General features: G+C 42.3%; 1 protein-coding gene across 1 annotated transcript; it reads left to right on the top strand.

Moving 5' to 3' along the window:
• Window positions 1-4,643: 4,643 nt before the first annotated feature.
• LOC127526759 (uncharacterized) lies at window positions 4,644-87,714 on the top strand. Its single transcript, XM_051923456.1, has 13 exons — window positions 4,644-4,787; window positions 5,188-5,384; window positions 8,096-8,233; window positions 11,794-11,932; window positions 21,588-22,038; window positions 29,842-29,983; window positions 43,228-43,386; window positions 54,082-54,143; window positions 66,004-66,182; window positions 73,661-74,061; window positions 81,741-81,837; window positions 85,013-85,202; window positions 87,205-87,714. Exons 1-13 carry the CDS (start codon window positions 4,665-4,667, stop codon window positions 87,348-87,350), a joined length of 2,424 nt encoding a protein of 807 aa, XP_051779416.1. The 5' UTR covers window positions 4,644-4,664; the 3' UTR covers window positions 87,351-87,714.
• Window positions 87,715-144,179: the final 56,465 nt, after the last annotated feature.

Genomic DNA, 144,179 nt, shown 5'->3' on the forward strand with positions numbered 1-144,179 from the left:
TTCTGTGCATTGTATTGTATTGACCCCCTTCTTTTGACACCAACTGCACGCCCAACCTACGTGGAAAGGGGTCTCTCTTTGAACTGCCTTTCCCAAGGTTTCTTCTATTTTTTTCCCTTCAAGGGTTTTTTTGGGAGTTCTACCTTGTCTTCTTAGAGAGTCAAGGGGATGTCGAAAGGCAGGGCCTGTTAAAGCCTATTGCAGCACTTCTTGTGTGATCATGGGCTATACAAAAATAAATTGTATTGTATTGTGTTGTATTAAGTAGATGTGACGTTGCAATATGTAGTGTCTGGTATTTTTGTAAAGTAAATGGCTGACTCCTCAGTGTTTCATATGGCCACTACTATTCATTGTATCAGCAATCACGTCATTACATGTGCCAGGTGATAGCAGCTACCCACTCAGACTATAGTACCTTATGCCTTACCACCCAGAATGCAGAGGAGTGGTGCTGTAACGCCGTGTGAGATCTTGCACTCCAATTTGCAGAGCACAGCCAGATACTCTTAAATGCAGGAGGCAGGGTCTTGACGAGTCTCTACCATCCAATGAAGTTCTGCAGAATTGTGATTGCATATGTATGAGGTTGATTAGCGTGCTCTATATATGGATGTTTCAAAGCGGTGTTTGAGGCGCACTCACGTATGCTGTGGCCAGGTTCAGGTATGACAAGTCGAGCAACAATGAAAACTTGTGACAGCAATTGGGTCGACCACTATCCAAACAAAATGGTCCCACCTACAGCAAAAGGAATTGGCCACTCAGGCACAATAACTGAACAACAAGCTCTCTAGGCTGTCAAAAGCAGGGGTCGTTCTGTGGAGCTCCATCCAGCAGGTTGCTCTTAGTGGGAAATCAACTTCTTCTGAGCTGCCTGCTGCTCCTTATAGTGCGTACACCAGAAGGGGTGGGGCTAAGTGATCTCATTGGGCGGTATCTCTGTGCTGCAGGGAGAGAAGGAGAACATTAGTGAACATCACACCCTATCACCCCAGCGGGTTACCACATACTTCAGCTGAGCCTGCGAGGGGATCCTCTGACCCACATGCATGACAACGCATATTTATAAGATGATGATAATATATAAATGGTAAATTGCGTAGAAATGTGCATACTCCAAGTTTGATAAATCTGATTGTATTTTTTTTTTTGTGGCATACGCATTGTCCGCTTTTTTTGCCATGCACAAACACTCGAATCCACACACATTTCTCTCTATTATAAAAAATTTTTAGAAGGTTGGAAGGAGACGAGACGTGATTTTCTCAGAGAGACACTTTCATGTCTCGCAAGACAAGTCTTTGTGCCAAGAGATTTAACCAGGCCCAGGGCCGGAAATAAAAGACAAAGAGTAGATGACAAAGTAGAATGTCGTAAAGAATTAAAAAATGTTGGAGCGGTACACATGCAGACCAGGTTAGAGATAGTGGATGTACGAAAATTCGAAAGTCTCAAAAAATTACATCTTGCCTGAAGAAGGGGCCTGAGTTGCCTCGAAAGTTTGCATATTGTAATCTTTTTAGTTTTCTTTTGACCTCACAGGTGGCACAGTGGTAGTGCTGCTGCTTTGCAGTAAGGAGACTGTGGAAGATTGTGGGTTCGCTTCCCGGTTCCTCCCTGTGTGGATAGTGCTTTGAGTACTGAGAAAAGCGCTATATAAATGTAATGAATTATTATTATTATTATTATTTAGTTAGCCAATAAAAGGTGTCATTTTGCTTGGCTTTTCTCTACATTCATAATGGCTGACACGGTAGTACTACACCCTAGTACTACACAAACAAACAGAAATTATTACTCTGTGAAATAACAGAACAGCGAAAAGAGATTGAATATATTGTTCGGATTTAAACTTAGATCGTCTAATTCGTGTTGCCATCAGGGGAAAAAAAAAGTGTTTCTTCCCAATGAAGAGGCGTATCCGCGAGAATTAAAAGATTCCAAAAACGTTGATAATGGAAGTACGAAACTTTGAAAGTCTCAAAAAAAGAAAACTAAAGATCGCATTAGCGCAAACAAATGGTAATTATTACTCGATTAAATAACGGAACAGCGAAAAGAGATTGAATATATTGTACGTTCAGCCCCCCTCTTCAAAAGTTGAGTGGCAGAGACGTGAAGTGGCTGGCGCGTAGCACAGGCTGTGGGGGGAAAGGGTGAGTGAAGGGAGCAGGGTACAAAGCACCCTAGTTTTATAAATGTGGCCCCAAAAGAGTAAAATTGTCAATTTTTAAAACTGCAGAATACTTCTATTAGGTTTTAGTTTTGATCAAACAACCCATAATGAATCTAATTAAAGTAATTTAACTACAGAGGTAAATCACATTGAAAGTATTTCTCTCTTATACATTCTCATTGTAATGCACCAGGAATTTGTAACTTTAATGCAACTGTTTCGATCAGTTTTCAACTCATTGGCAGCAGGAAGGGAAAACAATACAAATGCTGCAGACTCCAAAGCTGTTTCAGTCAGTTTATCACTTTGGAATAGAAAAGAGTAGGAAGGTGTGTAAAGGATCAAAAACTTTGAGCAGAGACATCCATTAAATAGGATAGATAGCCAATCAAATGTGTGTAATGCATCACATGTCCCAGAGTTCACATGTAAAACTTCAATTTAAATAACTGTTTGTCTGAAGGACTGAAGAAGAAACAACAAGAAGAGGGATGACACAGAAGTTGACGTCTGAGACCAAGACACGTCAGGAAGAGAGAAAGAGAGAAGGCCAACTCATGCAACAGGCCACTTGCTAAATTAAAAGCCACCCAGGACAACATCCACCCTTGACAATGCAGATTTTCAGTAAGGATAATTTGGGATAATAATTAAGTCTGTCTTTTCCAGGTTGAATTTTAGATGGTGCTTCTTCATCCAGGTTGCAAAATCAGTGAGACATGCAGATTGTAGATGTGGTACTGTTAGATACTGTGTGGTCCTGTAGAGCAGTGGTCCCCAACTCTTTTGACAGCAAGGACCACTTTATTAGATGCAAATTTTTCCACGGACCGGTCGGGGGGGGGGGGGGGTTGGTGTTTTTTGGGTGTGTGTGTGGGGGGGGGGGGGGGGCAGTTTTATACACAAGTTACATAATATTAAAATTATTAGTAAGCAGTTCGCATACGTTTGCAACCCAAGATTTTTCTTCTTTTTTTGCATATAACAAAGACATATGCTTTGCATTTGCCATTCCAACAGATTGCACATCACAAACATTAACACTGTTATCGTTTTTTTTCATGTCTGCCGTTTCTATAGGAGGGTGACAATGAGTTAAATTCCAATGGATGTTTTTCAAATGTTGACAAGCAATAAGCAAAAGGTATCACTGAAAACCACAGAAAACAAAAACAGCAAAAAAAAAAAACAGTACGAGGAAAGTTCGAAGAAAGAATTTTTTTTACAATGTTTCTGTTTGGGGATCGTTGTGCAAACGTGCACATCTGAGCTGCGACCACAGATCTAACTGCTCTGTGGATGATTCATTCAGGCATTTCAAGGTCACTTCGTTGTAATGAAAGCATCTGCTGAATGTACTTCATAGTAACGCAATTTCTATAGACTCGTGTCATATTGGGAAACTATCGGGACCATAACAATACTTTGTTGTAATACTCTCTCCTCTCTCTGCGCCGCTGCAAAGCCCCGCCCGCCAAGCGTTCTGAAAAGTCTGAGTGAGTCTCCGTTGCCGGCAGTTCTCTCGCGGCCCGGCTGACGACGGCTGCGGCCCGGTAGTGGGTCGCGGACCGGTGGTTGGGGACCCCTGCTCTAGAGGGCACGACAGATATGGTGGTTGTCACACACATGCGAATGGGAGGCAGGTAAACGACTTTACTGAGGGAAATTCTGAGCCAGACCGGGATGTAGCACAGTGTGCTGACTCTTTTTCTCGCTTTTCTACAGACCGTTCACGGGAAATTCCTCCTGGTCCTGATGATGTCAAATCTGCTTCCGATCCCTTTGATGTCACTTCCGGATCCAAGCCAATGGATGAAGACCCTTCCAGTTCCGACCCCCTGATGCTATTTCCAATACTGGCCTTTAAAAGCCACCACCTTTCCCTTATCCCCTCAGTTCTATTCTGGACTCCAATCTGTACACATCAATACAAACCTTTAACTATTTTGCAGCCAGGGAATAAAATACAGGTGGCTGTCCCAAACCTTTTTGTGGCTTCTTTGATTTTGTGACACTGTGTATCATCAGCATAGCATGGATATGTATTATATAGTGCCTTTCATATCTATCTATCTATCTATCTATCTATCTATCTATCTATCTATCTATCTATCTATCTATCTATCTATCTATCTATCTATCTATCTATCTAATTAAATAGCACTGCTGCATTATCCACAATCAGGTTTTTTAATGCTCACTGAGATTGTGCTGTATAAGAATAATAGTTATACATTGATTAATAAACCCCAGGCTGATCCATTAAAGTAGATTCCACCCTCCAGTCTGCTTTGATTGAGGTCCTGTTACTTTTTGTAAGAACACCACTCTTAATTACACACCACTGAATAATCTCCACAATAAAGACCCCGTCCAGGAAATCCCTGCCATTTCCTTGTGCTGTGACCTCGTTCTTTACATGCAGCACCTGTGAAGGGTATAAAAGCAGGTGGTGAGAGGCGGCTGGGAACACAGGGTGAGAGCAATGGGGTTTGTCACGCTCTTGGTGTCCTGCTCCCTGCTGTCTTCTGCAGCCTTAGCATCGCACATGCAGGGCGGCATCATGACCTTCACTCCAAAAGGGAAGAACCCAGACGGGACTATCAGGGTAGAGTAGTCCATGCTATTTTGATGCCTGTCTGTCAGGGAACAGGCTGTCGGATATAAAATCAAAATACAAAATATGCAAACAGTTATGCAAAGATTGAAGGTTTTTTTACACTCTGCTCAAAGCAATGAGCACTTACTTTTATGCAGAATTTTTCACTAAATATTGTGATGTTTTTACTATCAACCTACTATATAGTGCCTTTTCTATCTATCTATCTATCTATCTATCTATCTATCTATCTATCTATCTATCTATCTATCTATCTATCTATCTATCTATCTATCTATCTATCTATTATACCGTGCCTTTGATAACTGTATCAGCATGAAGTGAAGTTTGCTGAATATCCATTATACAGTCATGCGCCTCATTTCATGTGTTCATCCTTTCATCACAGGTGGACTTCCGGTACAAAGAATCATTCCGGGCTTCTTGCCACCGGGAGTTTTTCTGGGGCTGCTACAATGGGAACTGCGGCTACACCAAAGAATTTAACTACGGGCAGATCGACAGTAGTCCAGTGGGCGACAGCTGGTGCCAGGCCGAGGGGTACATGTCAAGGAGTCTGTTCAGTGACAAGCCCTTTGACCTACGGTGAGTGAGCAATACGTAAGATAAAAATGCTCTTCTGGTCATGGGGAACGCTAAAGTGGATGGACCAGAATAATAAAACATGGAACAAGCACATTGTCTTTAGAAGTGAAGGGTGTAATATCATTATGAGATATATAAATGTTAAATGATTGTGGAAAAGTGATAAAGTAAGTTCAAATGTGGTCTTCATGAATACTGTACATGTTATCCAGAGCATGAGATACCTGACATTTATTTGTCTAAATGTTGAAATTTTGGACTATTGTTATTAACATTACTATCATCATTAATATTTTAAATGTGACAATGAAATGCATTATATAAAAAGACAGATATATAATGGAAGGCTCTACATAACACCAATATGCTGAACAATATTAGATAGATAGATAGATAGATAGATAGATAGATAGATAGATAGATAGATATAGATTGAAAGGCACTATATAATAGATAGAAAGAAAGGCACTAGATAGATAGATAGATAGATAGATAGATAGATAGATAGATAGATAGATAGATAGATAGATAGATAGATAGATAGATAGATAGATAGAAAGATAGATAGATAGATAGAAAGGTGCTACATAATAGATAGATAGATAGATAGATAGATAGATAGATAGATAGATAGATAGATAGATAGATAGATAGGCACTATATAATAGATAGATAGATAGATTGAAAGGCACTATATAATAGATAGATAGATAGATAGATAGATAGATAGATAGATAGATAGATAGATAGATAGATAGATAGATAGATAGATAGATAGATAGATAGATAGATAGATAGATAGAAAGGCACTATATACTAGATAGATTGAAAGGCACTATATAATAGATAGATAGATAGGCACTATATAATAGATAGATAGATAGATAGATAGATAGATAGATAGATAGATAGATAGATAGATAGATAGATAGATAGATAGATAGAAAGGCACTATATAATAGATAGATAGAAAGGCACTATATAATAGATAGATAGATGTGAAAGGCTGCGGTGGGTTGGCACCCTGCCCAGGATTGGTTCCCTGCCTTGTGCCCTGTGTTGGCTGGGATTGGCTCCGGCAGACCCCCGTGACCCTGTGTTCGGATTCAGCGGGTTGGAAAATGGATGGATGGATAGATGTGAAAGGCACTATATAATAGATAGATAGATAGATAGATAGATGTGAAAGGCACTATATAATACATAGATAGATTGAACCTCTAAACAGATCATTTGCTGGCATTGGTCTGCAGATGTCTTATGGGACGTTGCCTGTGTTGGCTGCTGTATATTATTTTATAAAGACAGGTGGCCCACAAGTACAAAGGTTTAGTGCTGGTGCTTCACGGATGCAGTGTCCTTGTTTCAAATCCTGCACACAGTCATTCACAGCGTAGATTTTGCACATTTGCCCTTTGACTGTTTGGCCCTTCCTTCCACATTCACAAACCTGTTTATGTTAAATCAAACGCTGCTTCTGAATTTGTGCTGGAGTGGGTGAGTGGGCGTTATAAGAGAGACTGGAGACCTGTCCAGATTACTCCGTCCTGTGCTCACTGCTGCTCAAACTGACTTTGGTCTTTGTGGTCCTGAATTGGATGAAGGAGGTTTGACTGATTCTGACTGCCAGATAATGACTACTGGTGAAAGGCATTGAAGGGTGAATTCAGCTGCAGTGATTGTTGTTACTGTGTTAAGAACTGTTGACCACTGAGGGGAGGTATTGATCAATGCAGTGAAGTGAGGGGTGGAGTGGTGGCCGTGTGATTAAAGATGCTTTGCTGACGATCAGATGGAAATGGCCGCACTTTGCTCTCGCCCTCCTCTGATATGATTTCTGTTCTCTTCTTCTGTCACTCTTAGATGAGGCATATTTATTATAACATTTTATGAGGGGGTTTCACCACATGTGATTGTTAGATATTCCGCTTTGCTGGCTGTCAATATGATGAATGAATTCACTCCGACTCTTTAATCTATTTGAATACATCCATTTCCCGAACAATAAAATGTTTGATGTTTTAAGAATCTCCTGTCCCAAGCTGTAAACTGGTCTGGCCATTTCTAGTCCCACAGCTTCTCCTTCTCGTCGCAAGTTATAAAGTAATCGGCTACAGCTTGAACCATAGCATGTCTTCCTTTCCGAAGCTGTAAACCAGTTTAGTCTTCATGGCCGTCCCTTCACAGGTGATGAAATCATCAATACAGCCTGAGGCATCTCCTGAATTCCTACTCAGATCAAAAAAATGGTACTGGGATTTAGGAAAACAGAACTGTCCGGGCAAGTGTCCAGTATTTAAGTTCATGTGTTGCTTTGTGTTGAACAAAATTGAATGAAAATATGGATCAAACCTATAGATTTTGCACACCACAACATCTGCTATGAACACAAAGTGGCCTTCCACTACATGTCAGGGCTCCTAATGGACTTTGACTGGCACCACACATGGACCTGGTTACAACCTTGGTAAGGGAAAATTTTGCACAAATGTTGGAAACTTTTTCTACACACAGAACGAGACAAACAGGGTGATCAGGAGAACATTAGGGACTTTCACATCTCAACTTGAGGTTATTTTACACAATCTAGGAGAACAGGATGGACAAGCACGTTAGGGTTAGGCTGAATGGCCGGTTCTCCTCTCAATTGTTCTGATGTTCCTAAAACATGAATGTGAAGTGTTTGTGGTTTTCTTTCTTGTTTCTTGTAGAGAAAGCAGTTGCTGTTGGGTCTACAATTCCTATGGGTACCCAGGTTGGCAGCTTTTGACTCACATAGACCTGGGTGTGAGGTCTGACACTGGGATTCCCAACAGATCTCCAGTTACAACACTCCCTCCACACATAAGGTGAGCTGGTGTTACAGTTAGTTGAAATTTCTGTACAATGGCATGGGTGGGACATGGGCACAGAAGCCATTAGAAACTGTCTAGCCATTCTTGTTCCCTGGTTTGATTCTTGAGCCTGAACGTCTCAGTGGAGATTGCAAGTTCTCCACATACAATTTATTTTTGTTTAGCCCAAAATCACATAAGAAGTGCCGCAATCGGCTTTAACAGGCCCTGCCTTTTGACAGCCCCCCAGCCTTGACTCTCTAAGAAGACAAGGAACAACCCCCCCCCCCCAAAAAAAAACCTAGTAGGGAAAAAATGGAAGAAACCTTGGGAAAGGCAGTTCAAAGGAAGACCCCTTTCCAGGTAGGCTGGGCATGCAGTGGGTGTCAAAAAGAAGGAGGTCAATACAATACAATACAATACACAGAACAGAACAGAAGTAATCCGCAATACAATATAAAAATAAAAATATTACAAGTATGGAGCAGAATTTAACAGTAGATGGCACATACAGTCATATGAAAAAGTTTGGGAACCCCTCTTAATTCTTTGGATTTTTGTTTCTCATTGGCTGAGCTTTCAAAGTAGCAACTTCCTTTTAATATCTGACATGCCTTATGGAAACAGTAGTATTTCAGCAGTGACATTAAGTTTATTGGATTAACAGAAAATATGCAACATGCATCATAACAAAATTAGACAGGTGCATAAATGTAGGCACCCCAACAGAAATATGACATCAATACTTAGTTGAGCCTCCTTTTGTAAATATAAGTCTCTAGACGCTGTCCTCCTATAGCCTCTGACGAGTGCTTGATTCTGGATGGAGGTATTGTTGACCATTGTTCATACAAAATCTCTCCAGTTCAGTTCAATTTGATGGACAGCCTGCTTCAAATCATCCCATAGATTTTCGATGATATTCAAGTCAGGGGACTGTGACGGCCATTCCAGAGCATTGTACTTCTCCCTCTGCATGAATGCCTTTGTAGATTTCGAACTGTGTTTTGGGTCATTGTCTTGTTGGACTATCCAACCCCTGCGTAACTTCAACTTTGTGACAGATGCTTGAACATTATCCTGACGAATTTGTTGATATTGGGTTGAATTCATCAGACTCTCAACTTTAACAAGGGCCCCAGTCCCTGAACTGGCCACACAGCCCCACAGCATGATGGAACCTCCACCAAATTTGACTGTAGGTAGCAGGTGTTTTTCTTGGAATGCAGTATTCTTTTTCCGCCATGCAAAGCGCTTTTTGTTCTGACCAAATAATTCAATTTTTGTCTCATCAGTCCAAAGCACTTTGTTCCAAAATGAATCTGGCTTGTCTTAATGAGCATTGACTTACAACAAGCGACTCTGTTTGTGCCGTGAGTGCAGAAAGGGCTTCTTTCTCATCACCCTGCCATATAGATGTTCTTTGTGCAAATTGCACTGAATTGTAGAAAGATGTACAGATACACCATCTGCAGCCAGATGTTCTTGCAGGTCTTTGGAGGTGATCTGTGGGTTGTCTGTCACCATTCTCACAATCCTGCTCATATGCCACTCCTGTATTTTTCTTGGCCTGCCAGACCTGCTGGGTTTAACAGCAACTGTGCCTGTGGACTTCCATTTCCTGATTCCATTCCTTACAGTTGAAACTGACATTTTAAACCTCTGAGATGTCTTTTTGTAGCCTTCCCCTAAACCAGGAGACTCAACAATCTTTGTTTTCAGATCTTTGGAGAGTTGCTTTGAGGATCCCATGCTGTCACTCTTCAGAGAAGAGTCAAAGGGAAGGAAGCACAACTTGTAATTGACTACCTTAAATACCCTTATATCTCATGATGGACACACCTGTCTATGAAGTTCAAGGCTTAACGAGCTCATCACACCAAGTAATCAGCACTGAGCAGTGACAGGCATTCAAATCAGCACAATGACAAGGGGACCCTCATTTTTGCACAGCCAGTTTTTCACATTTGATTTAATTTCATACAACTAAATACTGCGTCACTAAAAATCTTTGTTCAGAAAACACCGCAGTACTCAGATGTTCCTAGGAAATGAAAGACAGACCACTGTTATCTTTGCTGTTGAAAGGAGAGTCAATTATTATGCAGGCTGAGAGGGGTTCCCAAACATTTTCATATGTAATAGGTCTGAGGACATGTGATGACTCATCTATCTATCTATCTATCTATCTATCTATCTATCTATCTATCTATCTATCTATCTATCTATCTATCTATCTATCTATCTATCTATCTATCTATCTATCTATCTATCTATCTATCTATCTATCTATCTATCTATCTATCATATAGTCCCTTTCACATCTATCTATCTATCTATCTATCTATCTATCTATCTATCTATCTATCTATCTATCTATCTATCTATCTATCTATCTATCTATCTATCTATCTCTATCTATCTATCTATCTATCTATCTATCTATCTATCTATCTATAATAAGCCTGTTCTTGGATTAAGAAAGTCTTCAGACCCCTTCACTGCACATTTTACTGTATTGTAGATTTAATTTTAAATGTATACATTTCCAATTTTCATCCATCTCGCTACACTCAATAACCTAAAATAACAAAGTGAAAACATGTTTTCAACAACAACAACAACAACAACAACAACAACATTTATTTATATAGCACATTTTCATACAAAAAGTAGCTCAAAGTGCTTTACATAATGAAGAAAAGAAGAATAAAAGACAAATAAGAAATTAAAATAAGACAACCTTAGTTAACATAAAAAGGAGTAAGGTCCGATGGCCAGGGTGGACAGAAAAAACAAAAAAAAACTCCAGAAGGCTGGAGAAAAAAATAAAATCTGTAGGGGTTCCAGGCCACGAGACCGCCCAGTCCCCTTTGGGCATTTTCAGAAATGTTTACAAATGTATTAAAAATCAAACACTAACATCTCTCATTGCTTTAAGTATTCAGACCCTTTGACAGAAATGTCAACTTTCAGAGTTCTTCATAAGTCTCTACAAGTTTTGCACACCTGGATTTGGGCAGTTTATCCCATTCTTCTCCTTAAGCTCCAATAGACTGGATGGTAAGCACCTGTAAATTGCCATCTTCAGGTCTCTCCAAATGTCTTATGGAGTTTAAGTTTTAAGTTTTAAGGGCTTTAGTTAGGCCACACAAAGGCACTCAGCACTTGTCCTGAAGCTGTTCCAGTGTTGTCAAAGCTGATTGCTTTGGGTCAAAGTTGTGGTGAAAGCTAAACTGTGCACTCTGGATAGGCAACTGAAGATTAAAATAATGTCATCCACTCTGCCAAATCTATGACATGTAGTTTGATTGACAGTTTGGTGTAAAAGGTGTGAACGCGTGGATGTAACCAGGCTTGTGCTGACAGTGGACTGGTGTGTGAATGTTTTCTTGGCATGGGATTCCTAATACCATTTTAGTGTCACATCATACTTAATCCTTTTCCAAGTGGATAACGTGCCATGTCAAAAGCAGGCATCATCTCAACTTAAATACAACAATGAAATCAGTTTCTTCATTCTGAGATATGGTCAAAACAATGTGTTTTTAAATATTTCCTCCCATAATCCCCAGGGTTCCTCAGAATTGTCCCACAACCTACAAGTTGATGGCCCATGACCCGGATGGCGATTATGTAAAGTGCCGATATGGACATTCTTACAATTACGAATGCTACACCTGTGCTCAACACTCTGGCTTCACAATAAATGAGGTAAGGTGCTATAAGCAACAAGAAATAAACACCACCCCCCCAATTTAGGCAAATAAGATAAGAAAACAGTAAAAGACTTGCAATCGTACATAACATGCTCCTTGCACCTCATTCATCATCTTTCCACTCTGAACTGACTGTATAGCGTCTAGTAATTTTGAATGTCTGAGGTTTATCCAGTTCCTTTGCAGTGAGAGTATCTAGCTGTGGTATCTGTAATGTATCAAACAACACATTCAACATGTTTTGTCTTCTTTAAACTGAGTAGAATATAAGGGCTTACAGTAGTCTCTAAATGTGTGCATTATATTTCTATGGTCAATGATTCTGCTTCCTTCTGTGTTGGTAATTACTGGTATGGCATTGCAAACTTCCTGCTTGTGGATTTATTGAACTAAGATTTCTCTGTGTTCATAGTAATAATGTCACGATTTAAATAGGAGTTGTTCTGTTTCTTTTATTGTCAGGAAATTGAGTTCTGATTACAAAACCTGTTTTCTCCGGTAAAGTGCCTCACTTGGAGAACCTGCTGTGTTCTCGATCTATTCTAGTAATTTCATTTAATTAACTCTGATGCCTTCTTGGTTTTCCGATTTATTTTTGTGGGAGAGATATGCAATACTTTGTCCTCTTAAAAATGCCTTCAGAGTTTCCCAGTGTATTCCTGCAGAGATGTATTTGTCTTTAGAAAAAAATGAATTTGCTTGGATTTAAATTCTGTGAGGGGCGGCACGGTGGTGCAGTGGTGCAGTGGTAGTGCTGCTGCCTCGCAGTTAGCAGACCTAGGTTTGTTTTCCAGGTGCTCCCTGCATGGAGTTTGTATGTCCTCCCACAGTCCAAAGATTAGGTGAATTGGCGATCCTCAATTGTCCCTAGTGTGTGCTTGGTGTGTGTATGTGTGTGTGTGTGTGTGTGTGTGTGTGCCCTGCCTGGGATTTGTTCCTGCCTTGTGCCCTGTGCTGGCTGGGACTGGCTCCAGGGGCCTCATGTATAAACGGTGCGTACGCACAGAAATGTTGCGTACGAACCTTTCCACGCTCAAATCGCGATGTATAAAACCTAAACTTGGCGTAAAGCCACGCACATTTCCACGGTAACTCATTCCTTGGCGTACGCAATTTCTCCCCTTGGTTTTGCAGACTGGCGGCACCCAGCGTCAAAGCAGTGCTACTGTTCCTGTGTGACCACCCTTTCTTTCTTAGATCCACATCCACGGCGGCGGCTTTATCAAATACACTGAAATTAACCGCATATCGTTCATAAATTTAATGCATCTGATTGTAATTAACCTGTAACAATATAATGGTCCACAGAATGGTCAAACTACTGTTCCCGTGTGGTCATCCTTTCTTTCTTAGCTCCACATTCCTGACGCGGCTTTATAAATACACTGAAATTAACTGCATATTGTTTATTAGTGTAATGCATCTGATTGTAATTAACCTGTAGCAATATAATGGGCCAGGGAATAGCCATAGTATTCCAAATACCATAACTGCTTTAGCGTTTTTACGTTTACTGCATCTTGTTCTTCTTTTTGCTGTTCCCGTTAAGGGTTGCCACTGCGGATCATCTTTTTCCATATTACTCTCACTGCACCACTCGGAGTATTTATATCACTGTATCTGAGTGTGAATCACAGCAGCAGATGATCGGAAAGAGAATTATCGGTATACAGTTTCAAGTACATACTGTACCTCAACCACGGCAAAAAGCGTCAAAGCCTTTCCTGTACGGACCTCGCGTTTCAGAAACAGTTTCATCCCAATAACTCTAAACGCACTCAATCAGTCCATCAAGTGCTCCTTGTAGAACTGTTTGTACTTATAAGTACAATCACTTCACTGTAAACTTGCACTACAGTTATAATATTGCACAACCTGCGCTACTTTATAAAGCGCGTATGATGACAATATCATTTTTAAGATGAAATGCAGCAAAATATGTTGCTTATAGTATACAGGTAAAACTTTAACTTCATTTAAATAATCTGTATTGTTAATAATTAAACATGTGAGGACACGGTGCCGCAGCGTATAGTTCAAGGATAGCTCCTGCCTTGCGCTGTATTCTTGCTGGTGCTGACGCGACACTGGAAGGATAGACGAATAGAATAATTAAACACGTACTACGAAGATATTTCAATGTTCCTTAAAAGTTTTGAAGAATCGGCGTTCTAAGCTTACAAATGGCTTAACGTCTATTACAGAGCTGATTGTGTGGCGATTGGAGAAAGAAAAGTATGGACAAGAATTGGAGGTTAGTACGTTTGAAAGAGACAGTACTTCTGTAATAAATTATTTCATCGAAGGTCGCACATGGCACCGCAAGCCTCTTGCGTGAGATATGAACAATCACTGCGCCACCGTGTTCCCATGTTTAATAACACGCTTTCATTCCTATCATCATGAAAATGATATCACGTATACATCTCAGTATTTTAATTATTCAGAGAGCTGTAATATCTCGAATGTAATGCATTCTGTGTCCTGTCGGAGAAAGAGAAAGAACGGAAGCACGTAGTGATTCACACACATAGAGCACATAGAAGATCAAATACAGAACAAAGACTTTAACATGCTACTTGAGAAACTAGTAAAATAAACGATTTTAAGATGAAGTTTATGATGCTCTACTTTAATGGCAAAATAAACTACGTGATTAAAGTGGAAATTTCGAGATTAAAGTTGACATTTCGTGCTTTTTTCCCACTGTGTGCCTATGTTTTTTGTTTGTACACTAATAAGCTTTCATATGACACTCAGACGGTGGGCTACGACTCGCCTTTTCACAGCGACTTTGATATGTGATTTCTTTTTTATTTCGGGCACTGTGCGACTTTGTGAATTTGATCTTTCGAGTTTTTCCGACACTCTGTCACTCGATCAACTTTCTTTTGTTGATTATAACACTGTTTAAACCAACAAATAGTACATTTTTCCTTTGCCTCCACTTGGTATTCGCTGAAATTCTTATATTTTCCCCTGTGCTTTTCCCATTGTCTTTTCACAGAAGGCTATTTATATTGATTTGCATATTCAAAGAGGCGTAATTCTGGGAGGAGTTGGGGCGGGACAGAAGGCGCGTGCATGTGCGTTACTTTTCACGCAAATCGGGATTTATGTAGTGGAAGAACGTGAAAGTATGCGTGCGCACAGATTCTTGCATCTGGATTTTTCTGTGCGTACGCACAATCCCGCTTTTGTGCTTACGCCATGTTATAGTGTGAGTTCTACGCACGGCGTTATACATGAGGCCCCAGGAGACCCCCATGACCCTGTGTTAGGATATAGCAGGTTGGATGATGACTGACTGCCTGATGACTGATAAATTCTGTGAAGATCTCATCAGCTAATAACACAGGGGTTAAGACGCCACATAAGAGATGAGAATTTGGGGCATTATGATTTCAGCTCCATCATCAGAGGGGCGTGGTCAGAGATATCAATAGTGTTGTACTTGCAAGATTTGATCATAGGCAGAAAATGGTCTCTCTATTATAAAAAAATAAATCTTGGAAGGAGACAAGACGTGATTTTCTCTGAGAGACACTTACACGTCCCACGAGATGAGGGGCGGTACACATGCAGAGCAGGATAGAGATAATGGAATGTACAAAAATTGGAAAGTCTCAGAAAGAGGATAGGAAAGATCACATCAGCGCAAACAAACGGAAATTATAAATCGGTGAAATAATGGAACAGCGAAAAGAGATCGAATATATTGTTTGGATTTAAACTTTAAGTCGGAGACTTGTAGATTGTCTAATTTGTGTTGCCAGCGAGAATTAAAAGATTCCAAAAACGTTGGCACGCGGTATGAAGTCCCATGAGACGGAGACTTTTAACATGAGATTCTTTCAAGTCACGCTATACTTACAACCATTTTCAAACAAGACCACGGTCATCTAACCTCAGTCATGTGTGAATGCTTTTGGCCAACACACTTCCTGCGCTCTCAGCTATTATAAATTTTATAGGGACAATAATTTTATACGTTCTAGATGACACGTCAACAACTAAGCGAAGAAGAAAGAGCAAGGATGAACATTCGAAAAAGTCATTTTATTTATTAGAGAGAAAGAAACAATATTCACTCACAGGCAGTTATGCGTTGCGTTGTCACGATGAAAGTCCAAACACGAAATCAAAATTCAATGCGATTTTGAAGAAAAGTTAATTCCAAATATTGTTTTTACTAAAGTTTTAAAGTAAAAGTGAAAATAATGCATATGTAACAATTCCCATGAAAATAACAATCTCTTTAAATTGTATATCCGGTTAACCAAACCCGGGGGTGGGTGAGCGAAGCAAACATGGGGCAGAGCCCCCTAGTTATCTATAAAGAAATAATCAGTTCTTGATTAACAATGATGTACTGATGAGAAAAAGGAATATGCTCTTGAGTCTGGATTTAGAAATGTGATCTGATATGATTTTTTTGTGCGTACGCACATTTCCATTTTTGTCCGTACACCATGTTTTAGTGTAAATTCTACGCACAGCGTTATACATGAGGCCCCAGGTGATTTAATAACATTGGGCAAGTCAATAGGTGGATAATTAGGGCAGGACTCAATTAAGTCATCTGCACCAAATTAAAGAAGACAAGTCGAGTTTAACAAAAAAAGTCGTAACATCACTGTCTTAAAACTGTCTTACCTTTAATCTTTGCCTTAATTCTTCAGTCACACAACACTCCTAATCCCTTCTTCCAATTGTTCCATTCACACCGTGCTCTGTGGATTATCTCTACATCTAATTCTCCATCTTGGGCCACCACTGATCCTATCTATTTAAACTCATCCACTCCTTTCAAGAGCTCTCCCTGCAGACTAACATCTGAATCCTGATCATCATTAAACCTCAGATACTCTGTGTTCTTCGTCCTCTATATTCTTAATCTTTTCTCTTCCAAAGCCCTTCTTCATCTTCCTTTCCAGTTTCTCTTTTCTGGTGCTACCTAACACAATGTCATCAGCACAAACCCTGCACCAGGACGATTGGTCTATTATCCCATAACTCAGCTCATCCATAACCAGATCAAAGAGGTAAGGGCTTCAAGAAGATCCTTAGGGCAGACCTCCTCTAACTGGGATTTTGTATGTTACCCCAACACTGCTTTTAAGTTCTCACTGCCTCATACATATCTTGGATAATCTGCACATATTTTTGTAGTCCTCCTTTCTCTCTCATGCACTTCCAGACCTTTGACGAGTCACTCTATCAATATTCAATATTCAATTCTTTATTGTCATGTGTACAAATACAAGTACCATGTACAATGAAATGCTTGTTTGCATGTGCCCCTACAGACAGTGAACATAGACAAAAAAACACACAATAAATAAATGAATATACTGTAAATAAGTAAATAAATAAAACCAGAATCCTAGGAATAAATAGAGACAGTGGCAGAAGTATATGTGCAGGTAGTAGTGGAGGTGACACAAGGTTACTGATTGTTCACGAGTCTGATTGCAGTTGGGTAGAAACTGTTCCTGAACCTGGAAGTGCTCGTCCGAATGGACTTTAGTTGCTTCCCAGATGGGAGGAGGGTGAAAGTGACAGTACAGGGTGGCTGGGGACCCGCCTGATACGGTTCACTTTCTTGAGACAGCGTGTAGTATGGATGCTGGGAGCTGTGTGCCCGTGATCTGCTATGCTGTATTCACCACATGCTGCAGAGCTCTGCAGTCCTGAATTGACCAGTTGCTGTACCAGGATGTGATGCATCCTGTCAGGATGGATTCCACAGTACACCTGTAGAATCTGCACAGGGTTGTGGGGGACATCTGGGCCTTACTCAGTCTCCTGAAGAAGTAGAGGCGTTTTTGGGCTTTCTTGACTACTACCGCAGTGTGACTTGACCATTTAAGGTTATCAGCGAGGGTGACTCCGAGGAACCTAAAGCTGCTGACCTGCTCCACAGCCTCACCTCCGATGTAGATGGGACTGTGCTCTGTTGCCTGTTTGCGGAAATCCACAATCATCTCCTTAGTTTTGCTAACGTTGAGGGTGAGCCTTCATAAGCCTTCTCCAAATTTATAAACACCATATGCAGTCCTTTCTCGTTTTCTCGATGCTTCTCTATCAGTTCCTTCCTTGTGGTGGTCTCATCCTTAAGCCTTCCCTCTATTACCCTTTCCCAAATTATGTGTGACAACGATTTTTTCTCTGTATAGTCTTCAAATTTTTGAAAATTCTCCTTGCCCTTAAAAATGGGTGCAATCACCTCCTCTGGTATTGTCTCTTGTTCATAGATCCTCTTCATGAGATCCCACAACACATCTACTCCCTCTTCTTTTAAACCCCTCCACACCTCTGCTGGTATTTCATCCGGTCTTGTTGCCTTTCCATTTTTCATTCTTTTCAGTGCCTCTTTTACTTCTTCCCTCATTACTCTAGGTACTCGCACCTACATTTGGGACTCCATCCCTAAATACTATCCTTGTATTTTTACAATTTTTTTATCTCCTGATTCCAATATTAAAAACAGACCCTTGAAGCCACTATTGTGAAATTCCCCTTGGGATTAATAAAGTATCTATCTATCTATCTATCTATCTATCTATCTATCTATCTATCTATCTATCTATCTATCTATCTATCTATCTATCTATCTATCTATCTATCTATCTATCTATCTATCTATCTACCAACATGTCCTGCTACAACAGTGTGTTGCTTTCTGCAGACCTGAGACAGATTCCAGAGTATAATTTTTCTCAGAAGAAATATCATATAGTAGATGATCCTCTTGCCACAGCTCAACCAGATTGTCCTCTTTCTCATTTGTCATCATATACAGTATTTTGCAGCCATGGTTACCAAAGCATAAATACAGAGCCACTTTCTGAAGGGTCAGTGGGGGCTGAAAACCATAATTGACTTGCATGATCTCTCACATCTGATAAATTTCAAGGTGACAGTGCCTGAATTATTTTGACATGTCTAAAAAACCTTAAGGAGCCCCATAAGTAACTCAGTTCGAGTTGTCACATGTAAGTATGTGGACGCTTGAGGGCGCTGTTGCCTCGTGAAACCCAACAGATTGATGCAGACACTCGTTTAAAAGCACACAGAAGTATTTTAATTTTCTTCTTCTAAGTGCCCCAAAGCACCTCCAACACCATAAATCAATAATCACAATAACAATACACTACAATGAACCAATCCTCCACTCCCAGCAGCTCCGTCACACTCCCTCCCAACTCTGGCTTAGCTTGCTGGGTCTGCACTAGTCCTTTAAATAGTCTGTGCTCCTGTCCTTCAGTCCATAGCACTTCCAGGTGAGATGAAGCCTTATATTTTTCTTCAGCCCGGAAGTACTTCTGTTCTTCCATCCCCGTGACTTAGGAGTACTTCCGGGCTATAGGGAAAATAAAAATCCCTGCGTCTCCCTGTAGCATCACCCGATGGCACCCATGGCACCCAGCAGGGCTGTGAAGTCGAACTCCATCTCCCATGATGCCCTGCGGGAATCCGGGGCACCTCCACGCTGCAAGGAGGACTCCATCTAGCGGCCTGGATGCGTTGGCCGGGATAAGCTGCTGGCCGCCTCTCACACACATTAGAACATTAGAACACTCTAGACGAGAACAGGCCATTCAGCCCAGTAAAGCTTGCCAGTCCTATCCACTTATTTCTTCCAAAAAAATCATCAAGTCGAGTTTTGAAAGTCCCTAAAATCTTATTGTCTACCACACTACTTGGTTGCTTATTCCAAGTGTATATTGTTCTTTGTGTAAAGAAAAACTTCCTAATGTTTGTGTGAAATTTACCCTTAACAAGTTTCCAAATGTCCCCCCATGTTCTTGAACTCATTTTAAAATAACAGTCTCGATGCACTAGACTAATTCCCTTCATAATTTTAAACACTTCAATCATATCACCTCTTAATCTTTAAAGTAAAGGCTCCGCTCTTTTAATCTTTCCTCATAATTCAACCCCTGTAGCCCTAGAATCAGCTTAATCGCTCTTCTCTGGACCTTCTCTAGTGCTGCTATGTCCTTTTTGTAGCCAGGAGACCAAAACTGCACACAGGACTCCAGATGAGGCCTCACCAGTGTGTTATAAAGGTTGAGCAGAACCTCCTGTGACTTGTACTCCACACATCAAGGCGCTATATAACCTGACATTCTGTTAGCCTTCTTAATGACTTCTGAACACTGTCGGGAAATCGATAGCTTAGAGTCCACTATGACTCCTAAATCCTTCTCATAAGGTGGACTCTCGATTTTCCGACCGCCCATTGTGTATTCAAACCTCACATTTTTACTTCCTATGTGTAATTCTTTACATTTACTGACATTAAATTTCATCTGCCACAAATCTGCCCAAGCCTGTATTCTATCCAAGTCCTTCTGTGATGATATAACAGATTCCAAATTATCTGCTAATCCACCTTTCTTGATATCATCTGCAAACTTAACCAGCTTGTTACTTATATTCCTATCTAAATCATTTCTATATATTAAAAATAGCAGTGGCCGTAGCACTGACTCCTGTGGAACACCACTCTTAACATCGGCCAATTCTGATGAGGTTCCTCGAACCATCACCCTCTGCTTCCTGTGTCTGAGCCAATTCTGCACACACTCCCACTTCTTTTCATTTGATCCCCAACCTCTCATGTGGCACCTAATTAAATGCTTTCTGACATATCTCATACCTTGTGAATAGCAACATTACGACCTCCAATAATTTTCTTGTTTTGTGCCAATTTGAAACCTGCTCAAGAGTTCACAACTCCTGTGTAAATTATAACATTTATTGAGCACATCTGTCTCATTTAAAATTGTCCAAAATGTTTCCAGGGCAAGATCTAATCTGCGAACGTTGCAATCGAGCTCCAGACTCACTGGGCCACATGTTTTGGGCCTGCACCAAATTAACATCATTCTGGGCCAAACGTTTTAAATGCCTATCAGACAGCCTTGGTGTCACAATTCCTCCTAATCCATTAACAGCTGTGTTTGGTGTACTCACAGAGGGGCTTAAAGTAAGGAGAAGGACAAACAAACTATAATTGCCTGAACTTCACTATTAGCACTTAGACTTATTTTGCTCAAGTGGAAGCATCCTAACCTACCTCTGTTAAGTCACTGGGTAACTGATGTTATATACTATTTGAAATTGGAAAAAAAATCTACCTATCTTGGTATCATCAGCAAACTTAGCTGAACTATTATATTCAGGCTGGTTAAGTTGCATAGTACAGTATATCAGTTAGGTCAGGTTAGGGAGTATGCACTGGTAAAGCATGTTCCCGTACCCACCACATGATGAAACAGCTTGGGATTCCAGTTGGCAACCTCCCAGGCAGACACGCAGTCTGGTCCCACCCTCCGGAAATGACCATCTATCTGCCGCAGCCAGGTGTTATGTGGACATCCCCTTGGCCTGGTCCTGCTACTCAGGTTCTCAACAATGAGGATCGTGAGAGCTGAATCACCCTCAGGGAATCACGCCACATGGCTGTAGTGCCATAACTGACACTCCTTCACAATGCAGGTAATCTGCCTCATTCAGAACTCTGTGAACAACCACTGTGTCTACATAGTATATCACCCCAAAATCAATAAAAGCACTCAATAGATGTTGTTGTGGTTGTGACACAGACTAACAAGCTAATTTGTTTGTTTTTCTTCCAGAATTCATGTGAATTGACCTATTATGGTGGACAGGGAGGGCTCTTCATGTTTGAACTTGTCATGGAGGATTTCAGCAAGTGGTACATCAGATTACAATATAACGATGGCTCTTCTTCTTACAAAATGCCCTTAAGCTCTGTGAGGATTCGGCGAGCTACAACCAATAGCACCAGCTCATCCAACTCCACTTATCCTTCATTGTCCAATGTCACTTCTACAGTCAGTTACTCATGGTGGAATGTAATATCCTCAACAACCCTTCAACCAAGAACATCCATTTCCAATAGCTACCAGCAAAACATCTCAATATCTTCTTCTACAGCAGCCCCGAACAATTGGTGGCCATGGCTTAATGGTGGATACTCAACAAACACACCCCCCACAACTCAGTCAGCAGGTTCTGGGCCCACTGACTCATTGAGCAGAATACCTATCCAGTTTATCTTAGAAGGTCAGTCTTTTTTTAACTAATTCTATTACTTCTTTAGTTATTTAGATGTGCAATAAATCGAAACGATAAAAATGGTGATACACAAGTATCATGAGGGTCTTGTAGTTTGCATGAAGGTGGACCTGGGTCCTCATAGGGTGAGTTAAACTGGAGATCAAAGGAAATGTCTCTGGGAAAGAGAGTAGCAGACACAATACATACAAAACTTAGCTATATGTTAGCGGTTTTCCACAAGTTACCGATAAAAAAGGAAGAAACTTGAAGATGGCGGCACAATAGCTGAAGACACCATCAGAGAGTAGGTGGACAAGTTTCATCTATTGCTATCTTTTCAAGACCTGAAGTTGGGTGTTGATGTTAGGTGACACTTAGATTTAACCACTAGACCAACAGACCACAATTTTCTGTGGACTGGGCCGGCTTGTCTGCTACTATGCTGTGATTCTCCTTTAGTAAATGCCAGTCCAACTCAGATAGTGTTCCTCAACCTTTTTGGTGTCGTGGCCCTCATTATCCCAAGTAAGTGTCTTTGTGACTCACCTGGTTGGGTGTGGTGGGGGGGGGGGGGTCCTCCTTGGTGAACTGAGCGTGACGTGATCATCAGAGCGTAGAGGAGGTTTCCTTCTTGGCGAATAGAGTGTGATCATCAAAACATCGATATCGAGCACAATCATTGTGACCCTTGTAACAAAAAGGCGCTATACGGGCGCGACCCGACACAGACAGACACGGGAGGTACATTTATAAAAGAAATAAACTTTTATTTTCTTCATCTGTGGGCTACGTCTTCCCCGTACCCACAGACACAACACAGTCCCACACTAAGCACAAGCGCAAACTCAAATAAACACAAATCAAATCTCTCTTCTTTATCTCCTCCACTCCTCTCCGGCAAGCTTAGTCCCTCTCCTCCCGACTCTGGCTCCCGGAGAAGTGTCTGCTGGCTCCCTTTATAGCCCACTTGGAAGCGCTCCAGGTGGTTGATGACTTGCATCCGGCAGAACTTCCAGGTGTGGCAGAAGAACCACCCATATGCTCTCAGGAGGCCGTTCAGCTCCCCCTGGTGGAGTCCTGAAATTCCATGCTTGTGGCCCGGATGAAACCAAGGGGGGCTGCCACCAAGAATTCCTGGGAAGATGTCATGCTGCCCATGATTGTTCCCCCGGATCATGTACAGAAGGGGCGTCCAATCCAGGCATGGGCCTCAGCAGTCATTTGATTTTACTTGCCTAAATCAAGAAGTAAAGGCAATTTGAAAATTACATAGTATGTTACTGCAACAGATGGTAGCTGACGCAGCACAATATGTTTGTGATGGCTTGTGGGTAGTTTCAACACATGCAGCGCAATGCTCTACTGTTAGTCTATTTGAAGCCAAGAGTCAAATGAACATGGATGCTCCCCAGTGGGATTGCACCATTGTTGAAGAACATGCTGCAGTGAGATTTCTTTGGGAAGGGGGATTGGAATCTACTGAAATGTTGGCTCAGTATGGAGGTGAAAATAGCAGGACTCAACGAAAACTTGATGAATGGCAAGAAAGGTTTAATGTGGGAAGAACAAGAGTAACTGATGAAGCTCGATCTGGTTGGCCACCAACATCGGGCACACAAGCTCAGATCGACATGCCGAATGCCTTCATCTGAGAAGACCAGAAGATTACGTTGTCCCACTGTTGCTACACATTTGGATATTGGCCATGGATCTACACATGCAAGATGAGTGCCCACACAGCTTACTGATCACAAGCCAACATCCTATGCTGAATTTCAACAGGCTTGACTCCCTCCGCCCAACGAAATCTCACTATGGCGCGTTGTTCAACAATGGTGCAATCCTGCAGTGGATCGTCCAAGTTCATTTGACCTTGGCTACAAGTAGACTAACAGCAGAGCGCTGTGCTGTGCGTGTTTGAACAATCCCCAAGTCATCACCAGCGTGTTGTATTGTGTCTGCTTCTATCCATTGGTTAACGTGAAATTTTCAAATTGCATTTACTTTTTGATTTACCCTTTTATATACGGCTCTTCCATAGAAGATATAGTGCAACTGCTTGAATAATTTTGCAATGTGAGCGCTGAAGGGCAAAATTCCAAAGGGGCGGAGTCTGCCGTAGTTTCCAATGGTTCCGTAATGCAAACTAATGGCTTGATGCCCAGTATTTTCTTATATTTTATTAGAACAATCTAGAAATGAACAGGCCATTCAGCCCAATGAAGCTCACCTGTCCTATCCACTTAATTTTCCCAAAATAACATCAAGTTGAGTTTTGAAAGTCCTTAAAGTCCTCCTGTCCACCACACTACTTGGTCACTTATTCCACATGTCTGTGATTCTCTGTATAAAGACTTAGCAAGTTTCTGCATCCCTGTGTTGTTAATGAACTAATTTTAACGTCACAGTCTCAATCCACTGGACTAACTCCCTTCATACTTTGAAAACACAAGTCATGTGTTCTTTTAATCTTTGTTTGCCTAAGCTGAATAAGCTCAGCTCTTTTAATCTTTCCTTTTCTTTCTTCATAACGGCATTGCTTTCAAGAGCGACGTTTGGGGGTGGCAAGTGGGGTAACCGCTCCAGACTTCATGCCTAAGGGGGCCCTGCTTTTGAGGTATGCGTGTCCCGTTCGAGCAGATTTGTCAAGTTATATTCTCCAGTATATATATACAGTATACAGTACATCCGGAAAGTATTCACAGCGCATCACTTTTTCCACATTTCGTTATGTTACAGCCTTATTTCAAAATGGATTAAATTCATTTTTTTCCTCGGAATTCTACACACAACACCCCATAATGACAATGTGAAAAAAGTTTACTTGAGATTTTTGAAAATTTATTAAAAATAAAAAAATTGAGAAAGCACATGTACATAAGTATTCACAGCCTTTGCCATGAAGCTCGAAATTGAGCTCAGGTGCATCCTGTTTCCCCTGATCATCCTTGAGATGTTTCTGCCGCTTCATTGGAGTCCACCTGTGGTAAATTCAGTTGACTGGACCTGATTTGGAAAGGCACACACCTGTCTATAGAAGGTCCCACAATTGACAGTTCATGTCAGAGCACAAACCAAGCATGAAGTCAAAGGAATTGTCTGTAGACCTCCGAGACAGGATTGTCTCGAGGCACAAATCTGGGGAAGGTTACAGAAAAATTTCTGCTGCTTTGAAGGTCCCAATGAGCACAGTGGTCTCCATCATCCGTAAGTGGAAGAAGTTCAAAACCACCAGGACTCTTCCTAGAGCTGGCTGACCATCTAAACTGAGCGATCGGGGGAGAAGGGCCTTAGTAAGGGAGGTGACCAAGAACCCGATGGTCACTTTGTCAGAGCTCCAGAGGTCCTCTGTGGAGAGAGGAGAACCTTCCAGAAGGACAACCATCTCTGCAGCAATCCACCAATCAGGCCTGTATGGTAGAGTGGCCAGACGGAAGCCACTCCTTAGTAAAAGGCACATGGCAGCCCACCTGGAGTTTGTCAAAAGGCACCTGAAGGACTCTCAGACAATGAGAAAGAAAATTCTCTGGTCTGATGAGACAAAGATTGAACTCTTTGGTGTGAATGCCAGGTGTCACGTTTGGAGGAAACCTGGCACCATCCCTACAGTGAAGCATGGTGGTGGCAGCATCATGCTGTGGAGATGTTTTTCAGCGGTAGGGACTTGGAGACTAGTCAGGATAAAGGGAAAGATGACTGCAGCAATGTACAGAGACATCCTGGATGAAAACCTGCTCCAGAGCGCTCTTGACCTCAGACTGGGGCGACGGTTCATCTTTCAACAGGACACCGACCCTAAGTACACAGCCAAGATATCAAAGGAGTGGCTTCAGGACAACTCTGTGAATGTCCTTGAGTGGCCCAGCCAGAGCCCAGACTTGAATCTGATTGAACATCTCTGGAGAGATCTTAAAATGGCTGTGCACCGACGCTTCCCATCCAACCTGATGGAGCTTGAGAGGTGCTGCAAAGAGGAACGGGCGAAACTGGCCAAGGATAGGTGTGCCAAGCTTGTGGCATCATATTCAAAAAGACTTGAGGCTGTAATTGCTGCCAAAGGGGCATCAACAAAGTATTGAGCAAAGGCTGTGAATACTTATGGACATGGGATTTCTCAGTTTTTTTATTTTTAATAAATTTGCAAAAACCTCAAGTAAACTTTTTTCACGTTGTCATTACGGGGTGTTGTGTGTAGAATTCTGAGGAAAAAAATGAATTTAATCCATTTTGGAATAAGGCTGTAACATAACAAAAGGTGGAACAAGTGATGCGCTGTGAATACTTTCCGGATGCACTGTATATATATTTGAGACGCTTCTAAGAGGAACCCTTTTCAAATTCCGTACATATACGTCTCTGAAAACATTCCACAGTCCGAATATTAATGTACAAAAACACATATCGCTAATGATAACCGGCTGACATGACATCAATGTGAGTTATGACTATGATACCCTGCATATTGAGACTCAGAGTATACTTTAAATTTGGGTACGTTTTCTAGAAGACGTCATTTCCACATGACACCGCATCACATTTCACTTTGTCTTGGTATTGTCATGAATTATGAATTGCACTTTTTTAATAGATTATATTGTTACTAGGGGGTTCGCCCCCTGCTCGCTTCGCTCGCCACACCCCCCCCCCCCCCCAGCCTGTGCTACTCGCCAGCCACTTCGCATCTCTGCCGCTCGTGTTGTGAAGAGGGGGGCTCCTTCAAAACCCCCTCTTTATGGGAAACACAAAGTGTTGGCACAAAGTCTCGCCTCATGGGACGTGAGTTCTTGATATTTTTTAGTTTATAATTTAAAAACAGAATAAGAATCTGAAAATCTAACAACATCACATTAAAGTTTGATAATTTGAATTCTGAAGTTTAAATTCTGAAAAGACTGATACCAAACATATATATGTAGGTTTTAAAATAAGCCCAATGTAAAGTGTGACAAAAAACGTGACATAAAATCGTAGCACAAAATCGTTGCACTTTTAGGCTTAGGATTTTATATACAGTCATATGAAAAAGTTTGGGAACCCCTCTTAATTCTTTGGATTTTTGTTCATCATTGGCTGAGCTTTCAAAATAGCAACTTCCTTTTAATATATGAGATACCTTATGGACACAGTAGTATTTCAGCAGTGACATTAAGTTCATTGGATTAACAGAAAATATGCAATATGCATCATAACAAAATTAGACAGGTGCATAAATGTGGGCACCCCGACAGAGATATGACATCAATACTTAGCTGAGCCTCCTTTTGTAAATCTAACAGCCTCTAGACGCCTCCTGTAGCCTTTGATGAGTGTCTGGATTCTGGATGGAGGTATTGTTAACCATTCTTCCATACAAAATCTCTCCATTTCAGCCCCCACTAGACATTCTACCTAACATCAATGATCTCAATCAGTCCTCGTGGTTTTCAGACTTCACGTGGAATAATTAGGCGATGATGGTCGTGTGGACTTCTGGCCTTCAATCCATCAATGTAGGGACTACATGGTGCCCTGATCAGGTGGTGGTGGTGCAGATCGTCACCACAGAAAACCAGAAAAAGAACAGCAGAGCAAGTAGGGGTTAGTACGGATTGTGGAGCCATGAAAAAAACGATGATTCAATGCATATACAGAATATCAGGGTTTTGTTTTTTGTGTCACCTTATACAATTTCTTGTATTAGGAGTTTGTTAGTTTTCACATACCCCTTGGGGTCAGAGCGCAGGGTCAGCCATTGTACAGCGCCCCTGGAGCAATTACTGGTTAAGGGGCTTGCTCAACGGCCCAGCAGAGTAGGATCTCTTTTGGCAGTGGTGGGGATTTGAACTGGCAACCTTCTGGATTCCAGCACAGATACTTAGCCTCAGAGCCACCACTCCGCCCTTAATGAAATGAAGCTATGAGGAAACCATGTTATAATAATGTGTTTCTAGCAGTTTTTTAATGTGCTCCACCATAATAATAATCCATCCATCCATCTATTTTCTAACCCGCTGAATCCGAACACAGGGTCACGAGGGTCTGCTGGAGCCAATCCCAGCCAATACAGGGCACAAGGCAAGAACCAATCCCGGGCAGGGTGCCAACCCACCGCAGATAATAATAATAATTCTTTGCATTTATATAGCGCTTTTCTCACTACTCAAAGCGCTCAGCAATTGCAGGTTAAGGGCCTAACAGAGCAGAGTCCCTATTGGCATTTAAGGGATTCGAACCGGCAACCTTCCGATTGCCAGTGCAGATCCATAGCCTCAGGGCCACCACTCCGCCTGCAATTGTATTAGCCTGGTGAATTTCTATCGGTCAGCTATTCCAGATTTTAGGTGCATAACAGCAGAAGGCCGCCTCACCACTTCTTTTAAGTTTATCTCTTGGAATTCTAAGCAGACCCTCATTTGAAGATCTAGGGTTACGTTTTGGAGTGTACGGCGAGAGGCATTTTGAAATATAGGATGGAGTGAGATTATTGAAGGCTTTGTAAACCATAAGCAGTATTTATACTCCAGATAAGGTCTAACCAGTGTGTTATAAAAGTTATTGTCTGTTTTTAACCAGATTGTTATCAATCTTTAATTTAATATTGTTTTTTGTATCAGTATGCTGCTGCTGAAGTATGTGAATTTCCCCTTGGGATTAATAAATTATCTATCTATCTATCTATCTATCTATCTATCTATCTATCTATCTATCTATCTATCTATCTATCTATCTGTCTGTCTGTCTGTCTGTCTGTCTGTCTGTCTGTCTGTCTGTCTGTCTGTCTGTGTGTGTTATACAGTACTGCCTTAAATCAATTAGTCTATCTATCCATCATTATATAGTGCCTTTCCTATCTATCTATCTGTCTGTGTTATACAGTACTGCCTTAAATCAATCAGTCTATCTATCCATCATTATATAGTGCCTTTCCTATCTATTTATCTATCTATCTATAAAGCTCCTCTCCTGGTTGGGGTTCAAGTCCCTTATGTTCGTTCTTACTTTTGTTAATTATTTGCATTGTTACTTGTTTCTGATTTTGCTGTATTACTGTTGCCTTTGTTATGTGCCTTGTGTTTTTTGGGTGGGAAACCAAGAGGCGGGGCCACCTGCCCATCACTGCCCTCCACAATTTATATTCAGAAGTTGTCAGCGGCCCACCAGGACCGGAGTTAGACATTTAATGTATGGGACTCCTACTTTATAAACCGAGGTGTCCATGGAGTGTATGCACATCACATTAGCTCCTCTTGCTTAAATATCTTACAAAAATAAAATAGATAAATAATAGAGCTATCTAATGTAATCTATCTAAATATTGCTATATTTTAGAATGTCTTTCACCTTCCACTCCAAATCGTAATCTTAGATCTTCAAATAAGGGTCTGCTTAGAATTCCAAGAGATAAACTTAATCTAATCTAAAAAATCTAATAGAGCTATCAAGTTTTAATCTCAAAATAAAGCCACGTGATGCCAGAAGCAATCCCGGGGTGCATAGAGTGTAAAGCAGGACATGCAGACACTACACACAGTGAGTGAGGTCCTTGTCACTATGACATGACCCACAATGTCCGTCATCTTGAGGTAAAGCAAATCTGATGAACAACAGACACCATCTAGTGTCTGTCAGAGGGATTGGCTAGTCACTTCAAGGATGGTGTTAAAACTCTCAGAAACTCAAGGGCTGGTAGAAAGAAACAATTGAAGTTTAATGAAGCAAAAAGAACTTGGCTGTATCCTGATCTCATAAGAGATCCATTTCAACGACCACATACCCAGATATTTCACTTTGTCAACATTTTCATTTTTTTTTCCTGTTCCTGTTTTCCAGTTTCTACCCCTGTGCCTTCCTGCACTTTTGGAGAATACAGACCTCGGTTTTTGTATCCAACGCCTGAACACGGGGAGATGAAAAAAGCATCCGTTGGCAACGACTTTCAGTTTGGTGTAAAAGCACAAGCGTCATATGCAAGGTACTTCGGGCATAGGCTTTTTTCTTTTTATTAAAGTCACTACTCATATTGAACATTTCCATGTAACGTTCCGGTCACCTGAGCGTCTGTTCAAAAATGTTTTGCTGCTTATCTAAGTGGCTTTCTCAGTTCTTGGTGGAAATGGCTGATTCCTGGGTGTTTAAGGTGTTAATGACTCATCAAATCCAACATCAAACTCATCATTAATCAATCACATGATGGATAAAACTCATTCATGAGTGAGATGTTCAGGGAAGCTCCAAGATGACACTATTGTACACTGAGGATAAATGGGGTCCTAATCCACCTTCTTTTTTCAGTGATGGTGGTTATTTCTTCACGTAAATTTGGGGTCCACATTAATGATAGGTGGGACTGATCTTATGACACATAAGAACTAGAGAAGAAAAGGGCAGAGCAGTCTGCGTTCCTCTAATTGTGACATCCTTCACATTTTCAACAGCTCTTTTGGCCAGTGTTGTGTGCTGGGCTGGTATCATCACTTCAAGAGAGTTCCACCAAATCAATAAGCTAATTAAAAGGGACACACTCTGGAAACCCTGGAGGTAGTAGAAGAGCAGAGAATGAAAACAGAACTGAGTGCCATCATAAACAATGCTGCACATCCTCACTCTGACACACCAACACTGAGGACGAAATTTTCAGCAGAAGTGTGGCAAGAAACGCAATTGGGGGTCCTTTATACCAACAGCAATACACCTGTATGGCACTCCAACAGATGGTGTTTCACAAACATTAGCACCCATACAAAATGGCATATAACAGAGACCCACAGATAAACAGACCCACGGACACTCGTTTTTTCATTATTATAATAAAAATGATTTCTTGTGGGCGGCACGGTGGCGCAGTGGTAGCGCTGCTGCCTTGCAGTTAGGAGACCCGGGTTTGCTTCCCGGGTCCTCCCTGCATGGAGTTTGCATGTTCTCCCCGTGTCTGTGAGGGTTTCCTGCAGGTACTCCGGTATCCTCCCACAGTCCAAAGACATGCAGGTTAGGTCGATTGGCGATTCTAAATTGGCCCTAGTGTGTGTGTCCTGCGGTGGGTTGGTGCCCTACTCGGGATTGGTTCCCTGCCTTGTGCCCTGTGTTGGCTGGGATTGGCTCCAGCATGACCTTGTGTTCGGATTCAGCGGATTGGAAAATGGATGGATGTATGATTTCTTGTCGGTCCAGCAGTTACTCTCTATTGGACAATTTCAACGTTAACATTTGCAGTGCAAAGTTGTCCACCCAGTTGCTATGTCTCTGTTATTTGCCATTTGGTATGAGATTTGTAAAAGCAGTGCTAATGCTTGTGATGCTCCATCTGTTGGATATCTGTTGGATCATTGGACACACAGATACAAAGACACATGTCCTTCTAATAAGGTGAATAAAATACTAGCGATTGAAAACCAGGAATCATGATAGACAAAATTTTGTCTAGTCTTGACAAATGGCCGAGCCATTTTGTTGCCTTCTGCTTGAGCCGTTACTCTTGTGATGCCAATTCCTTTTACCTATAAAAGTTGGCCACGCCTACCTCACAATGTCCTGGGGCCTCATGCATAACGCCGTGCGTAGAATTCGCACTATAACATGACGTAAGCAGCAAAGCCGAAATGTGCTTACGCACAGAAAAATCCGGATGCAGGAATCTGTGTGTTCGCCAACTTCCGTGTTCTTCTGCTACATAAATCCCGCTCAGTGTGGAAATAAACACACGTGCACGCGCCTGCTGTCCTGCCCCAACTCCTCCCAGAATTACACCCCTTTGAATATGCAAATCAATATAAATAGCCCTTAAGCCCAGCGTTCTGTGAAAAGGCAATGGCAAAAGTACGAGGAAAAATAGAAGAATTTCAGCGAATACCAAATGAAGGCAAAGAAAAATGTACAATTTTTGGTTTAAACAGTTATATAAGTAACAAAAGGAAGCTGATTGAGTGACATAGCGTGTCGGAGAAACTCGAAAGCTCAAGTTCACGAAGTCGCACAGTGCCCGAAATAAAAAAGAAGTTGTCAGATATCAAATTCGCTGTGATAAGGCGAGACATAGCCCACCGTCTGAGTGTCATATAAAAGATTATTAGGGTACAGTGAAAAAAAAGACACACTGTGAAAAAAGCACAAAATGTCAACTTTATTCTCGAAATTTCCACTTTAATCACGTAGTTTATTTTGCCATTAAAGTAGAACATCATAAACTTCATCTTAAAATCGTTTAATTTACTAGTTTCTCAAATCCCACCGTAACTAAAGTAGCACGTTAAATGCTTTGTTGTGTATTTGATCTTCTATGTGCTCTGTGTGTGTGAATCACTACGTGCTCTTCCTCCGACAGGACACAGAATCCATTACATTCGTAATATTACAGCTCTCTGAGTAATTAAAATACTGAGATGTATACGTGATATCATTTTCATGATGATAGGAGTTAAAGCATGTTATTAAACATGGGAACACGGTGGCGCAGTGATTGTTCATGTCTTACACAAGATGCTTGCTGCGCCATGTGCGACCCTCAATGAAATGCTTTATTACAGAAGTACTGTCTTTTTCAAAACGTACTAACCCCCAATTCCTGTCCTTACTTTTCTTTCTCCAAATACCCAATCGCCACACAATCAGCTCTGTAATAGACGTTAAGCCATTTGTAAGCTTAGAACGGCGATTCTTCAAAACCTTTAAGGAACATTGAAATATCTTCGTAATGTTTAATTATTCTATCCATCTATCCTTCCAGTGTCGCGCCAGCCACAGCATGAATACAGCGCGAGGTAGGAACAAACCGTGAACGAAGCTCAAGCTCGCTAGCGCTGCGGCACCGTGTAGTTAAAGTTTTATCTGTATAACATAATCAACATATTTTGCTGCATTTCATCTTAAAAATGTTATCGTCATCATATGTAAATACGCGCTTTATAAAGTGGCTCAGGTTGTGCAATATTATAACTGTACCATAAGTACAATTACCTCACGGTAACTTGCAAGTACAAACAGTTCTACAAGGAGCAATTAATGGACTGATTGAGTGTGTTTAGAATTCTTGGGATGAAACTGTTTGTGAACCACGAGGTCCGAACAGGAAAGGCTGTGAAGCGTTGGTCGGATGAGAGCAGTTCAAATAGCAAATGGCTGAGGCAGCGAGTGCTGTATACCAATAATTCTCTTTCCGATCAGCTGCTGTAGATCTGTGATTCACACTCAGATACAGTGATATAAATACTCCGAATGGTGCAGTGAGAGTAATATGGAAAAAGATGATCCGCTGTGGCAACCCCTAATGGAAGCAGCTGACAGAAGAAGAAGGTGAAGTGAGAGTAACAACGCTAAAGCAGTTATGATATTTAGAACAGTTTGACCATTCTGTGGACCATTATATTGTTACAGGTTAATTACAATCAGATGCATTAAAATTATGAACGATATGCGGTTAATTTCAGTGTATTTGATAAATGTGGATGTGGATCTAAGAAAAGGGTAACCACACAGGAACAGTAGCACTGCTTTGACGCTGGGTGCCGCCAGTCTGCAAAACCGAATGGAGAAATTGCGTAGGGCAGGGTATGTTGCTTTACGCCAAGTGTAGGTTTTATACATCGCGATTTCAATGTGGAGACGTTCTTACGCAACATTTCTGTGCGTACGCACCGTTTATACATGAGGCCCCTGTTCTTGACCAAAAACTTTTTATAAATGCCAATCAAATGTTCTAGAATAGTTAGGTGTAAAACATCACTTCCAGTTTCTGTGATATAGCAGGTCCGTGGCTCCGAACGAATGGCTGGTTTTTAAATAATCCATTGGCCATGTCAGTCTCCGTGGGCGCACTTGCGCATCTGCGGGGAGTTGATGAGGTAATTGGGGCGAGAGGCACCTGCACATGAAGGTAAGATCTTTCTCAATTGCTTCATCGGCTTCCTGCGGTGCGTGATTGAGACGCTTCACCCACGGAGCTATATTAATACGGACCAGCATAGGAAATGAGAAAAAACGAAAGAGGACGAACGAAAGAGTAAGAAAGGCTTGGAGAAGAAGAGTGCGGTATTGGGGCAGAGAAAGGACGAACCAGCTGGCTAGCAAAAGTGAGAAGATTGCACGGTCAGGGGTCCCGCGACAGACTGGTGCTCTAAGGGATGGATCGTACCCACTGATTGTGCTGAGTAGTGGGACAACCGATCCCGAGCGGTCTGGCAGACGCCAACGGAGGCAGCCAAGACTGGGGGTCGGGATGGAGAGGACCGCGGTTGCTGAAGTCACTCCAGCTGAACAAGCAATGAGTGAGCTGAAAGACTCAGAAGGAGTTGGACTCGTTTGACCCAGTGACTGGTGGTCTTTAGTCTCGTTTTTAGCCTGGTTTAAAACATTTGGATTTTTCACTGTATTTATGGATCTATGGAGCGCTGCAGTTTCTTTTGGACACAAAGTGTTTTGATTTTTTTATTGTTACTGTTGCACCATCCCGTTGCTTAGCGTGATTTGTCCCCATCTGTCAGCTCATTCGATTTCGTTATCGATGGTGTCGGGTCTTCCAAAACTGGAAGAGGGAGCAAGGAGTAGGACCCGCACCGTCACAGTCTCCTACAAGGAGGTGTAAGGACTCTGGGAACCATTTCTTTGGCTTTGTGTTTTGTCACTCTGGCACAGCAGCATACACACATATTCATCCCCGTAAAAGTCTTCGTAATTTTCTGCATGACAGAACATTTCTCCACATTCAGTATTTTGAATGTGAACTCTGTGGGGAACAGCCTGGACACAGACAGGTAGACAAGATGTTATCACCCAATACACGTTTATTTACATTATTCTCATCCATTACAGTGCACATTCCCAGTGCCTCAGCACCAATCACCCCTTAAGTCCTGGCCACAACACAATGCCTTCTCCAAGTCTCTGGTCCGCCTCCACTCCTCTTCACCAAGCTTCATCCTCTTCCACCCGACTCTTGCCCCTGGCTGGAGGGAGGCGGCCCCTTTTATACACCCCAGAAAGACTCCAGGTGCATCCTGAGGCTTCTGTAGCCACACCCCTGTGTGGCAGAAGCTCTAGCGGTGTAACCGGAAGTCCACCGGGTGTCCCCAATCCTCTTCCCCCCAGCACTTCTGGGTGTGGCGGAAGTACTGAGGTCCAGGGCTCCCAAGGCATTGGAGCGTCCCCTGGCGGTGACCACGGGCCCCTACAGGGTTGAGCTTCCAAGCTCTGTACCCGTGGCCCCCACAGCAACCAGGGAGGATGCCCTCTCGTGTTCTGGAGGAGGCACAAGCCCTCCTCCGGTCCTCCTGGGCATCCTGGCCGGGCATGAACCCCCACCAGGTACCACAACTCTTACTGTATGCTGTAAAAATACATTTCCAAAGTCCAAATAAACCAGTGTTTGTTTACATTTTCTCTTTGTTTCTTGGTATTGTTGCTCTTTTGGATCAGCGTTTCAGGGCTGTTAGGATTTTGGAATTACTGAACCTGTTTAGCATAATGTTGAACTAGGGGTGGGCGGTATGACCAAAATTCTATATCACGGTATTTTTCTAAATTATCCCGGTTTCACGGTATTGGACGGTATTTTTTTTCCCCATGCATGAGTGGATGTTAACCACATTTTCCACTGCAATTACTGCAGTAGACTGGCTAAGAATAACCTGTTAGACTGTTATGAGAATGTACATTGTATAAAAAAATCATTTTAATGTGCACACAAGTATTAATCCAGGTTTGCATGGCCCCATAAAGTGATAGTTTTCAAGGGGGTGACACTAATGAAGAGAAGGAATCACATTGCATGACAGTTGCAGTCAAAATATAGAACCTTTTTATTGAACAAATTTTGCAAAAACTTAAACTATGATTTTGACAACATATTTTCAACCATCCAAAGAGGCATTTAGACTTAGTAAAATATCCAGAGGTGCTTGTCAAAACTTGTATTGCACTGAACACGTCTTAGAAAAGTAATAAATAGTAAATATTTTTTGTGAACCAACTACACTTTGTTAATGTTAACTATCTCTGTCCACTGACACATTAAAGTGACTTTTTCAACAACTTTTCCGTCAATAAACTGCATAATATTTAAACTAATAAATAATAACAATAAAACAAATAATAGTATTATTACTGATAGCTGCACTATTACTTCAAGACTTCAAGCTCAGGTGCATTACACAGTATTCACCAAATTAAAATAAAATAAAATAAAACAAGTACAACTTTGTGATGACATCCTTACCAACTGTACCATCATTTAGGCAAACTGCATTAATATGGACCTTGCTTCGAGCTAAGCTATAAACATAAATAAAATAACTGCAACTTGCATTTACTGTATAATGCTATTTGTGGTATAGCCCTACGGAAGTGCATTAGGGCCACGGTGAAGAAAAAAAAATACAGTAAAGAGGGAAGAAAAAAAACAAACTACCGGTATATGTCAAGAATAAAGTCGACATGCTGACTTTATTCTCGACACTTCCACTTTAATTTTGACGCTTATGTCAAGATTAAAGTCAACATTTCCACTTTATTTTCATAGTTTACTTCATAATTAAAGTAGAATGTCATAAACTAAACTTCATCCTAAAATCAATGTTTAATTTACTTGATTTTCTCAAACCCCGTCATAAGTTAACGCAGCCCATTAAATGCTTTGTGTTGTGTTCCCCGACCCAGTTGTTAATCACTATGCTTCTTAAACTGACTTCCTATGCACTAAGAGGAGGCAGCAATCACCGCACAGAATCCATTCATTTCATGGTATTCCTGCTCTCTAAAAATTTAGAATGCTAAGATAAATACTTGATATCATTTTCATGATGAAATGCATTAAAGCAGGTATTAAACAAGCACGGTAGTGAGGCGGTAGTGCTGCTCCCTGGCAGTAAGGTGTCCCCAGGTGTAGAGACCTTTATGGCAGGTGTGACGAGGCTCCAAAAAACTGGATGTATGAATAGCTAAGGTTTAACTTAAATATTGTGTAAATGTTGGGTTTGTGATCTGCTGGTCGGAGACACGAACACAGAATTCAATGCATGTTCCTCTGAGCGGGCTTTCTTTATTGCACGCGTGCTGTCTCTATCTGACGTACCAAAACCCCAGTTCCTATCCGTTCTTTTTCTTTCTCCACATAACCAATCACCACACGATAAACGTCTTTGTGAAATTAAAACTAGTTATCAACTTAGCCCACGGAGTGTTCAGAACTTTAAAAATATCTTCGTTATACATGTTTAATTATGCCATCCATTCAGAGTTGCACCCATCGAAGGATGAATACAAGCAAAACATACACTAGCAGGGTCAATATAGCACAACAAAACCCCACATCCTACATGACTTTGAAAAGAAACTGAAGCGCCGAGTAAACCCACCAGAACAACATGCAAATGCAAGGCAGGCACTCCGCCGTGCCCCCATATGATTAATGCATGCTTTAATGCATTTCACCATGAAAATTATATCAAGTATTTATCTTAGCATTCTAAATGTTCAGAGAGCAGGAAGATCATGAAGTGAATGTATTCTGTGCGGTGATTGCTGCCGGCGCCTCCTCTTAGTGCAAGAAGAAGTCAGTTTAAGAATCACTTAACACAAAGCATTTAATGTGCTATATAACTTATGACGGGGTTTGAAAACATGTTGTCACACTATTACACAGTACCCAGGTACATTACACTGTATTGAAAACAAATAAAACAAGCACAACTTGGCTTGCAGTATTATCCAGTAGTATAGAAACAGTATTTACACATCTGACCTTTTAAAACTAAAGTATCTCCAGGCTCTCTGTCCATTTTCACCACGCAGCATTCCTATGCTACCGCCCACTATTTGGTGGTGTAGCAGTGAAAAAGAGCCCTAGTGCAACAAATCTGTGTTTAGCGGTGTAGCAGTGAAAAAGGTCCCCACTTGAACAGTTTCCCGCCGTGCCACATTCCGAACGTCGTTTAGGCAATTTAAACCGGTGTTGCGGTATAAGAAAAATCCATATCATAAAAAAAATAAAAAACGGTTTTCAGTATGAACCGGTATACCGCCCAGCACTATGTTGAACCCTAGAAAACGTAACGAAAACGAAGCTGAAAATGATGATTTTTGTTATTGTAAAACATGTCAATACCAAAAAAAATCACCTTAAATACAATAAGAAAAGAATGTTGAGAGTGTCTTTTGTGTGATGGGTTTTGAAACAGTCACCAACACACAGCCCGACGTTGTGAGACAGTAGAATTGTGTCTCCGTGCTTTTCTTATAATATTTTTTCTGTTGCTTGAACATTAGAGGGTAGATTGACAGTCTCAGCTTTAGTGACTGCCACATTTCCCCTGACACAAACATTGACAGTTACAGGGGGTCCTCGGGTTACAACGTCTCGACATATGACGTTTCGATTTTACAACGCTCACTCCCATAACAGCTTTAAAAAATTGAGACGTGAGTGTTTCAGCTTACGCCGTTAGCGTCGTACTTACAGACTATGTGGGCGAACTAGTTTGGTGGCGCGCAGCAGAAGAATACGCAGTAACGCGGCATATGAGTGAGAGAGTTGGTGAACTACTTTGGTTGCGCGCAGCACGAGTGTTCCGTTTGTGTTGCTTTGTTTGAAACTTTTTGGCCCTTATCATGGCTCCTAAACGAAAGTCAGAGTCTTCAGATGGTAGTGCTTCGAAGAAGAGGAAAGCCATCATGATGGAAGTGAAATTAGACATTGTAAAGAGATCAGAAGGAATAAAGGTAAGGAATTTTTTTTACACTCATTTTTTTGTTCATTTTTTCTGTTACTACATGTGGCAAGCAGCTGGGGGTGGTACCCAGCCGGGACGGCCAGAAGGATCGGAGGAGGGCTTACGCCTCCTGCAGACCACGAGGGAGCGACCGCCCTGGTGGCTTTGGGGAACCACAGGAACAGAGCTTAGGAGCTCAACCTTTATAGGGGCCTGTGGTCACTGCCAGGGGGCACCCTGATGCCTGAGGATCCCTGGCCCTCAGCACTTCCACCACACTCGGAAGTTCTGGGAGAAAGAAGACCAGGGACACCCTCATTGGGAGGCACCTGGAGCACATCCGGGTGGATTTAAAAGGGGCCGCCTCCCTCCATTCGAGGGCTGGAGTCAGGAGAGTAGAAGGACGGAGCTCGGAGGAGAGGAGTGGAGGTGGACCTGAAAAGAGAAAGGCATAGTGAGAGGCCTTGACTTTGGGGGTGAAACTGGGTTGTGTGCTGTGTTTCACTGTAAATAATTGTGTAAATAAACGTGTGTGGTGCATTTAAACAATGTCTACCTGTCTGTGTCCGGGCTGTTCCCCACATACAGTATAGTGTACAGTACAGTATATTTATGTCCTTTTGTTGTGTTTTTATGTTCTAGATTATGATTTTGCAAATGTGTTAGTATAGGTAAGTGACTTAGGCTAGAGTGTGTTTCGACTTACACCAAAATTCAGGTTACATCACTGTTGTAAGAACGGAACAGTGTTGTAACCCGAGAACCCCCTGTACTATATTGTGAACAGTGTTTAAGAGACTTATGTCTGTCTTGTCTGTCCACTTGATCACAATCATTTTGCCTTTTTCATCACACACCTCATTGCACCTGCTTGAACTTTCATGGGGCCAAATACACCAGGCTTATCACAGCAGAGTCCGGTCATGTAGTGCCATGTGCATCACTTTGACTATCACAGGTGTCCTCACACTTTGTCCTCACAGGTGGCGCAGTGGTAGTGCTGCTGCTTTGCAGTAAGGAGACTGTGGAAGATTGTGGTTTCGCTTCCCGGTTCCTCCCTGTGTGGATAGCGCTTTGAGTACTGAGAAAAGCGCTATATAAATGTAATGATTATTCTTATTATTATTATCCATGTCTGCAATTAATGATAAATTCACATCGTTATCACTATCATTTCAGTTTGTCCTAAAACTGCTGTTACAGTTTCTCATTTACACACCCTTACGTGTTTTAGTCAAAGGCTCCACACCACTCATGAATATTGTTATTACAAAGAGGCAAAATGCATAGAAATATTCATATATTTTTTTCAGTATATTTTATCCACTAGATGGCAGCAGAATACTGTACCAAGACTTATTCAGGCTTAATGCCATACATTGGATCATAACAGCTAATCCCGAGACACATCTGCAGATGATCATATTTACACAGAATTCCATGCCTGGAATATTGTGCCTAACAATATCATGTTTGATAATTCTATCTCTCTCCTCTAGAATTGCATCTTTTTTTTGGATAAAACAGAGTCTTCTTTGAATATATTTTAATTCGTCATTTGCTCAGTTTTTATCATTGTTTTATTTTTGCTGGGGGCAGCCCTGCTGTAATTTTTTTTTACCTTTGCTTTCTTTTGTTTTTATTTCTTGCCCCTGATCTTTGTTAATTTTGTAAATTATTGTAATGAATGTTAATTACTTAACTTATGCCCAGTATATGTCCAGTCTCGTTCTCGTACTATATATATATATATATATATATATATATATATATATATATATATATATATATATATATATATATATATATATATATATATATCAAGTCAAAGGGAACTTTATTGTCATCTCAACCATATACAAGTATACAGACAGATGAAATTGCGAAGCTCAGGGTCCACAGTATAACAACATGAAGTGCAAATAATAAATTAGAAATAGAATAAAAATTAAAATGTAAAATGAAAACACAAACAAGACAAGACATTGCGCAAAGACAAGACAAAGAAGTAGCAGCAATATTGACGTGTAGTTAGCAATATGAACATTGATGCATTGTATGGTATTTGCAATCTAGATACATAAATATAGTCAATAGATATGTAATATAATAAATAATAAATAATAGATATAGATAATAGAGAAATTGTTAGTGTATGATAATAGCTGTTTAACACTATATTTATATATATATATATATATATATATATATATATATATATATATATATATATCCATCCATTTTCCAACCCGCTGAATCTGAACACAGGGTCACGGGGGTCTGCTGGAGCCAATCCCAGCCAACACAGGGCACAAGGCAGGAACCAATCCTGGGCAGGGTGCCAACCCACCGCAGTATGTGTATATATATATATATATATATATATATATATATATATATATATATATATATATATATAGCAACGTTAGGGGCTTCGCCTCTAGCGCTGACATCCGAGGTTCGATTCCTGAGAGGGAGTGCAGTAGAGTGTGTACGCCTGATGAGCCCAGAATTAATGCGAAACACGTGTCGCGTACTCTTTGCATTATTTGACAGTAAACTATTTCAACCATTCTATGATCTGCTTCTCACAACTGAGGGCATCGTGGCTGATGTTAGCCGACTTGCTGACCAACCACAAGCGTTACCTGGTAGGTAACCACCCATACAATCAGATTGTGATTCAGACTACGAATGCCATGAATATATATATATATATATATATATATATATATATATATAGTAACACTAGATGGCGCTATACCGGTGCTTAACCCAACACACAGACACTGACAACACAAGTTAAAAGAACCAAGAACTTGCTTTGTACAGTGCTCTTCCAGCACAATGGCCACCGATAAACAGGAAAATAACTACAATAATAATCACTAATAAATCACAATACTCCTCCACACCTCCCAGCAAGAGGTGAGACCCAGCAAGTGAGCAGGAACTGGGAGGTAGTGGACAGAGCTTGCTGGGAGGAGTGGAGAAGAGATTTGTGTTAATTATTGTGCGTATTATTGTTGTATTGCCTGTGAATGGTGGTGGAGGTGCTTTTGGGCACTACAAACCAGAAGAAAAGAATTAAAAATCTTCTTGGTGATTTTACCCTATGTTCAGTGTGTCTGTCTGTTGGGTTCAGGAGAAAGTAGGGTGAAATGACACCTTTTATTGGCTAAATAAATAAATGTTGGGTTGAAAGAGGCAACAGCCACCTCTAGTGTCTTACTATATATATATATATATATGGTTGAAATAGTTTACTGTCAAATAATGCAAAGAGTACGCGACACATGTTTCGCCCTAATTCTGGGCTCATCAGGCGTACACACTCACTGCACCCCCCTATCGGGGAATTGAACCTCGGACGTCAGCGGCGAAGCCTCTAACGTTGCGCCACGGCGTGTGGTTCATTCAATTGACAGCATGTAGATCAGGGTAATTACATTCATTGCATTCGTAGTCTGTGTCACAATCTGATTGTATGGGTGGTTACCTACCAGGTCAGCAAACTTCCCTGAGAGGGGGGTGCAGTGAGTGTGTATGCCTGATGAGCCCAGAATTAGGGCGAAACACGTGTCGCGTACTCTTTGCATTATTTGACAGTAAACTATTTTCAATCATTCTATGATCTGCTTCTCGCAACTGACATGAGGGCACCGTGGCGGATGTTAGCTGACTTGCTGACCAACCACAACCGTTACCTGGTAGGTAACCACCCATACAATCAGATTGTGACACAGACTACGAATGCAATGAATAATATATATATATATATATATATATATATATATATATATATATATATATATATATATATATATATATATATATATATATATATATATACAGTGCATCCAGAAAGTATTCACAGCGCATCACTTTTTCCACATTTTGTTATGTTACAGCCTTATTCCAAAATGGATTAAATTCATTTTTTTCCTCAGAATTCTACACACAACACCCCATAATGACAACGTGAAAAAAGTTTACTTGAGATTTTTGCAAATTTATTAAAAATAAAAAAACTGAGAAAGCACATGTACATAAGTATTCACAGCCTTTGCTCAATACTTTGTCGATGCCCCTTTGGCAGCAATTACAGCCTCAAGTCTTGTTGAATATGATGCCACAAGCTTGGCACACCTATCCTTGGCCAGTTTCGCCAGTGTGTAGAATTCTGAGGAAAAAAGTGAATTTAATCCATTTTGGAATAAGGCTGTAACATAACAAAATGTGGAAAAAGTGATGCGCTTTGAATACTTTCCGGATGCACTGTATATATGATTTATGTCAAATATAATTAAAATTGTCTATTTAATTCTCTGAGGTTTAAACTTTGGGGGGAATGTTATAGTTTTTACCTCACGCATAAGTGCAAAATTAAATACATAATATAGCCGCCCTTTGGTCATACAGAAAATTGCAGACTGGAAACAGAGTTTGTATCTGTTCTTATATGCTATAAAAAATTAAAGCACTGAATTGTAATCATTTTTCTCCTCTTCTTTATTTCCAGCATATACTCCGTTATAGTCAGCGGCCCACTTAATATAAGCAAAGTATTTCAGTACGATTACAGAACAGGCATTGGAGAGGCGGTGGTGAAATGGACACCAAGTGAAAATGATCTGGGTGAGGTTATGCCCATCTGCTTCTTTGCTGAGACTCAAGAAGGGTAAGTAAGTGTTAAGAAAATGAGAAAGTGGTGCCAATGACCCTTTGTTTCCCATTTTAGTCTTTGTTATTGTTAAGAATTGCTGGCTCACAAAATGCAAAAAAAGGGCTTCACCTTAAAACAAGGACTCAAATGAGGCCTGGAAACATAAAGTAGTCCTGGTGAGTGGTGTCGTGGCACAGAGTAGGGGTGGGGGGGCTTGCTGGGGTCTTTAGCCCCTGATCTTAAGCATCCAGCCATTGATCAATTGGAACCCTTTCTTCTACAAGTCCAATGAAGTTAGGCTTCTAGCTCCTCATTATGGAGAGCCCAGCCTATACTCTTCTTGTTCAGTGTTCTGTCAAAGCTCGTCAACTGCATGAAAACTCCACAGGAAAACCAACTCCACCGTGAGGTAGTGGCTTTATTAACTCCTTTACAGCTAATTTTTTTTTTTCCTTTTGTTTCCAAAAAACACAAAGCAATGGTTTCACACATGAATCAGCATAAAAGACTTATTTATGACAAATGTCACTCTGTTTTATGTTTGTTCCATGCGCCTCCACAGTTTGTAAATTCACATACTTATTACATACCTGGCCCAGCGCTGTTTCAGCTGTGGAATGGCCAAATGGGGGAGGCAGCTTGATGGCTGAGGTCTCCAGGACTCTAAACCAATCCAAATCATATTATGTGATATCATCTACTGTTAAATTCTGCTCCGTACTTCTAAAATTTTTTATTTTTATACTTTATTAAGGATTTGTTCTGTTCTGTGTATTGTGTTGTATTGACGCCCTTCTTTTTGACACCCACTGCACGCCCAACCTACCTGGATTGGGGTCTCTCTATGAACTGCCTTTCTCAAGGTTTCTTCCATTTTTCCCTACAAGGGTTTTATTGGGAGTATTTTCTTGTCTTCTTAGAGAGTCAAGGCTGGGGGGCTGTCAGGAGGCAGGGCATGTTAAAGCCCATTGCGGCACTTCTTGTGTAATTTTGGGCTATACAAAAATAAATTGTATTATACTGTATTGTATACAGTGCATCCAGAAAGTATTCACAGCGCATCACTTTTTCCACCTTTTGTTATGTTACAGCCTTATTCCAAAATTGATTAAATTAATTTTTTCCTCTGAATTCTGCACACAACACCCCATAATAACAACGTGAAAAAAGTTTACTTGAGGTTTTTGCTAATTTATTAAAAATAAAAAAACTAAGAAATCCCATGTCCATAAGTATTCACAGCCTTTGCTCAATACTTTGTCGATGCACCTTTGGCAGCAATTACAGCCTCAAGTCTTTTTGAATATGATGCCACAAGCTTGGCACACCTATCCTTGGCCAGTTTCGCCCATTCCTCTTTGCAGCACCTCTCAAGCTCCATCAGGTTGGATGGGAAGCGTCGGTGCACAGCCATTTTAAGATCTCTCCAGAGATGTTCAATCGGATTCAAGTCTGGACTCTGGCTGGGCCACTCAAGGACATTCACAGAGTTGTCCTGAAGCCACTCCTTTGATATCTTGGCTGTGTGCTTAGGGTCGTTGTCCTGCTGAAAGATGAACCGTCGCCCCAGTCTGAGGTCAAGAGCGCTCTGGAGCAGGTTTTCATCCAGGATGTCTCTGAACATTGCTGCAGTAATCTTTCCCTTTATCCTGACTAGTCTCCCAGTTCCTGCCGCTGAAAAACATCTCCACAGCATGATGCTGCCACCACCATGCTTCACTGTAGGGATGGTGCCAGGTTTCCTCCAAACGTGACACCTGGCATTCATACCAAAGAGTTCAATCTTTGTCTCATCAGACCAGAGAATTTTCTTTCTCATGGTCTGAGAGTCCTTCAGGTGCCTTTTGGAAAACTCCAGGCGGGCTGCCATGTGCCTTTTACTAAGGAGTGGCTTCCGTCTGGCCACTCTACCATACAGGCCTGATTGGTGGATTGCTGCAGAGATGGTTGTCCTTCTGGAAGGTTCTCCTCTCTCCACAGAGGACCTCTGGAGCTCTGACAGAGTGACCATCGGGTTCTTGGTCACCTCCCTGACTAAGGCCCTTCTCCCCCGATCGCTCAGTTTAGCTGGCCGGCCAGCTCTAGGAAGAGTCCTGGTGGTTTCGAACTTCTTCCACTTATGGATGATGGAGGCCACTGTGCTCATTGGGACCTTCAAAGCAGCAGAAATTTTTCTGTAACCTTCCACAGATTTGTGCCTCGAGACAATCCTGTCTCAGAGGTCTACAGACAATTCCTTTGACTTCATGCTTGGTTTGTGCTCTGACATGAACTGTCAACTGTGGGACATTATATAGACAGGTGTGTTCCTTTCCAAATCATGTCCAGTCAACTGAATTTACCACAGGCGAACTCCAATGAAGCTGCAGAAACATCTCAAGGATGATCAGGGGAAACAGGATGCACCTGAGCTCAGTTTTGAGCTTCATGGCAAAGGCTGTGAATACTTATGTACATGTGCTTTTTCAATTTTTTTATTTTTAATAAATTTACAAAAACCTCAAGTAAACTTTTTTCACGTTGTCATTATGGGGCGTTGTGTGTTGAATTCTGAGGAAAAAAATGAATTTAATCCATTTTGGAATAAGGCTGTAACATAACAAAATGTGGAAAAAGTGATGCGCTGTGAATACTTTCCGGATGCACTGTACTTATTTGCCTCATCAATCATAAGCTGAAAGGCCCTTTCTGCAAAAAACAGCTTGAAGCAGTCAAGTGGCAGGTAATCCGTATTGTCCACTAGTGCGCCACGTCGTTTGATGAAGTCTAATCACCACCTTACCTTCAACAGATCTAAGTCTGTGAACTAAGGGTGAACACAGACCATTGACATGTCAGCTACATGAGTGTGTTCAGCACTACGCTTAGGTGAGGGATGATCAGCTGATGCAGGAACTTGTCTTTTGTTTTTGATTTCCATATTGTGTGCATCAAAATCGGAGTTTGATACGTGTCTGTGTAGTCCTACCCAGCAAATATTGCCATAGGCCATAGGACCTCAGGCTGCAGTCAGATCACCAGATCTCCAGGTCATATACATTAGCATGGGAGTTCGATAAGTCAGATATGGATTCAGCAATAATACGCAAAAAATAAATAAATAATACCGAGAATTTTGCTTTGCGCAATCGCTTCACTCTTTAATGTAAGAGGTAGCCCGGCCACAGACAGACACGACAACGCAGTGTCCACAACACACACGTTTATTCCCAACAATATTTACAAACACTATTTACAGTTCACAGTCCTTGGTTCTTCTGACGGCCTCCACTCCTGCCATACAAGGTCCGTCCTTCCACCCGACTGCAGCTCCCTGATTGGTGTGAGGCAGCCCCTTTAATCCCATCCCGGATGTGTTCCAGGTGCCTGGCAATGTGGGGGAAGTGCTGCCCTTGCACCCGGAAGCACTCCGGGCATAAACCATCCCTGGTCTGTCAGCACTTCCTGGTGTCCCAGAAGTGCTGTTCCCCAGGGATCAAGGACCGGCCGGGTGCCCAGGGAAATGAAGTGCAGCTATCCTGGTTCCTCCTTCACTCCAGGCGTCCCGACGGAGCAGGGTTCCTGGCCATCTATCACACTACCCCTCCCACAGCTGAAGCCTGCAGGGTAAAGCGGCCCGTCCTGCGAGGGCTGTCCTTCGACAGGTTGGGGCGCCGGACTGTCCTGGTTCACAGTTCCACCCTGAAAAAGATAAACACAACAAGGGGGTGGAGGCGCGTCCACGACGCCACTCCATGGCATCATCCAACAGCGTATACAGACAGCGCCTCCATCTGTGACCACTGTCATTGCGAGTAAAGCACCAGAGCTTCCCTCCATGTCCCTGTGCCCTCTGGACATGGCAACAGGACGGGTTTCTGTGCTTCACCTGGTTCCCAGCCAGGGTCGCGGCTTCCCTCTGCACCTGCAGAGGGCGGCTCTCAACAACAGGTGGGCACACGGGCCCAGCCTGCCCTTTGTCAGGAGGTCCAGACCTATGGCAAGCCAAATTAACATTTAGAGATATTTCAAAATGAATTTTATGATATCTGGAAATGCATTTTAGATATCTCAAATTGAATTATAGATATCTAAAAATACATCTATTTTAAGATATCTAAAAAGAATTGTATGATATCTCAAACAGATTTCAAGATATCTTGAAGTGATATGCTGTACATTTTCAGATATCTGAAATGCATTTCAAGATATCTTACATGCAATTTGAGATATCTTGAAATATGTTCATGTGCATTTTGAGATATCTCAAATACATTTCAAGATATCTTAAAATACATCTGCAGGCATTTTGAGATATCTGAAATGCATTTTCAGATATCTTAAAATAGCTTTCTGCACATTTCAAGATATCTCAAATACATTTTCAGATATCTTAAAGTAACTTCCTGCGTATTTCAAGATATCTCAAATACATTTTCAGATATCTTAAAATCACTTCCTGTAAAATTTCTTATACTTTCAATGGAACTTCCTGCCTATTTTAAGATATCTTGAAATGCATTTAAGATATCTCGAAATGCACAGGAAGTGATTTTGAGATATCATGAAATGTATTTGAGATATCTTGAAATGTGCAGGAAGTTATTTTAAGATATCTTGAAATGTATTTGAGATATCTTGAAATGTGCAGGAAGTCATTTTAAGATATCTGAAAATGCATTTCAGATATCTCAAAATGAATTTGGGATATCTTAAAATGAGAAGGAAGTTATTTTAAGATATCTCGAAATATAATTTAGATATCTTAAAAAGCATTTAAGATATCTTGAAATTCATTGTTGTTTCATATAGCTGAAATACATTTTTAGATATCTAAAATTAATTTCATGATATCTTAAAATGGGTCTCTGCTCTATTTCAGATATCTAACAATGTATTTCAAGATATCTAAAATTGTATTTCAAGATATCTAAAATGCATTTTAAGATATCTTTAAAAGGACACTCAATTATTTCAAGATCTCAATAGCACTTTCAGATATCTACAATACAATTTAAGATATCTCAAATACATTTCCAGATATCTCAAAACAGCTTCCTGTCCATTTTCAGATATCTCAAATACATTTTCAGATATCTCAGCATCACTTCCTGCTCATTTCAAGATATCTCAAATACATTTTAAGATATCTTATAATAAACAAGAAGTCCCATTGAAATAATAGGCAGTTTTACAGGAAATGATTTTGAGATATCTTGAAATATAGACACAAGTATTTTGAGATATCTGAAACTGTATTTGAGATATCTTGAAATGCATTTGAGATATCCCAAAATGTATTGCAGATATCTTAAAATGTAAAGGAAAGTATTTTAAGATATCTCAAAGTGAGTTTCAGATATCTTAAAAAGTAAGTTACATTTTAAGATATCCGAAATTCATTTTGAGATATCTCTAAATGTTAATTTGGCTTGCCATACAGACCTCTGTCTCTGGTTCCTCCTCCTTCTACCCTGGGACGCAAAGACGGTCTGGGTCTTCCTTATGGGACAAAAAGAGACCCTGCGCCGTCTGATTCCCTGTGGACCTCAGCGAGGCTGCTGCCGGCTTTTGGAGCGGTATGCTTCGGCAACTGGCACTCTCCAGCCAGCTCCTCGCACACCCCCACACCAGACTCGCCCCTACGGTACAATCGGCCACTCACCCCGCATCCACTGCAGGCTCACAGCACTGTAGCAGTTCGCCGTAAAGCGAATCCGAAAAGATCGCGGTCGTGCTATAAGCGCCTGCCGTCGATGGCCGATGCAAGGAACATTATAAATGTAAAAAGGGCACAGAATAACAGCCACCACCCTTCCTGACTGCTGTGTCTGTGTATAGGAGAGCGGTAGATCCCGCTACAATAAATAACCATGCTGTTCCTGTTTCACACTGAATAAAGCTGGTTTTGCTAAAGTACTGAGACTCAGCCTCATGTTTTGGGGTGCATGACAGGGACTCGCATGTTAAAAAATTGCAATGCTTTTTACATGTTTTTTCAAGAAAAAATGTAACACTAAGCATATTAACTTTAATGGACTTCACAGAGCTCGGTGAAGTTTGTCAACATTTCTGTGATTTTGTAGAACTGATGGTAAGGCGAATTCAGCAGGGTTCACTCATGACTAGTCCTAATGAAGATCCATCCATCCATCCATCCATCCATTTTCCAACCCGCCGAATACGAACACAGGGTCACGGGGTCTGCTGGAGCCAATCCCAGCCAACACAGGGCACAAGGCAGGAACCAATCCTGGGCAGGGTGCCAACCCACCGCAGCCTAATGAAGATTGTTGGTTAATAGAATAGAAAATGCTTGTTGGGCTGAATGGCCTACTCTTGTCATAGTTGTTTTAATGCACTTCTCCTGCTGCTTGAAGTTGCACCGGTAAGTTAAATGGTCTCCATAATTGTAAACGTAAAAGAATGCAAATAACAAAAATTCACTTGATGAAAGGAAAAGGGAGTTCCTAAGTGTGGCTCTTGTAAAAGACCAGGCCCCAGGCACAGACAGACAGACACTGTATGTCTTAAACACATACGTTGTTATTTTCTTCACCCGTGGGCGCACGTCTTCCCCGTGACCCACAGGCAATACACAGTCCCAAACAAGCACAATTCTCACCACAGCAACAATCCTTCTGGCAGCACCACACCTCCTCAGGCTTAGTCCTCCTCCTCCCGACTCTGGCTCTCTCGAGTGGTGGTGGCTGGCCTTTTTTATACCCCACCCGGAAGTATTCCAGGTGCTTGATCACCTGGGCCTAATTGCATTTCCGGGTGGGGCTGAGGAACTGACCAGCCGGGCTGCAAAGTCCATGCAGCTCCCCCTGGCAGCCATCCGAGCCCCCAACCAGGCTGTGGAGGACTCCATCTCCCATGGAGCCATGCGCCCGGTTGGGGAATCATTGTCTGCCAGGGAGGCTGCCACCAAGCGTCCCGTGGGAGGTATTGAGCTGTCCATGGTAGCTTCCCCTGGAACATATGCAGTAAGGGCGTCCCTGCCGGGCATGGGACCCGGCTGTCCTTCACACTCTCTAATCCCTTATTCTTAGAGTGAACTAAATTTGTTTGAACTACTAGGGAGCTTTGCCCACTGCTCATCTTCACTCGCCAACCCCTGTGTGGGTGCTTGTAGCGGTCAGGAGCCTCTAAGATTCACATCGTCAAAGGTGACGGTGATTTATTTATTTTAATAGAGGAGAATCCCAGGAACGTCCCCAGCCTTGGATCGACCCACACACACTCACAACAGAGACCAATAAAGCACACTGGGAAAGGCAAACAATTAAGCATATAATGAAACTAAATTAACTAAACGAAAACAGTCATACTACCCCTGACCCCTTCGGCGATATTACATTTAACATATATACACAAACACCACACAGAAAAGTCCATGAAACCCAAACCAGATGAAGATGAGAAGTGACGAAGTTAAGTCCAGCAATCTGTATGTGAATATGTGAATTTCCCCTTGGGATTAATAAAGTAGGGCGGCACAGTGGCGCAGTGGGTAGCGCTGCTGCCTCGCAGTTGGGAGACCTGGGGACCTGGGTTCGCTTCCTGGGTCCTCCCTGCGTGGAGTTTGCATATTCTCCCCGTGTCTGCGTGGGTTTCCTCCGGGCGCTCCGGTTTCCTCCCACAGTCCAAAGACATGCAGGTTAGGTGGATTGGCGATTCTAAATTGGCCCTAGTGTGTGCTTGGTGTGTGGGTGTGTTTGTGTGTGTCCTGCGGTGGGTTGGCACCCTGCCCGGGATTGGTTCCTGCCTTGTGCCCTGTGTTGGCTGGGATTGGCTTCAGCAGACCCCCGTGACCCTGTGTTCGGATTCAGCAGGTTGGAAAATGGATGGATGGATTAATAAAGTATCTATCTATCTATCTATCTATCTATCTATCTATCTATCTATCTATCTATCTATCTATCTATCTATCTATCTATCTATCTATCTATCTATCTATCTATCTATCTATCTATCTATCTATCTATCTATCTATCTGTATGTTGAAAGGGTGAAAGAAAACACAGTCCTACCGGTAGTTACTGAAAGGATGAAATCGGATGGATGGTTCAGGAGCCCTCCACTCTTCCGGAAAACCAATGAATCCTAACGCAGTCCTCAGTGCACAGGTAGACAGTGATTCAGACCCCAACCAACGAATACAGTCCAGGATACAATGATTAATTAAAGTTCCAACAAAAGCAGACAGCATGACAGATAAACGCAACACACAACGCACCAAACAAAACAATCTCCCCTTCCTTTTGCCCTCTGCCCTCCTTTTAACTACCTTTGACCACCTTTGACACCAGCAGGCCCTGAAAGGACTGCTGGGAGATGCAGTTCTTATTTAGTAGCACTGCTACACGCTGACACTAGCATCTTTGCGGTTCTGCTGCTTGCGTATGGGGATGTGGATCTACAATTTAAACAGATTTTTATTTTCATGGGAATTGTTACTTATGCATAATAGAACTATTTTAGAATTTCCCATTGGGATTAATAAAGTATCTATCTATCTATCTATCTATCTATCTATCTATCTATCTATCTATCTATCTATCTATCTATCTATCTATCTATCTATCTATCTATCTATCTATCTATCTATCTATCTATCTAACCATATTAAAAAAGAGTAAAACGTAATAATTTGAAAGTAAATTATGTTTAATGTTGCGTTAGAGTTATTCGTTGCGTAATACGATTTTGTTCTGTTTGGCTTTGAAATTAACACACAAATACTTTTTAAACTTACACTTTTACTGTAAAAACAAGTAAAAACTATTTTTTTTTAATTAAGTTTTCGTCAATATCGCATTGAATTTGGATTCTGTGTTTGGACTTTCATCGTGACAACACAACATATAAATGCCCGTGATTGAATTTCGTTCCTTTCTCTCTAATAAATAAACTGACTTTTTCAAATGTTTGGCTCTGTGATTTGTTAATTGTTTTTGCAAGAGCTATTCTAACGGGAAACTGGAAACGTTTTAATGTGAATGGCATATCAAGATCTCCTTTGTTGTCTAATGTTATCCCCTGAAGATGTACTACATTACCTTTCTTGGATACGTCCTTCTTTCTACAGTAATTCGGCCGGTGGAAGACCGGAAGGTGTTAACGGTTGTAGATATTCTTTGTGATATTGTAAGTTGATGTTTTCATCTTCCGCAACATCACCACCAACTATTTCTGCATAGTCTATTGATACGCATTTAACAAATTTGCCGTGTAATCGATCAACAATTTTTGCGTTTATTCGTTTGACTTCATCGTTTCTCTGTGCTAGGATTGCCTGTTTACTCATTTTGTCTGTTGATAACCCTTTGGGACGAAATTCTTCAATGAGATTTGGACATCTTTAATTGGGAACGTGAGGAAAAGTGAGGAAAAAGTAAAAATTTATAAGAGCTGAGAGTGCAGGAACTGTGTCTGTCAGAACATTCGCATGAATGAGAGGTGAGATCACCGTGTGTGTGTGGCTGAATATGGTTTAGAGGAGGGCCTGACTTTAAAAAAATCTCATGATCAAAGTCTCGCGGGACTTGACAAAATCTTCCAAAAAGTCTTGTCTCGTTGCAGGATTTTTTATATAATAGAGAGAAATAATGTATGTTGCACTATAAGCAACTTAAAGAAGAGGAATTCAGATAATTTTCCACAATATTCAAATCTCCCTAAATGCGCCCAAATGTTACATCTCATACGTGCTCTCTAACTTGCTTTATCTCTGACCACAATGGTTCCAAGAAATCCAAAGTATTTAAGTGGTGCATGGCTGAATACAGCAGGATAAATGAAGAGTGTGATGGATGGGGGTCTGGGGGTCAATGCTGGGAACATTAGAAATGTAATGGAGATGTGGTGGGTCTGAATAGGAAAGATGACATAACTTAAATTGAGATATACAGTAATCCCTCACTTATCGCGGGAGATAGGTTCCAAGGCCGACCGCGATAACTGAATTTCCGCGAAGTAGGGACACCATATTTATTTAATTATTTAACGTGTATTTGGACGTTTTTAAACCCTCCCTGTATTGTTTACAACCCACCCTTTACTCTATTAATAACAGGGACAACTGCTAAGCAATATGAAATCGGTAGATAAGTTTACACTTACTGTATAGCGAAGTACACGTAGCTATATATGACGTGATGATGGTGATGAATATGCTGTGCAGTAAAAATGATGACGATGAAGATGATAATCCCCTGAATGCAGTAGCAAGAGCACGTTAATGCTGAATGAGTGAGATGAGACTTCCTGGTTAATGCAGCACTCCGTCGCTGAGCCAATCAGCAGCACACAGGAACTTAACTGCGTGCTCTGATTGGGTAGCTTCTCAGCCATCCGCCAATAGCATCTCTTGTATGAAATCAACTGGGCAAACCAACTGAGGAAGCAAATACCAGAAGTAAAAAGACCCATTGTCCGCAGAAACCCGCGAAGCAGCGAAAAATCTGCGTAATATTTTTAGATATGCTTACATATAAAATCCGCGAAGTCGTGAATCCGAGAAAAGTGAACCGTGAAGTAGCGAGGGATTACTGTATGTGAGATCTGATGATGGATGGACAGAGGGAAAGAAAGGATTGGCGGGTATAACTGAAGGCAGCTGTCACTTCATATCAAAAACCAACGAGCCGACAGGGAGTTAGCATAGCAAAAATGGAACTCACCAGATAACAATACCAACTTGACATGTCGTGTCCTTTCTTTTAGGTATCAGTCCGAGATGAGATGCATCACAGTAACAGTTGGACGGCCCACTCGCCCACAGATCAGTAAGTATTGTATCTGTTCCAGGCCTAGTATGGCTATGTCTATGCTGAGGTATTCACTTCAAAGTTATGCCCTCCATTGCCACTTTTACTTTTGCTTCCTGAGACAGCAGCAGCAGGGCCTTACAACAACAGAACAGCCTTCTTGGAGATCATACATAAATGACAGCTATTTCAGGGCAAGTGAGCAATCTAAACACAACCCCAAATCAGAAAAAGATGGGACGGTATGGAAAATACAGATAAAAATAAAACCAGCAGTGATTCTTAAATGTATTTTGATTTTTATTTCATTGCAGACAGTAAGAACCCAAGACATTTCATGTTTTGTGTGGTCAACTTCATTTGTTCATATTCATCCATTCTTGCATTTCAGGCCTGCAACTCATTCTAAAAAGAGTCGGCATGGTAAAACATTCAGTGCTTTGTAATGTCCTCACAACACTTAAAAGAGGTTTTGGCTCTGAGGATACCAAGCGATGAAGCCGTTCCGGTGTTATTTTGTTCCATTTTTCCTGCAAACACATCTTACAGTGCACAACAGTATGAGGTTGGCATTATTTGTTTTAAAATTCTCCACACATTCGCAATTGGAGACGGGTGAGGACTGCAGGCAGGCAGGTCAGTCCAGTACCCGCACCCTCTTCTTCCACAGCCATGCCTTTGTCATGTGTGCAGAATGTGGCTTTGCATTGTCTGGACATCCAGGGAAGAGATGTCATCTTGAAGGCAGCATATCCATCCATCCATCATCCAACCCACTATATCCTAACACACAGGGGTCTGCTGGAGCCAGTCCCAGCCAACACAGGGTGCAAGGCAGGAACAAATCCCGGGCAGGGCGCCAGCCCACCGCAGGGCACACACCCCCACACACCAAGCACACACCAGGGACAATTTAGGATCACCAATGCACCTAACCTGCATGTCTTTGGACTGTGGGAGGAAACCCATGCAGACACAGGGAGAACATGCAAACTCCAAGCAGGGAAGACCCGGGAAGCAAACCCAGGTCTCCTAACTACCAGGCAGCAGTGCTACCACTGCGCCACCATGCCGCCCAAGGCAGTATATATTACTCTAAAATCTCAATGTACTTTTCTGCATTAATGCTGCCATCACAGAAGTAGAATTGACCTCTGCCAAGGGTGCTGATACAACTCCTAACCATGACACACCCAATAGGCTTTTGGACTTGTTATTGATAATAATCTGGATGGTCAAAAGTACACGGTGTTCATTTCTTCCATAAAATATCTGGAATGCTGACTTGTCTGACCACAATACAAGTTTCTACCGTGTGATTGTCCATCCCAGATGCTGCTGAGCCCAGAGTAAAGTTGACGCCAGTTCTGGACATTGTTAATTTGAGGATCCTTTTTTGCACAGTAAAGTTTGAAGTGGCATTTGTGGATGTATCTCCATAATGCAGAACTTGACAAAGGTTTGCCAAAGTCATCAGGCCTTGGCCATGAGAGTGATATCAGCGACTGATGAGTGATGCTTCTGGATCGGAGATCAAGGCTGTTTTAACTTAGGCTTGCGCCCTTTACCCTTTACGCACTGAAATTCCTCCAGATTTCTTGAATTGTTTAATGATATTATACACTGTAGAGAGAGAAATATTCAAATTTAATCCAATCTTTCTTGTTTTGAAATGTTTCAATCATTTGCTCATGCATTTGTGGACAAACTGTAGATCTTCTAACCATCTTTGCTCCTCAAAGACTCAGCCTTTGCTGGACACCAAATCACGATGAGAATCACCTGTTGACATCACCTATTTAAAATCACATCATTAGTTCATTATTTGACCTCACTACTGGCTCTAACTTGCCCCGGTCCCAACTTTTTTTGGGAATGTGTTGTAGGCATGAAATCAGGAATGGATGAATATTAACAAATAACACAAAACAAATAAACACAAAATAAAAATCACCAGGACCAGATAATATTTACCCCCGAGTTCTTAGGGAGGCTAGAGACTACAAATATAAACCCTTGATTCATATTTTTAGGAAGTCACTGTGCACTGGAGAGATTCCAAAGGACTGGAAAATTGCAAATATCATCCCACTATCCAACCCGCGGCGTAGCATACGCCGCATAATTATGTATTGATGGGTGAACACTTCCTGAAAGACACAGTTGTCCAAATGTGGTTGGTTTTGAGGATACGACTGCAAGTGAATAAAAAGATGTAACTCTGGAGAGGACAACATACAATACAGCGTTTTACACACTGCATACAGCGATTCACATCGAAGCATAGACACTGCTAAGACCATGGGATACCCCTCGCAAACTGTTTTACACGCTGCATACAGCGATTCACATCCGCGACAAACATGCTTCTTCAGAGGTGCATGTGGAGAGTAGCAGAGACGAACGCGAATGACGCCATGTTTTGTGAGTTGCTGCATCTGAGTTGGTGGGCGTAGCTCTGCAAGTTGTCGTCGTATCCAATGGTCTTAGAGTTGGTGGGCGTGGCTCTGTCCTGCGTGCTTCCATGGGTGTCTTGCTTGTGCTGGCGGCGGCTTAGTGAATTATATATATATAGATTATATAAAAAGGGTGACAGGGCAGATCCAAGCAACTATAGGCCGGTAAGCTTAACATGCATCACAGGAAAATTAATGGAAGGAATTATTAAGTTTAAGATTGAGAAACACCTGGCAAGGAATGGCATTATTAGGAACAGTCAGTGTGGGGTCAGAAGAGGGAGGTCGTGTTTTACTGACAGGCTGGAATTGTATGAGGAGGCAACAAAAGGATCTGATCAAAGTGGAGCAGATGATATTATTGATGTGGACTTTCAGAAACATTTGATAAGGTGCCACATGAGAGGGTGGGCATCAAACTAAAAGAAGGGGGAGTTCAGGGTGTGGGGTGTAGATGGGTGCAGAATTGGCTCAGACACAAGAAGGGTGATGGTGCGAGGAACCTCATCAGAACTGGCCGATGTTAAGAGTGGTGTCCAGCAAGGGGCAGTGCTGGGGCTGCTGCTATTTTAAATATATATAAATGATTTAGATAGGAATTTAAGTAACAAGGTGGTTAAGTTTGCAGATGATAGCAAGATAGGTGGATTAGCAGATCATTTGGAATCCCTTATATCATTACAGCGGGACTTGGGCAGCATACAGGCTTGGGCAGATTTGTGGCAGATGAAATTTAATGTCAGTAAATGTAAAGAATTACACATGTGAAGTAATAATGTGAGGTTTGAATACACAATGGGCGGTTGGAAAATAGAGATTCCACCTTATGAGAAGAATTTAGGACTTGTAGTGGACTGTAAGCTATCAACTTCCAGACAGTGTTCAGAAGCCATTAAGAAGGCTAACAGAATGTCAGATTATATAGCGCCTTGATGTGTGGAGTACAAGTCACAGGAGGTTCTGCTCAAGCTTTATAACACACTGGTGAGACCTCATCTAGAGTCCTGTGTGCAGTTTTGGTCTACGGACTACAAAAAGGACATAGCAGCACAAGAAAAAGTCCAGAGAAGAGTGACTGGGCTGATTCAGGGCTACAGGGGATGAGTTATAAGGAAAGATTAAAAGAGTTGAACCTTTACAGTTGAAGAAAAATAAGATGAAGAGGTGACATGATTGAAGTGTTTAAAATGATAGTGCAGTGGATCGAGACTGGGACTTTAAAATGAGTTCATCAAGAACACGGGGACACAGTTTCGCACAAACATTAGGAAGTTTTTCTTTACACAAAGAACGATAGACACTTGGAATAAGCGACCAAGTAGTGTGGTAGACAATAAGACTTTAGGGACTTTCAAAACTTGACTTGATGGTTTTTTCGAAGAAATAAGTGGACAGGACTGGCAAGCTTTGCTGGGCTGTTCTTGTCTATATTGTTCCAATGTTCTAACATGAAGTTGAGCAGACAAAACATTAAAAGAAATCAAAGAAAGATTAGAAGGGATTTGCATATTTCTCCCTCTACAGTACATAATATCTAGTTCTTCCAACCCAGTGTTAAGCAAAATTGACTCCTCATGGTTGTCTCCAAACTCGTCTCACACAGCAACACTACGTGTAGCCTAGTAGGACAGAATACCGTGTGTGCGCATTGAGAGGGCATGCAGTGTGCTAGCATAGGCGTACATGGTCACCGCTCCACAAGTTAAGCTAGCCTAGCATGTTAAACAGGAGTGAACAGGCAATGCCAGGAGACAAAATACAGACACCACCTTCATCGCAGTCTATGTTGTTAGATTTAAAGGCTAGCCGTTGATCATCCTCATGTACGTGGAGATAGTTTGGCGTTGAAAAGATGATCTGTAAACTGTTGGAAATTGGTTGCCGTTAATGATAGCACGAAAAGGAACTTGTTTCACCATCTACTAACTAACCACCGCACAGAATAGGAAGAATATGAAAAGCTTTGTGAGTCAGCTGACCATGCCACTGCACCCAAAAATGGTATCTTCTTCTTTTTCTTTCGGTTTCTCCCGTTAGGGGTCCCCACAGTGGATCATCTCTTCCTGTCCTCTGCATCTTCCTCTGTTAGACCCTTCCTCTTCTCCTCTTGCCTGGCAGCTCTATCCTTAATACCCTTCTCCCAATATACCCAGTATCTCTCCTCTGCACTTGTCCAAAACCAATTCAATCTCACCTCTCTGACTTTGTCTCCCAACTGTCCAACCTGAGCTGACCCTCTAATATCCTCATTACTAATACTAGACATCCTCATCACATCCAATATAAATCTTAGCATCTTTAACTCTGCCACCTCCAGCTCTGTCTCCTGTGCCACCATCTCCAGCCCATATAACACAGCTGGCCTCACTACCGTCCTGTAGACCTTCCCTTTCACTCTTGCTGATACCCGTCTGTCACAAATCACTCCTGACACTCTTCTCCACCCATTCCACCCTGCCTGCACTCTCTTTTTCACCTCTCTTCCACAATCCCCATTACTCTGTACTGTTGATCCCAAGTATTTAAACTCATCCACCTTCGCCAACTCTACTCCCTGCTTCCTCACCATCCCAAAAATGACAGATTTTTTTCAAATGCTGTTTACCCCATATAGTCTGAAGTGGTGGCTGAGAAAATTTTTTTAATCTCATGCTGTCATGGAATATTCAGATTCAACAGTGTTAATACATATTTACCTGCACCTCACGTGATCTGTCTGTCAAACGTCTTAAATTTGCAGATGACATCACACTAATATGCCTCATTTCAAATGAGAGGTGGAACATCTGACAGTGTGGTGCAGCAAAAATAATTTGGACCTTAACATTCCAAAAAGTCAGGAGATGATTACAGAATTGCAGAAAGGAGACATCTGTTTGCCTATCACGTGCTATAAAATGGCTCAGCCATTGGGACAATAGAGTTATTTAAGTTTCAGGGCACTGTGCTGACACAAACACTTACGTGGGACAATAACAACACTTGTATTATTAAGAAAGCCCATCAGAGAACATTCTTTTTCCGTCACTTGAGGAAATGTGATCTCCCCCAAGCAATCTTCTTCTTTCGGCTGCTCCTGTTAGGGGTTGCCACAGTGGATCATCTTCATCCATATCATCTTGTCTTCTGCATCTTGCTCTGTCACACCCATCACCTTCATGCCCTAACTCACCACATCCATAAACCTTCTCTTAGGCCTTCCTCTTTTCTGGCAGCTCTATCCTTAACATCCTTTTCCCAATATACCCAGCATCTCTCCTCTGCACATGTCCAAACCGACGCAATCTCGCCTCTCTGACTTTGTCTCCACACCGTCCAACTTGAGCTGACCCTCTAATGTCCTCATTTCTAATCCTGTCTATCCTCGTCACACCCAGTGCAAATCTTAACATCTTTAACTCTGCCACCCCCAGCTGTGTCTCCTGCTTTCTGGTCAGTGCCACCATCTCCAACCCACATAACATAGCTGGTCTCACTACCGTACTGGTCCAATATTACACAGCCATCATCAAGTCCATTCTGACCTCACTAGGGGGCTCCGCCCCCTGCTCGCTTCGCTCGCCAACCCCTGGAGTTGGGGCATGACAAAGAGTGAGATGTATGAATTAGATATAGAATAGTGTGCAGGTTTGGATGATGCGCATAGAAATAACAAATAGAGTGTTTGGCATATATCAATGTTTTATTGGAATATTTCTTTATATACAACATTAGTAGTAAAGATGGTGTCTTGTCCTTGAATGAGTCTTCCTTGGCATGGATCATTTATAATTTTAACTCTAACGTCAGATGAACGTCGAACACGTGAGAAGGCAACATAAAGTTGTCCATGTCCAAAAACGGGTTCAGAGAGGTAGATGCCAACCTTGTCCATGGTTTGTCCTTGTGATTTGTTGATGGTCATGGCAAATGCAAGTTTAATGGGGAACTGTCGGCGTTTCAATGTAAAAGGTAATTCTAGCTCAGAACCCGTAAGGTCAATTCTAGGAATGAGAACAGTATTGTTAGCATGTGATCCTGTAAGAACTGTTGCTTGAATAACATTGTGTGTCATGGTGTTGACGACTAACCTTGTGCCATTGCATAAACCCTGTTTAGTGTTAAGGTTTCTTAATAGCATGATTATTGTTCCGTTTTTAAGGGTAAGGTTGTGTTGTGGTAATCCGGCCAGGTTAATAGTGTTCAAATATTCTAAGGGGAAATTTAGATCTTCATTGTCATCATCAGAGTCAACTTTGTCAGAGCTTAGAAAGAGCCGTGTCTCTCCAGGAAGTAATGAAATGACCTGGTTATTAATGTGATTAACATTAATATTTTTTGGACATAATATAGTGCGTTGTGTTAAAAGGGGTATTTTGTCTAATGTGATTGCTGTTCCAAATATCTCCTTTACTAAGTCGTCGCAGATAAAGGATTGGGGAATTGTAATAATATCTGGGTGAAGTCCATCTGTATTGGTGAGTGTACCATTTAAATGAACTATTGTAGGATCTAATGCAGTTCATAAAGTTTTTACTTTCAGGCACATCGTTAGTTAGAAGCTTCTGTAGATATTCAGGATATGAATGTAAAGGAGTCAGTCTAATCTGCCCCTTTTGACAACAACGTGTAAATTCCTTATTTGTATTGCCAGTTGTTTCTTCTGTGAAGTTAAGTGAATGACAATGATTGCAAATGACATTCATTAATCCCAATGAATTTTCCTCAATAGTGGATTCATTATTGAAGGCGTTTTCAGCCATTTGGCGTAAGCGTTTAACATGTGTCTGGCGTTGATGTCCGCGACGTGCATGTTTTGCTTTTTGCGTTTGAGTGCCGCGTTGTTGCATGTCCATTATTTGGGACACGCTATTTTTTTCTTTTAATTTATTCGCCTCCGCTTTTGAGCAAAGTCCGTTTTAGTCTACGTCGTGCATTATTTGTATCGAGCCTTGTCCATTTTTGTATGTCGGTCATTTGAGCTTTCTGCTTTTGGAGTCTTGCTTTCTTTTTTTCTGTCAGTTCATTTGCGCGTTGTAGACGTCTGCGTTCATTTATTCTGTCTCTTTGCTCCCTTTTTTGTATGTCTGAGACGCGAGCTCTTTCGGTTTGAAATCGTGCTTGTTTCGATGCAGCACTTTGACACGCGCGCTGTATGCGTCTACGTTCATTGTGTCTGTCCATTTGGGCACGTCTCTGTAACGGTGTCACTTGTGCTTTGCGTTTTTTGATCCGAGACATTTTTTCTCCCTTTGTTTCAGAAGCGCGTTTTATGCGCCGCCGTCTATTTTGTTGTTTCTTTCATGTTCGTGTGTTTGTTCCCGTTATCCTTTCCGAATCGTTTTGTACCCGTGACCGTGTATTCATGACTTGTTTCTTTCTCAGCATGCGAAATATGGATAAGTAATAAGGAGGATCGCACTCACTGTTAATATGGAGCCTTTTCTGCAGTTGAACGGTTAATAGTGCTTTATTGTAAGGAGATCCACCTATGCTGACACCTATGCTGCCTAGTGTGAAGGTGTTGACGTTCACTTTAGAATATGTGGCTTTGGGTGTCACTTCTTATGGATGTGTGTGGGGGGGGGGGGGGGAGAGGATTGTTGTTGCGCGAGCGTCTGCTTTCTTTTTGTGTTTCTGTGTCTTGTTGAATCCCCCTCTTTGTGTGTGTCCCGTCCCTTGCTTGTAGGGTCTGTGGGGTGGTTTTGTGTTCTTTTTTTTTGTGTTCCATGGGCTTGTTGAATCCCCCTCTTGGTGTGTGTCCCGTCCGGTGCCTGTAGGGTTGGGGGGGTTGTGCCTTGCTGTTGTGCGCGAGCCTCTTCTTTTTTTTGGGGGGGCTATTTTCGTGTGCAATGTGTTTCGTGCGGAGCCTGCGTTTGGCTACTTGTTTATGTGCCTTTTCCTTTTTTCGGTGCTCGTTGCACCTCATTTCTTTGACTCCTTTTTTATGTGCTCACTCCTTTTTTCTGTGGTCTTGTCCGCCTCTCGCGGCCCCTCATCCGCCTCTCTCTGCCTCTTTTGTCCGCCTTTCTCGGCTCCTCAGCCGACTCTCGCGGACTCTTTTTGCGCCTGCGCAGTACGTCTTTTTGCGGCTACGGCCCATGGCCGGATGTCCCTGCGTCCATCTGGTTTAGCATTCTCGGTTAGTAATATGGATTGTTAACTGTCTGGCTTGGTTCTACCTCTGAGGATGATCTGCAGTGCATCATCAGAGCCCGTGGGAAGATCGTAGAGTGTGACTTAGCGCACATTTAAGTCCTCTGTGAGTCCAGGGTAAGGAAGAGGGACGCAAAGATCATTGCTGATCCAACTCACCCAGGGCATCACCCATTCCAAAGACTTCCCTCTGGCAAACACCTTCATGGCATGAAAGCTCAAACAACACAACATCACGTGCAGCTATCCCAACCAATCAGGTCTGAACTTCTATTCAATATCTACATATACAGTAGCTGCCCACTAGACTGCCTGGACTTTTTAAATCCTATTTTTGTAATAATTGATCTATTTGTATGGAATGATTACAATAAAATCAATAAAACTGAAATAAATAAATAAATCAAATCTTCTTTTTATATTTTGTATCACCCTTGCATGCTATATCAAATTTGATTATTTTATATTTTATCTCTTTATATTGATCTTTTATCCTTCTATATTGCACCAGTACTATCAAGACTAATTCCTAGTACACATTAGTGTGCCTGCCAAATAAAGTGAATTCTGATTCTGTTATCAGACCTTTCACAAGTAGAGGAGGTCATTGGTGGAGGTTTTATTTGTTTCATGTAATCGTGAAAATGATTGCAATTTGTAGCAAACCCCAACCTCCTAAGGGAGCACGGAGGTTGCCACCAGATTTGCAAAGTGATGAAGTCACTATGCTTTTAAAAAAGGGACCAGTAGAATCAAAGCAACACCCAGGCCCTACAGCATTTCCACCCTGACACCTGAATATTAACACCACACCAGAACAGATGTCCAAATAGAAAAAAATACTAGCTGTCCCCCGCGGTTCCACCCATGTATGTCGTGAAACAGGTCAAACTTTAAAAATAAATAAAACAAAATGTAATTTTGGCCAAGCGGAAGGTAGGTACACTCCAACGTCAAACGTTGCCACTGTGCCTAATCGTGTTCAGCTCTGACGGGAGAGCATCCTCCACGTGGGGAGAAGAGCACATGGCCGTGATATCTCTGGCAATCAGCAGCTACCCTCTAAAACACACGTAGCTCTGATCTCTTTCTCAAAAACATTAAAAATTACTCCTTAAAGATGATAAAGATGTCTGCCGAACAAACAGGTATCACTAGCTAAGTGGAGGCAAGGTGCGATCCAATACTGGGAGAGGTACAGTGACTCGAACAAAAGCTGGCGTGGGAGTGAGGATGGCCCCGCCCCCCTCCCCTCCCCTTGGCCTGCAGCCTCTCTCTCTGATTTGCACAAATAAATCGGTACCACAAGTGAACTATGATACGTAGCATGATGAGAGAAGTCGCAAAATCAACCGGGATCTTCATGCAGATTATACTGTAGAAAAAACACGATCTAAATCTGTTAAGTGGTTCTCTGGTGCAAAGCAGACAGACATACAGACAGACAGACATAGGATTTTATATATATATGTACATATATATATATATATATATACAGTAGATATATATATATATATATATATATTCAACAACAAATATATATTCCTTATTTACTATAATAATTAATTACAAACATGACAAAGTAGAAAAAGAAATACAATACAATACAATACAATTTATTTTTGTATAGCTCAAAACAAGAAGTGCCACAATGGGCTTTAACAGGCCCTGCCTCTTGATAGCCCCCCAGCCTTGACTCTCTAAGAAGACAAGAAACAACTCCCAAAAAAACCCTTGTAGGGAAAAAATGGAAGAAACCTTGGTATAGGCAGTTCAAAAAGAGACCCCTTTCCAGGTAGGTTGGGTGTGCAGTGGGTGTCAAAAAGAAGGGGGTCAATACAATACAATACACAGAACAGAACAAATCCTCAATACAGTATAAAAATAAAAATTTTACAATTACGGAGCAGAATTTAACAGTAGATTGAATTTGTTTAGAGTTCTGGAGACCTCAGCCATCAAGCTGCCTCCCACATTTGGCCATTCCACAACTGAACAGCGCTGGGCCAGCCAATCCAATGAAAGGAACCCTCTTTTCCACGATTCCTGCAATCCGATCAGGAATAACTTTACTTTAGGCAGGCAAAACAACTTGGCAGGTGGGCCGTGGCACCAAGTGCCACATTTGAGTACTGAGAAGAGAAACAGAGTAGTTGAGGGTTGAGGTTAGTATCCAATTATAATGATCATGTTACTTATGTTTTAGTGCTAATGAATAACAACAGAGATGCAGTCTGTACAGTTAATCAGCAGCTCTAGTCAGGGTATGCTAAACTGAAGTAGTGAGTCTTCAGCCGGGATTTAAAAGCTGAGACCGAGGGGCATCTCTTATAGTAGCAGGCAGACCATTCCACAGTTTAGGGACCCTGTAACTAAAAGCTCGACCTCCCACTGTTATTTTATTAATCCTTGGAATCATAAGCAGACCGGCATCTTGAGATCTTAATGTGCACTCTGGTTTGTAAGTCATGATAAGTTCACACAAGTAAGCCAGACCTCAGCCATTTAATGCTTTATATGTTGAAAGGAGATTTTTGAAATCTGCCCTAAACTTAACCGGGAGCCAGTGTAAGGATTTAAAAACTGGAGTTATGCATTAATATTTTCAAATACCACAACCAAATCTCCCACCAATATTTACAGTCTTGGAAAAAAACTTTACGGTACGTGAGAAGGTGAATCTTGAAGTGCAATCACCGGTTAAAGGACAGAAAGATGTCGTGGAATACTCCCCTATACTAAACTTCTTCCCAGAACATGGATAGTAAGTACAGTCCTACCACCATAGTCCAGAAGAGAAATGGTCTTCTGAGGTGCACCTCTTCACAACGAGCATCAGTGGACTAGATTGGAGAAAAAAGAACCCACCGCCGTTCCTAAATCTGGTGGCTGTGCACAGTCCTTCTCCACTGCGAATGTCCAGTTGATAAAGGGGTTTAGAAAATGAACCAATCAAAGGGTCCCACCACAACCTTCCCTTCTGGTTTTATGTGCGCAGTGCCTACAAACCCCAAACTACGAGTCCCACAAGCCCCTGACCTGTTTAAAGATGCAGAGCCCAAAGTGTCAAACAGGAATCTGTGTGACCAGTGCTGTTATTAACACTCACGATATAGTAAACAGGACATACCTGTAAACAAATGACACCCCCTACAAATTGTCCATTCCTGTTTATTTTGACTCATTTTGATGAAAATGTGATCACAAACCTTAAATGACTCATTTGTAATGTCCCCATTTAGCCATTAAAATAAATGAATGCTGAAGGTCTCTCATATCACCACCAGGTATCGATGCCAGTGTTGTGTGTACCCAGACAACGATGACCCTGTTTGTGCTGAAGTCCTCCATACGTGGCCTCAATGAACATTACGTACGCCTCAATGACCCAACCTGCTTGGTGACATCTAACTCAAGCCACCTAATCGCCAGTGTGTCCCTCAACTCCTGTGGAACGCAGCTTCAGGTAAGCGTGGGGAGGCACAAAGATTCAATCAAAAGGTAAACGACATTCAACAAATTATAGATTAAATAAAATAATCTTTTTTTTCAGTTAATTCTGACGTGTTGCTTTTGATGTGTAATGTATCATTATTAGATATATGCTGCTCAAAAAAATTAAAGGAACACTTTTAATGAGAGTATAGCATCAAGTCCATGGGCTGTTGATCTGGTCAGTTAAGTAACAAAGGGGCTTGTTCATCAGTTTCAGCTGCTTTGGTGCACTAGAGGGGCAACAATGAGATGACTCCCAAAACAGGAATGAATGGTTTAACAGGTGGAGGGATGTCACTGACATTTGGCTACAGTCAGTGTCACTACTGGTAGCATGAGGCAATACCTGGACCCTACAGAGCTGGCACAGGCAGTCCAACTTCTCCAGGATGGCACGTCAATCATTGTCTCCCAGCATAGTCTCAAGGGCATGGAGGAGATTCCAGCAGACAGACAGGTAGGTACTCTAGGAGAGCTGGACAGGGCCCCTCATACAAGGCCCTTAACCCATCAGCAGGACAAACCGGTATCTGCTCATTTGGGCAAAGAGGAACAGGATGAGCACTGGCAGAGCCTACAAAATGACCTCCAGCAGTCAGGCCACTGGTGTGAATGTCTCTGACCTAATAATCAGAAGCAGACTTCATGAGGGTGGCCTGAGGGCCCGACGTTTTCTAGTGGGCACCATGGAGCTCAATTGGCATTTGCCATACAATACCAGAATTGGCAGGTCCACCACTGGCGGGCACCCTGTGCTTTTTGCAGATGAGAGCAGGTTCACCCTGAGCACACGTAACAGACATGAAAGGGTCTGGAGAAGCCGTGGAGAACATTATGTTGCCTGTAACATCGTTCAGTATGACCGCTTTGGTGGGGGGTCAGTGATGGTATATCTGGGGAGGCATATCCATGGAGGGACACACAGACCTCTACAGGCTAGACAACAGCACCTTGACTGCCATTAGGTATCGGGATGAAATCCTTGGACCCATTGTCAGACCCTATGCTGGTTCCTCCTGGTGTACGACAATGCCCGGCCTCATGTGGCGAGAGTATGCAGGCAGTTCCTGGAGGATGTAGGAATTGATACCATTGACTGCCCCCCTGCCACTCTCACTCGCCTGATCTCAATCCAATAGAACACCTCTGGGTGGGACATTATGTTTCGGTGCATCTAACGCCTCAGCCTGTCCAGGAGCTCAGTGATGCCCTGGTCCAGATCTGGGAGGAGATATCCCAGGATACCTTTTGTCATCTCATCTTATTAGGACATTGTCAGGCATAGGCATACAAACTACTGAGGATGATTTGGAGTTGCTACAATGACATTTTGGCCAAATGGACTCGCCTGCCTGCTTGCCGCATCGTTTATTCACTTTGATTTTCGGGGTGTCTTTGAATTCAGCTCCTTGTAGGTTGATCATTCTCATTTCCATCCTTTCGTTCCTAACATATCACCTTATCAGTCCATAGCAGTACAGATAGCCAGCAGGATTTTTTTCCCCATTGAGATCTGATGTGTTTTCAAAGAGTTCCTTTAATTTCTTTGAGCAGTTTATATATATATATATTTTTTTGGCCTTCTTCTGGTAGTGTCATTACACCACCTTTTTGACTCTGCGTTTCTCAACTGGTGTTGGTATTTTATGTATAAGCAAACAAAGAGGAAAAGAGGGCAGTGGCAATAAAAGCACAAGTTTTGGAAGAGATGTATGAAATATTGGCGACAAAAGAGGGAGAGAAAAGGATTTTTAGATTAGCGAAGAGTAGGAACAGAGCTGGAAAGGATTTCAGTCAGATAAAGTCGATGACAGATTAGCAAGATATGGTCTTGAGTGTGCATGATAGGATCTATTTTGTCTAGACATTGACTAATTTGTTGGTACCCTTCCATGACAAAAGAAGAATCTTCAATTGTCTCTGTAACAACTTGAAACTGACAAAAGTCTTTGGCACCCATCACTGTTTATTCCTTATTCAACAAAAATCAGACTTTGGTTTAGAGTTTTAATTCAAATGAATATTTCAAATATTAGCACAAATGAAAACGGCAGACAAAAATGATGGGACCCTTCACTTAATATTTGGTTGCACAACCTTTAGAGCTTGCAATCACTGGACAGGCCCTTGGCCACTTATCTGTGGTTATCTGTGTGCAGATAAACTTCCTAATGTTTGTGTGATATTTCCCCTTCACAAGTTTCCAGTTGTGTCCCCATGCTCTTGATGAACTCATTTTAAAATAACCGTCTCGATCCACTTCAGTCAGGTCTCCTCTTCATCTCCTTAAGGCTCAGCTCTTTTAATTTTTCTTCATAACTCATCCCCTGTAGCCCTCGAGTCAGCCTAGTTGCTCTTCTCTGTACCTTCTCTAGTGCTGCTATGTCCTTTTTGTGGACAGGACTGGCGATCTTTGTTGGGCTGAATGGCCTCTAGAGTAGGCATGTCAAACACGCGGCCCCCGGGCCGCATGCGGCCTGCAACAGAAATCTGTGTGGCCCTCATGACAGATCCTAGTTAGCACTAAACTTGTACAAAATGATTACTATCGTTTGTGATTGAATCATTCTGCATCTTCGGCGTTACTTATTGACTTTTCTTACTTCTGCCTTCTGACAAAAGCGCATTTTCCCATGGCATTACGGTACTGGAAAACATCAGGGCCGCCACGCCAATATATATTGAATATAAAACAGAAAGAGAAAATAACGACATAGCTGACGGCAATGTGGCCAAAAAACATTGTGTTTCTTGTTAATTAGTACGATGTATTTACTAATGTCGCTCGAGTCGGAGCAGTAAGCTATATGTAGTATTATAACGTTCTGCCGTAATGAGAATATCATGGGTCGCCACTTGATTTTCAAGTTACAGACACGCGCATAAAGAATCGTGCCATGAGCACAAGGCGGCTATGTAGTGTCCACTAACGGACGTGGCCATCCACCGTGCATAAGATACCATATTGACATTGGCGGGCGAAGGGGCCACTGATTCTTTCTCTGCCCAGGGCTGCCACGAACCTAGAGCCGCCTCTGGCAGGCTACACTACTGGCTGGGATGCTGAGACTGGCCACTGGGCAGAACTGACCATCACGAGTAGTAATAGCTCGCATATTTTCACGTTTTTTTTGCTCAAGTTTTATGTAATTTTGTGCTAGCATTGTAACGAACAGTTAGTGCAGACTACAGCTGAAGATCTGAAGTGGACGCGAAAAGTTGGTGAGTTGTTTATTAACAAATTTTTGTGATTTTGAGTTTGTAAAATTAGTGTAGGTCAGGGGGCTTTTTGCATATCGGCTTATTTTCAGTATTGGAAAGAAAGCTACAGTAACTTTGTATAATAGTATTTGTTTCAGTGCGGCCCGCTGACGCACGTATGGCAGTCGAAGCGGCCCACCAGTGGTAGTGAGTTTGACATGCCTGCTCTAGAGTGTTCTAATGTTCTAATGTTCTATACGAGAAAGTCAGGGAGGTCTAAAGCGTCAAGATTCATGAATATCTCAACATCGAATTTTTGGACGATTGCAATTCTTCCCCTATACTTCGTATACGAGAAAGTAAAAAGGGTGACCGGGCAGATGCAAGCAATTGCAGGCCATTAAGCTTAACATACATCACAGGGAAATTAAAGGAAGGAATTATTACGGATAAGATTGAGCAGCACGTGGCAAGTACAGGAGTTTTACTGAAGAGTCAGCATGGGGTCAGATGAGGGAGGTCGTGTTTTACTAACCTGCTGAAATTCTATGAAGAAGCAACAAAAGGATATGATCATAGTGGAGCAGATAATATTATTGATCTGGACTTTCAGAAAGCATTTGATAAGGTGCCACTTGAGAGGTTAGGCATCCTCCTGGAGTCGACGAATACTCCTTGCCTGCCTCACTCACAGTTTCGCTCCCACTAACGTTCTCAGCTGGAGCCGATGCTACCATGTCAGGTCCTGGCAGGTCTGAACCTTCACCCATCTGTTCCAGGTCTGTCTCTGGGAGGCTGTACCGTGAACTTGAGGCCAGTTTAGACTTTGATGGGACTTTTGCTGCCTTATCCTTTTTTCTTTTCCTTCTGAGTCCCTTTGTTTGCTACTCATGCTTATTTGTACAGGCATGTAGTATTATTAAATACCCTCTGGATGAATAAATATAGAATATCTCAAAATGATACATAAAAAAAGCTTAAAATAACACCACTGCCAATAGAGATCCCACCGACACGTCCATCTCTAACAATGGATGAGACTATTCTGATGTGATTGGGGGTGCTTCCCAGATGGAGACAAAAGCACATGGACAAGCGGGCACATTACAGCATGGTAATTGAATTTATAATCCAATACCAGGTGTGATGTGTAGAGACAATTACACAGTGTGAATTATGATCATCTTAGGGTCTTTTTGGCTCCTTTCAAAGAGCCCATTTAATTATCCTTCTCCCCAACAACCTTTGTGCTATACTGAATCTGTCTAGTAGCATAATATTGCCGGGGCTGCTGGGAGTTGTAGGAAATTTTAAGTAGCCAATTTATTTTTGTATAGCCCAAAGTCACACAAGGAGTGCCACAATGGGCTTTAACAGGCCCTGCCTCTTGACAGCCCCCCAGTCTTGCCGCTCTAAGAAGACAAGGAAAAAGTCCCCCAAAAAAAACCCTTGTAGGGAAAAAATGGAAGAAACCTTTTGAAAGGCCGTTCAAAGAGAGACCCCTTTCCAGGTAGGTTGGGCGTGCAGTGGGTGTCAAAAAGAAGGGGGTCAATACAACACAATACACAGAACAGAACACAAGAAATCCTCAATAAAATATTCAACAGTAGATATTATATAATACGATTTATTTATCACAGTCACTTTTTCTTTCTTCTATCCATCCATCCATCCATTATCCAACCCACTATATCCTAACTACAGGGTCACGGGGGTCTGCTGGAGCCAATCCCAGCCAACACAGGGCGCAAGGCAGGAAACAAAACCCCCGGCAGGGCGCCAGCCCACCGCAGTTCTTTCTACTATTTCTTTCCAAATATTTTATTTAAACAGATACTTGACGATAAACACACCCAAGTGTACAGTGTTGTGCATGAACTAGTTCAAAAGAGCACGTTCATCAAACAAGCTCATTTTTCTAAGAACGGTGAGCTTAATGTAACGTATTTGCCAGTGAAGAACTTGAACGTGAGCGAGTTCAGTTTTAGGTGACGTTCTGCATCAGGTTTAGGTCCCGATTAAATGTTTTGCCTTACCCTGTAATGTAGGGGTACGGTATTCGGATAAGCACAAATAGTGGATTTTCATGAATATTTATTTTGTACGAATTTTTTGCCATTTATTTGTATTCGGAAAAAATAACGTCAAATCCAATAGACCCTGTCTGTGTCTGCCTGCTTGTGCTTAAGCTGCACCCCCCACTGATATGAGCACACGGTGAAGCTCCCCTTTCGCTTTTAGGAAAACGCTGTACTTCGTGAGGCCACTTTATATTTTTCCCCATTGGACATGCAATATGTGATGTGAATTTTGACCGGCAGTGTAATCCGTTAGTTCACCTACACGCTGGCTCCTCAGTCAACATTTGTGTCACACGTTTGCAAATAGAGCGATAATTTATATGTATACTTGCATCTCTTTAATTTCTTTTTTGACTGGGATGATATCAGCATATATGGTTATACGTGTTTGTTGCTGGGTGTAACTCAGTAAAGTGTATTTAAATAAAAAAGTCACCATAATTATTGTATTTTATTCAAGAACACTGTAATAGCCTAATACAGTGAAACCTCAGTTCACGAACGTCTCGGTACACGTACAAATCGGTTTACGACCAAAAAGTTTGCCAAACTTTTGCCTCGGTTCACGACCACATACTCGGTATACGAACAAGCCAGTTTCCCTTTCGGTTTGTGTGTGCCGATGATTTCCGCACGTGTTGCATTGTTCTCGGTCAGACGTACGTGCTTGCACTTACGTGCATGCTTTCGCTGTGAACACTTTGTGCTCTATTTCATTTCCCTTCCGGTTCGTACACGCCAATTACTGTATTTAAGCACGTGTTCAGCCTCTCCCTGTTCATTGTTCTCAGTCAGACGTGCGTGCTTTACCTCTGAACTCTTTGTGCTCTACAGTATTTCGTGTGCATTTGCAGTTAACCATGGCTTCTAAGCACTGTAACCTCCTCTCCACCCAGTTCCTCCTCACTTCATGCCAGACCTCGACTCATGCAAGGTCAGTTTTCTTGGTGGTTTATGGTTAGTTTTTGTATTATGGATTTTTCAAATGTTCATTTTTCAGTTCGTAGCATGAATTGTTGCAATATTACTTTTCTTGGTTGTTCATTAATTTACGGATTTTTCAGATGTTCATTTTTTTTCCTTGCGATCGGGTTGTAAGGCTATAGCGCAAACTGCTGCAATGTTACTTTCTTGGTTGCTTGTGGTTGGTTTTTAAATAAAGTTCGGATTTGTTCAAATGTTCCTTTTTTTTCAGTGTTATTCAATGTTTTTACATTTAATTTACTATTACGATGTGCATTCTATGGTGTAATTAACTATATTTGTGCATAAAACTCTTTAAAAAAATATATTTACATACAGTTTGTACCGTCTGGAATGGATTAATTGTATTTACATACAATCCTATGGGGGAAATTGCTTTGGTTCACGACGAAATCGATTTACGACCAGAGTTTTGGAACAAATTATGGCCGTGAACCGAGGTTCCACTGTATAAGGCAAGCAAAATTTAAACAAGTAAACTCGTGGGTCATTTATTCTCACTCCTTAAAAAATACAACATGAACTGAACATGAACTAGTTCAAAATTGAAACGGTTAGCTATGAACGTGAGTTCATTCATTTTAATCTGCGTGAACTGAACTTGGAGCGAGTTCTTGTGAGGTGTAAATTTGCACAACACTGCTGGTGGCTGGCTCCTTTTATAGGGTACTCAGAAGTGCTCCAGGTGTCTGGTGATCTTCTTCCGGCAGCATTTCCAGGGTGTGGTGGGATCCCCACGTAATAGAACTGTGCAGGATCTGCAACGCCCCCTGGCGGCACACAAAGAACCTAACAGGACTGTAGAAAACTCCCACTCCCAGCATGCCCTGCAGGAATTCGTGGTGTTGTAGCAACCCAGGGACGGCGGCCCTCTATCCTCCCAGAGGAGATAAAATCCTGAAGACACTCTCTCCATCAGCCCATCCATTATACAGGCTGATACAAAATGAACTGAACATGAACTAGTTCAAAATTGAAATGGTGAACTATGAATGTGAATTTATTCATTTTAATCTGTGTGAACTGAACTTTGAGTGACTTCTTGTGAAGTGTGAACTTGCACAACACTGCAAGTGTATCTGGGACCAGGTTATAGAGTAGGCTACATGGTTCTGCTTTCCTGAAGAATTCTTATAGTTTTCTGTGTTTTGTTTTGTTCTTTCTTTTTTTTTTGTTTTTTTAGGAAAACTCCACTGATCTCATTTTCCGTAACGAGATTACATCATTTGATCATCCCCATGAAGTTATAACAAGAAAGAATCAGGTGGAGATTCCATTCAGCTGCTCTTTCCCTAAGACGAGTCATGTTTCCAGCTCTTTCATCGCACACAAGGCCAACTACATGTTCTCCGAAGCCGGCTTTGGGACCTTCACCTACATATTTGAGTTTTATGAGAGCAGTGAATTCACAAGGATCATCGACCCCAGCCGATACCCCATTGAGGTGGAACTCGAGCAGATGCTATACATGGAGATTGACGTACAGTCTTCGATTGCCAACACCAAGCTGTTTGTAGAGTCTTGCCGAGCCACACCTCACGATGACCCCTATGACCCCATCTATTATGACATTATTTCAAACGGGTAAATATTATTTTTGTGTTCTGCACTTATTTTGTCAAAGAAACAAAGGTGGGGTTTCACTGCATTCAGGATGTCATTCCATCACATTTATGGCCATAAAAAAATTTGGGGAGTGTAGAGAAGAGTGATCTGAAGGTGAAAATGGAGAAATCCTTGTAAACTCATATCAAATTACACGGTGATATAGAAATATAATGTTCATCTATTAATACTAGGGGGCTTTGCCCCCTGTTCGCTTTGCACGCCAACCCCCAGGCGGGCGCTATGCGCTAGCCATTTTGTGGTTTACAATTTAAACAGATTGTTATTTTCATGGGAATTGTCACATATGCATTACAGAACTAACTATTTTAGCATTACAGCGAGTAATTAACCATATTAAAAAATAGTAAAATGTAATAATTTGAAAGTAAATTATGTTATGTTGCGTTAAGAGTTATTTGTTGCCATTATACGATTTCATTCTGTTTGGATTTGAAATTAACTTGCAAATACTTTTTAAACTTACACTTTTACTGTAAAACTTCAGTAAAAACAATTTTTTGAATTAATTTTTTGTCAATATCGCATTGAATTTTGATTCTGTGTTTGGACTTACACTGTGACAATGCAATGTATAACTGCTCGTGATTGAATTTCGTTTCTTTCTCTCTAATAAATTGTTTCCTTAAGAGGCATTAGCTCTCTGGAAATGTGTTCTTTTCAATTGTGGCGTTTTAATTAACTTGAATTTAAATAATTATAAATAAAAAAGGTATTATCCTCCCCCAGCATGCAATATGATGGTTACAAGATTACATGAGAAGTATAAGGATAATTTAGCTCACTTTACTGACGGGTTCACGCAGTATTATAGACGGGAAGCTTATGACAGACTCTACCAAGCAATGTGGGGGTCTTGACCTACGCAGTCTGCCATCTTTCGTTGCCACGCTGAAAGGATTTTCACCGGACGGAAGACAGGATCTTCTGCCCGGCAGCTTCAAAGTGTTGGCCGTAGGTCCATCCTTATATTCTGTTCGCTCCATGTGCAGGCTTTTGGCTCCGGAACCAAACAAGGACAGGAAAGGACTCAAATCCCACCTTCAAAAATACAGGAATAGCACAATGCCTACATACAGTTCTCATTCTCCCAACAAGGAAAGAGAATAGTGTGCTGACAGAAGACAGAAATATACTAGTCTGTCTTTAGGCTGACTATTCAATTCTCCAGTTGTCTTTAGCTCTCTAGTCCTGTGCTTGGGTCGACATTTTTGGCATTAATTCGTTTGACTTCATCATTTCTCAGTGCCAGGATTGCCCGTGTACTCATTTCTTCTTTTGATAACCCGTCGGGATGAAATTCAATAAGATTTGGACATAATAAGTCTTCTTTTATTGGGAACTTAAAGTGAGAAAAACTGCGTCAGTCAAAAACACTCAGACGAATGAGAGGTGAGAGCACCGTGTGCGTGTTTGAATATGGTTGAGAGGAGGGCCAAAAGTCTCGTCTCGGGGACTTGAAATTATCTCTTTGAAAAAGACTTATCTCAGGATTTCCTTTTATAATAGAGAGATATGAACTAGCTTGTGGTCTAGCTGTCCGCAGCTCTGAATGGAAAGCCAGTTTTTAAATAATCCATTTGGCTGGGTCAGTCTCTGTGGGTGCAATTGTGCAGCTGCGTTGATGGGGTAATTGGGGCGAGTCACACCTGCACGTAAGGGTGCGATCATTCTCAATTGCTTAATCGGCTTCCCGCAGTGTGTGATTGAGGCGCTGTGCCCACAGAGCCGTATAAGTATGGGCTGGCACAGAGAAAGGAAAACAAAAGGAGAAATGAAAAAGAAAAAAAACGAAAGAGGCTTGGAGAGAGGTCAGTGCAGTCAGGGGTCCCGTGTTAGAGCGAGTGATCGGTGCTCAAGGGACAGGATCGCGCCCACTGATTATGAGTGGGTTCGGTCGAGGTGGTGTCCTGTGACTGTGCGAGAAGGAAGATGGGAGGACAACCAACCCCAAGCAGTCTAGCAGACGTCGACAGAAGCAGCCAAGACAGGGGTCGGTAGTGTGAGGACCGCGGTGGCTGAAGTCTCTCCAGAAGAGCAAGCCATGGGTGAGACTGGAGAGACAGGGAAGGAGATTGTGCTTGGCCGATTTGCCCCAATGTCTGCTGCAGGTTATTCTCATGTTTTAGCCTTGTTTTAAACATTTGGATTTTTTTTTACCTATTAGTTTATTGAACTTTGAGCACTGCAATATTTATTTGGACACTGTTTTTGATTTTAGTTTTTAATAAAAGCACTTGCACTTTTATCTACCATCCCCTTGCACCCTCTGTTGGAATGATACATGCGGTACATTTTATTAGTAAAACTGTTTGTGATGAGCCATCTCTTGGAAAGACAGAGGCATAGCAACCAGGTGGACACACAGACAGACACACCGACACTTACAATTGATTTTTCCTCCTCACCCTTCCATACTGATATTTGTGTTCAGACTTTCTCTTATTGTTCATCTATGAGGCAGCGTGGGAGGCTTAGATATATCTGACATTATTATAACTTAGATAGATATTATTTTTTTATATTATTATTTTATATTATTGTTTGCCTTGTAGCTCTAATGTGAACATTTCAGCTGGACATCGACTTCTTAGATAGATAGATAGATAGATAGATAGATAGATAGATAGATAGATAGATAGATAGATAGATAGATAGATAGATAGATAGATAGATACTTTATTAATCCCAATGGGAAATTCACATTATCCAGCAGCAGTATACTGATACAATAAATAATATATATTGATAATAATAATAATGCAGGTGAAAAACAGACAAAAACTTTGTATAATGTTAAATGTTAACGTTTACCCCCCAGAGGGTGGAATTGAAGAGTTGCATAGTTTGGGGGAGTAACGATCTCCTCAATCTGTCAGTGGAGCAGGACATTGACAGCAGACTGTCACTGAAGTTGCTCTTCTGTCTGGAGATGATACTATTTAGTGGATGCAGTGGATTCTCCATAATTGATAGGAGCCTGCTCTGCCACAGATGTTAAACTGTCCAGCTCCATGCCAACAATAGAGCCTGCCTTCCTCACCAGTTTGTCCAGGCGTGAGGCGTCTTTCTTCTTAATGCTGCCTCCCCAGCACACCACCGCGTAGAAGAGGGCGCTCGCCACAACTGTCTGATAGAACATCTGCAGCATCTTATTGCAGATGTTGAAGGACGCCAGTCTTCTATGGAAGTATAGTCGGCTCTGTCCTCTCTTGCACAGAGCATCAGTATTGGCAGTCCAGTCTAATTTATCATCCAGCTGCACTCCCAGGTATTTATAGGTCTGTACCATCTGCACACAGTCACCTCTGATGATCACAGGGTCCATGAGGGGTCTGGGCCTCCTAAAATCCACCACCAGCTCCTTGGTTTTGCTGGTGTTCAGTTGTAGGTCGTTTGAGTCGCACCATTTAACAAAGTCCTTGATTAGGTCCCTATACTCCTCCTCCAGCCCATTCCTGATGCAGCCCACGATAGCAGTGTCATCAGCAAACTTTTGCACGTGGCAGGACTCCGAGTTGTATTGGAAGTCCGATGTATATAGGCTGAACAGGACCGGAGAAAGTACAGTCCCTTGTGGTGCTCCTGTGTTGCTGACCACAATGTCAGACGTGCAGTTCCCAAGACGCACATACTGAGGTCTGTCTGTAAGATAGTCCACGATCCATGCCACCAGGTATGAATCTACTCCCATCTCTGTCAGCTTGTCCCTAAGGAGCAGAGGTTGGATTGTGTTGAAGGCGCTAGAGAAGTCTAGAAACATAATTCTTACAGCACCACTGCCTCTGTCCAAGTGGGAGAGTAAAAAAAAAAAAAGTATCAGGGATGCCAATGTTTTGAATACCCTCCACAGTATATTTATGGAGTCCATGTCTTTTCAACTTGGTTTATATCACCTTGTCCAGATTAATGAGCACCCATGACATTTTTAAGTTTGTTATAAAAATCACAATTTATTTATGATAATAATCTTCTGCTTCTTCCTCTTCATCTTTTTCCACTTTTTTGTGTGGTCGATGTGCTTGATCAGCCTTCTCCAAACAGTTCAGTCAAGTCCTTTTCCTTGAGATCTTCTTTGACTTTATCCATCCACCTGTACTCTGGCCTCCCTCACTTTCTCTTCTCTTGGACTTCTATTCCCGTCACTCTTTAGACCATGTCCATACTACTTCAACAAATCTTCCTGTACTTTCTGAGATGTCTTTCCCACTTTCGTTGTACCTCTGATGGTTTCATTTCTTATTCTGTCCTTTTTCTGTAACTCTGCACATCCACCTCAACATTCTCATTTCTACCACATGTAACTTCTTCTCCTGTACTCCTTTTTACTGCCCATGGCTCAGCTCCAGACACCATTGCTGGTCTCATCACTGTCTTAAAAACCTCACCTTTAACCTTTTCCTTAATTCGTCAATCCCACAACACTCCTGATACCTTCTTCTAATTCTTTCATCTACACTGCACTCTCTGGGTTATCTCTGCATCTACTTCTCCATCTTGGGCTACCACTGATCCTCAATATTTAAATGTCTCTGCTCTTTTTAGTAGACTCTCCCTGCAGGGTAATTTCTGAATGCTGAACATCATCAAACTTCATGTCTTCTTCTTATTCTTCCTATTTATCTTCAGCCCTGTATTTTCCAAAGCTCTTCTCCATTCTACCAAATTCCTCTCTCCTTCCTTGCCTGCAGCAAGGGGATTGGTCTTTTATCCCATGACTCGACACATCCATAACCAGATTGAAGAGGTAAGGACTTCAAGTAGACCCCTGATTTAGGGGGGGGGGGGACTTACCTGTTCCCCCAACAGTGATTTTAACCCAAGTCCTCACTTCCTAAAACATATCCTGGACAATCCTCACACACTTCTCTGTTCCTTGTGACAGTGTTGGTTCTGCTCCATGATCCTGCTTTACTTCTGGGAGCCTCTCAACCCAACACCATTGGTAACTAGATGAGCTGGTCTGATGGGGACAAATCAAATTGAACAAGGGGATGGTGGAAAAAGGTGCAAGTGCTTTTATTAAAAACCAAAAAATCAAAACCAGTGTCCAAATAAATATTGCAGTGCTCAAAGTTCAATAAATAAATAATCCATAAATTGGTAAAATAATCCAAATGTTTAAAACAAGTCTAAAACACGAGAATAACCTAAAGCAGTCATTGGGGCAAATCAGCCAAGCACAGCTCCTTCCCTGTCTCCAGATCATCCATGGCTTGCTCAGCTGGGAAAACTTCAGCTGCCGCAGTCCTCACACTACCGACCGCCATCTTTGCTGCATCCGCCGGCGTCTGCCAGACCGTTAGAGGTCCGGTTTTCCTCCCTTCTTCCTTCTCACACACACAGTTGTCCCTCAGATCCATAGGGAGGACTTCACCTTGATAGAGTCTACTACTACACAGTATCAGAGGGTGCGATCTGTCACTTGAGCGCTGATACTTCGCTCCATATGGGAACCCTGACCGTGCAACAACAACAACATTTATTTATATAGCACATTTTCATACAAAAAGTAGCTCAAAGTGCTTTACATAATGAAGAGAAGAAAAATAAAAGACAAAATAAGAAATTAAAATAAGACAACATTAGTTAACATAGAAAGGAGTAAGGTCCGATGGCCAGGGTGGACAGAAAAAACAAAAAAAAAACTCCAGAAGGCTGGAGAAAAAAATAAAATCTGCAGGGGTTCCAGGCCACGAGACCGCCCAGTCCCCTTTGGGCATTCTACCTAACATAAATGAAATAGTCCTCTTTGTAGTTAGGGTTCTCACGGAGTCACTTGATGCTGATGGTTATACAGACTTCTTGCTTTTAATCCATCCATCATTGTTGGAACATCATGGTGCTTTGGGTAGATGGTGGTGGCACAAGCCACCACCAATAGGACACCGGAAAAGGAAACAGAAGAGAGAGTAGGGGTTAGTACAAATTTTGAATGAATAGTTATTATAATGAATTGGATATACAGAGTGTCAGGATTAAATTACAGTGAAGTTATGAGAAGGCCATGTTAAAGTAATGTGTTTTCAGTAGTTTTTTAAAGTGCTCCACTGTATTAGCCTGGCGAATTCCTACTGGCAGGCTATTCCAGATTTTAGGTGCATAACAGCAGAAGAAAGCCTCACCACTTCTTTTAAGTTTTGCTCTTGGAATTCTAAGGAGACACTCAGTTGAGGATCTGAGGTTACGATTTGGAATATAAGGTGTCAGACATTCCGATATATAAGACGGGGCGAGATTATTTAAAGCTTTATAAACCATAAGCAGAATTTTAAAGTCAATTCTGAATGACACAGGTAACCAGTGTAGTGACATCAAAACTGGAGAAATATGTTCGGATTTTCTTTTCCTGGTAAGGATTCTAGCAGCTGCATTCTGCACTAATTGCAAACGATTGATGTCTTTTTTGGGTAGTCCTGAGAGGAGTGCATTACAGTAATCTAGCCGACTGAAAACAAACGCATGAACTAATTTCTCTGCATCTTTCGATGATATAAGAGGTCTAACTTTTGCTATGTTCCTTAGGTGAAAAAATGCTGTCCTAGTGATCTTATTAATATGCGATTTAAAATTCAGATTACAATCAATGGTTACCCCTAAGCTTTTTACCTCCGATTTGACTTTTAATCCTAATGCATCCAGTTTATTTCTAATAGCCTCATTGTATCCATTATTGCCAATCACTAAGATTTCGGTTTTTTCTTTATTTAATTTGAGAAAGTTACTATTCATCCATTCTGAGATACAGGTTAGACATTGTGTTAGCGAATCAAGAGATTTGGGGTCATCAGGTGCTATTGATAAATACAGCTGTGTGTCATCAGCATAGCTGGCTCGTCCCCTCTCTCACTCTCGCTCTCCAAGCCTTTCCTTCCTTTTTCATCTTTTTTTTTTCCTCTCTCAGCAATCGCTCACGTTCTTTTTATAATGGGGACGTGGCACAGGTGTGGCGATTAGCAGCTCCCGGCATCAATTACGGACACAGGCGATCCCACACACTGTGCACTTCAGTGCGGAAACGCCCGCGCCCGTATCACACCCGGGAACCGCTCAGGCCACACTACCATGCCCTCTACTTAAGCCACGAGTGTGGCGATTATTTATTTAAAATGGCAAACAGCCGTGGACCTCACTTTACCACAGTCCTCCTTTCTCTCCTACACCTAATATGAAAAAACAAAACCCACAAAAATAGAAAAGCCAGTCAGTTATTTTCCAACCCGCTATATCATAACACAGGGTCACGGGGGTCTGCTGGAGCCAATCCCAGCCAGCATAGGGTGCAAGGCAGGAACAAATCCTGGGCAGGGCGCCAGCCCACCACAGGGCACACACACACACACACCAAGCATACACTAGGGACAATTTAGGATCACCAATGAACCTAACCTGCATGTCTTTGGACTGTGGGAGGAAACCCACACACACACGGGGAGAACATGCAAATTCCATGCAGAGAGGACCCAGGAAGCGAACCTCATGTCTCCTTACTGTGAGGCAGCACCGCTACCACTGCGCCACCGTGCTGCCCAAAATAAAAAAGTGTGCCGTCAAACATTTCGGGTGTTACAGGCAGATGTGTAGATGGGTTTTCCATAGCAGGAATGACACTGATGTTAAATTTCTGAATGTTTTAGGTGTGTTCAAGATGACACGACAATCGTCTACTCCAATAACCAAACCGAGTTCAGATTTGGGGTTGCAGCTTTCAATTTCATCGGAGACTACAGCCAGGTAAGCAGATTTGAGCGAGCAGATCCAAAGAACGTGTTTAGTGGTGAGATGGGATCAGTGCAATGATACAACACAGATGATTTTTTTGTTTAGTGCTCTTCACGGAGTACAGGCCAAAAACACGGAGAGATGCATTTGCTGAAAAGCATTTTATCTTTTCAAGATAAGTATTTTTTTAAAAGGTAAGCAGTGCTGAAGATGCCCTGCGTTGTTATCTCACATCAAACCTACACTTTTCATGATCTGCCTGGTTCATATGCCAGAGCTCTATTGTTGGATTTTGATTCAAGGTTCAGTCTCACATACTGATTGGGAAAAACTGAAGAGTATGAATGTAAACCCATTGATCACATTATGGATTCTGAACTTTCTTGCACAGTGGAACGAAGCTCAAAGTAGCTCAAAGTGCCTTACAAGACGAGGAAATAAAAAATAAAAAAATAAAAATAAGATTATACTAAGTGCATTATTGTGGTATTTTCCTCTACTTACCCTTTACCTAGGGGTAAGTGTACTCATCGGATTCGTTACCGGGTTGGCCTACTGTAGGTAGAAAAAAAAAAACAAAACACAGAAACTCAACAGTACCGTATGAATGACACACACACACAGCTCTAGCACTTTAAACCACACACATACCTTAGGAATAACACAGCCTGTTATTCTCTCAGCACTTCAAGAGACTTACTTATTATTGGCATGAACAACATACAATGTTTTAATGATATCTCAGACTTAAATATTACTTTTGGTCTCCAAGAATACATTTAAACATACAAAGGCTCAGCATCCTTGACTATAGGCCATTTATCAGCCAAGAATGCCTTACTTTATGTCCTGTTCCCTAATATTGGGTGGAGCTCTCACCCTCAGCCTTAATAAACCTCGCAGCACAAAGCGTATGGCAAACCTCTGGCTGCACCAGGTGCTCAAAGAAATCTACCGTATTACTTCAATCACTCCAGACATGAAGACAAAGCATAGAAAGTTAAGAGGAGCGTGGTATTTATTACAGGAATAATAATAATAGTAGAATAAAGAATAATAGAAATTAGGACTGATAGTAAAGTCTGGATATATATAGTCTTTAGAAAAAGCCTGTGAATAGTTTAAGATGACAAGGATGAATGTCGCAGGTGGCTTGTGATCTGGCACTCGTAGTTGTTCATGAGATGCTTTTCTGACGATCAGATGGAAACGGCTGCACGTTGCCATCACTCTGCTCTCTTCTTTGACATCTTTGTCCCTTCTTCTTCCTCCCTCCTTGAGGCATATTTATTCTAAACTTCTATGGGTGGTTTGCAAGATGTAATTGTTAGATATTAAGATTGGCTGGCTGTCAATATGATGAATGAATTCACTCTCCATTTTCCCAAAAATGTAAACTTTTTTTGATGTTCTCTGAGGTATAGGCATGTCTTCCTTTCCCAGGCTGTAAAATCATTAGATGTCCATCCTTTCTCAGGCTATGAAGTAATTGATAGCCTGAGCCACCAGTATGTCTTCCTTTCTTTGTTGGAACAGCTGTTTTAACTCTTTTAGGGCTAATTTTTTTTTTGTTTCTTTTCTTCCAGGGCTGAATATTTTTCCAAAAACTATTTAAAAAAAAGAACACAAAGCAATTGAAATCAACAAAAAATATTTACTTTTTGACAAATGTTACTGTGAAGTCTTGTGAAGTCCGGTAGCCAGTTCGGCTCCCACGGATCAATGTCTGTGTATTCCTCCCACGCGAATCTTGCAGTAGATGCATCGGCTGCGCGAATGCGCTCAGCTGGCAGCGGATCAGCTGGCACGGCATCGGCTGGTGTCCAATCAGCTGATGCCGGCTTCTCACTCTCTTATTCGATCTCCTGATCACGGTCAATAAAATCCGATTCTGAAAAATCAGAGTCCGACTCCGCGATAATGCGCAAAACATTGTCTGCCGAGTGTTTTCTTTTCTGCACTCGCTTCGCTCCTTTGTGACATGTCGATGCCATCTTGCCATTGTTTACATTTCGCAACTCACGCACACGCAAGGATTAGTTGCCGAGTCAACGAGTCTAGCATTTCTCCAAGCACAGGGGGAATGCCTGCGATGTGACAGTGAGTTTTGTCACCATTAACAGCTGATTGTTGTCCTCTATCCCTGGATGTCGACTTTTGTCGACATTCGCCCTCAACCCCTCCTGTCGACAAAAGTCAACATCCGCCCTAAAAGAGCTACAAGTGAGGTATAACTGCGAAGAAGACATGCTTTGATTTGTTCTGAATGTAGTTCATCTGTTGTCTTGTCTTGAACAAAATATAATGGAAATATAAACCAAAATGTACAGATTTTGTACCCCACAACACTAAGTAATAAAGAATAAAGTAAGGTCCGATTGCTGGGAGGACAGAAAAAACAAACAAACAAATCGCCAGCACAGAAAACCAGCAAAAGAATAGCAGAGAAAGTAGGGGTTAGTATGGATTGTGGTGCCATAATAATAATGACAACTCATTGCATAGATAACAACCTACAACCTAGTTAACAATCTTAGCTGGAATACAAATACAAAAAAAAATTCCTTTAAATGCAATCAGCACTTATTTCTCCTCCCTAAACTAGAGTATACATAGACCTCATGTCCTTTTATCGTAGTCTGTTATCAATTTCAGTTTTATTGCCTGGTTTAGTAGTCCGACAAACCAAAGCGTAAAAAAGCTCCAGCAGATTACTAAGCATGCAGCTAAAGTTATTGGGGCTGATGGAGATGATCTGACAAGTGTGTGTCAGAGGACAACGCTAAAGCAACTGCCTAATTGCAAAACTTACTCAGACTTAACAACAACAGCAATAACACTGTAAAGAAGATCATTACATGTCACCCCAGATCTGACTCGGGAGTAACCATCATTAGGGCAAGCAGTGTGGCGTAGTAGTTAGAGCTTTGGACTTTGTGAGCTAAAATCCTGCTACTGTCACTGTGTGACCCTCAGCAAGTCACTTGAACTGCCAGTGCTCCAAAAGAAATGGAACCAATTCTATCATAAATGTTGTAAGTTACATTGGATAAAGGCATCAGAGAAATAAATACTGTAAATGTAATTACATAGAAATTCCAAGACTGAGTCATGCTCACGGTTAATGCCAAGAATAGAGAGGAAGGGCAATAACCTTAAAATATCCTTCTTCTTCTTCTTCTTCTAGGTGTACATAAGCTGTACTGTCATTCTGTGCATCGCTGGGAATCCCGGAACGCGGTGCGCACAGGGCTGCATGAATAATGGCTCTTCAACTGTATACTTTAGACGAAGGAGAGCGTTATCTTTGGAGAGCCAGGAGCACTTCATCTCTCAAGGGCCTCTCTATCTTACAAAAAGAACTCAGTATAATAATGGTGAGTGTTGTGGATATAAGAATAAGGCAGCAAAGGAAAAAACCCCAGAGTCCCCACTAAACAACATTAGATTTGACTTGAATTGCTTTATTATCCGTTTATAAAGCAATTAATTAATCAGAATCAGTTTAAACTGTAAATCCTTTCTGTTTTCCTCTTGCAACCTATGAGAAAAAAACAAAACTGACCTGCAGCTAAAAAACAGAAGCGTAACGTGAGTAAACAGCATAAGCTGACAGCGGCATATTATGTGCACAGTCTAATAAAATGAAAGCTGGTAATAAGGCCAGACGAGTTCAGACAGCTGCGATGTGTAGTGGCCTAATAGATAATATTATCATAATAGGTATGTGTTATTCTGGCCTTTCATTTATATATAAAACACCCTAAAAACAGCCACCCAGGATCAAAGGGTAAATTACCAGAGGGAGAGGTTGATGACAGACAGACAGACAGACAGACAGACAGACAGACAGATAGATAGATAGATAGATAGATAGATAGATAGATAGATAGATAGATAGATAGATAGATAGATAGATAGATAGATAGATACGAAAGGCACTATATAATAGATCTTTCTAGCAATCAGCCACAATAAATTCAACATGATAAAATGATAAACCAACAAATCTTCCTCCTTCTGTCCCCCACTGAGTGTTGCCTGCTGCCTCCTGCCACTGACTTTCCCTTCATGTCAGACCCGGGAATGCTTCCCGTGTCAGGCTGTGCCCTTGAGGAAGCAATTCTTTGCCACGGAAAAAGAAGTAAGGCGACTTTGTCTTCTGTCGACCCCCTGGGACCCCAACAGGGGCTGCACTTCTGGATCCAAAGTCCAAAGCACCACTTCAAACATCTTTAAGAAAGATGTAAATGTTATACTAAACAGCAACCCCTCCCAAATACAAATATGAACATCTGGCTTGGAGAATAAGGGAGCTGCGGCAGTCAATAACGGACATGTAGGTGACAGTAAGATGAGATCAGACCTGTTCAGTTTTTTTCTAAAGGTTTATATTTAAAGGCGTGTTTTTTCCATGAAAGGAACATGGTGAGAGAAGTTTGTTCCCCTGGCTGAAGTCACCAGCATTCAACACTTGGAATGATTCATCAATATAATCTTAATCCCAGAGTGAATCGTTTCTGTTGCTGAGTGAGCCAGGATGATGTAGCTTATCTCCCGAGGCAGGGAGGTAATGTGGATGTTTGTGAAAGTCAATCCACATTTCCACTGTCTTGGTGGAGTATCAGGTTATCGGTAGCTCACCAAGAAACAAGATGAGTCACCTCCTTTCTATATGCTTTTTCATTACCATCATTAATTAGTCCAATGGGGTATATACTGTATATAAAGGATAAATTGCATAAGCCAGGTTTTGGGGGGCATATGCATTTTCCTGTTTTTTTTGGTGTACATATACCTTCACACTCAAATCTATATATTGTAGGCGGAGTGGTGGCTCTGAGGCTAGGGATCTGCACTGGCAATCGGAAGGTTGCCGGTTCGAATCCCGTAAATGCCAAAAGGGACTCTGCTCTGTTGGGCCCTTAAGCAAGGCCCTTAACCTGCAATTGCTAAGCGCTTTGAGTAGTGAGAAAAGCGCTATATAAATGCAAAAAATTATTAATTAAAAAAAAAATTATTATTATTAAAAAAATTTAAAAAATTAATTATTAAAAATTATATAAAAGTTTTATAAATAAGACCCCAGGTTTAACCAGTGTTCCAATGCAACCTCTTAACATGCAGTTCAGCTCCACTGCCACTAGGGGGAAACAGTGCCAAAATGAGGCTCTGATCGGGAAGGAAATGACAGCAGATACTGGGGGTCTTAATAAAGCCCAGTCTGAGATGTTACGTCAAATAAATAAAATGATTCCGTTGGATTTACAGCTTAGCAAGTAACATAACAATTTAACAAGATGCAGGTTTTTCAGGGAATTCACTGGCCTATGGCGATGAATTTTTATAATCAGCGGATGTGTTTTTTTGTTATTGCAGATTCCGGACAGATCTTGAGTCAGAACATTCTGGTTATTGTAGTAGCTCTTGTCGTGGCCGTCATCCTTGTCTCCGGTGTTGTGATATACCGAGGAAAATTGCCAGGGGTGGTCCGATATTCACGGCTTCCATCTGCAGAGTGCTGAGAATTGGGAGAATGAAGGGCGGCCTGAAGACGATGGTTGACTTTATAAAGACAGTTGATTTGTGTTACTTAGAAAAAGCTTTAAATAAACTGAATGCTTATTTTACTGTTTAATCTGTGGCTACAATTCAAAATTAACAAAACATTCAAATATTAAAGCTGGGAGAAGTGATCTGTGATCAAACCTAAATAATATGCTAGCATGAAACATTTAATGCAGAGATTCTTTAATTAAAGAGAAAATAACTTCAGTATAGAGTGCCTTTCTCTTCTGTCTGTCGTGGTGTCTCTTATCATGTATCAAACAGCCATGTATTTCTACTTCACATTTTGGAAATTATAAAAAGTGAAATAAAATGCTATAATGCACTTTTAAATCCTTCCACAATTTTGCTAAATTATCAGAAGGGTCACAAGAAGTCCAGGAATTTAAAAAGAATTTAAAACAATGCATGTTACGTGCAAGAATGTTGAGACCTCTTCTCTAACAGATCGAGCCTGTCCAAGATGGCTGCTCTTCTGGTAATGATGGTGTCAGAATAAAGACACAAAGTCATCGTGAAGGTTTTGGGCAGCCACCCGTATAATCTATCCTGGCTGCAAAACGGTTTAAAGAATTGTGGTATGTTCACAAGTCGGAGTACAAAACAGAACTGAAGTCTTTGAGTTAAGATGGTGTCTTTATTGGCCGGTTAAGGAAGTGATGTCATCTCTAGGGCCGGAACCGGAAGTGTCGTCATCTCTAGGGCCGGAAGCGACGTCAACAGTGTCGCCAGAACCTGCTGGGATTTCCAGAGAGTGGTCTGCAAAGAATTGTGAGTGATAGTTAATGCACCCCGTCTCCCCCTGGTATGTCGTGGAATTACTATTACATAGGCCCTTTAGCTGCTTCCTACTCGCATGTGTGTGACAATGGTTTCTGGGAGGAAGAGGTGAGTTCAGGTGGAGTGACCCCGGAAGTGACATCATGATTGACAGCATGTCAATCCTCCTTTTTGTCATTATCTAGCGAACTCTTGGTCTGGGTGGTAATACAGTTAACTAAGCCCATAAGTTGTTCCCCAAGCACACATGCGTGACAATAAATAGGCCAAGAGGATCGCAATCCACAGATTGTAATTGTCTCTATACATCAAACTTGCTACTGGATTATAACTTCAATTTCCGTGGATTAGAGTTTTGTCTGAATGTACTGTATGTGCTGTCTTAAGCCTGCTTGTCCATGTGGTTTCGTTTCCATCTGGGAAGCACACCCACTCACACCAAATCTTCAGATTAGTCTCGTCCGTTGTTGGAGATGAACGTGTAGGGGAGAGCTCTGTTAGCAGCGGTGTTATTTTAACATTTTTTTATATATCATTTCGAGATATCCTGTATTTATTCATCCTGAGGGGATTTAATAATACTACATGTACAGTATGTACAAAGTAGCATGAGTCGCAAACAAAGGGCTTAGAAGGAAAAGGAAAAATCAGCAAAAGTCCCATCAAAGTCTAAACCAGCCTCAAGTTTAAGGTAACAGCCTCCCAGAGACAGACCTGGAACAGATGGGTCAAGGTACAGACCTGCCAGGACCTGACATGGTAGCATCGGCTCTGCCTAAGAGCAATAGTGAAACACGAAACTATGAGTGAGGCAGGCAAGGAGCATTTGTCGACTCCAGGAGGATCACTGGAGCCGAACATGGCCTTTTCATCCCCACTGTCAACTTCATCTAATACCCATCATGAATCTGCAACATTATCTCTTACTGAACTTGCAACTTCACCCAGTGAGACCGGGGAAGATCAAAACACACTCTCCGAGCTGAAGGTAATGATGGCCGTGCTCAGGGAAAATATAAATGATATAAGGCGAGATGCAAAGAAGAACAATAGAGAAACAAAGAATGAAATGAAGGTCCTAAATGAGAAAAATGAGAAACTGCCTCAGAATATGAAAGACCTGGAGCAACATTAAAGTACTAAATTTACTATAACCTTTACAGAAATACTACGAAAAATTTATGAAAAAATACAAGAAAATACAAGTAAGTTAGAGAGCAAAATTAAAGTGCTTGCTACTGAGCTCAAAGATGTTAAGCAAATGTTCACAACCCCTATTGAAATAGTTGGACAATCGGCTTCTTCCATGGATGAAAAAGCATCTTCCTGAAAAATGGGAAAGTCCAAACCCAGTGAAATTCATTGCTACACTATTCTCTAAAATAACTGGAGAGGACTTCAAATCGGACATCGAGATCTCTGTGGCCTACCGTATACATGGATCAAATACCTCCAAACCAAAAGGCCTAATTGTCCGTTTTGAGAAAACTACAGGCCAAACAAAATCTCATGTCCCTTCTCAGACAGAAAGACAAGATTATTTTTGAAAATGCCCGCATTCATATTTTCCCAGATTTCTGCGCTGCTACATCTGCTAAACGCATCGCATTCTATAGCATTATGCAGCGCCTACGTAGAGGTGAAATCAGATACAGCCTCTTGTAGCCTGCCAAACTTAAAGTGGTTACTGAAGATCAGTAACCAAAATATATAAAGAGCTGAGAAGACTGATCCCGACTTACTTTTGAAATACACAATCATGAGTCACACTGTGTTCTGGGAAGGCAACGAAGATTCTACTTGAAGCTTGCATTTTGGACTGCTTATGAAGCAAAACTTGCTGTAAATATTTTATATTGTGAAAGACACCTGGAACACAGACAGAGGCAGACTCAGAATGTCCCAAAGCACACACGTTTTTTTGTGCACAATGCACAGTCCTTAACAGCACATACAGTGCACAAACCAACAAGAATAATGCTCACAGATACCCAGTCCTTTTTTTCTCTTTCCTACTTCTGCAGCCTCCACTCCTCTCTCACAAGCTCTGTTCTCTGCCACCCGACTCCGGCTCCCCGAGAGGAATGATGCAGCCCCCTTTATACTGCGCCTGGAAGTGCTCCAGGTGCTGTCCGATCAACTTCCGGCAGCACATCCGGGTGTGGCGGAAGTGCTGCATGCCAAGGCTGCGGAGCTGCCCAGGTGCCACCAATCAGTTGCCACAGGCCTCAGCATGGTTAAGCTTCTAAGCTCCAAGCCCGTAGCCCCGATTCAACCCAGGGGAGCTGCCTTCTCATGTCCCAGGGAAGGTACTGTCCTCTCCCCCGGTTCTCTCCTCAGAAGGGTGTCCCAACAAGCCAAGGACCCTGGCCGTCTGTCACAATATATATTGTGCCCACTGCCACTGGCAGATGCGCCGGCCCTTCAAAAAACCCCTCTTAAACAGTTTTTCAATGGAAAAGAAACACAGTCTTTCAGTACCTCTTTGCAGGATCAGTTGCCGGCTTGCTGCATGACTCACTCCTTGCGCAGGGCTATAAACATTTAAAAGATCGAGCCGTGGCCTTCCTATGTGCTCTCTCTCTCTCTCTCTCTTCTGTCGCTTTTACCCCAGGCATCCTATGCTCCGGCTGTTGCTGCCAGCCCGCTGGATCCCCTTGATGAAGAAGATTTAGTGTTCTTTTGAACAGTAGCCGGGGTGGTGTGTCACATTTGACAGCTGTTTCCGGTGAGACCAGTTCGCCTCTGCAAGAGACTTGTGTTTGTAACGGACAGAACAACAATAAAGTTTCTACTCCTTGAACTCTTCTGTGCAACTTTGTTACCCATATATATATTATTTTATTTTTTATTTTACTTTTTTACCATCCATTTCCTCTTTTTTTTAATCAAGCTGCAATTATTACATTGATATTTCTTTAATTAATTATATGCACATTTGGGGCACTTATGGCTACTTCTTGGCTAGGGGGTGGAGAGAAAGTCAGCAATGCTATTCCTATTTTATCCCTAATACCCCAATAACCGTTAGTGACAACATAACAATACGCTTCATATCTGTATCACCTGGCAATAATATGAAATATACTGTATGTCAAAGCTATCCTAAGCTATCATAAGGTGGTACAATGTATCACCTTACCAAAGACTACAATATGTAACAACAATAGTTCAGAAGAAATATTTCCGTGACCAAATAGTGAATTTTGTGAGCTGGAATGTCAAGGGTCTCAATCATGAATTAAAGAGAAAGAAATTACTCTTGCACTTAACAAGTCTAAATGCCAAGACAGTATGTTTACAGGAGACTTACTTTTTAAGCAAGAGCCAGTTTTGGTTGCACAAAGAGTGGTCTGGCCAAATTTTCACTCTAGCTATACAAAGAAAACCAGGGGTGTGGGAATCTTAATACACAGAACTATCCCATTTGTAGTGTCAGGAGGAATATCTGATTTTGAATGGCAATATGTCATGGTGACAGGCAATTTATCTAATACTAAAATGATTTTGATTAATATCTATACACCTAACACAGATGAATGAGCTTTCTTCCAAGATGTATTTTAATCTATCCCTAATGTGAACACTCACAAAATCATGATGGAGACTTTAATTGTATTTTAATTCCACACCTGGATAGATCCTCAGATACAATGGTGATAACATCTAATACTGCAAAGCTAATTACACAGTTTATAAGAGATCGTAACTTATCTGACCCATGGAGGTTCTTAAATCCTAACGTAAGAGAATATTCCTTCTTCTCACCCATACATCACTGTTACTAAAGAATTGATTATTTCCTTATAGACAATATTTTTTTGCCCACTATCAAATCTTGTAAGTATGATCCTGTTTTGTCTTGGTAGAATAATACTCTACTTTCCGCTTTTGTATTATTAATATGTAGTCTTTGTCAGAACACCTGAAATCTCCAAGACCACTGTTTATATGGTATTGTACCAAATAACTTCTCCCCACCTTCCTTTCTGCATCTACAACCTCAGGCAATTAGGTGTAGTAAAAGACAAGCAGGAGTTAAGGTACAATTTAAACAATGTATTATTGATAATATTCAGAAATAATAATAATAATATGCAAAGTACATTTGAATATTAGCAACCATACAACCTGATAAATGGTGATGTGTAGTTTCAGGCAGCACACAGACTTGTTAGTTACTTAAAATGTCTCTAGTTAAGGCATCATTTGTAGTCAGCTTTAATCAGAACAGGCCACATGCCTGTCTTAATATGGCTGCTGAACTGTGCTCTTCATTGTGTTGTTCCTTTCAGTTCATGGTGTGTGAGATGGTCTTTCATCAGTTTGGTAAGAGAGAGAGAGAGTGAGGTAAAGCAACCAAATTTATAGGTTTTCTGTCCAACCCCTAGAGCCAATAGGACATCATGGTACTTAAAGGCTTCTGTTATAAGCCAGTTCCAAGCAGCCATACTTCAGACCAATGGGGGAATAGAACATCTTCACACCTGACCCAAAACCATATGTTAACGTTAAGCTTGGCAGTTAGGCAGTCGGTCTTTCCTGTGGGGGTTGACTGAGAAACAGCACAGAAACACTTGCCAAACTTGTTTAAGGCACTTCCCCCAACCCTGTTGTAAAATTACAAAGAGACTCATTCCTAAAGGGATGTAGTAAACATGAATGCTTCTCACTAATGTAACACTAATATTATATTGCTTTGCCTAAGTTACAAATAAAGACACACAAAATATTTATCAACTTGTATGCAAAATTTCACATCACAACACTCCACCCCGATAAATCTTTTGTACAATGTCTTTATATTATAATTAAACAGTCTTAACTGTTTGAATAGTTCTGTTGAATAACTTGTGCTTTGGTTTGCAGTATTTGTTCTCCCAGTGTTAAAAGTTGTGCGTGACCATTTGTCCATTACATATTTTATTTATTTCAAAGACAATGTGAACAACAACAACAACAACAGCATTTATTTATATAGCATATTTTCATACAAAAAGTAGCTCAAAGTGCTAGTGAAGAAAAGAAAAATAAAAGACAAAATAAGAAATTTAAATAAGACAACATTAGTTAACATAGAATAAGAGTAAGGTCCGATGGCCAGGGGGGACAGAAAAAACAAACAAAAAAAAAAAAACTCCAGATGGCTGGAGAAAAAAATAAAATCTGCAAGGGTTCCAGGCCACGAGACCGCCCAGTCCCTTCTTGGTATTCTACCTAACATAAGTGAAATAGTCCTCTTTGTAATTAGGGTTCTCACGTAAGGGCTTGATGATGATGGTCATGCAGACTTCTGGCTTTTAATCCATCACTGTTGGAACATCACGGTGCTTTGAATAGATGGCCACCACCAAAAGGACACTGGAAAAGGAAACAGAAGAGAGAGCAGGGGTTTGTGAAGAACTTGGATGCACTCTTGATGACTTGTATCTGCTCCGGCTTGCTTCAACTGTTCCTTTAGCTTTCTGCACTCTTCATATGTCATCAGATCTGGTGGTTCAAAATGAGAGAAGTCCACACCTCCAACTAATCTAACCTACTGCACTTTAAGTCTATTGTAGTAATTATTTTCTTAATCTGTACTGGTTTTGTGTCTAACTGCTAATTAGACCCCTGTCCCAAACTATCTGTTTAGGCATATGCAGCTGTACAATTAACATCAAAATTTGAAAGGTAACACACCATAGGTGCCAGTACAACCACTTCTGCCCAAGTAAGAGCACATGTGCCACTGCATAAACTGTTTACAAATCAACATTTGTGGCCCCAATTCAGGCATTTGGGGTTGACTTAGTTGCCTCTTGTGCTTTTCTACCCTTGGTGTAACCTTTGACTGCCATCAGCCTTTACCAGTTTAGGCTGGCATCACCACCATGAAATATCACAGCTATGTAACCCTCATCATTCCTCTTGTAGGCCACCCCTAGAGTTGTTTGCTCACCATATGCATACTAACTGTGCTAAACACCTCGGTTCAGAATTGGCCCACTGGTCCTGTGCTTGTACCACAGCTGACAACCGCAGCAGGGCTTCCGTGTTTGGCTGGTTAGACTTTACCTAAACATCGGAGCCCATATGACTTGCAAATGTACCAGCTGCACCTGCTTCATCAATTTTCTCAGTATACCTTTCTTTAATAATAGTACCTAACAAAATTATCCCACTTAATTAATTAATACCCAGAATCTACACTCTATGAGTCCAAAATGAATGTTCTTATTTTTGGCATTCCTAGCTGGTTTGGTCAGTTTCCACCTCTTGGAATACAAATTTGTTGCAGTAATGAGCAAACCTTTTTTTTAAACTATAGCTATTGTGACTAGTCATATGATTGCATGACTTGTGGACTTGTTACTCACTTAAACCCCAGTAAGTATCTTTTTCTTGCTGTCTCTTCAGTTCTTCTTCATGTCTTTGTCTGTCGTCTTTTCCTCTTTCTTTATTCGTTCCTCTATGTAGGCAGGTCTGTAAAATGGAAGGTGACAAAGCAGTTTCTGTCCATCACAACAGATGCTATAGTTATCTCTCACCATGCCCCTCTGATCATGGAGCTTAAATTACTGCATCCTACACACTCATCTCGTAGCTGGCGTCTTAACCCCCTGTCATTAGCTGATGAGAATTGTACAGAATTCATATCCAAGCAAATTGATTATTTTCTTGAGACAAATGCATCTTCCAAGGTCTCAGAAGGTATACTCTGGGAAACTCTAAAGGCATTTTTAAGAGGACAGATTATTTCATATCTTTCTCACAAAAATAAACTGAAAATCAAGAAGGTGCCTGAGTTAAAACAGCAAAATTACCAGAATAGATCTAGAATATGTGATTTTTCCAAATGAGGTACTCAGAATTTAACTGCTTGACACTTTAAATCGTGACACCATTATTATGAAAACAGAGAAAAGACCAGTAACATCTTAGCCCAACAAAGCCACAAGCAAGAAGTTCGTAATGCAATAACAGCAATTAAAAACACAGACGGAGATAAAATTATTGATTATAAAAATATAACTCACACACTTAGAGAGTACTATAAGTCCTTATATTCTACTTAATTGAAAGAAGATAAGACACAATCTAATGAGTTTCTTGATTCATTGGAGATACCACAGCTAGGTACTCTTAATGCTGCGGAACTGGATACAGTTCCAGTTCTGACACTTTCAGAATTACTAGGTGCTATAAACTCACTTAAAAGTGGGAAAGCAGCCGGCTCTGATGGCTGCCCAGTGGAATTAAAAAAAAAAAAACTCAAATAAGTTAGCTCCACTATTATTAGCAATGTTTATAAAAGCTAAAGACAAAAAAAGTCTACCTTATACTTTCAGCCAAGCATTAATTACCATCTTTCCCAAGAAGAATAAGGACCTACCACAATGTGCATCACACAGACCAATCTCTCTTTTGAATAATAATGTTAAGATACTCTCCAAAGTCCTAGCTAGGAATATGACAAGACCAAACAGGATTTATTAAAAGCAGACACTTATATTACACTAACAGCAAAGGTTAGAAGTTAATATATTCACCCATTATATCTAACACCCCGGAGATTTTATTATCTTTAGATGCAGAAAAAGCATTTGATATGCTTGAAAGAGACTACCTATTCACCACATTGCACAAATTTGGGTTCGGACCAAATATATGTGCATGGATGAAAGTACTTTATAATAGTACAGAAGTCTCATTTCGTATTAACAACATTATTTCAGATAACTTTAAACTAGAACATATCTCAAACATATACACTATTCAATGTCTGGAAAATGTCCGTTATTAAAACACATAGAGACATGTACATAGATAATATCTTTGCATCCTATGAACAATTACGCTTCAAATACAACTTCTCATCAAAACAATTCCTTCACTATTTTCAGCTAGAAAGTTTTCTAAACTGAACCTGCCCAATTTTCCTCACCTTCCACCTTGTTCTATTCCAGAAGAATTATTGATCAGTCTTGAAGACACAGATAGCATCTCTACATTTTATAAAAATATTTTAAAGTGTCTTCCTATCAAAGACTCCAGAGTACATTGGGGAAAGGATCTGTCACTCAATATTTCAGAAAAGGAGTGGAAGGCAGCCATGCACAGAATACACTTGAGTTCCATATGTGCAAAGCATTCAGTCATTCAACTTAAAATCTTTATCGAGCATGTCTTGTTTAAAATTGTCTAAAATGTTTCCAGGGCAAGATTCAACCTGTGAACGTTGCAATCAAGCTCCAGCCTCACTAGGCCACGTGTTATAGGTCAGTCAGTCATTGTCCAACCCGCTATACCCTAACACAGGGTCACGGGGGTCTGCTGGAGCCAATCCCAACCAACACAGGGCGCAAGGGAGGAACAAATCCCCAAGCAGGGCGCCAGCCCACCGAAAACATGTTATAAGTGTGCACCAAATTAACAACATTTTAGACAAAAATCTTTGCGTGCCTATCAGACAGCCTTGGTGTCACAATCACTCCTAACCCATTAACAGCTCTGTTTGGTGGACTCCCAGATGGCCTTAAAGTGGAAAAGGCCAAACAAATTATAATTACCTTTACTATACTACTAACACGTCGACTTACCTTGCTCAACTGGAAGAATTCCACCCCACCACTCTTAAGTCAGTGGGTAATTGATTTCTATACTACTTGAAATTGGAAAAAATCTAATTCTCACCTAAAGGATCTGTTCAAATTTTTTTTTTAAATATGGCAGGATCTAATCAATAATATTTTAAAATAAGCTTCTATTTAAGGGAAAAGGATACCCTTCTTTTTTTGCTCCTGTCTGTCTCTCTTTGGTGGGGATTAAATTTGGCTTTTATTTTTTAAATTTTACTTGACTGTGTGGAATGGCATTTGTTTCTAATTAAAATAAAAAAAAAATAATAATAACAAAAATAATTTATGCTCCAATAGGAACCTGGTAGGACAAAACTTCTTCTTCAGAGGGCTGTTCAGAATTGCTTTCATTCCACACTCCATCTTCACGGGCTTCGGCTGTACTGGACTGTGTTGGCCTTTGTTGCTAGTGTTAATTGTTTACTATGTAGTGTATGTAAATAATTATCACCATCAGGAACTGTGGAGGGCAATTGTGTATACATTTTTGTGTAATACTGTTCTTCGCTTCACGGTTGGATTAATCTTTATTCATCGATTCATTGAGCTGCCAATCAGTGTTACTGTGTGTGAGTGTGTGTGCCACATCAAAGCTGGATGTGTTCCTGAGGTTCCCCCCCAAATAAAATTACTTTGTTCAGACAGTATGAATGTTCACGTCCCTATGACTGCTACAAAAGGAGTATAAAAATGCCTTACAAGGGAGAGAAAATCCCATATAACTCGGACTATTCAAACAGGAATCTTTTCAAACAGAAAATTTATTCAACACCAGGCAAAGACAATAGTCAAAAAAATGGCAATTCCGAGGTGAACAAATCCTAATCCAAGGAGTAGAATCTGGAAAAATGACAAGTAGAAATCCAATAAACCAAAAAGTCCTGCAACAAACTCAATGATCTGCTGCTGGGATCCTCTCTCTGATCTGTATATAAAGACAAGGGGAGAAACCAGCCCTGCCTCCTGGGGCTCCATCCACAAAACACAAATAATGGCATAGAACACAAATAAAAAATGATAAGCAAATCTAACAGAAATGCCATAAAATCATGAAAAAGAAATATTCATTCTTAAGAGAAACAACAATGAAACAGAAAATACACATAAGCCAGGGGGGAAATCCTGTCTAAGACATAACAGCTCTCCCTCAATGGTGTTTTGAAGAAGTAACAAGGCATATATGTCCCAAAAAGTTGCAAAAGAACTTCTAATAATTCCAAAAAGGTTTTATTCTTCACACAAATGCCCTGTCACAGAGTTAAGCTCCATTGACCACAGTCACAAAATGGAGTTCCCCATAAACACAAGATAGTCCAAGGTTAACATACAGAAATCCCAAGAATATTTTAAATACGAAGTGAAAAGTCAAAAAATCCAGTAGATCACAAAAACACAATGCAAAAGCACAAAACTCACTAAAACTCCCTATCACATTCAAAATGAATCGTCATTAACTATGGATGACCTTTCAATTTATAGGGCGGAGGGCAGTTCACAGCTGATTGGAGGATTTTGCAAATATCTGTGAACCATCCAATCTCACTGAGATTTCACAGGTAGTGAACCATCCGAGGGAAGGGAAGGTTGCAGGGATCGGTGGTATCTGGGGTGAACTTCTCCAGGCTGGTGGTAAGACTGCATTCCTTGCATTGCTAGCAATCTTTGTTTCAATTTGGGAGACAGGCATCATTCCAACTGAATGGATAATGGGACTTTTCGTCCTTATCCAGAAAGGAAAGGGTGATTGCCTGGATTGTGGCAACTACAGGGGGATAACACTGCTGTCAGTGCCGGGTAAGGTCCTTGCTAGGGTCATCCTCAATTGGATCCGTGATCCACCTACCAGTGATCGGAGCAGTCTGGTTTTCTCCCTAAGAAGTCTACCATTGACAGCATCCTTGCACTGAGTGTTCTCATCAAGCACAAATGTGAATATTGACAGAGTTTCTTTGCAGCCTTTTTTTGATTTTCATGAAGTGTTTGACTCAGTTGATCGAGCTGCCCTGTAGGACATCCTGAGACTTCGATGTCTTGAAGCTGCTGAATACAATGGCTGGCCTGTACACTGGTACTGTGAGTGCTATGCGGAATGGAGGCAAAACATCTGCATTTATCCCAGTTGATTCTGTGGTTTGTCAGCGCTGTGTTCTGCTTCTACTCTCTTCAGTGCTTGCATAGAATGGGTATTAGGCAGAATTATGGGGCATCTGTTGGTGAAGAAAGATTCACTAAGCTTGACTTTGTTGACAATGCTGTGATCTTCATGGAGTTAATGGAGGCTCTGATCGGGGCTCTCGAGAGACTGAGAGAGGACTCTGAGTGTCTGACTGTCCTGAATAAAAACCAAGACCCAGGCCTGATGGGCACAGCCATCAGCGGTGTGTCTGCCTGTGGAGAGAACGTTGACCTTGTCGAGAGGTTTACTTACCTTGGCATTGGCATTCATGTGTCTGGTAACTCTTCCCGTGAAGTCAGTAGATGGATTGGGAGAGCATGAGGGGTCATGAGGTCACTGGAAAGGGGTGTGTGGCGCTCCCGATATCTGCAAAAGGACGAAGGTCCATGTCTTTAGCTATATGGCTGAGAGACATGGACTCCATCCAGTGACCTGAGATGAAGACGGGACTCCGGTACTGTGTGTCTTCGGAGAATCCTTGGGTACTGCTGGTTTGACTTTGTGTCGAATGAGCAGTTGGTCATGGAGTCCCAAGTGAGGCATATTACCTGAATTGTAAGGGAGCGTCAGTTACGGCACTATGGCCATGTGGCGCGATTCCCAGAGGGTGATCCAGCTCACAGGATCTTCATTGTTGTGGACCCAAGTGGCAGGACCAGGGCAAGAGGACACCCACACTACATAACAGATAGATATTTTTTTCCGGAGGGTAGGAGTGGGCCGAGTGTCTGCCTGGGGGGTTGCCATCTGGGATCCCAAGCTGTTCCATCGTGTAGTGGGTGCAGCTGTATCAATGCATGCATTCCCAAAATGACCTGACCTGGGCAGTTCCTAGCGGTGATGGGCAGGTGGCCCCATCCCGCTCCCTGAGTAACCGCCCCCAAAACATATTTAATGTAGCCAAGGCATTGAAAATGAATGCATGGGTAAATAAACACAAATAAACTTAATACGTACGAAAGAACCAATAAAGTAGAATTTGAACCCCAGGCCTCAGGAGGAACTCCTGGTAAGCTAAGACACCCTGACCCTGCACTCCATGAGCCGCTGTTATTCTTTACACCAGCATTCATCCATTTTATGATATTTTCAGCCAGGGATCCTTCCCATGCTTGGGGTTCAGCTTGATTGTGTTATCTTTATTCATTACTGATTTGCTTGCTTGTGTTAATATTTCTGTTTTTTATGTGCGTTATTCTTTACTGTTGGCTTTACCTGTGTATGTGTGTCTGTGTTACGTTCCATGGGTTCTGTGGGTGGTTCCCCAGGAGGTGGGGCCACCTATGCATCATTGCCCTCAACACTTTAAAGGAAGAGGGTATCCCACAGTGCCTTGTGGTTCATTGTAAAGGAGCTCCGGAGTTGGTGAATTCTGGTGTGTTTTTATTTTGTGCTATTTGTGATTTTTCTGCTCCGCCATTGGATTGCTGTTTTAGGAATTTGCTTGTGGAATTGCTTTTTGCAGGCATTGTCTCTATATCTTTGGCTCCCTTTGGTGTCTCAGTGTTTAACACAGCCTTACTACGAAATAATTGTTCTGTGTTACTCGCCAGGGTTTTTACCAGTGTTTTCCCCTCTAATGGGCATTTTTGTAATTGTTTGAGACTCACGTGCTTTGTAACTCCAACTTCATAACACATCTCTTCCCAACCAGCGTCACATCCTAGTATGGCACCTGCTCAGTCCAGTTGGTGAAGGTGGCACTGAATGTTACCAGCACCAAACCTGATGACTATTGAGACACACTCAAGGAGCCCAAAGTTGCTGGTATCATGTCGCTGTCATCATTCTCAGGAGAAATTCATTTCATTGTCTGGTGTACCCATGACAATTAACTGGATTGTGGACCACAGGGGTTGAAAATACAAAACCCAGTTAGTCATTGACTGGGCAGAGAATTGAATCCAAGTCCCGGCTTCTATGAGTCAGCATCAATAACCGCTATGCCATTATGCACACACACACACACACACACACACACATAATATAACATATTCCATGCCTGTGTGTGAGTGTGTGTGTATAACAAGTGTTTGTACTTTTCATGTGGGTTTCTTCACTAGCCGGTCAGATCCAGCTTTCTTACGCTATCCTGATTCATCGCCTTTCTAACCGCTTTTGAAAAATGTCGCTCTCCACCCGTCTGGCACCAATGGGATTAGGACACCAGACTGAGACAATGGCACTGTGGCTAGTGCATTACCACAGTATTGGAACGCACGTGGCATGTAGGGATGGGGCAGATGAAAAAAAGCATAGGAGGTGGGTGGTCCGGGAGATTGATATAGCGCCTTGCACCTAAAGGAAGTCACTTTCAGTAACTTTCAAGCAGGCATACGCAAAGTCGTCATCATTTCTGATGCCGGGTGACGAGTTTCTGTACACAGACAAATACACCAAGCGACATGTTTTTTTCACTCGTTCGGTAATGCGGTCCACATGTTTCAGTTTCGCCTCTCGTGCCAAGAACATGTGGGTGGTATCAAAGTGTGCTTCTTCTCTTTTCTGGATCGGACTTTTTCTGTGATTTCTTTATTTTTTTTTTCTTTCCATAAATCCAGGATAAGAAACTCTCGGGAACGCAGTTGTCAGCTGTGACAGCTGGTGCTGGTGAGCCTCCACGTGACCACCCAGCCTGCACCGGTGACATCATGATGGCACCCGTCCTGAAAATAAAGCCACCATGACTCGGCTTGTCCGACTGCCTGCCTGTTTGTGGTGTGCGTACGCCTCGGCTTCAGTTCCCCTCTCTCTAGCCGGGTGTTGCAGGACACATGTTAGGCCAATATGGAGGACCTTTTATTGGTGCTCTGAAGTCCCACCAACGTGTTCACAACCCCACATTGACTAATGACAGGACGGTGGCCAGACAAGGCAGATGATAAACAGACGTGGACAAATGTGTTGTGAACAACACACACATGGGTCTGAAATAATTTGAAATTGACAAAAGCCTTTGGCACCCATCTCTGTTTATTTCGCATTTTTAACAAAAATCAGACACTTTAGAGTTTTTGGTAAACAGAATATTTCAAATAATAACACAACCTAAATGGCATGGACAAAGATGATGGGACCCTTCGTGTAATATCATTTTGCCCAACCTTTAGAGTTTGCAGTCACTGCACACAACCAATTCCTGGAGCCCCCCATCAGACTTCTGCTCCTGTCCACGTGTCATTAGGCCCACTCGTCCTGGGCAAACTGCTCCAGCTGGGTCAACTTTGATGGGGTCTTCTCCAGACAGCATGGTTCACTTCTTTCAATAGGGCTCCTACAGGGCAGCTTCAGAGTAGTCTGAGGTTTTGTTCTCAGCCACTGTTGGGCGCTTTTACAGTAGATGTGTGTTGTGGCTCCTTATCATGTTGGAGGGTCCAGGACCTGCCACTGTGACAGAGCTTTGTGACATTGGGCAGTATGTTTCACTCCAGGACGTCTTGATAGTCTTGAGATTTCATTGTTCCCTGCACAGACTACGGGGTGTACCAAATACAGCAAAGCCACCATACTATGGAAGGAAGTCAATTGTAGGTGTAAAGAATCTTAGAGTAATGTTCACAATAAAAAAGCAAATGATAAGCAGTCACTTCTATCACAATGCCATTGTGGGGTCAAAAGCAAACCACTTTTCAGAGCCAAACTCACATTTAATAAATATGAAGCACACTGTACAGTCATAGCCAAAAGTTCTTGAGAATGACCCCAGTGTTGGTTTTCACCAAGTTTGCTGCTTCCGTGTTTTTAGATCTTTTTGTCAGATATTTCTCTGGTATACTGAAGTAGAATTACAAGCATTTCATAAGTTTTAAAGGCTTTTATTGACAATTCCATTAATTTTACACACAGAGTCAATATTTGTAGTGTTGGCCCTTCTTTCTTTTTCAAGACCTCTGCAATTCACCCTGGCAGGCTGGCAATCAACTTCTGGGTCAAATCCTGACTGATGGCATCCCATTCTTGCATAATCAATGCTTGTAGTTTGTCAGAATTGGTGGGTTTTTGTTTGTCCACCCGCCTCTTGACCACAAGTTCTCAATGGGATTAAGGTCTGGGGAGTTTTCTGGCCATGGACCCCAAATTTCGATGTTTTGTTCTCCGAGCCACTTAGTTCTCACTTTTCCCCTTATGGCCCGGTGCTCCATCATGCTGGATTGTTCATTGTTGGTCACCAAACTGTTCTTGGGTGGTTGCGAGAAGTTACTCTCAGAGGATGTTTTGGCCAAGGGTTTGGAGCTTAGAAGCTCAACCCTGCTGGGGTATGTGGGGGCGCCTGGACAGTTTCGGAGCCCTGCACGGCATCACTGCTGTCACACCTGGAAGTGCCACCTGAAGACGTTCCGAGTGCCCCTGGAGCATTTCCAGGTGAAGAGCCAGAGTTGGGAAGTGGTGGACAAAGCTTGCATGGAGAGGTGTGCAGGAGGCAGAGCAAAAAGAGAGAAAGCAAGAAAGAGAAAGAGAGAGAGAAGAGACTGAGCAGTATTGCTATACAGTGTTGTGCTAGTGGGAAACGGGGAATGCGTTTCCCACGACGGAAAAGGTAAATAAAACCATGCGCTTGGACTTGTGTCTTTGTGCCTGTCTGTGTCCAGGTTTGGGGAGCTGTACGGCCCTGATATGCTACAATATATACATATATATATTACAGTACTGTGCAAAAGTTTTAGGCAGGTGTGAAAAAATTCTGTAAACAAAGAATGCTTTCAGAAATATAAATAATGATTGTTTATTGTTATCAATTTACAAAATGCAAAGTGAGCGAACAAAAGAAAAATCTAAATCAAATCAATATTTGGTGTTCCTACCTTTTGCCTTCAAACCAGCATCAATTCTTATAGGTCCACTTGCACAAAGTCAGGGATTTTGTAGGATTCTAGTCAGGTGTTTGATCAACCAATTCTACCAGACAGGTGCTAATGATCATCAATGTCACACATAGGTTGAAACACAGTCATTAACTGAAACAGAAACAGCTGTATAGGAGGCTTCAAACTGGGTGAGGAACAGACAAACTCTGCTACCAAGGTGAGGTTGTGGAAGACAGTTTCATGTCATGGCAAGATTGAGCACAGCAACAAGACACAAGGTAGTTCTACTGCATCAGCAAGGTCTCTCCCAGACAAAGATTTCAAAGCAGACTGGGGTTTCAAGATGTGCTGTTCAAGCTCTTTTGAAGAAGCACAAAGAAACGGGCAACGTTGAGGATCATAGACGCATTGGTCGGCCAAGGAAACTTAGTGCAGCAGATGAAAGACACATCAAGCTTATTACCCTTCGAAATCGGAAGATGTCCAGCATTGCCATCAGCTCTGAACTGGCAGAAACCAGTGGGACTCAGGTACACCCATCTACTGTCCAGAGAAGTCTGGCCAGAAGTGGTCTTCATGGAAGAGTTGCAGCCAAAAAGCCATACCTCCGACGTGGAAACAAGGCCAAGTGACTCAAGCATGCACGAAAACATAGGAACTGGGGTGCAGAAAAATGGCAGCAGGTGCTCTGACCTGATGAGTCAAAATTTGAAATATTTGGCTGTAGCAGAAGGCAGTTTGTTCGTTGAAGGGCTGGAGAGCGGTACAATAATGAGTGTCTGCAGGCAACAGTGAAGCATGGTGGAGGTTCCTTGAACATTTGGGGCTGCATTTCTGCAAATGGAGTTGGAGATTTGGTCAGGATTAATGGTGTTCTCAATGCTGAGAAATACAGGAAGATACTTATCCATCATGCAATACCATCAGGGAGGCATATGATTGGCCCCAAATTTATTCTGCAGCAGGACAACGACCCCAAACATACAGCCAAAGTCATTAAGAACTATCTTCAGCGTAAAGAAGAACAAGAAGTCCTGGAAGTGATGGTATGGCCCCCACAGAGCCCTGATCTCAACATCATCGAGAGTATCTGGGATTACATGAAGAGACAGAAGGATGTGAGGAAGCCTACATCCACAGAAGATCTGTGCTTAGTTCTCCAAGATGTTTGGAACAACCTACCAGCCGAGTTCCTTCAAAAACTGTGTGCAAGTGTACCTAGAAGAATTGATGCTGTTTTGAAGGCAAAGGGTGGTCACACCAAATATTGATTTGATTTCGATTTTTCTTTTGTTCATTCACTGCATTTTGTTGATTGATGAAAATAAATGATTAACACTTCCATTTTTGAAAGCATTCTTTGTTTACAGCATTTTTTCACACCTGCCTAAAACTTTTGCACAGTACTGTATATATATATATATATACTCGCCAACCCGCGGCGTAGCATACGCCGCATAATTATGCATTGATGGGTGAACACTTCCTGAAAGATACAGTTGTCCAAATGGGGTTGGTTTTGAGGATACGACTGTAGGTGAATGAAAAGAAGTAACTATGGAGAGAGCAACATACAATACAGCGTTTTACACGCTGCATACATCGATTCACATCCACGACAAATATGATTCTTCTTAGATGGTGCTGTCGCGTCCACCTTCGCTCTCGAAGCATACACACTGCCTGGTCATGTGCCCGCTCACAAAAGCAACTAACAGAGACCCGCCCACCAAATCTAACTATATACATCGGACTTCCAATACAACTCGTAGTCCTGCCACGTGCAAAAGTTCACTGACGACACTGCTATCGTGGACTGCATCAGGAGTGGGCAGGAGGAGTATAGGGACCTAATCAAGGACTTTGTTAAATGGTGCGACTCAAACCACCTACACCTGAACACCAGCAAAACCAAGGAACTGGTGATGGATTTTAGGAGGCCCAGACCCCTCATGGACCACGTGATCATCAGAGGTGACTGTGTGCAGAGGGTGCAGACCTATAAATATCTGGGAGTGCAGCTGGATGATAAATTAGACTGGACCGCCAATACTGATGCTCTGTGCAAGAAAGGACAGAGCCGGTTAAACTTCCTTAGAAGGCTGGCGTCCTTCAACATCTGCAATAAGATGCTGCAGATGTTCTATCAGACGGTTGTGGCGAGCGCCCTCTTCTACGCGGTGGTGTGCTGGGGAGGCAGCATTAAGAAGAAAGACGCCTCACGCCTGGACAAACTGGTGAGGAAGGCAGGCTCTGTTGTTGGCATGGAGCTGGACAGTTTAACATCTGTGGCAGAGCGATGGGCGCTGAGCAGACTCCTGTCAATTATGGAGAATCCACTGCATCCACTGAACAGGATCATCTCCAGACAGAAGAGCAGCTTCAGCGACAGATTGCTGTCACTGTTCAGCTCCACTGATAGATTGAGGAGATCGTTCCTCCACCACACTATGAGACTCTTCAATTCCACCGGGGGTTGGGGGTGCGGTAAACATTAACATTTAACATTATACAAAGTTATTGTCTGTTTTTTTTACCTGCATTATTATCAATCTTTAATTTAATATTGTTTATTGTATCAGTATGCTGCTGCTGGAGAATGTGAATTTCCCCTTGGGATTAATAAAGTATCTATCTATTTGTCTGTGTGTGTGCCTCTGTCTCTCTCTGGCTCTGCCCGTGTGTGTGCGCGGCTCTCTCTGTCGGGCTGCCTGTGTGCCTCTGTCTCTCTCTGGCACTGCCTGTGTGTGTGTGCGCGGCTCTCTCTCACTGCCTGCCTGTGTGCCTCTGTCTCTCTCTGGCTCTGCCCATGTGTGTGCGCGGCTCTCTCTCTCGCGCTGTCTCTGTGTGAACCGAGGTTAGACTGAGGTTAACTAATGAAAAGTCAACGTGGCTCAGAGATGCATGTGGCCTCTAGCCCAGACGAACATAAATGACTGCGTTTTTTCCCAGTCGTCGCATCCGAGTTGGTGGGCGTGGCTCTGCGAGTTGTCGTCGTATCCAATGGTCTTAGAGTTGGTGGGCGTGGCTCCTTCCTGCGTGCGACATGGGCGGCTTAGATTGTCAGCGGCTTAGTGAATCCACGCCCCTTCCGGCGTGCTTTCCATGGGTGGTTACGTGTCTCCCGGCTTAGTGAATTATATATATAGATATATATATATACAGATATATATATATACGGCAGAGTCCCAAAGCGGATATTGATGACTGGCTTATGTGATACGTTGCTTCCTCTCGACAATACAAAAACGAACTCACCGTATGTGTCCTCAGTAATGTGAATGTGTGAATCCAAACACTGGGGTTTCTCTGCACAGGTTGCTAAATATGTTGATCTGGATCTTGAGAAAAGTAAGTAATGGAATGTCACAATAAACGGGATGATGGGTGGAAATGATGGCTCCTTCCTTCTCACAATCTTCTCTATTTCTCCTCGCTCCCTTTTCCTTTACGCTCCTCTACTTTAAATAATGAACCTCCTGGATGTAATTAGTAGAAGACGAGAGCTAATTTCCATCTTGGGGGTGCTGTCTCCCTTCATCGTTATTCCCCTTTTTATCTTAAGAAGAAAACATTTACTTATACGCACATATAGTATAGCAAACGGAACGAAGACAACAAAATGTACTTAGCACAGGAAAAAAACAAATTCTTATTATTATGTAGCCCCGCTACAAAGATAGAGCCTGATTAATGGTGGCCAGACACGTCACGTGGCGACTCTTTTTGTTTTCATTTCCACACCATCACGCGTTTATTTTGTTTAAAAGATCTGAGAGGAAACAGGGAGGGCCAGGTTGGCAGCCCAATATTCTTCTGTTGTTGAACCTTCTTTTCCTCTGACGGTCACAACGGATTATTAAGAAACCGGGTTTCTGCCTTAAACTGGGTTATTCGGCTTAATCCAGTTATATGTGTGCATATTAATGAACTAAACAAGATGTTTTTTAAGCATTTGTTATAAATCTGCAAAAATTTCCAGAATCTTATTTTCACTTTGTCATTCTTAGGTATGGGTGGCACGGTGGCGCAGTGGGTTCGTTTCCCGAGTCCTCCCTGCGTGGAGTTTTCATGTCCTCCCTGTGTCCGCATGGTCCTCCCACAGTCCAAAGACATGCAGGTTAGGTGGATTGGCGATTCTAAATTGTCCCTAGTGTGTGCTTGGTGTGTGTATGTGTGTGCGCCCTGTGGTGGGCTGGCACCCTGCTTGGGGTTTGTTTTCCTGCCTTGTGCCCTGTGTTGGCTGGGATTTGCTCCAGCAGACTCCGGTGACCCTGTAGTTAGGGTATAGCAGGTTGGATAATGTATAGATGGATTCTTAAGTATTGAGTGTTGCTTGATGAGGGAAAAAAATGAATTGAAATGATTTTGGCCCACGGCTGCAGTACAACAAATTGTGAAAGGCGTGAAGGGTCTGAAATTTTTTTGATGGTGCTGCATTTGCTAAAATTTGGATAAAACATGAGAGTCATTCATTAGAATTGCATGAGCAAATTTAAGAAAGCCACTGAGTGAGATGAAGTCTGACGGGCTCGATGCTCTTCTCTTACTCGTCCTTATGAAGCCAGTGGGCTTTCTGGTCCGCAGTGACACATTGAGCCCGTGTTCAGACCACAAGACTACATCAGTCACCAGCTTGCATGTGTTTACTCGGAATGTGGGAAACGGCCGGCATAGCTGGAAAGTGCTCTGTGACTGGCTTTGAAAGTTAGAATTACTGTCACACGTTTTTCGCCGTCCATACGAATCCTCTTTGCCAGTCCGAGCAGCAGTGCCAGGCATTTAGCCCCCTAAGACACATTGAGTTATTTGTTTTTGATTTTGCTTTTTTTTCTCTCTCTCACTCTCTTTCTTTGTTTCTATAAATGTGCCCCTTGTGAAGCCTAATTTGTGCCAAACCAAATGTTAACGAGGTGACGGCGGGTAAACATAAACAAGTCATTGGCGTGACTGTGATTGTGGTGCAAAGGGGCACATGTCCACAATGTGAGCCAGCCATAAATTTCACCTCCTCCAAAGATTCTCCACATTCCCACAGTGCTGACCAAACCCAGAAGCGTCTGGTGGGTGTGACTCCTCCCACTTTGCCAGGCAGCGTCTGCCAATGAGACGCCTCATTGGTCTGTTTGGTACTCACTTGTGGCCTTCAGGTCTAAAACTGGACTGTTTTAGTCTGGTGGACATGTAGACACGTCCCATGCGTGTACCTTATGATCAGTGGCAAGGAAGGAATGTTAGGGTACCACCCCAGTAACCCCATTTAATTATAACGAAAATAGAAAGAAAAAGTATAATGAGTGCATAGTGCTCTACGTTGACCTTTTTTCCTTTAAAGCTCTGCTACAATAATGACAGCGTGTGATGCCAACAGCTGCACAGCTCATAAACTGCATTTTTAACAGGTAGACGAATCACGTATTTCGGATTTATATCGAGCCGTTATTGTGCCGACACTTAGTGCCAATACAGTCTTTAGTGAATGCAATCGAGACTTTGTGGGCTTCATCGGCACTAAAGCTGTTCATTTTGAAGTGACTGACTGCCAGCCCCTGCTGCACGGGTGACTCGTCTGTCAACAAGATAACACATTGCATGCCTGCTCACACATTCCACGTATCTGCATGCACCGACTCTTAATAACGTGCAATTTCTCATAATTTTTCAAACACATTATTTTCTAATGGTTAACAGTGTAACATAAGTGTTCTCCAACACGGCACTTCTTTTCTAGCAGGCTTTGGACATCCGTAAGGCAGCCGATTCTTTTTTCCACAACGGCCTTCCTCCACCATATCGCAGGGGAGCTCCCAGTTCAACTTAACCGTACCCGCAGTGTTTTGTGTTCAACTAAGATGATGGATGTCATATGCCAGACTAGAATGTCTTTTACTTCCCCACTTTGCCTTACTCGTTGGACCCCTCAGTCCAACATGCATACAAGCAGTATTCTAGTACCGCTTGGCCCACATTTTATACCTAGCTTAAGCCCGCCAATTTATACCTGCAGGAAAACCAGTTCCCTCTCCAAGTGTTGCTAAGATGTTGATGATCACACAGCAATGGATGTCCATGGACTTCATTTACAATAAGGCTACTCCCGCCGATGTTGCAATTAAAGCAATTATAGCAATATAAGTCTGCATCCTGCTGACTACGCCAATTTGTATCCAGCAGGGGGCACTCTTTCTCCCCTGGCACGTGTTTCTTGATGCAGAACTGACTAGAACCAATGACATTACATTATTAATTCTAAATACAGTCATATGAAAAAGTTTGGGAACCCTTCTTAATTCTTTGGATTTTTGTTTCTCATTGGCTGAGCTTTCAAAGTAGCAACTTCCTTTTAATATCTGACATGCCTTATGGAAACAGTAGTATTTCAGCAGTGACGTTAAATTTATTGGATTAACAGAAAATATGCAATAATAACAAAATTAGACAGGTGCGTAAATTTGGGCACCTCAACTGAAATATTCCATCAATACTTAGTTGAGCCTCCTTTTGCAAATCTCACAGCCGCTAGACGCTGTCCTCCTATAGCCTCTGATGAGTGTCTGGATTCTGGATGGAGGTATTGTTGACCATTCTTCCATACAAAATCTCTCCAATTCAGTTCAATTTGATGGACAGCCTGCTTCAAATCATCCCATAGATTTTCGATTTCGATATTCAAGTCAGGGGACTGTGACGGCCATTCCAGGACATTGTACTTCTCCCTCTGCATGAATGCCTTTGTAGATTTTGAACTGTGTTTTGGGTCATTGTCTTGTTGGAATACAACCCCAGCGTAACTTCAACTTTGTGACTGATGCTTGAACATTATCCTGAAGAAATAGTTGATATTGGGTTGAATTCATCAGACCCTTGAGTTTATCAAGGGCCCCAGTCCCTGAACTAAACACACAGCCCCACAGCATGATGGAACCTCCACCAAATCTGACAGTAGGTAGCAGGTGTTTTTCTTGGAATGCGGTGTTCTTCTTCTGCCATGCAAAGCGCTTTTTGTTTTGACCAAATAACTCCATTTGTGTCTCATCAGTCCAAAGCACTTTGTTTCAAAATGAATCTGGCTTGTCTAAATGAGCATCGGCATACAACAAGCGACTCTGTTTGTGGCGTGAGTGCAGAAAGGGCTTCTTTCTCATCACCCTACCATACAGATAGATAGGATACTTTATTAATCCCAAGGGGAAATTCACATTACGTTTTATTTATTATTAAAGATGTTCTTTGTGCAAATTGCGCTGAATTGTAGAACGATGTCCAGATACACCATCTGCAGCAAGATGTTCTTGCAGGTCTTTGGAGGTGATCTGTGGGTTGTCTGTCACCATTCTCACAATCCTGCTCATATGTCGCTCCTGTATTTTTCTTGGCCTGTCAGACCTGCTGGGTTTAACAGCAACTGTGCCTGTGGCCTTCCATTTCCTGATTCCATTCCTTACAGTTGAAACTGACAGTTTAAACCTCTGAGATGGCTTTTTGTAGCCTTCCCCTAACCCAGCATTTCTCAACCTTTAAGTATTTGCGACCCGAGTTTTCATAACAGTTTTAATTGTGCCCCCCTAACGTTTTTTTGAAACCCTAATAAAATTTATTCCTATATTTTTTGCTGCTGATACACCGCTACAAGTTTAAAATTTCCCTACGAATAGCGAAATTATGCCACATATGGCAACATTCGCACCCCCTTTTGTGTTACTTCGGGGGGGGTGCACCCCACAGTTTGATAACCGCTGCCCTAAACCATGAGACTGAACAATCTTTGGAGAGTTGCTTTGAGGATTCCATGCTGTCACTCTTCAGGGGAGAGTCAAAGGAAAGGAAGCACAACTTGTAATTGACCACCTTAAATACCTTTATATCTCATGATTGGACACACCTGTCTATGAAGTTTAAGGCTTAACGAGCTAATTAAACCAATTTGGTGTAATCAGCGTTGAGCAGTGACAGGCATTCAAATCAGCAAAATTACAAGGGGCCCCACATTTTTGCACAGCCAGTTTTTCACATTTGATTTAATTTCATACAACTAAATACTGCGTCACTAAAAATCTTTGTTCGGGAAACACCGCAGTACTCAGATGTTCCTAGGAAATGAAAGACATACCACTGATATATTTTTTGTTGAAAGGAGAGTCAATTATTATGCAGGCTGAGAGGGGTTCCCAAACTTTTCCATATGACTGTATGTAACATAAGCATGGTTAACAAAGCTGTTACACAGTCTGTCAGGCAGTCATTGTCTAGCCCGCTCAGTCCTGAATAGGGTCAGCAGCTAGCATAGGGCACTCAACAGGAACAAACCCTGGACAGGGTGTTAGTCTATCTTGGGCAAACACACTCACACACACACACACACACGCACACACACACACACACACACACACACCAACCACACACTAGGGTCAATGTAGCATCCCCAGTCAACCTAACCTGCATGTCTTTGGACTGTGAGAGGAAACCAGAGCATCCGAAGGAAACCCATGCAAACACGGGGAGAACATGCAAACTCCACACAGGGAAAACCTGTAATTTGAACCCTGGTTTCCTTGCTGTGAGGTAATAGCACTACCACTGACCACCCCCAGCCCCACCCTGTTATATAGTGCCTTTCATAATTAAAACATAAAATATAAAATATCACGCCTGGACAAACTGGTGAGGAAGGCAGGCTCTATTGTAGGCACGGAACTGTACAGTTTGACATCCGTGGCAGAGCGACGGGCGCTGAGCAGACTCCTGTCAATCATGGAGAATCCACTGCATCCACTGATCTCCAGACAGAGGAACAGCTTCAGTGACAGACTGCTGTCACTGTCCTGCTCCACTGACAGACTGAGGAGATCATTCCTCCCCCACAATATGCGACTCTTCAATTCCACCAGGGGGGGTAAACGTTAACATTATACAAAGTTATTGTCTGTTTTTACCTACATTGTTATTACTCTTTAATTTAATATTGTTTTTTTGTATCAGTATGCTGCTGCTGGAGAATGTGAATTTCCCCTTGGGATTAATAAAGTATCTATCTATCTATCTATCTATCTATCTATCTATCTATCTATCTATCTATCTATCTATCTATCTATCTATCTATCTATCTATCGTCGTACATGCCTTGTGGTCAGACCCGGTAGGGACGCTTGGAAGGACTTGGTGCTGGCATATTTGTCCTCCGGGTCACGAGGGGGCAACCGCCCTGGAGCAGAAGAGGCCCACAGAAGGAGAGCAGGGAGGCTCAAGACTGTTGGGGCCTCTGGTCACTGCCAGGGGGCATCCCGAGCCTCATGGAGCCCGGGACTTATTTACTTCCGCCACACCAATAGAGGACGATCCTTCCAGGGTCACCCGGAGTGCTTCCGGGTGCTCTCCTGATGCTTCCGCCACACCAGGACGTGATGTCATAGGACAAGGAGAGAGAAGGCCTAGGAGAAGGCAGACTGGGGCTGGACGCATTGTGGGACTTGTGTGGGACTGACTTGTATGTTGTGGAGAAGAGAAATAAAGGTCTTGTGGATTAAGATGTGGTCTTCGACTGGTGGTGTCCGGGCAATTATCACACTATCTATCTATCTATCTATCTATCTATCTATCTATCTATCTATCTATCTATCTATCTATCTATCTATCTATCTATCTATCTATCTATCTATCTATCTATCTATAAAAGTTATATTTTAATTGTAATCTTTTTTAAATACAACTGGGAATAAGCTTGAGCGTTTCATACCGTTAGAACAAATAAACCATCGTTTATATAGTGCCTTCCTAGCAAGCACATGTTTACCTTAATTCTCTTGCCACCACCTCAAAGTGGTCCAAAAATGTTCCAAAAAGTATCCGTATCTGCAAAGCAAGAACTGAAGGTTCTTTTCATATAGCGTCTTAAACAGGTTGACTAATAAAGGAGCGTTTTACTGAAGCATAGAAGAACATTTTAAAGTGAAATCCCCTAGTGTCCTATCAGAGGCTGCATGACTCTTTTCTCCTAATGTGTGCACACCGCTTCCATCCAAAACCCACCCAACCCACTTCTCTCGTCTCGAGCCTCTCTCTCTCTCTCTCTCTCTCTCTCTCTCTCTGCTGTAGCTCTTATGTCAATGCTGGTTTGGCAAGCGCCTGAGGACGCCATTAACGAGACTCAGCCCTGGCAAGATGCTGCCTTATTTTCCTGCCTTTCTTGGTGTCGCTTGGCCTGTTTCATGTGGTGGGCTTTCTTTCACAATCCAAGCGCTAACCACTTGTTCAGTTCTGTTAGCACTTCTCAGAAATGTTGTCACTCCCACTGGTGATTACATTTTTTTTTTTGTTGAGACCTCACACATAAAGTGAGGAGCTCGAGCGCTGTGAGAATAGCGCCCCCTAGAATGCATCACCCTCATTTTCCTCTTTCACATCTTTTCTATAAAGCTGGCTTGGATACTCTTAATGGTTCATGGCAATGCTAAAACGTTAATGTGTGTAATGTATACATACACACATAAACGCATTAATGAATGAATTCATATTGTACAAAAACTTAATATACATGAAGATGCCATTTTCTAACCCAGAATAGGGTTGCGCAGGGGATGTTGGAGCCTATTCCAGCCAGCAGAGGGCCCAAGGCGGGAACAAAACCCCGGACAGGACACCAGTCCATTGCAGGGTGAACACACACATTCACACACCAAACACACACTAGGACCAATTTAGCATTGCCAATCCATTAAACCTGCATGTCTTTGGACTGTGGGAGGAAACCCACGCAAACATGAGGAGAACATGCAAACTTCAAAGAGGGAAGACCCGAGACACAAACACTGATCTCCTTACTGTGAGACAGGTGCGCTACCACTGCGCCACCATGCCAGCCTATACATGAATATGTCCATATATAAATACACTCTTTACATATACACACAAAACATGAATATCAAATACACACTGTGGCCAATAGAGGGCACTACTGAGCCCCAAACACAAGTACACTATGACAATCACAGGTTCAAAACATGTATTGTTTTATTCAAGAAAGATCTTTTACAGGCGGCTCTTCAGAGAACACAATGAACAATTGAATTCTTGCTCCTTACACTCTTCACTTCCCCCATGCTGCCTCCACTCCACCTTCTTCCCACTTTGAACTGACTTCCTAGCTGGAGCGGCTTCTGTTAGATAGATAGATAGATAGATAGATAGATAGATAGATAGATAGATAGATAGATAGATAGATAGATAGATAGATAGATAGATAGATAGATAGATAGATAGATAGATACTTTATTATGGAGGACCCTGGCAGTACATAGTGTTGGACAACAAAAGCAATTCCGGGTCAGGGGGAGATTTTCAGAGCACTCTGGCAGCACGACTGGACCCCAATGGGGCTTTCATTACAGCAGAGAGTGCCCATTGGGTTTGGGGTCACCTCCCTGACCAAAGGCACTTCCTGCTCATTTATTCAGTTTGGCAAACTCTAGGAAGAGTCATGGTGGTCTTGTAACAAGACGCTATATAAGCACCTAACCCGACACAGATTGGACATGGGAGATACGGGAGGCACGTATAAAAATAAATAAAGTTTTATTTACTTCAGCTGGAGGGCATGTCTTCCCCGTGTCCCCCAGCCACAACACAGTCCCAAGCACAAACTGAACACACACAAGGTATAGCACACTCCTCTCTCTCTTCCACCACCACTCCTCCTCAAGCTTTGTCCTCCTCCTCCCGACTCTGGCTGTTGAGTGGTGCTTGCTGGCTCCTTTTATGGCCCACCCTGCATGGGTGCTTGATCACCTGTTTTCGGTTGCACTCCCGGGTGGGGCTGAAGATTCATCCAGTTGGACTCAGGAGCCCATAAAGCGCCCCCTGGCGGCCTCCCCAGATCTCAACAGGGCTGTGGAGAACTCTATCTCCCATGGAGCCCTGCGGGAAACTGAGGCACCACAGTCAGCCAGGGAGGCTGCCACCAAGCGTCCTGAGGGAGGTATTGAGCAGCCCATGGTTGCTCCCCCGGAACATACTGTACATCGAAGGGGCGTCCCGGCCAGGTATGGGACCTGGCCATCTGCCACAGTCTCAAAATTGGAACACTCAAAGCTTTAAAAATGGGTTGATCTCTTTGCCCTGATCTATGACTCAATGTAATTTGACTGTGGAGGTCTACAGAGAGTTCCATGAACCTCATAACTTGGTTTTTGCCTTAACGTGATGTGTGAGTTGTGGGACTTATCCAAAGCAGGAATGCAGGAATGTTGCACAATAACTCAGGAAATATCAAACGCAAGACAGGGACAATCCTTGCCCAGGACACCATTACATTGCAGAATGAACACACACACACACACCCCACTTGGTCCAGTTTAGCATTGCCAGTCCACATAATCTGCATGTCTTTGAACTGTGCGAGGAAACTGGGAACGTCTAATGGAAACCTTCATTTTATGCAAACTCAAGAGTGGTTGAGCTGCCACTGCCTGACAGTAAGATGGCAGGGGTTCACTTGAACACATGTGTATATAGATATGGAGACACATCTAGTTATGGGTGTGTCAAGTCATTGAATAAAAGACCAGTATCAACCGGTGCAGGCTTTTTGCTGAGAATAGTTTTTGTAGCACCAGAATGGAAGAATCAGAGAGGAAGCTGGAGGAATGGACAAGGGCTTTGGAAGATGGATGGTTGATGGTAAATAAGAAGAAGAAGAAGAGAGAATATCCAAGCTTGAATGATCATCAGGATTCAGGGAGACCTACTGAAAAAAGTGGATAATTTAAAAACTTAATTTAAAATAATTTACAATATCTAGGATCAGTGGTAGACCAAGATGGAGGATCAGATCCAAAGTTAAACCTTAGAGTGCAGTGTGGATGGAACAATTGGAAGAAGGTTGTAGGAGTGTTGTGTGATCAAAGAATTAAGACTCTGGTAAGACCATGATGTATGGAGATGAGACAAGGGCAGTCAAGGGAGACCAGGAGAAGAGGTTTGATGTGACAGAAATGAAAATGTTGAGATGGATATGTGGAGTTACAAAAAAAAGGACAGAAGAAGAAACGAGACCATCAGAGGTACATCCAAAGAGGGAGAGAAATCTAAGAAAGAACAGGAAAGCAGGATGAAGGGGTATTCTTAGAAATTGCCTTAGTCAAATTCGGTGGGCCTCTCTGGCAGGGTCTTAAATTGGTTTGAATCCTACCTGGCAGGAAGAAAATTCTTTGTTAGTTGTGGTAATTATACTTCAAAGACACATATTCTATATGGTGTTCCACAAGGCTCTATGCTGGGTCCGCTGCTCTTGTCGATCTCCATGCTCCATTATGTCAGATTTCAAGGCATCACGTGAGCTACCACAGCTATACTGACGAAACACCACTGTATTTATCAATAGCGCCTGATGACCCCGACTCTCTTGTCTCACTGACCCCCAATGTCTTACATGTGTTTCTGAATGGATGAGAAGTAAATTTCTCAAACTAAAGAAGGAGAAAACAGAAATCTTAGTGATTGGCAAAAATGGATATAATTAGGTTATTAGAAATAAACTTGATGCATTAGGATTAAAAGTCAAGACGGAGGTAAAGAATTTAGGGGTAACTATTGACTGTGAGCTGAATTTTAAATCACATATTAATCAGATTACTATGACAGCATTTTTTCACTTAAGAAATATAGAAAAAGTTAGACCTCTTATATCATTGCAAGATGCTGAGAAATGAGTTCACACTTTTGTTTTCAGTCGGCTAGATTACTTACTTAACGCACTCCTCTCAGGACCACCCAAAAGAAATATCAATCGATTACAACAAGTGCAGAGTGGAACTGCCAGAATCTTATCTAGGAAAAGAAAATCCGAGCACATCACACCAGTCTTAGCGTCACTACACTGGTTACCTGTGTCATTTAGAATTGACTTTAAAATTCTGCTTATGGTTTATAAAGCCTTCAATCTTCTGCTCCATCCTATATCTCAGAAAGGCCTGTCACCTTAACACTCCAAATCATAACCTTAGATCTTCAAATGAGTGTCTGCTTAGAATTCCAAGACCTAAACTAAAATGAAGTGGTGAGGTGGCCTTCTGCTGTTATGCACCTAAAACCTGGAGTAGCTGACTGATAGAAATTCACCAGGCTGATACGGTGGAGCACTTTAAAAAACTGTTATAAACACATTACTTTAACATGGCTATCTCATATCTTCATTTGATACTCTGTATATGCATGTAATTATCATTATCATTCCTGGTGGCTCCGTAATCCGTACTAACCCCTACTTTCTCTGCTCTTCTTTTTCTAGTTTTCTGTGGTGGTGATCTGTGCCCACACCACCTGATCAAAGCACCGTGATGTCCCTACATTGATGGATTGAAGGCCAGAAGTCCACATGACCGTCATCATCAAGTTCTTCCATGTGAACCCTGAATACAATGAGGACTGATTGAGGTCATTGATGTTAGGTAGAATCCCTAGAGGTGGCTGGGTGGTCTTGTGGCCTTGGAACCCCTGCAGATTTTTTTTTTCTCCAGCCGTCTGGAGTTTTTTTTGTTTTTTCTGTCCTCCCTGGTGATCGGACCTTACTTTTATTTTATGTTAATTAGTGTTCCCTAATTCTATTTTCTTATTTATTTTGTCTTTTTTCTCTTTCTTCATCATGTAAAGCACTTTGAGCTCCATCATTTGTATGAAAATGTGCTCTAGAAATAAATGTTGTTGTTGGACATGTGAGGAGGAAGGACATGGAATATGTAGGCCAAGGAGTGATGGACATGGAAGAACAAGGGGAGAGAAAGTGAAGGAGGCCAAAGTGGAGGTGGATGGCTAAAGAAAAAGAAGATCTGAAGGAAAAGAGTCTGACCGAGGAGAGGGTGCAGGACCAGGCTGTATGGAGAAGGCTGACTAGGAACATCAACCCCACATAGAAGTTGGAAAAGATGAACAGAAAGAAGAAGAAGAAGACAAAGGAGAAGAAGACGGAGAAATAAATACAGAGATCATGCATATGAAGTCCCTCTAAGAAGAAACCACAATTAAGAAATTTGGACGTGAGCGTTAGTAGGCTTTGTGCCCTCGGAACCAAGTGACATGAACTCTTCTCTAACATTTCAGTAATTATTTACTGCTCTGATGCTGATTTTTCTGATCATAAAACTGGTCATTACGATAGCAATTGACGAGAAGACACATAATTCACTGCTGAATGACAGTATTTGAGAGTTCCTCTGGAGCGCCTCTTTCTCTTGCACGATTTGGCTCAAAAAGGAATCAACACATTGTCATCTCATAACAGGCTTACTTTTCAAGTTTGGGATTTTTCCATCCAGCCATTTTAGCTCTCAACTAACCTCAAGGAACTGTGACATACAGACACACACACGATCATCAAGATATTGATATTTTCAGTATCAGGGGACCCTAAAATGTTGAGATCTGTCAAAAACCAGAGATTGAAATTTTTGAATGAATCTAAAGCTTTCACTCTTCCCTCATAGACGATAGGTTATGGTGGGGGAGGGAACAAGGCAATAATAAGGAATAAGCAAACTTCAGACTTATTATGAGTCTAGCTGTGCTACCCGTCATCCTAAATAATCAATGAAGACCTCAGCGTTAACCTTTGTAGGCCACCAAATGTATTTTGTAATGTATGTAATAATAAATATGGCACATCACAAAGATCTGTAGTAATAAATGCATTATTACAAATGTTTATGATGCACCATCTGTTGGAATGACAAATACAATGCATATTTCTCTGTCCAATGCCATTTGCGATGGGATTCATAAAAGCAGTGTTCATTTTTGTGATGTGCCTTCTGTTGGAATGACAAACGCAATGAATACAGTATGACTCTGTTATGTGCCATTTGGTATGAGGTTAGTGCTCAGACACACAGACAGACACACAACCATCATCAAGATATTGATGTTTTCAGCATCAAGGGACCCTAAAATGTTGCGATTTTTTTGAAAAACGGAGATTGAAATTTTTGACGAATCTAAAGCTTTCACTTCTCCCCCATAGACGATAGGTTATGGTGGGAGGAGGGCGCAAAGCACAAAAACATTGCTTAATACGATTACAACTTTATCAGACATGTTTCCTTCAAAGTATTCCCCTTCTGTATTTATGCATCACTCCCAACAGTTTTTCCTTTTTCCGGAACGCACCCTGGAGTTCATTTTGTGAAATGAACTGTAGGTCCCATACCAAATTTTCTTCTATCCCTTCTATCAGTTGAAATCGGTGGACTTTCAGGGTGGAACTCAACTTTGAAAACTAAAAACAGTCTGCAGGGGCCAAGTCTGGAGAGCAGGGTTGCTGTGAAACTCGAGTCATCTCGTGCTTCGCCAAAAATTCATGGATAAGGAGAGACGAGTGAGCGGGTGCATTATCACGGTGCAGCATCAAGGTCTTGCTTCACCACTCTTCAGGTCTCTTTCGTTGCACTGCCTCTCTCAGACGCTTCACGACATTCAAGTAAAACTCTCTGTTGTCTATGTGACCATGTGATACAAACCCATGATGAACAATGTCCATCCAATCAAAAGAGATAACCAACATCATGTGTGACCTGCAGGGGGTGCTAAGCTCCCCAAACACAACACAGAGAGACGCAGGACTCAAGTCCAGCCCCACACACGTGTTTATTTTCTTGTGGGAAACACTTTTCTACCGTTTCCCACCTGCCCAGTGTAAGAGCTAAATTTGAATGCTGGTCCAATGTGCACCTAGCATGCATCTGAGTCTCATATGCTTCTGAGCTTATGCTTAAAAACTGATGCTGCTATTTTATTAGTCACAATGATAAAAGTATTTTTTATTATTCTATATAACTCCTAAGAGAAAATGTTATATTTTACGGCATAACCATTTTTCTATATTTTTACTTAGTTCTAAGTTTCCTGTTTTTTGTACCCAGTTGGATCATAAAAAAATGTAGATCTTTGTCCTATTTATTCAAAACAGAATAAACCTGCAAAGAAACACACATCTCTTAAAATAAGAATACATTGTGACACTAGAGGGTGCTGTCGCTCCTCAAACGTCCAAGACACCAGGTAAAAGCACCAGAAAATATTTTAATTTCTTTTTTCTTCAATATAATGTGCCTTCAAAGCACCACCACCACAATACACAATAAATCAATAATCAATACTACAATTTCTTTCCTCCTCTCCACCCAGCAGCTCCATCACACTCCCTCCCAACTCCGGCTCGCTTGCTGGGTCTCCACCCAGTCCTTTATATAGTTCTTGACCCGGAAGTGCTCCTGTCCTTCTGTCTCTGTGATTCATTAGCACTTCCGGGTCAGATGGAGACTTGTATTTTTCTTCAGCACGGAAGAACTTCTGTTTTTCCATCCCTGTGATTTGGTAGTACTTCTGGGCTATACAGGAAACAAAATCCCCTCGTTTCCCTGCGACGTCACACAGCGCCACCCACTGTACCCAGCAGGGTTGTGAAGCCAAACTCCAACTCCCATGGTGCCCTGCGGGAATCCGGGGCACCTCTAGGCTGCAGGGAAGACGCCATCTAGCGTCCTGGGTGTGTCGGCTGGGATAAGCTGCCGGCCGTCCATCACAACATTTAAAAAGTCACGTACACCCTAAGCTAACAGGACTATCAATCAACCTAGTAGACGGGGTTAAATTGTGGTCATTTAAGGTATCGTTTGTCATGTCCTGTTAGCAACTGGGTGTAACCAGTCATGTTAAAAATTATGTAATGAATTCCTTTTTTTGAGTACAGGGTAGTGACCTAATCAATGAATTGTATAAATATAGCGCTCCTCCAGCAAGCTTTGTCTCCTTCCTCCTGACTCTAGTTCCCTGAATGGAGTGAGGCAGCACCTTTTATAGAGCAACTGAAAGTGCTCCAGGTGTCCTGTAGTCTCCTTCTTCCAGCCCTGCCAGGTGTGGTGGAAATGCTGAAATAAGGGCTCAGCAGTTCCTACAGCAGCCACAGGACCTAACAGGGCTGTACAAAACTCCAACTCCCATGAAGCCGTATGGGAGTCTATGGTGCAGCAGAAACCCGGGGGGAGAGGGGGGCTGTCCTCTAGCTTTCCAGGGGAGATAATTCCCTGCGCATGCTCTCTTGCCTGGTCCTTATATTGCAGAGGCCTCCCGGCCAGGCCAGGGCCCCGGTCATCCACCACACATATCATGTCTCAGCCAGGGTTCCTCTGCTGGCTGGGCTTCAGATTCATGTTTTATGTCTCCTTTGTTGATGTATGTAAGCTGCCTTTGTCACGTTCCATGTGTTTTGGGAGTGGTCCCCCAAGAGATGGGGGCCACCTACCAATCACCTCCAGGAAATTCCCTCCACCCTAATAATCCAGAGGGTCCCCCGCAGTTCATGGTGGTTCATTTCAAATGTGCCTGGGAGTGGTGAATTTACTTGAACATATTTGATTTTCAACCCTCTAGTGTGTATTTTGTCGATTCTTTGAATATCTGTGTTGTGACTTGTTTGCTTTGGACTGACAACTCCTTTATTGCCTTTAGTGCTCCTACAGAACTTCATTTTTGTTATAAGCAGTTTGGTGAAGAATTCATCTTTTTATCTGTAAAGACTCTGCGTTTGCCGTATTACTAGCCGGGGTTTGACAGTGAAATCCCTCTCTAGTGGGTATTTTTGGAAAATGTTCTTGGACTTTGAGCTTTGGGACTCCTAGTTCATGACACATCACTTTAACTTTGACTTTTGATCAACTCTGATGTGTTGTTACACATACCCATACACATCCGTATTCACAAATGCACACATTTACTGTACTTGTGTATACACACACACAGACACATAAACACATACATGCTGTATATATTTATGAAAAAATACTAGTCCATGCATACCTGAATACTGAAGCATAAATTCACGCGCTCATCTGTGCACTTTCATAAATGCATACTGTACAGATTGTCACGCATGCCCCTTCGGGGGTCCCCTGACAGACTTGACTGAGATAAGCACTACCACTCCAGGACGATAGGTGGCACTGTTGCTAACGGTATCCTCCCTGTTGTGAACAGCCCAGAGAAGACACCCAATTGAGGGCACTTCTGACTGGTTGTGATGATGTCCGGAGCCCCGCCCATTATGACCACTTTGCCGTATAAAACTCACAGCAAGGCCCTTAACCTGAAAATAACTCCAGGGGGCGCTGTACAATGGCTGACCCTGTGCTCTGACTTCCAAAGGTCATACAAAAAGTCAATTTCCCCTCATAGATTAGTAACGTATATTAAAATAAAAATAAATAAATAAATCAGTTAAAAAGCGGTTACCCAGAAAGGTGGCACCTGATTGCCAACCAGGACATGAGCCTGTTAGGAGCTACAAAGCCAAGAGAGAAGAAAGAGCCAAAAGCTCTGTTGGCTGGTTTTGAATTGGCATCTTTTTCATTGTGCCCCCCCAATACACGGATATGTGCCATGAATGTGAATTTCCCCTTGGGATTAATAAAGTATCTATCTATCTATCTATCTATCTATCTATCTATCTATCTATCTATCTATCTATCTATCTATCTATCTATCTATCTTATAGTGCCTTTCATATCTATCTATCTATCTATCTATCTATCTATCTATCTATCTATCTATCTATCTATGAAACGTGTGTTAAAATGTTAATATGCCATCCTGAAGGAAATCAAAAACAAACAGAAAGGGTAAATATTGTTTAAATTATAAGCTTGTATTAGCACTGTCTTTAGGAGCAGCTGTTAAAAAAGAAACAGCTGATTGTGTACATGAAAACAAACTAAAATATAAAGAGCTCTGACATAAATTGGAAAAAGAACAAATAATAATAATTGGTTTTAACCTGGCAATGAGAAGCATCTCACTATGCCACCACATTCCTTGCTGGATGGGACATCTGTGTGTCAGCATTCTCCTACTTGGCTGGGATGTCTCTTTGCTTATCTCCGGCCTGAATATGTATGTGTACAGGATTATGCATTATATTCTGGGGATGATTGTTATATTTTAAAGCAAGACAATGACAATAAAGATCTATCTATCTATCTATCTATCTATCTATCTATCTATCTATCTATCTATCTATCTATCTATCTATCTATCTATCTATTATATAGTGTCTTTCACATCTATCTATCTATCTATCTATCTATCTATCTATCTATCTATCTATCTATCTATCTATCTATCTATCTATCTATCATATAGTGCCTTTCACATCTATCTATCTATCTATCTATCTATCTATCTATCTATCTATCTATCTATCTATCTATCTATCTATCTATCTATCTATCTATCTATCTATCTATCTATCTATCTATCTAAGTTAAATACAAATATCCTGCAGTGGGCTGGCATCCTGCCCAGAATTTGTTCCTGCCTTGCAACCTGTGCTGGCTGGGATTTGCTCCAGCGGACCCCCGTGACCCTGTGTTAGGGTATAGCGGGTTGAACAATGACTGACTGACTAAATACAAATATCTCTTTTTTGTACCATATTTAGAATTAGTAATGGGATGGCATTGGTTCTAGTCAGTTCTGCATCAAGAAGCACATGCCCGGGGAGAAAGAGCGCCCCCTGCTGGATCCATCCATCCATCCATCCATCCATTTTCCAACCCGCTGAATCTGAACACAGGGTCACGGGGGTCTGCCGGAGCCAATCCCAGCCAACATAGGGCACAAGGCAGGAACCAATCCCGGGCAGGGTGCCAACCCACTGCATCCCCTGCTGGATACACTCTTAAATTCTTATATTGCTCAAAGCCAGCTGATAGAACATGCTTTGCTTTAACTTGATATCCATAAGCCTTACAATATAAATTTAAATGCAATTTAAAAATGTTAAAATGTTCATGTGCTAGCATGCAAGCTTGCTTAGTTTTCTTTAAGATTGAGGGCCTTGAAGGTTTTTGGAAACTTGTTTAGCCTTTAGTCAGCCAGAAAGCTCAGCAGAGCCGCCATGTCCCAAAACAACAGGTTGTTTACTCAGTTCTCTCAAATAAAACACAGCGTCCTTGGTTCATAGAAAACAAAGCAGGCCACTTTAAAAATCCTCTTTAATAAAATCCCTGTGTGCGTTCAGGTGTCTGTGTGTGTGTGTCTTCTGGTGAACTACGCATGCGCGGGGCACGGTGCGATGCGCGATATTACTGTCAGAGAAAGTTACAGGCGTTTTACGGAAATACAAACCAGTATTACTGCGAGAGGAAATTAAAGGTACACAATACAGTGACGCATATTACAGCCACATACAAGCCAGTATTACTGTCAGAGGAGATTAAAGGCATTTTACCGACACGCACGCCTGTATTACCGCCAGAGTAAATTAAAGGTGTATTACGGACGTACAAACCACTGGACGTACAAGACAGTATTACTGTCACAGAAAATTAAAGACACACAATACACGGCTGCAGCCCACGAAGAATGGTCAGCTCAGCAAGAGAACATCAACAAAAGAAAGGCTGAAAGACAAAGAAAAATACGACCAACAAACAGAATGAGATCAAAGTCCCTTGGCATTTAATATTGACTGTTCCTACTAATGTTTATGTACAACTGTTCTAGCGCCCGTTATTGTAACGGGCTTAATGACTAGTAAATTTATAAAATAATACTGCCACTTAAAAAAGAAGTCAAGCATCTCCTTTTAATAGCCAAAAGTTGTAAAACCAATAACAAGACACCTTCATCCAGGGTCTAAATTTCAGCACTGTCTGTAGGAGCCATGAGGACAGGGGAAGGTGTCACTTGGGCACAGTCTAAATATAATAGTGGTGGCTCTGAGGCTAGGGATATGCACTGGCAATCGGAAGGTTGCCGATTTGAATCCCGTAAATGCCAAAAGAGACTCTGCTCTGTTGGGCCCTTGAGCAAGGCCCATAACCTGCAATTGCTGAGCACTTCGAGTAGTGAGAAAAGCGCTATATAAATGTAAAGAATTATTATTATTATTATTATAATATCTGCAGTGGGCTGGTGCCCTGCCTCGGGTTTGTTTCCTGCCTTGCGCCCTGTGTTGGCTGGGATTGGCTCCAGCAGACCCCCGTGACCCTGTACAGTAATCCCTGGCTATATCGCACTTCGACTTTCACGGCTTCACTCTATCGCGGATTTTATATGTAAGCATATTTAAATATATATCGTGGATTTTTCGCTGGTTTGTGGGTTTCAGTGGACAATGGGTCTTTTAATTTCTGGTACATGCTTCCTCAGTTGGTTTGCCCAGTTGATTTCATACAATGGACGCTATTGGCAGATGGCTGAGAAACTACCCAATCAGAGCAGGTATTACTTATTAAATAAAACTCCTCAAATATTTTGTGAGCATGGGGGCTGTTCGCACCCCTAGAGGATACGGGCGCTCCTCAAAAAACACTGAAAGACTACCTTCACATTGCTGCCATCCTTGCTGGTCTTGCGGTTGCTTTATTGCGCGATATGCTTCCCACACGGTGTTTCGCATACTTAAAAGCTCAAACAGCACCTATTGATTTTTGATTGTTTGCTTTTCTCTCTCTCTCTCTCTTGCTCTGACATTCTCTGTTCTTGACGGAGGGGGTGTGAGCAGGGGGGCTGTTCGCACCCCTAGAGGATACGGACGCTCATCTAAATAAATGCTGAAAGACTACCTTCACATTGCTCCCTTCCTTGCTGGGCTTCCTTGCAGCTGCTTTGTCAAGTGACATGCTTCCGGCACGGTGCTTCACATACTTAAAAGCTCAAACAGCACCTATTGATTTTTGATTGTTTGCTTTTCTCTCCGCGCTGCTGCCTCACAGTTGGGAGACCTGGGGACCTGGGTTCGCCTCCGGGGTCCTCCCTGCGTGGAGTTTGCATGTTCTCCCCGTGTCTGTGTGGGTTTCCTCCGGGTGCTCCGGTTTCCTCCCACAGTCCAAATATATGCAGGTTAGGTGGATTGGTGATTCTAAATTGGCCCTAGTGTGTGTTTGGTGTGTGGGTGTGTTTGTGTATGTCCTGCGGTGAGTTGGCACCCTGCCCGGGATTGGTTCCTGCCTTGTGCCCTGTGTTGGCTGGGATTGGCTCCAGCAGACCCTCGTGACCCTGTGTTCGGATTCAGCGGGTTGGAAAATGGATGGATGGATGGATGCTTTTCTCTCTCTCTGACATTCTCTGCTCCTGACGCGCACTCCTTTGAAGAGGAAGATATGTTTGCATTCTTTCAGTTGTGAGACGGAACTGTCATCTCTGTCTTGTCATGGAGCACAGTTTAAACTTTTGAAAAAGAGACAAATGTTTGTTTGCAGTGTTTGAATAAAGTTCCTGTCTCTCTACAACCTCCTGTGTTTCTGTGCAAATCTGTGACCCAAGCATGACAATATAAAAATAACCATATAAACATATGGTTTCTACTTTGCGGATTTTCACCTTTTGCGGGGCGGGGGGATTGGGGGGGTTCTGCAATGCAACCCCCGCGATCGAGGAGGGATCACTGTAGTTAGGATATAGCAGGTTGGATGATGGATGGATGGATGGATGGATGGATGGATAATTATAACATGGATGGCTCTGTTGGAATCTGCTCATACCTTGCAAATATGTACAGTACATATGTGAGGGTTTAGGTTTAGGTTAAGGTTTAGGTAGAGTTTATTATTCCAGAGGGAAATTTGTTTGCAGCAGGAAAGTCCCAAAACAGAAGACATTGTACCAATAGATAAACAGAGACGCATCATTTGACAGCCAATGTTATTGCATATAAACACACACTAAAGTTCAACAAAAAGTAGCATAATTACTATCAACAGTACACAAAATCATAATACAGAATTTAACATTTAGCAGCATCCGTATAAGTAACAGAATTCAAAATGCTGCTAGCTCTAGGAACATTAGAACATTAGAACCCTCTAGACGAGAACAGGCCATTCCGCCCAACAAAGCTCGCCAGTCCTGTCCACTTATTTCTAAAACATCAAGTCGAGTTTTGAACGTCTCTAACGTCTTACTGTCTACCACACGACTTGGTCGCTTATTCCAAGTGTCTATCGTTCTTTACATAAACAAAAACTTCCTAAAGAATGAATGGAGTCGGCTGATCTCTTTAATTTTGGTAGGGAGCTATACAGCTGAAGACCCCGTCACCCACAGAGTGAAGATGAGTGTGGATGGTGGATTTCACTCTTATGAAAAGAGCTAAAATGAATGTAACACAAACTACTGTAAATAAATGGAAATATTCCTGAGGCTTTAATGATTTAATATTTAATATCAATACGAACAGTTGTAGTCGCAGTGTCAGTGGTGGGCCTTGAACCTTTAACCTTGTGATTTTATATGGCCTGCGGTGGGCTGGTGCCCTGCCCGGGGTTTGTTTCCTGCCTTGCGCCCTGTGCTCCAGCAGACCCCCATGATCCTGTAGTTAGGATATAGCAGGTTGGATAATGGATGGATGGATGGATTTTATATGGCACCTTTCATTCCAAGTACCATTCGTATTTTGTAATGTGACTGCTGGCAGCATGAAGCAACAAATGTGCCAGCTAAGGGATGGCATGTCAGCAGAGTGGAGCCCAGTGTCCCGCCTTATTGGAGTTTGCTTGTTCTTCCCGTGTCCATAAAGATTTCCTTCCCGTACTTCATTTTCCTCCCACTACTGGGTGACTCTCATCTGGTTTGTGATGTTTGTCAGTAGACCTTAAAATCAATGGCCATCCTTGCCAGGGTTTGCTACTGCCTTGTGCCCACTAGGTTTAGGTCCACAAAATCCGCCAGGTTAAGCAAATGTGAAGAATGAAGCAATCCTCACTTTGTTAGCTCCTGAAAACTGAATCAACATGAACTTTCTGAGCCCACCTTTACAGTTCCTGGGTGATGTAGAGAGGACACCAGTGACTGGAGGTTCAAGGCAGTAACCCACCCTGGACGGGATGTCAGTCTGTAACATACTGGCACAGTGTAGAGTCACCAGTCTGACCAGTGTCACGCAAGTGCTCTTGGGAGACAGCTTAAGGGCTCTGGTGAGTGTAGTTGCCCACCGAACCAAGGGATGGCGCTGTTGTTTGCCAATGCCTTCTCTCTTCCTTGCTCTTCAGAACAGAAGACTGACAGCTGTACCCACCTCTGACGTCACTTCCATCGTCCGCCCACCTGGACCCGCCCATTCCTGCCGGGAAGTCATATGACCAGCAGTTTCAGCCATCTTGGAACTCCAGTCTGAAAAGATGACTCCTCATTTATTGTGTGTCTAATTCTACAGAATTGACTAGGGTGGTGGCCCAACTCTTTCACATCATTGTGTCTCCTTTTACAACAGCATCACCTGAGATCCACATGAGCACAGGGAGAACACGCAAAAAAGGTCAGAAATTGAACCCGAGGCCAGGTCCTGTGAGATCGAAACCATCGATCTTTATTTTAAATGGCGCATTTCACCAGTCTTTAAAAAGAAAAAAGAGATTCAACACAAACAAAATTAAACAGAAAGCTCCCGAGGCTTTAATAATTAAGCATCGATAGCTGCAAATCTTAATGTCTGCAATGATGAGCATTTGCTTTATTTCTCATTCACTACGGATTCCAAAAGAGAAACACATGTCGACTCGCTCTTAAGTTCTTAAATGTTCAAGCAACCAAGAATTTCCATAAATTATGAGGGCTGATGGGCTTCATCCTTGATTAATGGTGTTTTTTTTCTCTTTCTTTTAATTATATAATAATAAAAAACACGACTGCGGAGTAGCAGCGGCCGCCTCATGAGCGTGCAAGCGCTTAATTAATTTGGCTCGTTTCTGGCAGCGTTTAGTTCTCAGCATTTGGAAATGTCAGCACACGAAGGAAGCAGGTGAGGTCACCCCCTTTCCAGTTTCTGTAATATTATATAGCGCCTTCCAGTGCCATCACCAAAAGGCTTTGTTGAACACTGCCCTTTAGTGTGGCCGCCTAGTGGCTAGAGTGTTAAACTGTAAGGTGGATGGCTCAGTTCAAGACTCCCTGTTTGTGCCTGAGGAGTCACTTCACTGTCTGGAAACCTCATTTGAGAAATAAGAAAATAACTGGACCTCATTTTCAGAAACCACCTTGAAATGATGGTCCACATTGAAAGATGCTGTAAGCGTAACCATCCGTCAGTTGCTTAATTTGTCAAAGATTCCACTAACTGTTATTTTAACAAATTAACTGTACCTGTAAAGCATTGTGCTTGGCATTGAAAGGCACTATATAAAAACATGGTGGAAGGTGAAGGCGGTAAACTGCAGAATTGAAGAAAAATTATGGTGCCAATTTGGCCACCCTGTTTACTGCAAGCGTCCCAAAAAAAAAAAAAAAATAGTGGGCACATGGGTAAAGCAACAGAAAATAAATGTGATTTGGGAAAGTGTCTTGAGCATGGGAAAGGTGCTATATAAATAAAATATATTACAGTGGACCCTTGACTTACGAACTCAACTCGTTCGCGAGGGCTGGTTGTAACTCAAGTTGGTTGTAAGTCAAGACTATTTTTCCCATAAGAAATAATGGAAATACCCATAATGCGTTCCGAACCTCCCACTGCAACACTTACTTAACCTTATCATAATAAAAAAGGGTTGTATAATGTGCATAATGTACCAAAACACCAATAATTTTTCTAATGTACTAACCAAAAAGTTATAAAATGTGCCTAGCCTACCAGAAACAACAATTTCATACTGTACTCACCATTGAATTTGACATCTTTGGGCTGCAGGAAGGGAGGAGGAGGAGAATGAAATGGAAGGTGGTTATTGTTTGGAAGGAGCCTCCTTATACAAATCTTTGTAAAATTTTCGAGATGGTGGATTTCGACATGCTGTACATATCGGTCAGAGAAGGCCTTGAGACCCACTTGGACATTGAACCCGATCTCTCCAATGAGACTGAGAGGGACTCTTCTGATTTCCTCGAGTGGCTTGCTGGCCCGTCTCCAACTTCTCAGGCGGACACTGCACTGGCTGCACCAGCTGAAGGTGCATGCTTACAGCATGCCAATAGCTCACTAAAGTACTCATTCAAGCAGGCTTACTCCACTATGACTCCTACTGTCAGGAGCGTGAGTCCGATGGCATCGAGACCCCACAATTTCTCAGGAAAGGCGGCTGCCTTTTTCGGGTGATTTCGGATTGTTTAGTGGATTAATTGAGCAGGTAGTTGTCCCTGCCGAGCATAGGCACATTCTTTTGCAGTTGGCACACTCTCACGTCTTGGGCGGTCACCTAGCCGCTGATAAAACTAGGTATCAATTATCAAAATGGTTTTATTGGCTGAATATGGGCAAGGATGTTGAGCAATTCTGCAGGTCCTGTCCTGACTGCCAGATTGTCTCTGCTCATGAACCTCCTTGGGCTCCCCTTTCTCCTATGCCTATTTTAGATGTTCCCTTTCATCAGGTTGGGCTCGATATTATAGACCATCTCGCTAAGAGTAAAAATGGGTATCAGTATATTCTTGTTCTGGTTGACTATGCAGCACAATATCCTGAGGTGGATGCTCTACAGAAAGCCAATTCCCCCTCTGATGCCAAGGCTCTGTGTGAGATCTTTACTTGTATTGGCCCTAGTGAAATTTTGACTGATCAGGGCACACCTTTTACTTCCCGCGTGATGAAGCAGCTATGTGATAGCCTTGCCATTAAGAAGTTGAGCACCACTGTTTACCATCCTCAGACAAATGGCCTGACAGAGTGATTTAATAAGACTTTAAAACAGATGATCAGGTGAGTCACTCATGATGACCCGAAGTCCTGGGACTCTGTCCTGCCTTTCCTTATGTTTGCAGTACGGGAATCACCGCAGGCGTCCACCGGCCTGAGTCCTTTGAGTCCTTTGACTGTACTGATTGGAGTGTTTTTGAGTCTGCAGCGACAGACCTGGATGAGCTTACTGACACTGTGACATCCTACGTCAGTTTTTGTGAGGATATGTGTGTGCCCATGAAATCTTTTCACACATACAACAACAACAAACCCTGGTTTACTACAAAACTCAGGCAGCTTCGTCAGGCTAAGGAGAAGGCCTACAGAAGTGGGGACAGAATCCTGTATAATCAGGCCAGAAACACATTGACAAAGGAGATCAGAGTAGCAAAGAGGTGCTACACTGAAAAGCTGGAAAATAGGTTTATAGCCAACGACCCTGCATCAGTGTGGAGAGGTTTGAAAGACATCACCAACTACAGGAAACCATCCCCCCATACTGAAGAGAACCATCAACTGGCCAACGAGCTGAATTTGTTCTACTGCAGGTTTGATAATCCCTCTTTCACACCTCTCACCCACGCCAATCAAAATACACTCCCAGCACTCACTACCAAGCCCCTGCCCCTCCCCACTGACACCATACCTGCACTCAGGATCTGTGAAGGGGATGTGAGTCAGCTCTTCAGGAGACAGAAGATCAGGAAGGCACCAGGTCCAGATGGTGTGTCACCCTCCTGTCTTAAAGTCTGTGCTGATCAGCTGGCCCCCATGTTTACACAGATCTCCAACAGATCCCTGGAGCTATGTGAAGTTCCCTCCTGCCTTAAACGTTCCACAATTATCCCGGTTCCAAAGAAAACCTCCATCGCAGGGTTAAATGACTACAGGCCAGTCACCCTGATGTCTGTGGTCATGAAATCCTTTGAAAGACTGGTGTTGACCTACCTGAAGGACATTACAGACCCCCTGCTTGACCCCCTACAGTTTGCTTACCGAGCAAACAGGTCAGTGGATGATGCAATCAACATGGGACTGCACTACATCCTGCAACATCTCGACTCTCCAGGGACATATGCTAGGATCCTGTTTGTGGACTTCAGCTCGGCGTTCAATATTATCATTCCAGAAGTCCTCCACACCAAACTCACTTGGCTCACTGTACCAGCTCCCATCTCCCAGTGGATCAAAAACTTCCTGACAGATAGGAAGCAGCAAGTGAGACTGGGAAAAATCACATCCAGCACACGAACAGTCAGCACTGGCGCCCCCCAGGGATGTGTCCTCTCTCCTCTGCTCTTCTCCCTCTACACAAATGACTGCACCTCAAGAGACCCGTCTGTTAAAATCCTGAAGTTCGCAGATGATATGACAGTCATTGGCCTCATCAAGGACAGTGACGAGTCTGTATACAGACGAGAGGTCGAACAGCTGGCCTTCTGGTGCGGTCAAAACAACCTGGAGCTGAACAAGCTTAAAACTGTGGAGATGACAGTGGACTTCAGGAGGAGCCCCCCAGTGCTGCCCCCTCTTACACTACTCAACAGCATTGTGTCTGCTGTGGAAAACTTTAGGTTTCTGGGATCCACAATTTCCCAGGACCTAAAGTGGGAACTAAACATAAACACAATTGTTAAAAAGGCCCAGCAGAGGTTGTACTTCCTGCGCCAGCTCAGGAAGTTCAACCTGCCTCAGGAGCTGCTCATCCAATTTTACTCTGCAGTAATCCAGTCAGTTCTCTCTTCATCTATCACAGTCTGGTTTGGCTCAGCCACAAAACAGGACAGGAACAGACTTCAACGGACAGTCAGGATTGCAGAAAAAATCATTGGTGTTGATCTGCCCTCCATTCAAGACTTATACAGATCTCGAGTCAGGAAACGGGCAGAAAACATCATTGCAGACCCATCACACCCTGGTTACAACCTTTTTCAACTTCTTCCCTCTGGTAGGCGCTACAGAGCACTGTACGCCAAAACTACCGGACATGTGAACAGTTTCTTTCCTCAGGCCATCACTCTCATGAACACTTAAGTCAATCTCACAGCATCAGGGACAATACTAGGTAAAACCGGAGTCCAATTCCTTGTATGTGTACATATACTTGGCCAATAAAGCTGATTCTGATTCTGATTCTGATTGTTTGGTAGACGCCTATGGTGTGTCTTGGATGTTGTTCATGAAGAATGGACGGGAATCCGGACAAAAGTTCCGAGCTCAGAAACGTCTGTATGATAGGCAGTGTAAGCTCTGTGAATTCAAGCCTGGTGATCGTGTATTGGTTCTGATTTCTTCTGACCCGCACGGCCCTGCCATAATTGAAGAGCGTATGGGGTGGTGAATTACAAGGACAGTATACAGGGCCGGCGGAAGCCATTACAGATTTTACATATTAATCTCTTGAAAGAGTGGCGTGACCCACAGAGAGTTTGCGCATCCTTGGCTGCTGCCTCTCAAACAGATGTTGCCATTGGTGGCGATTTGACTAACTCGCAAAAAATGGAGTTGTTATCTTTGATTGGTCGGAACACTGATGTTTTTCCGCCCTGCTGGGCATCACTTGTCTTGCAGAACATAAAATCACTACTGAACCAGGTGTCGAGGTGCAGATGCACCCATTTCTGATCCTGGAGGTGCGGCGGAATGTTGTGCAGGAGGAGATCAAGCAGATACTGGCATTGGGTGTTATTCATGAAAATAAAAGTGACTGGTGCAGTCTGGTCGTGTTAGTCCCAAAACCGATCTGATTTGGTTCTGTATCAATTTCAGGCGCTTAAATAAGGTCTCCAAATTTGATGCCTATCCAATGCCCCGTGTTGACGAGTTGCTGGAAAAATTAGGTCAGGCATTCTATATTTCCACGCTGGATCTCATGAAGGGTTACTGATAGGTGCCTCTTGAGGTTGCCAGTTGCGAGAAAATGGCATTTGCAACCCTTGACGGTCTTTACGAATTTACTAGACTCCCGTTTGGTCTCCATGGCATGCCATGTGTATGATGGATCAGATCTTGTGACCTCATTCTGAATATTCCGGGGCATACCTTGATGATATTGTGATTTTCACTAATGATTGGCATACACATTTGGAACGGCTTCAGGCTGTTCTTGATAGCTTGAGACAGGCTGGTTTGACAGCTAACCCTAAGAAATGTAGGTTGGGTATGTCTGAGATTCATATCTGGGATATTCTATGGGCAGGGGTTTGGTTCGTCCTCAATAAGAAAGGTGGATGAGGTGCCTGCTTACCCACGTCCAGAGATGCAGAAACAGGTTTGAGCATTTCTGGGGCTTGCCGGCTTTTATAGAAGATTCATCCCTGATTTTGCTAATAGGGCCGCTCCTTTTTCTGATCTTATGAGAGGCAGAAAGAACTGCCTTGTAATCTAGTCGGATGATTGTGAACGTTCCTTCTGTGATTTGAAAACTGCTTTGTCTTCTTACCCGGTTTTGCAGAATCCTGACTTCTCTAAAGATTTTGTCTTACAGATGGACGCTATTGCATTCGGTTTAGGCAATGTCCTGTCTCAGGTTTTTGATGGTGAAGAGCACCCTTTCACATTTTTAAGTAGAAAATTGCTTCCACGGGAGCAAAAATATTGAGAAGGAGTGTTTGGTGATTAAATGGGCTGTGGATGCACTCCATTATTATTTATGGGGTCATAATTTTACCTTGGTGACTGATCATGCTCTTCTTCAATGGCTATAACGACAGAAAGATAGGAACTCTTGTCTCACGAGATATTTCTTGAGCTTGCAACCATATAATTTTAGTATCCGTTATTGACTCGGCTCTGCACGCATTAATGCAGATGTCCTGTCTCGCCTGTCCGAGCCTGGTTTTGAGAGTCGCTTAATTCACAAAGATGTGAACAAAGCTAAGGGAGGGGGTGTGAACACACTGAACGCAGCCCCAAGGGGACATGGCTGCTCCTCCGAAACCCCCTCTTAAACAGTGATTCAATGGGAAACAAACGCAGTTTTTCATTTCAAGCCTGCTTCTGCCGTGCCGCTTGATCTGCATCTTGAGTGGGGCTTCGAACATTCTTTGGTCTCACTGCCTTGTCTGTCTTCCCCAGACATCCTCTGCTTATTCTTTGTTATGGTGTATTCGAATAAAGTTTCTGTTTCTTGAAAACCCTGAATGAACCTGTGCAACTTTGTGACCCAAGTGTGACAACATATATATATATTGTGGTGGAGGGCCAGGGTTCCTCTGCTCCGACTGCCAGCACCGATCTCGCGGGAGTCCAAAGGGGTGCAGACGGCATGGGGTCTCTCTTCTTCCCGTAAGGGGACCCAGACCGTTGGTGTGCCCCAGAGCAAAAGGAGGACCTGGAAAAGGAAGATGGGGACTCCTGACAGCGTGCAGCATGAGCCCCTCTGCTCAGAGGCAGTCGAGGGCTGCGCTGCAAAGACACCACAAGCCCTCAGCTGGGTGGACGTAGGGGCAGGAATTCCCATCCTGTTTCCGATCCCGCAGGGTTTGGACAAAAGGGGAGCGGCGCTGCTACAAATGCGGCCGCTGTGGTCACAGCTGTAGGTGTTGTCCGTGGAGGACGTTGAGATAGCTCCTCCCGATTTGTTAATTGTGTCTCCACAGGACAGGCCAGCAAACCGGATTATGCCGTCTCCCCATCCTGGAAAAGACCAGCCCTCACTGAACATGCTGCTGAGCCCCTAAGGGCTCAGCTGAGAGAGGGGAAATGTGGCGGACGGCCGGGGTCCATGCCTGAACTGGGATTTCCCTTCACTATATGTTCAGGGGGAGCAGCCATGGACTGTGCAATACCTCCCCCTGGAAGCTAGATGGCAGCTCTCCTGGTTTGGAGCGGTGCCTCGGTATACTGCAGGGCTCCATGGGAATTGGAGTTGGGTGCATCCCTGTTGGGTCCTGCAGGCGCCACCCGGGAGTGCTGCAGCTGGGACTCCTGAGCCTTTATGGGCAGTGTATTCGCCACACCCAGAAGTGCAGCTGGAACTCGGCAATCAACCACCTGGAGCACTTCTGGGTGGACTATAAAAGGCGCCAGCAACCACCACTCAGTGGCCAGAGTCGGGAGGAGGAGGACGAGGTTGCCTGGGAGGAGTGGTGGTGGAGGAGGAAGAAGAAGAGTGTTGTGTGCTTTATTTTGATTTATTTGGAGTGCTTTTGGGACTGTGCTGTGCCTGTGGGACATGAGGAAGACATGCCCCACTGGTGAAGAAAAATAAATCTTTGTTTTATTTTTATGCGTGCCTCCCTGTCTCTTTGTGCTGGGTCGGGCGCCTATAAAGCGCCCTTTCACAATATATATATATATATATATATATATATATATATATATATATATATATATATATATATATATATATATATATATATATATATATACAATGGAACCTCAGAGTTCACAACCATAATTTGTTCCAAAACTCTAGTCGTAACCTGATTTGGTCGTGAACCCCATAGGATTGTATGTAAATACAATTAATCCCTTCCAGACCATACAAACTGTATGTAAATATATATTTTTTTTAAGTTTTTAAGCACAAATATAGTTAATTAAACCATAGAATGCACAGCGCAAACCTGAGAAAACCTTGAACAACAGAGAAAACTAACACTGCAATAGTTCGCGCTATAGCGCTACCAACCGCTGGCTAAAAACACTTTTTTTAATGAGTTTTAAGCACAGGGAAAAAAAATGAATATTTGAAAAAATCTGTAATTTAATAAACCACCAAGAAAAGTAACATTGCAACAATGCACGCTACGAACCAATCGCTGTAAACAGAAGTGAAAACAAAAACAAGCCCAGTGCATTCTTTAACTGCCTTCCTACCTTATGCGCCCAGCTCTCTCTCTCTCACGCGTCTGTGTGTGTGTGCGTGTGTGTGTGTGTGTCGCACGCACTCTCACTCTCTGTCTCTTGCTCGCTGCACATGAAATGCAGAGGGAGAGACTGAACACGTACAAACGAAAAGGGAAACTGGCTTGTTCGTATACCGAGTGTGTGGTCGTGAACAGATGCAAACGTTTGGCGAACTTTTTGGTCGTAAACCGATTTGTACGTGTTCCGAGACGTTCTTGAACCGAGGTTCCACTGTATACATATATACAGTATATATATATATATATATATATATATATATATATATATATATATATATATATATATATATATATATATATATATATATACCAGCTGTGTAAGCCCATGTTGTAAAAAGTCTGAGCTCCTAGAAACTATTGACATCATCAAAAAATAAATTGAAATTTAGTCGGTGGTTTCGTTTTGTGGATGTGTTCGCCCCCCTTGTCTATCAGCGGCTAAGCGAGTTTCTGTCTCCTCTGAGGCTTTGTTTTGCCGATGTGCTCGCCTTGCTTGTGTATTAGTGGCCAAATAAGTTTGTCTTTCCTTGGCAGTTTCACTTTGGCGACAGAGTCACTTTCTTTCAGCTTCATGCTCCTGTGTTCCTCAGCAGTGTGCTTAGCTCATTATCTTTTTGTAGGATGAAGTGCCATCCAATGAGTTGGGGGCATTTACTGGAACTTGAGCAGATCAGATGTTTCCACACACCTCAGAATTCATCATGTCACTGGTACCAGCAGTCACATCATCAGTGAAGAGAAGTGTGCCAGTCAGGACCTGTGGCAGCTATACATGCCCAAGCCATAACACCCCCAGCACTGCCATGTTTAACAGATGAGGTGGTCTGCTTTGTATCTTGGGCAGTTCCTTTTCATCTCAACACTTTACTCTTGCCATCACTCTGATCAGGTTCATCTTTGTCTGTTTACAAGACCTTTTTCAGAATTCTGCATGCTCTTTGAAGTCACAAACTGTCATCTGGCCATCCTGTTTTTGTGGTTTGCATCTTGCAGTGTGGCCTCTGTACTTCTGCTCATGAAATCTTCTCCTGATAGTCATCTCTGACACACACACACACATCGGCCACCTCAAGACTGTTTCTGATCTTTCAGAATTGCATTGGGAGCTTTTTCTTGACCATAGTGAGGATTCTTCTGTCATCAACAGTGGAGGTCTTCCTTGGCATACTAGTCCCTTTGTGATTACTGAGCCCACCAGTGTTTCTTTCTTCTTCATGATATTCCAGACAGTTGAGTTCGGTCATCCTAAGGTTTTACCGATGTCTCTAATGTGTTTGATTCTTGGTTTTCAGCCTCATAATGGCTTCTTTGACTTTCATTAGCACAGCTCTTGTCCTCATGCTGAACAATGGCAACTACAGACTCCAAAGGGTAGAAGGAAGCCTAGTGGTTGGGTTCGGGCAAGGAATTGTGCTGATTGGTTGACTACAAGCACTAGCACCATCTTACAAATCTGTTAGTAGTTAGGACTTTGGAGAGTTATTGGTGAAGATGGTGTACCACTCTTCACACTTCATGACTCTTCATAACCTTCTTCCCTTGTGTGCTATGCCATGCTCCACATTGAAGCAATAATACCACTCATAAACTCCAGAAACCATTAAAGTAATAAGGGAGATCACTTCACACCACATCACTCTTCTTTGTACATTCCATATTTTGCATTTTTCCCAGTTGATTCGACGGTTTGTCAGGGGTCTGTTCTGCTCCTACTCTCTTCAGTGCTTGCATGGACTGGGTGTTGGGCCGAGTCATGGGTTCCAGTGGCTGTGGGGCATCTGTTGGTGGAGAAAGATTCACTGATGTTGACTTTGCCAATGACGTTGTGATCTTCACAGAGTCATTGGCGGCTCTGATCGGTGCTCTCGAGAGACTGAGCGAGGAGTCTGAGTGGGATTGCGAGTGTCCTTCATAACAACCAAGATCCTGGCCTTTAATGACCTATTGGGCACGGCCATCAGCAGTATGTCTGTCTGCAGAGAGTGTGTCGACCTCGATGAGAGGTTTACTTACCTCGGCAGTGACATTCATGTCTCTGGTGACTCTTCCTATGAAGTCAGTAAATGGATTGGGAAAGCATGGGGGGTTATGAGGTCACTGGAAAGGGTCTGTGGCACTCCTGATGTCTATGCAAAAGGACGAAGGTTGAAGTCTTTAGAGTCTTGGTGCTTCCTGTTTATGAGACATAGACTCTATCCAGTGACCTGAGATGAAGACTGGACTCCTTTGGTACTGTGTCTCTCCAGAAAATCCTTGGGTACCGTTGGTTTGACTTTGTGTTGCTCGCAGAGTCTCGAAGGAGGCACATGACCTGCATTGTGAGGGAGCGTCAGTTACGGCACTACGGTCATGTGGTGTGTTTCCCTGCGGGTGACCCGACTTGCAGGATCCTCATTGTTGGGGATCCAAGTGACTGGACCAGGCCAAGGGAATGCCCACATAACACCTAGTTGCAGTAAATAGGGGATCAATTCCAGATGGTGGAACTGGACCTCGTGTCTGCCTGGGGGGTGTTGCCAACCAGGATTCCAAGCTGTTTCGTCTTGTGGTGGGTGCGGCAATGCGCTGTACCAGTGCATGCTCCCCGACCTGACCTGACCTGTTACAGTTGCTGTTGTGCCATAGGAACCCAACATGCCCAGGTCCAGGCCCAGGCCTTACATCATACAGAAATTCATTGGTTCCTAAAAGCAAAGTCCCTATGGGACAGGGGATGATAATGATTAAAGGGTATTCAGGTGGATCCACAGATTTCTCGAGCCTGGTGTTCTCTTTTCTATTGATATGTATGGTGTCATCATGCCAAAATTGAATGAGCTCTCTAAGGTCCTCAGAAGGAAGGCTGTGAATGCCTAACAGTCTAGCAAGGGAATTTCAGGTGCTGTTCAAGTAATTTGGAATCAATCATACCACTGTAAGGAAAATCACCTACGAGTGGTGTAAATTTCAAAATTTGTCCAGGACTGGCTGCCCAAGCAAATTCAGTTTAACAGCTGGTGCTAAAAGAAGTCTCCAAGCCCCTCAAACGTTTAATTGAAAAAGATCTTTAGGTTAACTCTTACAAAAGTTGGTGGTGAAGTACCTGCATCTATAGTCAAATTTGACCTTCATGTGAGGTGCACCTTTGCTGTTAATCAGAGCAAGACAACAGTTTGCCATTGAACATCTACACAAAGAAAAAGATCAGGACAGATGAACCAAAGTTCTTTGGCCTCAATAACAGTAGACATGTTTGGTGCAAACCAAAAAACAGCATTTCTGGAAAAGAACCTCATGCTAACCGTAAAGCATGGTGTTGGTGATAGTGGAAATGTTGAGGTTTGGGGTTGGTTTGCTGCATCAGGGTCTGGGAAGTTTGCAGTCATCAAGTCAACTATGAATTTTGCATCTTGTCAGAGTGTTCTTGAGGAGAATGTGAGGCCCAATGTCAGAAAGTTGAAGTTGAACTGGAGACGAACCCTTAAACACGATCATGACCTGAAAGCACACTTGCAAAGCCACCAAGGAATGCCTCAGAAAGAAGAAATGGAGGGTTATGGACCGGTCCAGTCAAAAGCCCTGATTTGAATCCCCTTGAAATGCTGAAACGTGCAGGCCATGCAAGAAAACCCAAAAACACCTCACAACTGAAGGAATTTTGATATGGAGGAGTGGTCCCAGAATTCAGTCAGTTGCTGGTGGGCAGCCATGCAAAAAGCCAACCAGAAGTCATTTCTGTTGAAGGACTCAATGCCAGCTTCTGAAATACATTGAAAAAGGCTACAATTTCCATGGGGTGCACTTTCTTTTTCACATGACTGGCTTTATACGTTTTATTTTAGATAGTTCATTTTATAACAAGGAGTGCTACAGTGGGCTTTAACAGACCCTGCCTTTTCACAGCCATACCCCCAAGCTTTGACTCTCTAAGAAGACAAGAAAAAAACTCCCTTGTAGGGAAAAAATGGAAGAAACCTCAGGAAAGGCAGTTCAGAGAGAGACCTCTTATCAGGTAGGTTGGGCGTGCAGTGGAGTGGGTGTCAAAAAGAAAGGGGGTCAATATAACACAATACACAAAACAGAACACAAGTAATCCTCAATACAATATAATAGTGCAATGGAAATATTACAAGTACACAGCAGAATTCAACAGTAGATGATCTTCTTATATAATACACTACTATGGCTGTCCGTTTATCTGTTGTGGAACACAGACAGGCGGATAGCGAGGGTTCACCCAACACACATTTATTATACAGTGCATCCGGAAAGTACAGTATTCACAGCGCATCACTTTTTCCACATTTTGTTATGTTATAGCCTTATTCCAAAATGGATTGAATTCATTTTTTTCCTCAGAATTCCACACACAACACCCCATAATGACAACGTGAAAAAAGTTTACTTGAGGTTTTTGCAAATTTATTAAAAATAAAAAAATTGATAAAGCACATGTACATAAGTATTGACAGCCTTTGCCATGAAGCTCAAAATTGAGCTCAGGTGCATCCTGTTTCCCCTGATCATCCTTGAGATGTTTCTGCAGCTTCATTGGAGTCCACCTGTGGTAAATTCAGTTGGTTGGACATGATTTGGAAAGGCACACACCTGTCTATAGAAGGTCCCACAGTTGACAGTTCATGTCAGAGCACAAACCAAGCGTGAAGTCAAAGGAATTGTCTATAGGCCTCAGGATTGTCTCGAGGCACAAATCTGGGGAAGGTTACAGAAAAATTTCTGCTGCTTTGAAGGTCCCAATGAGCGCAGTGACCTCCATCATCCGTAAGTGGAAGAAGTTTGAAACCACCAGGACTCTTCCTAGAGCTGGCCGGCCATCTAAACTGAGCAATCGGGGGAGAAGGGCCTTAGTCAGGGAGGTGACCAAGAACCCGATGGTCACTCTGTCAGAGCTCCAGAGGTCCTCTGTGGAGAGAGGAGAACCTTCCAGAAGGACAACCATCTCTGCAGCAATCCACCAATCAGGCCTGTATGGTAGAGTGGCCAGACGGAAGCCACTCCTTAGTAAAAGGCACATGGCAGCCCACCTGGAGTTTGCCAAAAGGCACCTGAAGGACTCTTAGACCATGAGAAAGAAAATTCTCTAGTCTGATGAGACAAAGATTGAATTCTTTGGTATGAATGCCAGGCGTCACATTTGGAGGAAACCTGGCACCGCTCATCACCAGGCCAATACCATCCCTACAGTGAAGCATGGTGGTGGCAGCATCATGCTGTGGGGATGTTTTTCAGCAGCAGGGACTGGGAGACTAGTCAGGATAAAGGGAAAGATGACTGCAGCAATGTAGAGAGACATCCTGGATGAAAACCTGCTCCAGAGCGCTCTTGACCTCAGACTGGGGCGACGGTTCATCTTTCAGCAGGACAACGACCCTAAGCACACAGCCAAGATAGCAAAGGAGTGGCTTCAGGACAACTCTGTGAATGTCCTTGAGTGGCCCAGCCAGAGCCCAGACTTGAATCTGATTGAACATCTCTGGAGAGATCTTAAAATGGCTGTGCACCGACGCTTCCCATCCAACCTGATGGAGCTGGAGAGGTGCTGCAAAGAGGAATGGGCCAAACTGGCCAAGGATAGGTGTGCCAAGCTTGTGGCATCATATTCAAAAAGACTTGAGGCTGGAATTGCTGCCAAAGGTGCATCGACAAAGTATTGAGCAAAGGCTGTGAATACTTATGGACATGGGATTTCTCAGCTTTTTTTATTTTTAATAAATTTGCAAAAACCTCAAGGAAACTTTTTTCACGTTGTCATTATGGGGTGTTGTATGTAGAATTCTGAGGAAAAAAATGAATTTAATCCATTTTGGAATAAGGCTGTAACATAACAAAATGTGGAAAAAGTGCACTGGGAATACTTTCCGGATGCACTGTACATTGTTTACACAAGTGAAACACACACAACCCCCAAAACTCCCCCAAAGTCCACTCCTCTCTTCCAAGACTTCGTCTCTCATCCTGCCGGCTCCAGCCATCGAATGGAGGGAGGCGGCCCCTTTTATACACACCCGGACGTGCTCCAGGTGCCTCCCATTTAGCTTCTGCTGGCACTCCCCAGTGTGGTGGAAGTACCGGCTGCACACCTGGAAGCACTCTGGGTGTCCCTGGTCTTCTTCCCCCCAACACTTTCGAGTGTGGCTTAAGTGCTGAGCGCCAGGGCTCCTCAGGCATTGGTGCGCCCCCTGGAGATGACCACGGGCCCATACAGGGTTGAGCTTCTAAGCTCTGTTCCTGTGTTCCCCAAAGCCACCAGGGCGGTCATCCCCTCGTGGTCTGGAGGGAGGCGTAAGCCCTTCTCCAGTCCTCCTGGGCACCCCGGATGGGTACCACCCCCAGCCACTTGCCACACTGTCCAGGATTTTAAATCACCTGTAGCTTTGCAAATCGTTTGACCTATTGACCTGAGATGTGGTACACATATACTACTTGACGTCTACTATCTGCTTTTGGAGTGATGATTGACCTCCAAGGTAATTCCTCTTTTTATTTTTATTTTACTTTATTGTAGATTCAACTCTCGGCAGTGGGCACATGCGTATGGGCACCGTTCTCATTCCCTACCACCTTCGCCGTCACTTCCCCTACCTCTTCATATCTTAAATCATTCTTGAGGCAGATTGAAGACTTAAGTGCCAGCTTAAGTGAAAAATTAAAGAAAACGTACTAAGTGATTGCAACACAAACACCGACTTAATAAGTTTTAACGTGAATAGATGCCAACTAAAGTAGAGAAGAAGCGGGCCGCTAGGGTGAAGAAAAGAAGAGCTGCTCAAGAAGCAACAGGTGCATCAACGAATGCTAAACGTACAGAGAAAGAGGATGAAAACTAGGAATGCTCAAGTCAAGTGTACTCAGTGCACAATAGCAGTGCGCCGTTACTGGTAT

The sequence above is a fragment of the Erpetoichthys calabaricus genome, chromosome 2, assembly GCF_900747795.2.
Source record: "Erpetoichthys calabaricus chromosome 2, fErpCal1.3, whole genome shotgun sequence".
Taxonomy (NCBI): Eukaryota; Metazoa; Chordata; class Cladistia; order Polypteriformes; family Polypteridae; genus Erpetoichthys; species Erpetoichthys calabaricus.

Coding starts and splice junctions, on each gene's coding strand:
- LOC127526759 (XM_051923456.1), top strand. CDS start 4,665: ATGGGGTTTGTCACGCTCTTGGTGTCCTGCTCCCTGCTGTCTTCTGCA. Junction 11,933..21,587: donor CTGGCTTCACAATAAATGAG/GTAAGGTGCTAT, acceptor TTTTTCTTCCAG/AATTCATGTGAATTGACCTA. Junction 29,984..43,227: donor GCACAAGCGTCATATGCAAG/GTACTTCGGGCA, acceptor CTTTATTTCCAG/CATATACTCCGTTATAGTCA.